The sequence below is a fragment of the Papio anubis genome, chromosome 5, assembly GCF_008728515.1.
Source record: "Papio anubis isolate 15944 chromosome 5, Panubis1.0, whole genome shotgun sequence".
Classification (NCBI taxonomy): domain Eukaryota; kingdom Metazoa; phylum Chordata; class Mammalia; order Primates; family Cercopithecidae; genus Papio; species Papio anubis.
In genome coordinates this window covers 165,678,008-165,822,186 of record NC_044980.1, presented here as the reverse complement: position 1 = coordinate 165,822,186, position 144,179 = coordinate 165,678,008, and the positions used below count along the sequence as shown (strand labels likewise).

The 144,179-nt window shown below is 43.3% G+C and overlaps 2 protein-coding genes and 1 pseudogene across 5 annotated transcripts; 1 reads left to right on the top strand and 2 right to left on the bottom strand.

Annotated features, from left to right (window-relative positions):
• Window positions 1-27,741: 27,741 nt before the first annotated feature.
• On the bottom strand, window positions 27,742-48,154 carry BNIP1 (BCL2 interacting protein 1). Its single transcript, XM_003900529.3, has 6 exons — window positions 48,030-48,154; window positions 45,674-45,766; window positions 38,243-38,334; window positions 33,842-33,943; window positions 32,628-32,746; window positions 27,742-28,403 (listed from the first exon to the last, which is right to left on the bottom strand). The coding sequence occupies exons 1-6, from the start codon at window positions 48,111-48,113 to the stop codon at window positions 28,207-28,209; spliced, it is 687 nt and encodes a 228-aa protein (XP_003900578.1). The 5' UTR covers window positions 48,114-48,154; the 3' UTR covers window positions 27,742-28,206.
• A 4,662-nt stretch (window positions 48,155-52,816) lies between these two features.
• On the bottom strand, window positions 52,817-137,952 carry CREBRF (CREB3 regulatory factor). Of its 3 annotated transcripts, none has more exons than XM_003900528.5 (9): window positions 137,825-137,952; window positions 108,407-108,616; window positions 102,583-102,708; window positions 97,533-98,619; window positions 79,259-79,453; window positions 77,378-77,567; window positions 75,652-75,725; window positions 64,944-65,066; window positions 52,817-58,462 (listed from the first exon to the last, which is right to left on the bottom strand). In XM_003900528.5, exons 2-9 carry the CDS (start codon window positions 108,413-108,415, stop codon window positions 58,347-58,349), a joined length of 1,920 nt encoding a protein of 639 aa, XP_003900577.1. In that variant the 5' UTR covers window positions 108,416-108,616; window positions 137,825-137,952; the 3' UTR covers window positions 52,817-58,346. The 3 variants fall into 3 exon arrangements, with proteins under 3 accessions (XP_003900577.1, XP_031522467.1, XP_031522468.1); XM_031666607.1 differs by lacking the exon at window positions 137,825-137,952 and having other exon boundaries at window positions 52,817-53,283; window positions 58,327-58,462; window positions 108,407-109,731; XM_031666608.1 differs by lacking the exon at window positions 137,825-137,952 and having other exon boundaries at window positions 108,393-109,731.
• LOC101000962 lies at window positions 102,928-104,737 on the top strand (annotated as a pseudogene). The gene is made up of 3 exons (XR_004183902.1): window positions 102,928-103,489; window positions 103,805-103,960; window positions 104,577-104,737. The product of XR_004183902.1 is annotated as a cell division control protein 42 homolog (transcript).
• Window positions 137,953-144,179: the final 6,227 nt, after the last annotated feature.

Here is a 144,179-nt window from a genome sequence, read left to right as displayed (position 1 = left end):
CCCTCAGTGGTGATGTCTCACATAGTCCAACATCAAAAGGAAATTGAGGCTAAGCGTGGTGGCTCACACCTGCAATCCCAACACTTTGGGAGGCTGAGGCAGGCAGATCACCTGAGGTCAGGAGTTTGAGAGCAGCCTGGCCAATATGGTGAAACCCCATCTCTACCAGAAATACAAAAAAATTAGCTGGGCGTGTTGGCACACACCCCAGCTACTCGGGAGGCTGAGGCAGGAGAACTGCTTGAACCCGGGAGGCAGAGATTTCAGTGAGCTGAGATTTCACCACTGCACTCCAGCCTGGGCAACAGAGCAAGACTCAGTCTTAAAGGAAAAAAAAAAAAGAAATTGACATGGGTTTGATAATGTGAGCTGGACCAGCCACCTGAATCTATTCCCGCCAGATTTTTTGCCTGCATTCACACATTTGAAATAGTGTGTGCGAGGGTCGTTCTATGTAATATTATTCTGTGGACTGCATTTGCATAGCCACTACCACAATTAAGATCCAGACCAGGCTGGGGATGGTGGCTCAAGCCTGTAATCTCAGCACTTTGGGAGGCCGAGGCAGGCAGATCGCCCGAGGTCAGGAGTTTGAGACCAGCCTGGCCAACATGGCGAAACCCTGTCTCTACTAAAAATACAAAAATATAGCTGGGCATGGTGGCCCATGCCTGTAATCTCAGCTACTCGGGAGGCTGAGGCAGGAGAATTGCTTGAACCCAGGAGGTGGAGGTTGTAGTGAGCTGAAGTCGTGCCACTGTACTCCAGCCTGGGTGACAGAGACTCTGTCTCAAAAAAAAAAAAAAAAATCTAGACCAGTCCCCATTTCTACACAGGAACTCTGTCAAGCCTCCTCTTTATACTCACAGCCCTCTGCACCTCTGTCCCCTGGCAGCCACTACTCTGTTTTTCATCTGGGTAGTTTTGTCATTTCAAGAGTGTTATAGATGGGTACACGTGACACAGAGATGGGAACAGTAAACACTGGGGATTCCAAAAGTGGGAGGGAAGAAGGGGGTAAGGGTTGAAAAACCACCTATTGGGTCCTATGTTCACCACTTGGGCAGCGGGATCATTAGAAGCCCAAACCTCAGCATCACACAATATCCCCATGTAACAAACCTGCACATGATGCGCCTCCTGAACTTGGAGTTTTTAAAAAATGAAATATTATTCCAAGTGAAAGAAGCCAATCACACAATATTACATACCGCATAATTCCACTTATATGAAATGTCCAGAATAAGCAAATCTACAGAGACACAAAGTAGATTATGATTGTCTAAGGACGGGGTGGTTGAGGGGGGAATTGACAGATTAAAGAGTTTCATTTGGAGGCAATGAAAATGTTCTAAAATTGATTGTGGTGATTGTTATCCAACTCTGTGAATATACCAAAAGCCACAACATTGTACATGATAAATGGGTAAATTATATGTGAGAATATACATCAATAAAGCTGTTTCTAAAACAAGAATGTTATAGAGATAGTCTCCGGTGGTATGTAACCACCTGAGATCGGTTTTTCTCACTCAGCATCATTCCCTTGCAGTCCATCTCGGCAGTTGCCCAGAGCAGCAGGTGGACCCTCCGCATTGCTCAGTGGTATTCCATTGTACGGTCATCTTGGAGTGTGTGTAACTATTCAGTTGCTGAACATTTGAGTTGTGTTCCTTTTTTTTGGCTACTAAAGCTGCTATGAACATTTGTGTACAGATGTTTGTATGGACATACGTTTTCATTTTACTGAGATGAATACCCAAGTGAATGTTTCATGTTAAGTGTCTGCTAAGAGATGACTATCTGCATCTGGGAGCAGTGGTTCATGTCTATAATCCTAGCACTTTGGGAAGCTGAGGTGGGAAGATTGCTTGAGGACAGGAGTTTGAGATCAGCCTGGGTAACATAGTTAGACCCCATCTCCACAAAAAATAAAAATAAAAAAATTAGCCAGATATGGAAGTGTGTGACTGTGGTCCCAGCTACTCAGGAGGCTGAGGTAGGAGGATCGGTCGAGCCCAGGAGGTAAAGGCTGCAGTGAGCTATAACTGCACCACTGCACTCCAGCCTGGGATGACAGAGATACCCTGTCTCTATAAAATAAAAATTAAAAAAACTACTCTCTGCAAAGGCTTTAAATTTCGTGTTTTAAGGAACCATGTAGTTAGTCACTTTTCTAAAGGAAAATCAAGCTAGGCATGGGGGTTCATGTCTGTAACGCCAGCACTTTGGGAGGCCAAGGCAGGTGGATCACCTGAGGTCAGGAGTTTGAGACCAGCCTGGCCAACATGGCAAAACCCCATCTCTACTACAAATTCAAAAATTAGCTGGACATGGTGGCACATGCCTGTAGTCCCAGTTACTCAGGAGGCCAAGGTGGGAGGATCACTTGAGCCCAGGAAAGTGAAGGCTGCAGGGACCATGATCATGCCACTGCATTCCAGAGTGAGCAACAGAGCAAGACTCTGTCTCTAAAAAAAAGAAAAGAAATGACCACATCTTTAGATTATATAATTCTGATTCAAAGGTAAAATACAAAGAGGAGAAAATATATTTAACATAAAATTTGAATAAAATATTTTCCAAAATCTTAGTGAAGACTTACTTCCATAAAAATAATTTTTATGTCAGGCTTCAGGCTCAGTGGGCACCTGTGAGTCCTGATTTAATGAGACAAGCTTCAAATTCTTGGGGTTTTTTTTATGATTCTTCATCATTTGTTTGTTTGTTTGTTTGTTTATTTATTTTTAAGAGACGGGGTCTCATCCTGTTGCCCAGGCTGGAGTGCAATGGTGCAGTCATGGCTCCCTGCAGCTTTGACCTGGCCTCAAGCAATCCTCCCGCTTCGGCCTCCCAAAGTGCTGGGATTACAGGCATGAGTCACCGTGACCAGTTTCCTCTTCTTTTTGTTAAACGACAAATCATCCCTTGAATGTAAGAGCTTCATATTATTAGTAACCATCATTGCCAAGAAATTTTGCTTTTACAAGTAAGTGACTTTTAAAAAGGTTTAAAAATTGTGTTTTTCTACCTTAAAAATTTTACAATGGTCAAAACTACACATAAAGGATCAGCCTTTCTTTCCTTGGTAATTATGATATAGGAACTTCTTGGGATTTCTAATCCAGTCCAACTTTTGTTTGTTTGTTTGTTTTTGAGACAGAGTCTCACTCTGTCACCCAGGCTGGAGTGCAGTAGTGCAGTCTCAGCTCACTGCAACCTCCGCCTCCCAGATTCAAGGGATTCTTGTGCCTCAGCCTCCCAAGTAGCTGGGGTTACAGGCATGCTCCATCACTCCCAAGTAATTTTTGAGACAGGGTTTCATCATGTTGACCAGGCTGGTCTTGAACTCCTGACCTCAAGTGATCCGCCTACCTTGGTCTCTCAAAGTGCTGGAATTATAGGCATGAGCCACTGCATCTGGCCTAGTCCAATTTTTTTGTACTGAGTATGTCACAATAATGCTGACACTCTACTTGTAGATCACACGTGAATGACTGTGATGGTTGCCTGCAGGTGGCACAGTTATCCCTGTAGGGAACATCAGCCACCCACACGGAAGCATCTGTGTGAAGACAGAGAGGCAACCCAGAGCTGGGCCTGCCCAGGCACCTGCCCTCATCCTTCCCTCCAACCCCCATGGGCCTCCCTTCAGTCTGTACCCACTACTCCTAAGTACTTGCAACGCAAGCTCCCCAGCCCCCGTGGCTCTCGCCCAAACCAGACAGCACAACTCTTGGTAGCTGGCTACTGTCCTCCACATTCAGGCAGCAAGCAGCTCTTTCTTGGCTGCACCCAGGACCCTGCCCAGATCAGGGCATGCCACCAAGGCTCACGGTGCTCCTGAGGCCGCTGGGGCACCACAGGCTGCCTCTCAGGTCCTGCCACTCAGCTGGGCTTCCCCAAAGTCGGCTCACAGCCCAGGGATCCAGTTGCCCCAGGCTCTGCTAGGCTGCCCAGAGGACTCGAGGTATGGATGTCCCAGGCACACCTGAGTGTTGAGCTCAGCACATGTGTATGCTGGGCATGGCATGAGTGCAAGGAAGCTCTGGCATAGAGAACAGCACAGGGAACCTGCAGCACAGCACCCCCTGGCTAGGAAGCAAGCTACTGCTGACTGTACTGAAACCCCTGCACGCCCCTCCCAGTACCATCTCCACTCACCCCTGCAGAGGCAGACACCATCCTGACTTTGGTGTCTATTCTTTTCATTCATTTCTTTTTATTTTACCATATGTGTATATATCCATTAAAATATATAATTGTTTTGCATGTTTAAAACTTTACGCAAGGAATATTATTCAGTGTTTAAAAGGAAGGAAATTCTGACCTATGCTATAACATGAATGAAGCTTAAGGACATCAGGCTAGATGAAATAAGCCAGTCACAAAAAGATAAATACAGTATGATTCCATTTATCAGAGCAGAGTAATCAAAATCATAGAGACAGGAAGTGAATAGTGGTTGCCAGGGCCTAGGGGAAGGGGAGAGGGGGGAGTTGTACAATGGGGACCGAGCCTCACTTTCACAAGATAAAGAGTTCTGAGGCTGGGCACGGTGGCTCACGCCTGTAATCCCAGCACTTTGGGAGGTCGAGGCAGGCAGATCACCTGAGGTCAGGAGTTTGAGACCAGCCTGGCCCACACGGCAAAACCCTGTCTCTACTAAAAATACAAAAATACAAAAAAAAAAAAAAAAAAAATTAGCCGGGCGTAGTGGTGGGCACCTGTAATCCCAGCTACTCGGGAGGCTGAGGCAGGAGAATCGCTTGAACCTGGGAGGCAGGGGTTGCAGTGAGTTGAGATCGTGCCACCGCACCACACCACACTCCAGCCTGGGGGACAAGAGCGAAACCCCATCTCAAAAAAAAAAAAAAAAAAAGAGTTCTGGAGCTGGATGGTGGTGATGGTTGCATAACATCATGATTGTATTTAATACCACTGAAATGTACACTTACAAATGGTTAAGATAGTCAATTGTATGTTATATGTATTTTACCATAATCAAAAAATGCAACTTTACTCAAATAGTAGTCAACTATGAGAATCCTTCTGCAGCTGCTTTTTTTGATTGACATCGTGAGATTGATCCATGTTGATACACATAGGCACCACACATTCCTCTTCCTACTGCATCGTAGTCCACTGAAGAAATACACTCCAATTTCTTTATCCTGTAGATGTGCATTTCAGTTGCTTCAAATATTTGCTGTTTGAAACATTAACAGACAATGAGTTAATGTTCTTCCTGTATAGACGTGCACTTACAAACCTGTTCAAGAGAGGCCCTAAGGTATTAGTCCTCAAAGTGTGGTCAGAGGAACCCTGGGGAGTCCCCGAGGCTCTTTTTTTTTTTTCTTTTCTTTTTTTTTTTATTCCTGAGATTTTGGTGTACCCATCACCCAAGCAGTGTACACTGCACCCAATTTGTAGTCTTTTATCCCTCACCCTCCTCTTATCGTTTCCCCCAAGTCCCCAAAGTCCAATGTATCATTCTTATGCCTTTGCCTCCTCACAGCTTAGCTCCCACTTATGAGTAAGAACATACGATGTTTGATTTTCCATTCCTGAGTTACTTCACTTAGACTAATAGTCTCCAATTCCATCCAGGTTACTGTGAATGCCATTATTTCATTCTTTTTAATGGCTGAGTTGTATTCCACGGTATATGTACCATTTTGTGTATCCACTTGTTGACTGATGGGCATTTGGGTTGGTTCCACATTTTTGCAATTGTGAATTGTGCTGCTATAAACATGCGTGTGCAGGTATCTTTTTTGTATAATGACTTCTTTTCCTCTGGGTAGATACCTAGTAGTGGGATTGCTGGATCAAACAGTAGATCCACTTTTAGTTCTTTAAGGAATCTCCACCGTTTTCCATAGTGGTTGTACTAGTTTATATTCCCATCAACAGTGTAAAAGTGTTCCCTTTTCACCACATCCACAACTACATCTATTATTTTTTAATTTTTTTTATTATGGCCATTCTTGCAGGAGTAAGGTGGTGTCTCATTGTGGTTTTGATTTGCATTTCCCTGATCATTAGTGATGTTGAGCATTTTTCCACAAGTTTGTTGGCCATTTGTGTATCTTCTTTTGGGAACTGTCTATTCATGTCCTTAGCCCACTCTTTGATGGGATTGTTTGTTTTTTTCTTGCTTATTTGTTTGAGAGAATCTCCCTTTCTAACTACATATCTGTGTAAATAAAGCCAGATATACTTTTGCATATTTTAACTAAAACAACTGCAGATGCATTAATGAGATTCCAGGGACTTCTACTGAATAAGATACTAAGGAGATTTTCAAAAATGCAAAACAGTGCCTTCTTCTCATTAATTTTTTCATTCTGAAAAAACATGGTTATTTTTTACTAAAAAGATGTTACGTTACATTGTGATTGATTTAGCACTGCTGTTAAATTAGTAAATAAATATTTTTAATATTTCTCAGTTTTAATTTCTAATAGGGTAAATATTAATACCCAATAAATAAAAACTCTTTTGGAGTCCTCAATAATTTTTAAGAGAATAAAGGATTACTTAGACCAAATGTTGAATATGCCTGCTCTCAAGTACCTACCTCGGTGTGGAATGACCACGGTACAGAGCAGACACAAACTCAGCCTTACTAGATATTGCCAAATTAGTCTCCCGAGTGATCATCCTGCACAAAGACAGCAGGTTTTGTGTGTTTTGGGGATTTTTTTTCTTGTTTGTTTTCTGGTGGTTTGGTTTTTTTCTTTTTTTTTCTTTTCCTTTTTTTTTTTGAGACGGAGTCTCGCTCTATTGCCCAGGTCGGAGTGTGGTGGTGTGATCTCGGCTTACTGTTACCTCTGCCTCCCAGGTTCAACCGATTCTCCTGCCTCAGCCTCCCGAGTAGCTGGGATTACAGGCACCTGCACCACACCCGGCTAATTATTTTGTATTTGTAGTAGAGAAGAGGTTTCACCATGTTGGTCAGGTTGGTCTAGAACTCCTGACCTCAGGTGATCCACCCACCTCAGCCTCCCAAAGTGCTCGGATTACAGGCATAAGCCACTGAGCCTGGGCTGTTTTCTGTTAATTAATGGCTAACACATAAAAATCAAGTGAATTACCCCCCAAAATTCAAGTATCTGGCTTTTCTAGAAAACTCTGAAAATGTGATGTCACTGGGCCCATGTCCCTGCTTGGCCTGAGGACATCTGTGCTGTGCCCCTGACTTGGGCAGGGCAGCCACTGGAGAGTTCTCAAGGAGACCATGGCATGTGCCTCTGAAAGAGAGGGGCTGACACATGAGCACCAACTTGAATGAGGAAAGTCCAGTTGCACTGGGCCTAGTCAGAAGCTTCCAGAATGACCCAAGCAAGGCACAGGGAGGCCCGAAGTAGGCAGAAGTCAAATGTACAAACGGGGGCCTTCGACATGACCAGTCAGAAGAGAGAAAGACAAAGGAGACATGAAGAGGCTGAGTTTCTTTTGAGGAGCACTAGGGGCCAGTGGCAATCACAGGAGAAGCTTCCAGGTGATCACTTGGTTGCAACCAAAATGGGGAATGGAGGTGGCAGAACTCACCTGGGGTTGGCAAGGGTTTTGACAGCCAGTTTCTTTTTTTTTTTTTGAGACGGAGTCTTGCTCTGTCACCCAGGCTGGAGTGCAGTGGCAGGATCTTGGCTCACTGCAACCTCCGCCTCCCAGGTTCAAGCAATTATCCTGCCTCAGCCTTCTGAGTAGCTCAGATTACAGGCTCCTGCAACCATGCCTGGCTAATTTTTGTAATTTTAGTAGAGACAGGGTTTCACCATATTGGTCGGGCTGGTCTCGAACTCCTGACTTCAGGTGATCCACCCGCCTCGGCCTCCCAAAGTGCTGGGATTCCAGGCCTGACCCACCACGCCCGGCTGACATCAGTTTCTTTATTCTTGGTCACTGGCCTGACTCACGTAGGCATCCTTCACTTATCTACTGTGCTCAGGGAGACCTGGTCTGGGTCAGTGCCTGCAGCGAAGCTGAGGAACAGGCTTGATGTCAAGGAGGGCCAAATCCAGCTGGACACAGTGACTCATATCTATAATCCCAACACTTTGGGAGGCCGAGGCTGGAGGATCCTTTGAGCCCAGCAGTTGGAGACCAGCCTGGGCAACATAGTGGGACTCTGTCTCTACAAAAAAAAAATTAAAAATTAGCCAGGTATGGTTGGGTGGCATGCACCTGCAGTTCCAGCTACTCAGCAGACTGAGGTGGGAAGATCCCTTGAACCTAGAAGGTTGAGGCTACAGTGAGCCATGATCGCGCCACTGCACTCCAGAGCAAGATCCTGTCTCAAAAATAAATACATAAAAATTAAAAAGAAGGGCCAAATCCCAGATTTGGGGGCAATTTTTATTCCAGCCCTGGATTTTGAGCAATATTTATACCAGTTCACAGTCAATCAAAACGATGGTGGTAAAAGTAAGCCACAAAGGCCCATGCCTGGGCCTTCTGCAGGAAGAGCTCTGGACAGACACGTTTATACTTTTGACCATACTGATGTGGAGGCCTCCTCTCTGGAAGCCTAACTAGGGGGATGGCTGGCCTGCCAGTTTCATCTCTCTTAATCTCTCCCTCTTCCAATAAGGCACACAGGGGTTATAGTACTAAGGACCCATTGGGTTGTGACAGAAACCCAAGTAAAAGAAATTAGTTTTTGGCCGGCCTAAATAGCAAGACCAGAGATATTATGGGTTTCAGGCATGGCTGGATCCAGGGGCTCAAATTATGTGAATAGGATGCTGTCTCTCTGCCTCTCAGCTCTGCTCTCCTCTTAGACAGGCTCCCCTAAAGATGGTCTCACCGTAGCTCCAGGATCCCTTCCTGGCAGCTTGGTGACCCTAGAGAAAGAGAATGCTGTTTTCCTCCAAATTCCAGGAAACATCCGAGGACTGATGCTCAGTTGTCTAGTTTGGTTATGTGAGCCAATCGCTCTGACCCTGACCATCTGGGTCACCTCCTCAACCCTGGCATCAGGGGTTGTTGGGTCAGCTTTGTCCCCACATGGACTGAGTTGGGGAGGAATGGTTTCTCAAAAGAAAACTAGATGTTGATCCCAGATGAAAGGGAATGGGTGCTGGACAGACAGATCCCCACTGCAGGGCATTTGTCCCTCAACCCCTGCCCTCTCTATCCAGTGGGGAAAAGTAAGGGTCCTTCTCCTAGGCCATCCCTATCAGAACCAAAAAATCTCATCTCTGCTTAGCTAGGCCCACTTCCCTAAAAAAAGGAGGGAAGTACTTCTGATTAGCCAGGGGGATCCACCTCAAACCCTGCCTCACACCTATTTTACCAGTTACGTCACTGCTACAAAACAGGGGAAGAAAGCAATTCCAAATGTACTAAAATATGCACAAGAAAAAACATTAACTTTGTGAGAGGCGTCTTTCAAGCCAGATGGAATTGGAAGTGTTTGTAGTTGCAGGGCTGATAAAATTGTGGATCATTAACATGATCTGCTTAAGAGTATCTCTGCTATCCCCTTTCCAGGTTTTTGGTTTAGAAAATGGTAAATAATTTGGGTTCGGTTGCTGCATTTATCTGCCACATTCCTCGTAGGCCCTGGGATCATACAACCACATTTGTTCCAGAGAGTAGCAGACGGCAGTGCCCACATTTGCTGTGTAGGAGTGTTTGAAGTCAACATGATGCTGTCTAATGTGAGCGGTGAGGCTGAAAGATGGACGTAAACTTTATCACAGAAGATTTCCTTCCTGTATAAATTCATTCTCCAGAAGGAAAATGTTTGCAATCTCTTTCCTGACCCACCGTGTCCTCTGGGGTGAATCAGCGCTCTAGGTAGGAAGAAGCTGGGAGCTCTGGAAAATGCTTCTCTGCCTGGGAAAGACTTAATGTTTGAGGTTCCAAACCTCATGGTGGGACTTGGTGGCTTGCCTGACATTAATTCACTCTATTTCCCTTCTCTCTTGCTTGACACAGTGAACTCCGGAAGTCAAGAATGGACTACTTCTTAACAATGTACGCTACTCAGGGTGAGGAGAACACTAAAAGCCCAGATTTCGCCATCACACAATATGTCCATGTAATACAACTGCCCTTGTACCCCTAAATCCATAAAAATAAAAAAATTACCTAAAAAAAAAGAATCGAACATTTTTATCATCTAATGTGGCTGCAAAAGAAAAAGGAAAGAATTTACCACTCTAAAAACCTGCAAACAACCTAAATGCCCAACTCTGGGGAGGAGGAGGGGTCAAACCAAATACCCTCCACCCATCAGGTTCCTTCACCTATTCTGTAAATATTGATCACCTATTGTGTGCCAGTGATTATTTCTGGGTATCGTGGTTTTCAGGACATTTTTTTTCCTTCTTCAGAATGTTTCCAGTTTTCCAAATTTTCTAAAATGAGCATGTATCACTTTTATTATCAGAAAAAAAAAAAAAAAACCTGATATTCAATCAATAAGGACAAAACCAACCAAAGAAACGGACTTTCTGACAGTGGTATAGCAGCATGGCCCAGTTATCTAGTGCAGCCTAACAAATCACCCCAAACTTAGTGGCATCAAGGAACAACATCCATTCATCACAATTCTCTCTCCTGCTTCTGGGGATTGGCTGGGTTCAGCAGGGCACCTCTTCCTTGAGGTCTTTCCTGCAGTTGCAGTCAGATGGTGGCTGGTGCTGGAGTCAGTGAGGAGCTTGCTCATGTGTCTGGCATTTGATGCTGGCTGCTGCCTGGGAGCGCAGCTGAGCTACAACACCAGCAAGTGGCCTCCCCATGTGGCCCAGGCTTCCTCACAGCATCGGTGGCCGGGTTCCAAGGGTGAGTGTCCCAAGAAAGAGAACCAGGGAGATGCTATATTGCCTTCTCTCCTGGTCCCAGATATCACACAGTGTCACCTTGACCACAGCCTATTATTAGAAGCAAGTGTTCCCATATTCAAGGGGAGAACACTTAGACTCCACCTTTTGAGTGGACTGTTAATCAGCTTTCAGACATCTTTTAAAAGGACTGTACAGTGCTTTCCTGAACCAAAGTTCCCAAGCACCCCAGTGGTACTCTAACACCAACCAGTCGTCCTACCCACTGGCCTCTCAGTCCCCATTTTGTGCATCTTCTCAGCACTGAACTCCACCTTAGATCCTGTGCTCTCAGCAGAAGACCTTGTCTCCTCATGAAAGGGAAGCCAAAACAGCACATCTCCCCCACAGATGCCCTTGGTGCTGAACTTGATCCTCATTTCCATGTTGAATCCTCCACTGAGTCTGGAGACACCTTGCCTCCTTCATGACCTCGCCCAATCTGTTATCCTTCCTCTTCCCTTCCCTCACATTCTTGGAATGTGCTAGGTTTCTTCCCCTTAAGTAAACCCATCCCTTAAGCCTGGGGTAGGGAGATCACTCAGAAGGAGTCTGTAATAAGCCAGCCAACGTCAGATCAGGGCAGGAGGCAAAAAGGAAGGGGAAGGCCAAAAGAAAGCTCATTTTGGAAGTAGAAGAGTCATCCTCCAGAGGTGATGATAACGGGGATAAGGAGGTTTGAACACAACTTTGAGGTTCCAGTTTCTGCATCCCATGAATCCCTTGCCTGGGATCTTTCTTACTAGGTTTAGGAGACAGCTCCCTCTGTCCCCTTAATGGCCATGTATCCTGTTGTGAAGAGGCTGAGGAGAAGCTGCTTCTAGAGTTCCACAGAGATGGGAGGAGGGCAGGAGTGGAGGCCTGAGTGGAGGCAGGGGTGAGTCTCTGAGGCAGGACCTGGTCCCAGAGCTGCCCAGGATTCCGCCACTCTCCCTTAAACCTGGAAGCCCCTCCAGGATGTCCCCAAAATGTCCCTTTTTTTTAACGTCTTAAAAAAAAAAAGACATTGCAGGCCAGGTGCAGTGGCTCATTCCTGTAATCCCAGTGCTTTGGGAGGATGAGGCAAGGAGATCACCTGAGGTCAGGAGTTTGAGACCAGCCCGGCCAACATGGTGAAAACTCGCCTCTACTAAAAATACAAAAATTAGCCAGACGTGGTGGTACATGCCTGTAATCCCAGCTACTTGGGGGACTGAGGCAGGAGGATCACTGGAAACTGGGAGGTAGAAGTTGTAGTGAGCTGAGATTGTGTCACTGCACTCCAGCCTGGGCAACAGAGTAAGACTCTGTCTCAAAACAACAACAACAACAACAACAAATGCATTGCAATAAAACATACACAACATAAAATAAAATTTACCTTTTTTTCTCAATAGAAAGAATTTAATATAGGGACTAAACAGAGGAGCAAATGGCCATGGCAAACAATCCAAAAGGCAAAACGAAAGTGAATATTGAACTTATACAAAGAGTCACTGAAGGGAGCAGCTGCCACTCCTACAGGACGATGGGCAGCGGGGAGAGGTCAGGGTCATCAGAGCCCAGAAGCCTGGATCTGGGGAGGGGCTCTGCCTGGCGGCTGCTGGTGCCTCTGATCTATTAGAGGCGGGTTCTGGGAGTGTGAGAAGTGAGAACAAATAAAATCAGAACCAACTGCAGCTGTGAAATTGACCGTGCTAGCCATCTCCAAGTGTGCAGTTTAGTGGCATTCACGTCGCTGTGCAACCGGCACCACGACCCATCCAGAGCGCTTTTGCCTTCCCGAACTGAAACTCTACCCATTTTAAACAATAACTCCCCACTCTCTTATCCCCCCACTCCCTGCTAACCTCTGTTCTACTTTCTGTTTCTATCACTTTGACTTTATCATACAGTGTTTGTCCTTTGCGTCTGGCTTATTTCACCTTGTGTAACACCTTTAAGGTTCACCCATGTTGTAGGATATATCAGAACTTCCTTCCTTTTGAAGGCTGAATGATATTCCATTGTGTGAATAGACCACACTTTGTTCATGCATTCCTTCCTCCGTTGACGGACACGTGGGTTTCTTCCAGCTTTTGGCGGCTGCGAATAATGCTGCTATGAATATGGGTGTGCAAACATGTGTTTGAGTCTCTGCTTGCAATGCTTTGGGGTACATACCCAGGAGTGGAATTGCTGGGTTGGGTGATAATTCTATATTTTTGAGGAACCCCCGTATCGTCTTCCCTAGTAAATCCCCTTTTCTCACTTTATGAAATGGGCCTCCTTTCTCAGCCTCCTCCTCACTCAGTCTCCCTTCTGCTCAACTCATGAGACTTTTTGACAGAACAGTCCACAATGACAGGCTTCACAGACACATGTCCCTTTTTGAGCTGTCCTCTGCCCTCCCCACACACTGAAACTGCTCTGGGCACCCCAGAGGGCACCCCCAGAGGTTGATAGAACAGCCTCTCCTCAGACCTCAGCCTCCTGGGCCTTCCCTCACCCCTGACACCGAGACACTCCCCTCCTCCTCTCTGCTTGCCTGTGGGGCCACCTGGTTCCCCACCCCCTCCAGGGTTCCTTGCACCTTCCAGGGCCTTTTCTGCTAGTTCCTTTCGCCCACTGCCCTTCATCATCATGTGCCCTGGAGTCAACCTCAGAGCGTTTTTCTCTTCCCACATGCACTCTGCAAGAACCCCATCCACCCCTCGGGCACTGAGCAGAGGTGGACACCCCCCAGCTCTGTCCTTCCTGACCCCTGCCCACTTGATTCTGAGCTCTGCACTCCCAGCCACCAGTGGCCTTTCCACACGGACTTGGTACAAGTGACCAGTCTGGCTGAGGGCCCTGGAGGCCGGGACACAACACCCTTCTCTCAGCCCTCATCACAGTCTGTGAGGTAAGCACTTGCCTTCCATCTGTTGTGTTTTGTTTTTGCTTTTGCTTACTTATCTTTTTTTTTTTTCTTTGAGATGGAGTATTGCTCTGCCACCCAGGCTGGAGTGCAGTGGCACTATCTCAGCTCACCGCAACCTCCACCTCTTGGGTTCAAGCCATTCTCCTGCCTTAGCCTCCTGAGTAGCTGGGATTACAGGTGCCTACCACCACATCCGGCTAATTTTTGTATTTTTAGTAGAGATGGGGGTTTCACCGTGTTGGCCAGGCTGGTCTCAAACTCCTGACCTCAAGTGATCTGCCCGACTCAGCCTCCCAAAGCGCTGGGATTACAGGCGTGAGCCACTGCACCTGGCCCGCTTACTTATTAATTGATTTACTTAAATGAAATAGCACATGAATCCATTATCATTGTCAAAAGTCATACGTTAGGCCTGTAGAGTTATAAAGAAAATCCTCCTTCTCCCACGCCCCAGCCAGCTACCGCCTCCTTAGAGACAGCACCACCAATGTTAAGTGGGTTACGTTGTCCTGTTGTCCATCTGACACATTTACACACACATACACCCATATGAAAACATATTGCTTTGTTGTAAACGTGGATGATCTTACCGGAATGGCTTCATTCTTGAAGTCGGGTTCTGGCGTCCTTTGTTCCCAGAGCAGTGTGTCCTGGAGGGCTCATCACGGCTGTGCAGACGGTCTTCTCAGGCTTCCTCACTCTGCCTTGTACCCCACAGCATGGATGTCGCAGAAAGTACAGAGTGGGCCAGGCGTGGTGGCTCACGCCTGTAATCCCAGTACTTTGGGAGGCTGAGGTGGACAGATCACTTGAGGCTAGGAGTTTGAGACCAGACTGGCCAACATGGTGAAACCCCGTCTCCACTTTTAAAAATACAAAAATTAGCTGGGCATAGTGGCACATGCCTGTAATCCCAGCTATTTGAGAGAGTGAGGTATGAGAATCGCTTGAACCCAGGAGGCAGAGGTTGCAGTGAGCTGAAATCGCACCGCTGCACTCCAGCCTGGGTGACAGAGTGAGACCCTGTCTCAAAATAAAATAAAATAAAATAAAATAAAGTATGGAAGGGCTCCCCAATGTCCCCAGTTAGCAGACATCTAGACTGTGTCCAGTGTTTTGCTAGCACACTATTGCACATGCTTCTTCTGGCACACGTGCAGATATTTCTGTGGACACATGCCTAAAAGTGGAATTCCTTGTAAAAAGAATGCACGTTGTGTATCTCAAACAGTTATTGCCAAACTGTCCTTCTTAGAAACGACAGCAGTTCATCCTCACCTAGAGGAGAAGGAAGGTGGCAAGTGGCACTCACCAGCTGAAGAATCACTGTGACAGCTTGCAAACATTGTTACACCAAATTCACCAGTTGAATGGGAAAGTCCCTGTGAGGAATTTGCACGTGGGTACCAGCAGACACTGAAGCTGTGCAGGAGCCTGGGCAGGAGGAGGCAGGGTGTGTGGCTGTGCCTCGAGTCTTCAGGGTCGCTGTTCATGCTCGCAGTGTTTAAACCTATCAGGCACTATCATATCCAACACCCCATGCAATGAAGTGAACATGTCTTCTTAAGAAGTAGAACAGGCCGGGCGCGGTGGCTCACACCTGTAATCCCAGCACTTCGGGAGGCCAAGGCAGGTGGATCATGAGGTCAGGAGTTCAAGACCAGCCTGGCAAAGATGGTGAAACCCCATCTCTACTAAAACTACAAAAAAATTAGCTGGGCATGGTGACGGGCGCCTGTAATCCCAGCTACTCGGGAGGCTGAGGTGGGAGAATCGCTTGAACCCGGGAAGCGGAGGTTGCAGTGAGCCAAGATCACACTATTACACTCCAGCCTGGGAAACAAGAGTGAAACTCCGTCTCAAAAAAAAAAAAAGAGACGTAGAACAGCTTCTGAAGACAGTGTATCTCCTCAGGAACCTAGGAGAGAAGTTGAAAGTGACAAACAATAATAAATCAATACAAAACAAATATGGAAGAAAAATGTCATTTGTACTTACGACTATATGATATTAATTTTTGTTTGTTTTCATTTTTGTAAAGATGGGGTCTTGCAATGTTTCCCAGGCTGCTGTCAAACTCCTGGGCTCAAGCAATCTTCCCATCTCAGCCTCCCAAAGTACTGAGACTATAGATAGGTGTGAGCCACCATGCCCAGGCAATATTGTATATTATTTTTACTGAACACAAACATACCACTTTATACATGAAACAGGTGTTCAAATGATTTATATTTTGTGGAAGTTTTTGATGAGTTGTGCATCTAGATGTTTAAGACTGCATAGTCATATTTGGGGGAAATGGGTTGGAATTTTTGGATGAAGAGGACACTTATTTAAAACCCATTTAAATAAAGGATGGCATAGCCTCTGGCTCTCAGAAAATTCAGTATCCTGCAAGTTTCAGGATTTGGATAAGGAGGGATGCTTGTTCCCATTTACCCACACCTTTGGCAACACCGAATAATTCTCAGTCATTTTCATCGTTGCCACTCCGGTGGGCAAGAACTGCCCTCTCATTGTTTCAGCCTCCCCTCGGGGATTTTGAGGTGCCGTAGGGCATCCTTTCATCCCTCATTGACTGTTTCTATTTCCTGACTCCCAACAGCTGGGTGCCTTTGAGGCTTCCCAGTCAACAGATCATCCTGCCTTGAACAGACTGAGACCAGCTTCTGGTCTGTGCCCCGACTCCCAGTAATCCCTGCCCACCAGGGCTTCCCAGGCCTCAACAGCCTCTCTGACAAGCACCTTGCAGAACTCGTCAAGGGCACAGAAGCCCATTAAGACAGGGGTCCCCAACCCCTGACCTCGAATCAGTACCAATTCATGGCCTGTTAGGAACTGGGTGGCCCAGCAGGAGGTGAGCCATCAGCGAGCACTACCGCCTGAGCTCTACCCCCTGTCAGATCAGCGGCGGCATTAGATTCTCATAGGAACGAGAACCCTATTGTGAACCGCACATGCAAGGGATCTAGGCTGTATGCTCTTTATGATGCCTAACGTCACATCCCAAAACCATCCCCACCCCCACCTCTGTCCACGGAAAAATTGTCTGCCAAAATGGTTGGGGACCACTGCATTAAGAGAAGCAGGCTGGTCTGAGCATCCTCTGGAAGAAGAGTCTAGCACAGAGGGTGACAGTTAAAAAGCACAGAGTCATTGAGGCGATGAAAATGTTGACTGTGGTGATGGTTGCCAACTCTGTGAATATACTAAAAACCATTGAATCAAACACCTTACATGGGTGAATTGTATGGTATGTGAATTTTATCTCCATAAAGCTGTCAATAAGAAAAAGGAAATGTGAAACCCAAGATTGCAATGCTTTTTGTTTTTTTTTTTTGGAGACAGAGTCTCGCTGTCACCCAGGCTGGAGTGCAGCGGCATGATCTTGGCTCACTACAACCGCTGCCTCCCAGATTCAAGCAATTCTCCTGCCTCAGCCTCCCAAGTAGCTGGGATTACAGACACACGTCGCCATACCCGGCTAATTTTTTTTTGTAGCTTAGTAGAGACGGGGTTTCACCATGTTGCCCAGGCTGGTCTCGAACTCCTGAGCTCAGGCAATCTGCCCACCTAGGCCTCCCAAAGTGCTAGGATTACAAGCGTGAGCCACCATGCCTGGCCGCACGCAAAATGCTTCTTTGATTACAACCCCACCTTCTCTTTCCACCACCGTGTGCAGCATCTCCAGAGTGTTTGCACAAATCATGAGATGCTGACCATGGACCACCAAGATGATTGACTGGATGTTGAATGTGCACAGTCTCCATCTTCCAACAGTTAGCAAAGAGCCTGAAATAATCTAGGCTGGGAGAAAATGTGTGTATATATAAAGATAGTAACGGAGCATTATTAAAGCAGCAGGAAAAAAGTTAACTGAAACACCCTTTGAACTACAGCATTGGTGAAATGTATCATGGAGTACGACAGAATCATTAAAAAATGATGTTGTATTAGAAAAAATCTAAGTATCTGTGTGAGTCCGTTTGCATTACTATAAAGGAACACGCGAGACTGGGTACTTTACAGAGAAAAGAGTTTTATTTGGCTCACAGTTTGACCTGCTGTACAGGAAGCATGGAGCAGGCATTGCCTCTGATGAGGCCCCAGGAAGCTTCCACTTATAACAAAAGGTGAAGGGGAAACAGGTGTATCACATGGCAAGGAGGGGGCGGGGGAGTGGGTTCCAGATACCTTTTTTTTTTTTTTTTTTTTTTTGAGGCAGAGTCTTGCTCTGTCACCCAGGCTGGAGTGCAGTGGTGTGATCTCAGCTCACTGCAACCTCCACCTCCCGGGTTCAATCGATTCTTGTGCCTCAGCCTCCCAAGTAGCTGGGATTACAGGTGCGCACCACCACACCCGGCTAATTTCTGTATTTTTAGAGACAGAGTTTCACCATGTTGGCCAGGCTGGTCTTGAACTCCTGCCCTCAGGGGATCTCCCTGCCTTGGCCTCCCAAAGTGCTGGGATTACAGGCATGAGCCACTGCACCTGGCGTCTCTTTTTAAACAGATCTCTCTTGAACTCATCACCACAGGGAAGGCACCAAGCCATTCATGAAGGAATCCGCCCCCATGACCCAAACACCTCCCACTAGGTCTCACCTCCAACACAGGAGATCACATTTCAACATGCGATTTGGAGGGGATGCACGGCCAAACCGTATCAGTGTCCATTAACAGAGAACAGAGTAAATTATTATTATTATTATTATTTTGAGATGGAGATGTGCTCTTGTTGCCCAGGCTGGAGTGCAATGGCATGATCTTGGCTCACTGCAACCTCCGCCTCCCAGGTTCAAGCGATTCTCCTGCCTCAGCCTCCCCAAGTAGCTGAGATTACAGGCGCCTGCCACCACACCCAGCTAATTTTGTATTTTTAATAGAGACGGGGTTTCACCATGTTAGTCAGGATGGTCTCAAACTCCTGACCTCAGGTGATCTACCTGCCTTGGCCTCCCAAAGTGCTGGGATTATAGGCGTGAGCCACCACGCCTGGCCTACAGAGTAAATTATTTACAATGTGTCTCAGTGGGACACCATGCAGGCATTTGAAAGAATGTGGCAGCTCTGGCCGGGCGAGGTGGCTCACACCTGTAATCCCAGCACTTTGGGAGGCGGAGGCAGGCGGATCACGAGGTCAGGAGATCAAGACCATCCTGGCTCACACGGTGAAACCCCGTCTCTACTTAAAAACAAAACAAAACAAAACAAAAAACAGCTGGGCTTGGTAGTGGGCGCCTGTAATCCCAGCTACTTGGGAGGCTGAGGCAGGAAAATGGCGTGAACCCGGGAGGCAGAGGCTGCAGTGAGTCGAGATCACACCACTGTACTCCAGCCTGGGTGACAGACCAAGATTCTGTCTCAAAAAAAGAAAAAAAGAACGTGGCAGCTCTATGGAAACTGAAACGGAGGATCACCAAGATACACTGATGACAGTGCAAGACTGCGTGCACAGCAGTCTTCCATTTGGATAATTTTATGTTCACACATGTATACACATATATACACATAAACTCACAGATACTTGAATACAGGGGCAAAGTACTTAATTGGTAGAGAAGGTGCCACCTGTCAGCAGAGAGGCTGGCAGGTGTCCTGCATCGCTGCATCCCACCCAAAGGCTAAGCCTGAGCCTGCTTTTGTGGATATAAAAGAACATGTTTGGAAGGAGATATAAGAAGCTCATGGCCGTGCTTGTGTATTAATTATAAAGCTTTTGATGGAAAAGGAGATAAGCTAACCCAACTAATACTCAACTCTTACAACTCAACAAGACGAAACCAACTAACCTAATTAAAAAATGGTCAAAATATTTGAAAAGGGCTGGGCGCATTGGCTCACGCCTGTAATCCCAGCACTTTGACAGGCCAAGGCAGGTGGATCACTTGAGACCAGGAGTTCAAGACCAACCTGGCCAACATGGCAAAACCTCTTCTCTACTGAAAATACAAAAATTAGCCCAGCATGGTGGCACACACCTGTAATACCAGCTACTCAGGAGGCTGAGGCAGGAGAGTTGCTTGAACTCGGGAGGTGGAGGTTGCAGTGAACCAAAATAGCACCACTGCACTCCAGCCTGAGCAACAAAGCAAGACTCCATTTCAAAAAAAAAAAAAAAAACAAACTTTTTTTTTGAAAAGACATATCTTAGTCCATTCAAGCTGAGATAACAAAATACCATAAACTGGGTGGCTTACAAACAACAGAAACAAATTTCTCACAGTCCTGGAGGCTGGGATGTCCAAGAGCAAGACACTGACAGATTCAGTGTCTGGCGAGGGCCAACTTCCTGGTTCCTGGATGACACCTTCTTGCTGTGTCCTTGCATGGTGGAAGGGGTTGGGGTCTCTCTAGGGCCTCTTTGGGCCTCTTTTATAAGGGCACTAATCCCATTCATGAGGGCTCCACCCTCATGGCCTAATCCCACCTCCCAAAGGCCAAACCTTCTACTACCCTCACCTTGGGGGTTAGGATCTCAACATATTAATTAGGACAGGGAGAGGAAATCACAAACATTCAGACCATAGCAAGACACTTCATCCAAGAAGATATGTGGCCAGTGAATAAGCACATAACATCATTATCCTTAGGAAATGCAAACTAAAGCCACAATAAACACAATAAAGACTCCAACACACCCACCAGAAGGGCTTTTTTTTTTTTTTTTTTTTTTTTTGAGACAGAGTCTCACTCTGTTGCCTAGGAAGGAGTGCAGTGGTGTGATCTCGGCTCACTGCAACCTCTGTTTCCTGGATTCAAGCGATTCTCCTGCCTCAGCCTCCCGAGTAGCTGGGATCACAGGCGCCCGTCACCATGTCCAGCTAATTTTTGTATCTTTAGTAGAGACAGGGCTTCACCATGTTAACTAGGCTGGTCTCGAACTCCAGGCCTCAAGTGATCCGCCCGCCTCGGCCTCCCAAAGTGCTGGGATTACAGGCGTGAGCCACCACACCCAGCCCAGAATGGCTAAAATGTAAAAGGCTGACAATACCGGTGTTGGTAAGGACATAAAGTAACTAGAACTTTCTCACACAGTGGGACTGTAAATGATGCAACTACTCTGGGAATAGTTTGGGAGTTTCTTATAAAGTTAAACACACGCTTATCATATGGCTCAACCAATAGCTCCAGGTGTTTCACTGAATACAGATGAAAGTGTAGGTCTATGCAAAGGCTTGTACATGAATGTTCATATGAGCTTTACTTGTAATAGCAAAAACCAGAAATAATCAAATGTCCATCAACAGGGGAATGAATAAACAAGCTGATACAGCCATGCAATGGAACACTACTATGCAACAAAACGGAATGAATTATCCATACATTCAACAACACACATGAACCTCAAAATAATTATGCCGAGTGAAAGAAGCCACACTCCCAAAACTAGTGCATCCTGTGTGATCCATTTATAGTAAATGATCAAATGTAAACTAGTCTAGGGTGTTAGAAAGCAGGTCAGGGAGATCTGGAGACAGTGTGGGAATGGGTGGGGGACAGTGAGGACACACAGGTTCCAAAGGGTCCCGGAACCACTCTGGGGGATATGGAATAGGCTCGTTATCTTGATTGTGGCTTACATATTCTAAAACCCATCAAATTGTACAGTTTATGTAAAGTTTATTATATAAAAATTCTAGGTGAAGTCCAGTGGATTGCTTGAGCTTTGGAGTTCAAGATCAGCCTAGGCAACATGGTGAAACTGTCTCTACAAAAAATCAGAATTAGCTGGGTATGGTGGCTCTCGTCTGTAGTCCCAGCTACTTGGCAGGCTGAGCCTGGAGCATCGCTTGAGCCCAGGAGACGGAGTTATGATCACACCAAAGGTGGAGAAGAGGGAGAAAAGAAGAAAAAGACACATAATCCACTCCCAACTGTTAACGGCAATTCTCCCTACATGGGATTATGACTTTTTTTTTCCTCTCTCTCTCTTTCTGTCGCCCAGGCTGGAGTGCAGTGGTGCAATCTTGGCTCGCTGCAACCTCTGCCTCCTGGGTTCAAGCGATTCTCCCATCTCAACCTCCTGAGTAGCTGGGATTACAGGCACACACCATCACACACAGCTAATTTTTGTATTTTTAGTAGAGACAGGGTTTCACCATGTTGGCCAGGCTGGTCTTGAACTCCTGACCTCAAGTGATCTGCCTGCCCCGGCCTCCCAAAGTGCTGGAATTATAGGCATGAGCCACCGCGCCTGGCCGCACTATGACTCCATATTATCTTTTGGGGGAGGAATTTGTTTTGGTTAGATATATTTCCTAGTTTTCCCACAATTAATATATATTGCTTTTGTAAACCAAAAGGTATCTGAAACAGGTCTCAATCAATTTAAAGGTTTATTTTGTCAAAGTTAAGGACATACCTGGAAGATAAAAACACAGGATCACAGAAACAGTCCGTGGTCTGTGCCTTTCTCCGAGGATGATTTTGAGGGCTTCAGTATTTAAAGAGGAAAAGCTGGCTGGAAGGGAAAGCGGGAGGGTGTATGGTCATCCACAGGCTACAAGGGAGAAGGAGCAGGTAGGGGGATGGTCAATTATGAATTCTCTGGTGCTCAGTAAATTAGCACTTTACATAAGGTAAGGTGAACATAGAGTAGCCACCGGTGGAGATATTTAACCTTTTATCTGTAGCTATCTGCTTAGGAACCAAAGGAAAGGCAATTTCTTGTGTGACTCAGCTTTCAGCTTAATTTTTTTTTCTTTCGGCATAGTGAATTGGAATTCACTATGGGGTCTCAATACACCCTCTTGTGTATCTGTCTGACTTCGGGTCAATCTCTGACGAGCTGTTGGCTCTGCAAGGCAGGTGGGATCTTACTCTTCTGTCCACAGGATGCAGCAGAGTGTAGCTTTAGTACACACTCAATAAGATATGGGAACGGATGGGAGGATGAGGTCCCTCAGGATGGCAGCAGGAGTTTGCAGAGTCTGACAGCTCACACCCTCTTGGTCCTCTAACCCATTGCTTCTGAAGCCTGTTCAGGTGGCAGTGGAGAATGCCACGGAAAAGCTATCTCTTGCAAACCAAGAATGACTTTCTTAAAAATTATGAAATTTCTGCCAGGAGCACTCTTGTTCTTCGTACCAGTCAGGGTATTGGACTAAAACGGATTCACCATTTGCTCCTTCTTCCATCATATTCATTTGGTATTCTATGGATTCATTTTATCTAGGGGTACTCTTTGCCAGCAAACAAGATTGCAGGGGAGGAAGGGGAAGAGCAAAAATTTAAGAATAAGAAAAAAGAGAACATTGCACATTAAGCTAATTCTGCCCATCTTTTTTTTCATGGATCGGGAAAGATGGCCAATCTGCCCGGGCCTGCTCTGCCCCTCTCAGTCCTTTGCCATTTGGGAAACTCTGCACCGTCCCTGGGTCCTGATTTCTTGCTTACCCCAGTATCCTCTTCTTCTTTGCCTAAGCGCTGTTTTCCTAAAGTCAAGCCCCAGACAGAAAGGGGTATGAGACCGCTTCGTTTGGGAGAGAATGTGGCAGCCGCCAGGGTCACTGTGTGAGGGGCACTGCGGGAGCTCCTGGCATGTGTCTTGCCCTTTGATCATCCCAGCACCACTAACAGGTCAGAACTATTGCGGAGGAGGTGATCCACTGCTGAAGGCATATGGCCAGGAAGAGTACAACCAGAATCCAGGTCTCTGCCACCAAAGGTCACACTTGACTGAGGCACTGTGGCCCATTAAAGATGCAAGTTTGACCAACACTATGAGCCCTGAGGCTTCTGGTGTGTAGCAGCCTGGGCCTGCTGTTGGGGACTGAAGGGACATTGGGGTGATAACACCCATCCCTCCCCTCACCCCCAGGCTGAGCCTTTCATTCCTGACTACAGGGCTGAGACTCCTGTCTGCTATCTCTTAGATTAGCCCACAGCTATTTTTATTCTGCTCTTGCTTAGGGAAGAAACACAGCCAGGGCAAGCCCTCCAGCAGGGCCCCAGGGAAGACCACCATTAGCCAGGAAGAACACAGAGCTCCCTCACTACCTCTTTCCAGTCACCTACACACACTAACACAATGTATTGATGCCTTCTTTTCAGAAGAAGGTTGACACGAATCTGTCCAAATAAAGCGAATGCTCATCTCCTAGTTTGGTGGGAAAGAGGTTTCAAGGAGATGAGCAGGACGAACGGAACAGGGACCCAAGAAGCGGAAACTAGGAGGCAGGCCGGGGAAGCCCGGGAAGGCTCAGGCCGTGGGGTGGGGAGCGGTGAGGAACGTGGGGCGGATGAGGAGCAGCAGCCATGGGGCAGTGGAGCTGATCAGGGTCTGGAGCTCGCCTGGGAGGGCTGCACTGCACATTCGACTTTTGAATTATGGCTGAGCATCCTGTAGATATGGTCAATGTGTAGGGACATGGATGACCTTGCCCTTGATACAAAGACAACAAGATCTGAGGCATTTAAGCTTGAATAGGAGGGCAGTTGCCAGAGAGGTAAGAGGGAAGCCAAGAGAGTGTGGCACCACATAGCTGGGGAGCTTTCTGGAGGAACCGATGCCCAACAGGGCCAACAACTGTGAGAGGTAAGAAAAGGGTGGGTAGGGGCGGGAGATGGCCTCCAGGTTGGAGGCCATCCTGAGGTCACTGAGCCCCTACACTCAGCTCTTGCCACGCGGCCTAGATTGACCTTCTCGGATGTGCCAGTGTGCCCCTGCCCAGCCTTTGCTCTAGCTGCTCCCTCTGTGAGGAACCCTCTCCTCTCAACTGTCCCCAGGACTCACCTCCCCTGCCTCAAGTCTTTGCTTAAACCCTACCCCAGTGAGACCAACCTTGACCACTCTGCTTAACACTGCAAACCTGCCCCCACCTCTCCATCCAGATCGCCATCAATCAGCTCCATTCTTCCAAACCGCTTATTTCCGGTATTGTTACCATCTGCCCACCATCCCCCACACACCAGAAGCTCCATGACGACAGACAATCTTTGTTTTGTTCACTGTGTAGCTCTAACACAAGTGTCTGGTACATAGTAGGTGCTCAGTAAATACTTTTTGAATGAAAGATCTCTTGATGGCTGCTCCATACCTTTAACTCCTTGACTGTCCACTCATCAAAACGTCACAGCTGAGCTGGGCACAGTGGCTCACGCCTGTAATCCCAGTACTTTAGGAGGCTGAGGCAGAAGGATTGCTTGAGCCCAGGAGTTTGAAACCAGCCTGGGCAACAAAGTGAGACTTCATCTCTACAAAAAATAAACAAAACTTAGCCAGCAGTGGTGGTGCACACCTGTAGTCCCAGCTACTCAGGAGGCTGAGGTGGGAGGAGCTCTTGAGCCTGGAAGACAGAGGTTGCAGTGAGCCGTTATCGCACCACTGCACTTCAGCCTGGGCAAAAGAGCGAGACCCTGACTCAAAAAAAAAAATGGAGCATCTGAGCTTGCATTACTGTTTAACAGTGAAAATTAAGGCCACTTAGGAAACATATTCCAAAAACAAAATACAGGTAAGTTTCATACATTTATGTTTTAAAAAATCTGACCAGGTGCGGTGGCTCACACCTGTAATCCCAGCACTTTGGGAGGCCAAGGCAGGCGGATCATGAGGTCAGGAGTTCAAGACCAGCCTGGCCAAAATGGTAAAACCCAGTGTCTACTAAAAATACAAAAAAAAAAAATTAGCCAGGCGTGGTGGTTGGTGCCTGTAATCCCAGCTACTCGGGAGGCTGAGGCAGAGAACTGCTTGAACCCAGGAGGCGGAGGTTGCAGTGAGCTGTGATAGTGCCACAGAACTCCAGCCTGGGTGACAGACCAAGACTCCGTCTCAAAAAAAAAAATCTGATACCTACATATATATACTGCATATACATATGCAGTACATATATACGTATGCATGCAGTGCATATATATCCATAAGAACATTCCAAATGGACCGATGAAGATTACCACACTCACTGCAAGACGGTAGAGCAAATGTGGACACTGCCCTCTCATGGTTGAGCACAGAGAGGGCCGCGCTCTGCTTTGGGGAAGGATTACCCCTGGTGGCTGATAGAGGTTGCAAGATGTTATCAATGACATTTCAAAACGGGTCACATTTGACTCTATTTTCAGAAGGAGGCAAGTAAAAGAGGAATACAGTGTCAAAGGGAGCATTTTTAGGCCATACAGAGCCCACGCAATTCCATATTGTGAGGAGGATGTTGACAATTAGTGGGAAGCAGTAAGGAAAAATGTTAAGACAAGAAAATCCTAACTTGATAACATCCATCTGCTGCACTTACAGCTGGAATCTGAGTGGGAATTTCCCATCTGTGCTTTATTCTCAGCTTTAATTTGACTATAAATAAGACACATGTGTGCACAATCTGCAGTGAATGTCTTTTGGGGCCAGGAATTGTTTAAGGATGATATACAGCCTACAAAATATCTGTGCTTGCGTGTGTGTGTGTGTGTGTGTGTGTTTGTATTTAGAATCCACTCATGAAGCTAGTCTGAGATGTGCAGCTAGGTTTTTATAACTTGGTGCCATGATGATCTGCCACTTTATAACTGAGGCCGTAACTCTTGACATCCTCTGCTCAAACACCTCTAACAGAATGCTGGTGCCTGGCCCAGCTTTTCCTGAAGCACCTCTGCTGTCAGCTGCAGGAAATCTCAGTGCCCAGGGCCCTGGGGGTGGCAGCATTTGGAAACGCCATGGCAGGCCTGGTCTGACGACAGCTAGCTACACTTGCTGCTTTATATTCTCTTTGCATTCTCAAGTTGACTCTATGAGGACCCATATGGACTATCTCCTCCATTTTACAGATGGGAAAACTGAGGTTTAGCAACATATGGTAACTTGCCAATGGTCCTGCGGTCCATTAGCAGTGGAGCCAAATCTCAAAACCAAGTGTTTGAGCCAAGGGTCAAAGTCCATGTTCTTTCCATTTTCCCTTCAGCCTCCACACTGCCCCTCCCAAGTCCTCTGGGGCTATAAATAGTGGGGGAGGCTGGGATTTCAAGCTTGAGGTCAGCCAGGCCTGTAGCACAAAAGACACAGCACCTCTAGGGCTGGCCTAGCCTGGGCCCTCTCCCTCCGGCCTGGACAGAACTCGGGCTCACAGTCTCAGCTTCTCACTAGCTTCTCCCTCCTTGGTTATACTTAGCTCTGGACATCAGAGAGAAAGGCATGTGCCAGCCCGAATCACTGCACACCCCCAGGCCTGGCCAGGCTGCTGTGGTGGAGAAAGGCATCTCTCAACCTTTTCAGATGTTGGTATGAGCCACTTCCAGCAAGGGCTGTTTTCTGTTCTGTTTCTGTTTTTTGTTGTTGTTGTTGTTGTTGTTGTTGTTTTAATACAGACAGGGTCTTGCTATGTTGCCCAGCTGGTCTTGAACTCCTAGGCTCAAGTGATCATCCTGCCTCAGCCTCCCAAAATGCTGGGATTAGAGGTATCACTCACCACACCTGGTTGAACAGGGGCTGTTGGACCCTCCTTCCTGATAGTCTGGAAGATTTTATTTCTGTGCCTCCTTCTGTTCCTCCTTGAGGGAGGAACCACGTCAGGTTTACCAATGTATTTGTAATGTTCAGCAGTGTCTGTAACACCCTGTGTGTGGCAGTTATTTAATAGTTCCTTGTTGTTGGGCGGCGACAGAAAGAAAATAATAATGATAATTCTTTGTTGAATGAATGAATAAATAATCTAAGTTCATGTCCTAGAAATCCAGACATCAAGAAAAGAGGGCCGGGCTTGGTGGCTCACACCTGTAATCCCAGCACTTTGGGAGGCCAAGACGGGTGGATCACCTGAGGTCAGGTGTTTGAGATCAGCCTGGCCAACATGGAGAAACCCTATCTCTACTATAAAAATACAAAAATTAGCAGGGTGTGGTGGTGCATGCCTGTAATCCCAGCTACTTGGGGGGCTGAGGCAAGAGAATCTCTTGAACCCAGGAGGCAGAGACTGCAGTGACCCAGGATTGCACCATTGCACTCCTGCCTGGGCAACAGAGTAAGTCTCCATCTCAAAAAAAAAAAAAAAAAAAAAGAAAGAAAAAAGAGGAACACACATTCCCAGAGGGCTATCTTACAAAATCCAATACATTTTATTCTATTAAATAAAATCAAGTTTATTCAAGGAATGACCAGGAGTTTTCATCACCTTTCTTCCTACCTCTTCTCTCTTCACTCCACCAGATCTGGCATTTAAGGGCACGGTGGGAGAGGGAGACAGGAGAGGCATTGAGTTCTGGAGGTTGGACTTTAAGTGCCCCACAGAGTGGCCGCGGCCTCCCATAGTGCACGATGAGGGAAGGAGGCAGTTCCTATGTCCCCAGGGCGGCATCCCAATGACAGGTCTGCCTCCCATGGTTCTGTTCACCCTTTACAAGCCAACCACTTGCAGAAAAGTGGGGCACTATGTTCCATCCAACCTGCAGGCAAGTGGCACAAATGGAGGGGTGTGTGGCTCAGCTTGGCAGCCTAGAGCTCAGGAACCAGGATCCTGAAACAGGAGCTGAAAGGGCCAGAACTGGCACCTTTGGGATCTCACAAAAACGGAAAGAGCCGCTTTTTCACGATATAGAGGACCGTAGCAAGAAACAGAGCCAGCGCAAGGAAGATGAGAAGCTTGTCCGTCAGCTCCCGGCGATTGTATTTTGTGATAAGCTTCCGGCCCAGCTGGATGGTCCCTGACATGGACTTAAATTCTTCATTTGCATCCAGGATCGTTCGTGAAGAAGTGACTGAAACAAGAGAGGAAGGAGGCCCAACTCAGAGAGACTGCAGCTCAAGATCCAAAGACCTCACCCTGCTGGCTGGGACGCTGACAAAAACCAGCATTCTCGAGCGAGTTCCTCTGAGCTGGAATCAAAGCATGTGGAGACTAGCCAAGGAGCGGACAAGGAAAGGCTCCTCCCCAGGTCCCATCAGCTCGAGCGAGTGAGGCGGTTTGTTTGGGAGTCCTCGAACATGAATGTCACCAGGGAGAAGGGCAGAAGAGGCTTGCTCCTCCAGCCACCTCCTCAGCTCTCTGAAGCAGATGGACGCTGTTCAGGGGAACCACGAGCCACAAAACCAACCCGAGGCTCTTGGGCGGGCACTGTGAGGTCTGTGTTGGGGCAGCAGGCGAACGCACCAGAACCTTCCACCTGTGAGGTGTGGCCTCTAGGACATCTGCTGGCCAGACTGGCTCTTTGCAGGATCTCAAAAGGGCAAAGGTGTGCCAGGCTCTGCCTTAAGCCCTCACACATACCAGTCCCTCAGTCCAGGGACACTGGCTGTAGCTTTAAGAAGGTGACACCTAAGAAGAGGCCAACATTCCTTAAGGGATCATTGTGCCCAGAGTCAGATGTATTTCTGAATATGGGTATCTGGGCATGACGCTGAGGGTAGAAGGTGTACCTGGCGAGATTCTCTCACAAAACAGAGTGAGGCATCATCAGAACAGCCACTGAATAGAATACGTTGAGTGAAAAGGGAAAGTGTAAAGGAACACTGTGAAATGTTTCCATTTAGGTAAGAAACAGGGAGATAAAATAGTATTTCATTTGCTTAAGTTACAAAAGCTTGGAGGATCACAAGATATTTTTTTAAAAAGACACTGGTAACAGTGGTTGCCTCTGGGAAGTGGACCAGAGGGCTGGCAGGTATGGGTCAGCTGGAGGTCAGAACAGAGAGTGATCTTTTCTGTGCCCCTTTTGTACTGCCCAGAGCTGTGCTGGCCAATATGGCAGCCCCTAGACATGCAAGGCTGCTGTGCATATAAAAACGTGGCTAATCCAAATGGAGATGTCAGTGAGTGTCAAATCCACAAAATGTTTTTTTGTTTGTTTGTTTTTGAGATGCAGTCTCACTCTGTCATCCAGGCTGGAGTGTAGTGGCATGATCTTGGTTCATCACAACCTCCACCTCCCGGGTTCAAATGATTCTCCTGCCTCAGCCTCCCGAGTAGCTGGGATTACAGGCATGCACCACACGCCCAGCTAATTTTCTTCCTGTATTTTTAGTAGAGACGGGGTTTCACCATGTTGGCCAGGCTGGTCTCGAACTCCTGACCTCAGGTGATCCACCCGCCTCAGCCTCCCAAAGTGCTGTGATTACAGGTGTGAGCCACTGTGCCTTGCCAAAATCCACACAATGTTTCAAAGACTTAATATGAGAAAAAGGGCCGGGTGCAGTGGCTCATGCCTGTAATCCCAGCACTTTGGGAGACTGAGGCAGGCAGATCACGAGGTCAGGAGATCAAGACCATCCTGGCTAATATGGTGAAACCCGTCTCTACTAAAAATACAAAAAATTAGCTGGGCGTGGTGGCAGGTGCCTGTAGTCCCAGCTACTCGGGAGGCTGAGGCAGGAGAATGGCGTGAACCTGGGAGGCGGAGCTTGCAGTGAGCCGAGATGGCGCCACTGCACTCCAGCCTGGGTGGCAGAGCGAGACTCTGTCTCAAAAAAAAAAAAAAAAAGAGAAAAAGGAATGTAAAATATCTCAATAATTTTTAATATTAGTTGTATGTTGAAATTACAATATTTTACATAATGGATTAAATAAACTATCCTATTAAAATTAATTTCTTATGTTTCTTTTTACTTTTTAAAATGTGCCTACTAGAAAATTTAAAGTTCCATATGTGGCTCCTGTTATGTTTCTGCTGGCAGTCCTGGGCTCGAGTTTTTATCCTTCTCTATGTTGTATGTGTTACCTTTTCACAAAATTAAAAGCTAATAAGTAAATAAAATAAATTATCAGAGGAAACACAGCAGCGTTTTGAAAATGACAGATAAAAGGAGAAAAACAAACACAGAACAGGAATCCTTCTCTGCCCACTTTCTCCACGCCTGCCTGCTGCGATTTCAAAACCCTGAGATCTCGCTAAGTAAAAACCTAATAGGCCTTTCTTTTTAAACTTTATTACGGAGAATTTCGAACCATCACAAAGCAGACAGCATGATATCATGAAATGTCATGTGTCCACCACCCATAACTAAGGACCACCAACCTCTGAAATCCTGTCCCCCTCTCCCACAACTCCCAACTCCTGCAATTGTACAGCAAATTCCAGACACCATATTCCTAATAAGCTTTTGGTTTCAAAATTATGGTCCTAGCAGGCTTTTAAATCAAGCTGAATTTGTGAGGCATAAGGAAGGGGTTAAGAACTATATTCTTCTCTTTTCTTCAATAGCTATCGCTTCTACGAAATGGGCCCCGAGAACATAGGGACCCTCTCAACACCCCAGAAGCCACCAGCATTTGTGTCTCCTTCCCACTCTTAGCAGGGGGTATCCTGTCACCACACCACAGCATAAAAGCCCTGGACTCGGCTGGGCGCAGTGACTCACGCCTGTAATCCCAGCACTTTGGGAGGCCCAGGCGGGCGGATCACGAGGTCAGGAGATAGAGACCGTCCTGGCTAACTCGGTGAAACCCCGTCTCTACTAAAAATACAAAAAATTAGCCGGGCGTGGTGGCGGCGCCTGTGGTCCCAGCTACTCGGGAGGCTGAGGCAGGAGAATGGCGTGAACCCGGGGGGCGGAGCTTGCAGTGAGCCGAGATGGCGCCACTGCACTCCAGCCTGGGCGACAGAGCGAGACTCCGTCTCAAAAAAAAAAAAAAAAGCCCTGGACTCAGAGGCCAAGTTGTCTCCCTGCTCCCTCTCTCTCCAAGCACACACTGAGAGGAAGCCCCTGGCTGGTTCCGAGCCCAAATGTTCAGGTAAGTTGCAAACCCAAGGAGTGACCTTGGGGTCACCTGCTTGCTTTCCTTTTGCTTCTGCCTATTTGGCACACTGAAAAAAAAAAGTGGTTCAAAATCATAATTTCTAGGGGTGATCATGGTATTGTAGTTACGGGGTTGTTTCTGCTTTTTCCCCCAAAGAGTCCCTTATCTTTTAGAGAGCTGTACTGAGATATTTATGGACGATGTCTGGGATTTCCTTCAAAATAATCCAGATGGGGGACGGGCTGAGGGTAGAACTGAAATGAGACTGGCTAGGGTAATGGGCTCAGGGCTCAGGGGATTCAGGATACCATGCTTTCTACTTTTGTCCATGTGTGCAATTTTCCAAAAGTGTTTCAAGGAGTAAACACCCTTTTTCTGTTGTCTTATACCGAAGGACCCTGGAGAGGGCTGATGTCCTTCTGCGTCACAGAGGAGACACTCTGGGAAAACTATTGGAGGAAACCAGATGGCCTCAAGCAGCCTCTCCTGTAGCCTGTGATTCACATCTTTTAAAAGGAACTCATAGGAAAAACAACGTTGGGGAGTATAATTGTAAACTGAGGTCCTAGCAGTCCTACCAGCAGCCGATTCACCAAACATCTCTTAAAGCAACGATTCCCACACTTGCCAGGCCATATGGGTCCCCAGAGCCCTCACTGAAAATCAGGCTCCCAGGCCCCTTACCCAGCCCTGCCAACACCCTCTCTAGGAGAGGGGCTGGGGACCTCTGCTTTTCACATGGGCCCCTGCAAATGCTCCCCCTGAGGAAACATTGATGGGGGTGTGGGGTCTTCTAGTAAATAGAAATATGGGCCGGGCGCAGTATCTCATGCCTGTAATCCCAGCACTTTGGGAGGCTGAGGCGGGCAGATTACCTGAGGTTGGGAGTTCGAGACCAGCCTGACCAACATGGAGAAACCCTGTCTCTACTAAAAATACAGAATTAGCCGGGTGTAGTGGCGCATGCCTGTAATCCTAGCTACTCGGGAGGCTGAGGCAGGAGAATCGCTTGAACTCCAGCCTGGGCAACAAGAGAGAAACTCCATCTCAAAAAAAAAAGAGAGAAATACGAGCAGCACATCCCACTCTGGATAAGACCACGGTGTCAAGTCATCTCATGAGGGAGAAGCCACCCAAGTCAGTGAACTTCGTGTGGGCTGTGGTGGAGGAGCCCAGAGTGGAGGTGCTGGGACAAGGGCCCTAGAGCAGTGTCTCTGGGAGAAGCTTCCTGCTCCAGGCCCGGCTTTACCTAGAGACTGCATGGCCTCCTCGCTCTGCTGGACCTGCTGGGCCATCATCCTACTGATCCCCATGAGGCTCTCAGTGATGGTACTGGATGTCTGGGCCAGGCTCTCTTTGGTGGTTTTCCTAAAAGTTCAGAGGAAGAGAAAGGGGAGGAATGTCAACAAAAGCCTCCCTGCAAGAAGGCCCCATATCCAAATGAGATCTCATGTTTTACCTATCCAATTAGTATATATATTTTAAATGATCACATTCAATGCTGGAAAGGGTATGCTGAGACCCACACCCCTGTGGACTGCTAGTAGGAACATAAACCAGTGCTGCCTTCTGTAAAGCAATTTGCCAATTTAGGAGCCTTGGTAATGTTCATTCCTTTGACTCAATCATCTCATCCCTGGAAATCCCTCCAAAGGAGACATCCAAAATGCAGATAAAGCCTTATGTTCTAAGACGTACCCTGGTGTATTATTTATACTCCTGAAACATTAGAAATGCAAACACACATAGGGGATTGTATTAACATACAATCTACATACTATGTACTGTCAGAATTAGGCTTAAAAAGTTTTTTTTTAAATGAGCAACTCTTGTGCTGAAATAGCAGAATATGAATTTTTTGTATGGTACAATTTTGACTTTATAAGAAATGTAGAAGAAGTAAAAATGAGGGTGGGAATATACCAAAATGTTCATGAGTAATAAGATTCGATATTTTTGGCTGGGCACGGTGGCTCACGCCTGTAATCCTAGCACTTTGGGAGGCTGAGGTGGGTGGATCACCTGAGGTCAGGAGTTCAAGACCAGCCAGGCCAACATGGTGAAACCTCGTCTCTACTAAAAATACAAAAAATTAGCTGGGTGCAGTCGCGCGCAACTGTAATCCCAGCTACTCGGGAGGCTGAGGCAGGAGAATCGCTTGAACCCGGGAGGCAGAGGTTGCAGTGAGCCAAGATGGCGCCACTGCACTCCAGCCTGGGCTGTAAGAGTGAGACATCGTCTCAGGAAAAAAAAAAAAAAAAAAATTGATATTTTAATTTTGTAATTCATACTTTACCAATTTACTACAAAAAAGTATGCATTTCTTTCAAACTTAAAAAAAATTACTTATATAATCAAATTAAACCAAGCTGAAAACAAGAGGGGGTTTCCTACAGTGGGTTGTACACCTTGCCAATTGTTATCTATTATTATCAGAGCCCAGAAAAATAAAAGAATAGGTACCTTTGCCTTAAGAGATCTCCTCCCTGAAGAAGTTCTGCTTTCTCTAGATTGTCGATTGCAATTTTGCAGGTGAGATTAGCTTTCCTCCATGAGGTCTGATTGCTGGAATTGGAAGGTTCATGTGTGAGTGTGTCCACTCCACCAGGCCATAAGTCAGTTCAATTCACAGCACTTCCCACCAACAAAGGCCACCAGGGGGAAGGCCACCATGGGGGAAGGCCACCAGGCATGGCCTTCAGAGCCCATCCCAACTCCTGCCACTTCCTCCCCCTGGTCCCCCAGCAACTGTTCTTGCTCAGGTCCTGATACCCCTTGACCAGACCCTGAAGACCATCACGGGGAGGTTCTGTAGCTGTCCCTCTACCCCTGTCAGCCCAAGGGGCTGTGAACATGGCACTCCTCTGTGCACAGCTCCACAATGGCTGGACTCAGGGAGACATCCAAACTTCCCATCTGGGCACACAGGCTCTTCTTCTGTCCTGTTGCCTCTAAGGCTGTACTGCTATGGCCTGTGCATTAGTTGGTGCCATCCCTTGAGAACCATGACTTACTCATCTCCAGTATCTTGAACAACCATTTCTGGCCCTTCAGCTGCTGAGTTAATATAGTCTGTAGGAAATGAAAAATGGTGGCCAGGCACAGTGGTTCACGCCTGTGATCACAGCACTTTGGGAGGCCAAGGTAGGTGGATTGCTTGAGCCCAGGAGTTCGAGACCAGCCTGGGCAACATGGAGAAATCCCATCTCTACCAAAAATACAAAAAATTAGCCAGGCATGGTGGTGGTGCATGCCTGTAGTCCCAGTTACCCAGGAGGCAGAGGAGGGAAGATCACCTGAGCCTGGGAAGTGGAGGTTGCAGTGAGCCATGATGGTACCACTATACTCTAGCCTGGGTGAGAGAGTAAGACCTTGTCTCAAGAAAAAAAAAAAACCAAAAACACAAGAAGCCAATCTTTCAAAATATTTCTTCAAGGTTTGTTGTTCTTTCCGTACTACAGACCAATCATACTACAAACAGAAACATGATGGATTAGCAGAGCCCTGACTGACACAGCTGATCTACATTCGTCACTTGCGCTAACTTGTGGGTGATAATGGAAAGTTGGTGAACAGCTTCCTGGAGTTAGAAATATGACGGTTGACTGGGCGCAGTGGCTGACGCCTGTAATCCCACTTTGAGAGGCCAAGGCGGGTGGCTCACTTGAGGTCAGGAGTTCAAGACCAGCCTGGCCAACATGGTAAAACCCTGTCTCTACTAAAAATACAAAAATTAGCTGGACATGACGGCAAGTGCCTATAATCCCAGTTACTTGGGAGGCTGAGGCAGGAGAACCACTTGAACCTGGGAGGCAGAGGTTGCAGTGAGCCAAGATCGTGCCACTGTACTCTAACCTGGGCAATGACAGTGAGACTCCATCTCAAAAAAAAAAAAAAAGAAATGTGACAGTTGTTGATAGACTATGAAAAAGCTAACTGAGTCTAAGAATCAAACTCATACTTCAGAACTCTTATGTAGCCAGCTCAAACCAATCGTGCTAATCTCTGGAAATACTCAAAACTCAAAACACAGAGTACATGAACTGACAGGGTGGTTTTCTAATAGCACCTCTATGCTGAAGGTCTTAATGAGCACCTCTTCCGCCATCTCACACCTGCCACTTTAAAGAATCCATTACATCTGAAACGGTTTGCAAGGGGGTTCTGCAGGGCCCTGGGATCCAGAGATGAATGAGGGGTCTGTACCTCTCCTCTACCACCGCACATTCATTTGGGAAAAAGACAAGCAAACAGATACTCACTGTATGATGTGACAAGCATGATGACCCAAGCAAGCACAACTACTGTTTCAACTGCCAAAGTTTTTTGTTTTTTTTTCTTGGTTTTTTTTTTTTTTTTTTGAGACAGGGTCAGCCGGGCACGGTGGCTCACACCTGTAATCCCAGCACTTTGGGAGGCCGAGGCGGGCTGGATCACGAGGTCAGGAGGATCAAGACCTCCATGCTGGCTATCACGAAACTCGCCTCTACTAAAAATACAAAAAAAAATAGCCGGGTGTGGTGGTGGGCCCCTGCAGTCCCAGGTACTCACGAGGCTGAGGCAGGAGAATGGTGTGAACCCGGGAGGCGGAGCTTGCAGTGAGCTGAGACTGTGCCACTGCACTCCGACCTGGGCGACAGAGCAAGACTCTGTCTCAAAAAAAAAAAGAAAAGAGACAGGGTCTCGTTCTGTCTCCTAGGGCTAGAGTGCAGCAGAATGATCACGGCTCACTGTAGCCTTGACCTCCCAAGCCCATTGCCCTCCTGCCTTGGCCTCCCAAGTAGTTGAGACTATAGGCACACATCACCATGCCCCCAGCTAATTTTTTTTTTTTAATAGATGGGGTCTTGCTTTGTTGCCCAGGATGGTCTTAAACTCATGGGCTCAAGCAGTCCTCCTGCCTCGGCCCCCAAAGTGCTGGGATTATAGGTGTGAGCTACTGCACCCAGCCCCAAAGTATAGATTGACAGCTTTCTCTGTTCTGGCCTGTAATGCCACATCGTGGATGGCCATTCCCAGCTTTAAAACCCATGCTAAGCTGAGCGTGTCTGGCATAACTTACTCTACTTAATACAAGGGCTCCTCTGTACTCAGTGTTTATAATCTGAGTAGGCTTGGTGGCTCAGGAAAGCAAAAGCCATCATAACATAAAGTAATCGCAAAACAGCCAAGCCCTGGATCACTGCCCACCACTCATACAGCCCTCCCTCTGCTTACACTGGCCTCCCCGTGCCTGTGTTTTTGCCAATCGGTGTCCTCCTGACAGCTGACTGTTACATACACAGCTGCTTTCAGGGAAGATGATGCTGGCAAATTGCTCAAATCAGACGCAAAGCCACAAATACAGATCTGGCAGAGGCAGACCAGTGAACAAGAGACAAAGAGAAAACCCATACGAATGACGACTTAGCAGGGGTTTCAAAAGAGAATGATCTAGCCAGGCACAGTGGAGTGTGCCTGTAGTCCCGACTACTTGGGAAGCTGAGGTGAGAGGATCGCTTGAGCCTAGGAGTTCGAGGCTGCAGTCAGCTACGACTGCACTCCAGACTGCGCAACAGAGAGGGACCTCATTTCTAAAATTTAATTTTTTAAAAATAAATTTTTTTTTTTTTAAGATGGTGCCTCACTCTGTCACCCAGGCTGGAGTGAAGCGATCTCAGCTCACTGCAACCTCTGCCTCCCGGGTTCAAGCGATTCTCCTGCCTCAGCCTCCTGAGTAGCTGGGATTACAGGTGCCCACCACCACGTCTAGCTAATTTTTGTATTTTTAATAGAGACAGCGTTTCACCATGTTGGTCAAGCTGGTCTTGAACTCCTGACCTCGTGATCTGCCCACCTCTGCCTCCCAAAGTGCTGGGATTCCAGGCATGAGCCACCACACCCGGCCAAAAATGAATTTTTAAAAAAGAGAGAGAATGATTTGAATACCTCAAAGATAATTGGAAAAACCCTCTTTATGATTGCTACAAAAGTCAAATGTGAAGGGAAAGATATTGTTTCACGTTGTCTGACAATTTCATCAGAAAAGTTAAACCTCTCCCAATTCAATAACAAGAAATGGCATATAGCTATAATTATATAATCAAGGATTAGCACACACCTGCAATTACAACCTCAATGTTGGTTTTATCTTTTGATCTCAATTTTGTTTAATTTACGGTTTTTGTTGCTTTTTTTTTTTTTTTTTTTAGATAGCATCCCACTCAAAACCTTCTAAATTGTGGTCCACCTTAAGCAGGTTTTCTTTCTGTAGATTTTTTTTCTGATACCAATTATCCTTAGATAAAAAAATGACCCTGTATTACAAAAGCAATCATATTTTTTGGTTAAAAATACACAATACAGTATAATGTTAAATACGCTTTTGTAAACGATGCACAGCTCCACCTGCTCAGATAGGCCCTATTTATCCCTTCCCCACTCGCCCCCACTTGAGAATTACTGATTGGGAGAGAACATTCCACCCGTGTGCAATTGACGCAATCAGCCGGGTGCGGTGGCTCACACCTGTAATCCCAGCACTTCGGGAGGCTGAGGTGGGTGAATCACATTAAGCCAGTGTTAGAGACCAGCCTGGCCAACATAGCGAAACTCTGTCTCTACTAAAAATACAAAAATTAGCCAGGGGTGATGGCGGGTGCCTGTAATCCCAGCTACTCAGGAGGCTGAGGCAGAAGACTTGCTTGAACTCGGGAGGCACAGGGCGGAGTAAGCCAAGATCGGACCACTGCACTCCAACCTGGGCCATGGAGCGCGATACTGTCCCTCAAAAAAAAACACCAGTAAGTCAGGCAAATACACGTGCAAGGCTCACAGGGAACAAGTGAGCCAGCAGAGGCCGCTGGCGGGGGAGGCCCTGCCTACCTGAGCATCTGCTTTTTGTGATTCTCCACTTCCTGGAGGAGAAGTTGTTTCTCTGACTCTTTGTCTTGCTCTTTAGCCAGCTGCTCCAGGTCCTTTGAGGAAAAATAACTCCATGTTAAAATGATTTCAAAAGTCAACATGAAAACAGAAGAACATTTCTATTTCTGCCAAGGGCGTACAATAGCACTTGAAGCACCCTTTTAAAACAGAACACCTCAGAATGCTAGGTAACATATAACACACATCCTTTTAAATCCATAGCTAAGTCTGCAAGCAAGTAAGGAAAACCCCTATGGCCCAAAAGTGAGAAGGGAACAACAGCTGGAACAGTCAGCCTGGGAGTATGCACGGCTACCCTGGCGTCAGAGCTGCTGCTCCTGTCACCAAGGGCAGGCCCGAAACGAAAAGAAAAACAATGACGAAATACAAGCACACTGATCCCACACTTAGATGTCATTAAAATATCAAACTGCTGTTCATTTCCAGATACTCGCAATTGCTGTGCCTATTTCATTAAAGACGAGTAATAGGCAGTTTGAGCACTTGAAGGTTTGAAAGCTCATGTAGGGACAGAAAAATGAAGCCTTGGGCCATCTGAGGCTGAGGTTGGGAAGATGAACCGAGATCACCACAAATCCAAAACCCATGAAAGGTTATAGACACAGGAAAATAGTCTAGAAAAATGTACATCTACCAGCACAGAGTGAAAACATGGATGCCTGCCCTTTTTTTGCTATGACTTCCAAATAGAGGGGTTAAAAAAAAATCTCCCCTGAGAATTTATAACCAACCAGGGAGCTGCTCCTCCCACTGATCTAGGGTTCAATTTATCTTCCCTGAGTGGTTCATGAAACTCCATGAAGAGAAATTAACATAAAAAGTGTTCTCGGTTGGGCATGGTGGCTCACGCCTGTAATCCCAGCAATTTGGGAGGCTAAGGTGGGCAGATCATGAGGCCAGGAGATCGAGACCATCCTGGCTAACACGGTGGAATCCCATCTCAACTAAAAAAACAAAAAACTAGCTGGGCGTGGTGGTGGACACCTGTAGTCCCAGCTACTGGGGAGGCTGAGGCAGGAGAATGGCGTGAATCCCGGAGGCGGAGCTTGCAGTGAGCCGAGACTGCGCCACTGCACTCCAGCCTGGGCAACAGATAGAGACTCAAAAAAAAAAAAAAAAAAAAAAAAAGTGTTCTCAGACTTGTGATCATCCCGGGAGACCTGGCGGGAAGCTAATGCAAAAACCTCTGTAGAGACTTGGCCTCGACCCAGCCACACAAAGTCCCTCAGATGAGGTCTGCTGAAGATGAGTGCTCACAGTCCAAAATAACCAAATGCCGAGGAAATAAACTACCATAAGTGAGGGTCAGCAGACATACCCAGAAGTATTAAACTCCAAGAACTTCAGATAAGAGAACCATCAGAGGGACTATAATTAAAGATAGCATTACACCATTCACATTTTTTGGTTTACAAATTAAAACAGGTTCTAGCTTCAATCACGCTATTGATCTGAAATACCAATGTATTTGCTCAATTATACTAATTTACTTATTTACGTATCAATTTGCACATGCTGGTTTGGAACAAGTTTGTGTATCCACCATTTCAATAGCTCATAGATGACTTTCAATTTATGCCCCCAAATATTGCTGAGGTAGAGAATAAAAGAAATAATCAACTGTGAATTGGAAAAGTTTAGCAAATGTCATCAATTATTTTCATAATTATTTGTTTAAAATCTGTATTTCCTATTAGAATGTAAATTATACAGGCCGGGTGTGGTGGCTATGCCTATAACCCCAGCACTTTGGGAGGCGGAGGCGGGTGGATCAGGAGGTCAGGAGATTGAGACCATTCTAGCTAACACAGTGAAACCCCGTCTCCACTAAAAATACAAAAAGAAATTAGCCAGGCGTGGTGGCAGGCGCCTATAGTTCCAGCTACTCGGGAGGCTAAGGCAGGAGAATGGCGTGAACCCGGGAGGCGGAGATTGCAGTGAGCCTAGATCATGCCACTGCACTCCAGCCTGGGCAACAGAACGAGACTCCATCTCAAAAAAAAAAAAAAAAAAAAAGAATGTAAATTTTATGAATAAGCAGAGCTGTATCTCGCATTATTCACTACATATATTCCTTGTGCCCAGCACATACTGGGCACTGAGTCATTGAATGGAAGAACGAATGCATGGGAAAAAGGGAGAGATTAAAAAGGGGGAGAAATGTACAATTTACTCATGAAAGATTGCCTGGAAGTTCTGTCAAAGAGAACCAGTGATAGTTCGGGAGAAAGGAATGGCGGGGTCGAGTAGTTCTCAAATTCCAGTTTGAGAGCTATATGTACAAAGACAAACACACAGATACTTACACACAGTCAATGCCCAAGATTTACCATGTGCCAAACACACGATTTTGAGGATATGAGGCCAGTTCTCTAGTATCACACAATCTTGTTTGAAACACACAAAAAAGACATTCAAATAAAAGCTAAAAATGGCAAACAAACAGGAATCTTGTATTTATTTCCAGGTATAAAAAGAGTATGTAAATACTTAAGAAATGCAGATTGAAACTGGGATGGGGTTATTCATTTACCGGCCATGTGCTTATTAGGTCCCTACTAGGTGCCATCATAAATATGTAAATGTAAACGTATTCCTGAGGTCATTTTAATTAGTGAAGGAAATAAACACTGGGTGAGCACCCAGATATTTAAAAAGAACATAAAAATACTCATACTGAAGGTAACAGGTATAGTTGGAGAGTTGAAGTCATGCCGAGTTGAAGAAAAGTCTGTCAAGGAATAAGTTAGCTTAAAAAAAAAGTGGAAGCAGTTCAAATGAATGCCCTTTGATAGAGAACTGGCTTAAAAAAAAAAAATGACAGCTATTTAGAAAAGAATGAGGGGCCAAGAACGGTGACTCACGCCTGTAATCCCAGCACTTTGGGAGGCCACGGTGGGCAATTGCTCAAGTCCAGGAGTCCAAGTCCAGCCTGAGCAACATGGCAAAACCCTATCTCTATAAAAAATACACAAATTAGCTGGCGGAGGGAGGTGGCGCGCGACTGCAGTCCCAGCTATTTGGGGGACTGAGGCAGGAAGAAAATCGCTTGAGCCTGGAAAGTCAAGGCTGTGGTGAGCTGAGATTGTACCACTGCACTCTGGACTGGGTGACAGCCCAAGACCCTGTCTCAAAAAAAAAAGAAAACGAAAAAGAAAAATGAGGACAGTCTCTAATTACTGAAATGGAAAGATTTCCAATATACGTATAATATACGTATAATAAAATTATACTTAATGGCCAGGCGCGGTGGCTCACGCCTGTAATCCCAGCACTTTGGGAGGCTGAGGCAGGCGGATCACAAGGTCAGGAGATTGAGACCAGCCTGGCTAACACAGTGAAACCCCGTCTCTACTAAAAATCTGAAAAATTAGCCAGGCGTGGTGGCATGCACCTGTAATCCCGGTTACTCAGGAGGCTGAGGCAGCAGAATGGCATGAATCCGGGAGGCGGAGCTTGCAGTGACCCGAGATCGCGCCACTGCACTCTAGCCTGGGCGACAGAGTGAGACTCCATCTCAAAAAAAAAAAAAAAAAGAAAAGAAAAGAAATTTAAAAAAAGAAATTTGTCTTTTTAAATATTTGGGTAGAGAAACTTGAGTGATATATAAGTAACAAAAGTGACTACCTGTTTGGAAGAGGGGAACAGAAAACAAAACTGGGGCATAACTGAGACTTTTCACTGAATGTTGATATATACAAATACAGACACATATATAAAACATGTAAAAGGAACATCCTTTCAAAAATAAAAAATTAAGATGATTAAATCAGTACTGAAGATGGAGGCAGGAAGAGGTCAGCTAGGTATGGTGACTTTGCTGAAATTCTATAATTAACTCCAATAGCAAACATTGCACATTTTCAAAATTGCTCTTGAAAATCTCTTAGGTAGGCAAAACACAAGACACAGACATCCTGTTTCTCAGAGGTCCAATTGGCCAGCTTTTCTACCAGCTTTAGAACAGACTGTCTACCTCTGTTAAACAAAAACAGAGTTGCTAGTGGGCTTTGGGGGCCATGTTATATGAAAAGCACAATTTTTTTTTTTTTTTTTTTTTGAGACAGGGTCTTGCTCTGTCACCGAGGCTGGAGTGCAGTGGCACAATCTCGGCTCAGTGCAGCCTCCAGCTCCCAGGTTCAAGCAATTCTCATGCCTCAGCCACCCAAACAACTGGGATTACAGGCACGGGTCACCATGCCCAGCTAATTTTTGTATTTTTAGCAGATACGGAGGTTCACCATGTTGACTAGGTTGGTCTTGAACTCCTGGCCTCAAGTGATCCACTTGCCTTGGTCTCCCAAAGTGCTGGGATTACAGGAGTGAGCCACTGTGCTGGCCAAAAAAGCACAAGTCTTTAGACCTGATATAGTCTGAATATTTGTCCCTGCCCAAATCTCATGCTGAATGGTAATCCCCAGTGTTGGAGGTAGGGCTTGGTGGGAGGTGTCTGGATCATGGGGATGGATCCCTCATGAATGGCATAAGCCATCCTCTTAATGATAAGTGAGCTCTCACTCAATCTCTCTCTCTCTTGCTCCTGCTTTTGTCATGTGACATGCCTGCTCCCTCTTTGCCTTCTGCCATGACTGGAAGCTTCTTGAAGCCTCCCCAGAAGCAGATGCTGCTATGCTTCCCATACAGCCCACAGAACCATAAGCCAGCTTAACTCATTTTTTAAAATAAATTACCAGCCTCAGGTATTTCTTTATAGCAACACAAGAAAGGCCCAATACAAAACCCCAATACCACAAGACCAGGTGCCACAAGACCTATCCAGGGATGGTGATATGGGTTGGCTGTGTCCCCACCCAAATCTCATCTTGAATTGTAACTCTCACAATTCCCACATGTCATGGGAGGAACCTGGTGCGAGGTGACTGACTTATAGACGTGGGTCTTTCCTGCACTATTCTCATGATAGTGAATGAGTCTCATGAGATCTGATGGTTTTAAAAACAGGAGTTTCCCTGCACAAGCTCTCTCTTTGCCTGCCACCATCCATGTAAGACGTGACTTGCTCCTCTTTGCCTTCTGCCATGATCGTGAGGCCTCCCGAGCCATGTCAGAAGTCCACTAAACTTCTTTTTCTTCCCAGTCTCAGGTATGTCTTTATCAGCAGCATGAAAACAGACTAATACAGATGGGCAGATCCATGATACCCACCTCACCCTCACTGAAGGCACAGCAGTGGAAACATCTCCACTATTCAAACTGCTACTTCTAAGAGACCTCCAGAAGTCTAGAGGAGCAAGCATGTTTCCACACTCAGAGTACCTCCTGACTCTCCTGGATCCCATTAGGGCAGAGTAAGTGCTAGTTCTCTGCCAACCCAACATTAGGTCCTGTGGCTGTGGTGAGAACAATCCCAGGAGAAAACTCAGGAAACTCAGGGATAAAAATGGAGAACCTAGGATATCAGACTGAAATTACTAGAAAACCCTCAGGAAATAAAGAAGGAAGAAGAAACCAAGAAACCAGAAAAACCATCAGAACAGTAATCAACCCTTGGAGTGACCAGGAGATCCAGAGTTTCTTAAAAGAATGCAATTATCTCAAATTTAAAGAACTGAGGAAGAAGAATCATGAACAATATAAAGCAACTGCCTAGTGTTTCAAGTAGAGGGGCATGAAGAGGAGCTGGCAGGAATGTCTCCAGATAATGACAAGTTTGCAGGACTTTTACTGGACTACTCATGAGGCCAACTAGAGGCCAAGGAGCCAACCCTGTTCCTGTCCTCATGGAGAGGGCCTACACAGGATTCCAGGATACAGATGGACAACATCTTTTTAGGTGTACAGACGCAGTCATCCTTCCAACTCCTGAGTTCCAGCTCTAGGCCTGTGCCATCCCTGTTTACTTTGAGGGGCTGCTGTGGGCCCCTCTACCTATGAGCTGCATGCAGGATCCTTGGATGCCCAGAGGGGAGCCTTGAAACATGAGCCCTCCATAGTCAGCTCTATACCTGTTTCCTGGCTTTTTCTCAGCATCCCCTAGACCCACAAAACAGTGGTCTTTGTCGTCTGATTCTGATCTAGATCCTGAACTTGGAAACAATTAGAACCCAAATCCCAATTCTGTCTGAAGGCAACACAATAGTCTGGGCTTATGCCTGTAATCCCAGCACTTTCAGAGGCTGAGGCAGGAGGATTGCTTGAGCCCAGGAGCTTAAGACCAGCCCAATGGCCGGGCGCGGTGGCTCAAGCCTGTAATCCCAGCACTTTGGGAGGCCGAGACGGGCGGATCACGAGGTCAGGAGATCGAGACCATCCTGGCTGACACGGTGAAACCCCGCCTCTACTAAAAATACAAAACTGGGCGAGGTGGCGGGCCTGTAGTCCTAAGCTACTGGGAGGCTGAGGTGAGAATGGCTGAACTCCGGGAGGCGAGCTTGCAGTGAGCTGAGATCCGCCACTGCACTCCAGCCTGGCGAAGGATGCAGACTCGCCCCAAAAAAAAAAAAAAAGAAGACCAGCCCAAGCAACATAGTGAGACTCTATCTCTATTTAAAAAAAAAAAAAAAAAAAATTGGTCTTTTTTTGAGACAGAGTCTTGCTCTGTCACCCAGGCTAGAGTGCAGTGGCATGATCTCAGCTCACTTCAACCTCTGCCTCCTGGGTTCAAGTGATTCTCCTGCCTCAGCCTCCCAAGTAGCTGGGATTACAGGCGTGTGCCACCATGCCCAGCTAATTTTTGCATTTTTAGTAGAGATGGGGTTTTGCCATGTTGGCCAGGCTGTTCTCAAACTACTGGCCTCATTTTCATTTTCAAAAATGAAAGCAACAGAATAACATGATCTATACAGTGGTGCACAACCCTTTGCCCAGCCCAGTGTAATAAGAATAAAACATGAAATAAATAAAACAAACAAACGAAACTGCTACTTGTCACCCTCTAGTGTTTTCTGAGACAGCACATGTACCACAGTTGAATTCAGGCATATTGAATGTGTACATGATGTGACTGGTGACTACTGAAATAAGGAAGATGCTGAGCAAAGTAACAGCATTAAAAAAAAAAAACAAAAACCCAGGAGTGTGATGGATTGAGGTAGTGAATGAATGAATAGGGTAGAAATAAGGTAGAGAAGAGAAAGTATTTGAAGTGGCCCCAGGGTTTCAAAAATTCCAAGGATAATGGTGTTCCTGCCATCCACTTGTTGACACAGCTGGCAGTGTTCTGCACGCAAAAGTTTCTCGTTTTTACCTGGACAGCAGGTTAGTACAGAGTCACCCTCACTGTCTTAAGTGTTTACTGCTCCCATCAGCTGGTGTTTGAAGAACCCAGACGGCTCTCAAGCAGAGGATACACCCAGGACTGAGCCCCCTTCATTGATAGATACTCAGCATCTCAGTTCTGAGAATACCCACCTGTATTCTGTGACGCAACTGTTGAAATTTCTCTTTTACTTTAGTATTCAGTTCAGTAAGAGCACTTAAGGGTCCTGAACAATCACGGATATCCTAGGAGACATTGAACAGATGAAAGGCCTTTCTTAAGGCAATGAAATGAAATGACACCATCCATACAGTGAGAGAGTTGGTTTAGACCAACTAATATTAATGTACTGATACTGACTATAATTCATCCTGATCTTTGCTGTTTACCTCTGCAACACAAGCAAAAACATTATCATTGGCATTTTTCTCATTCCTCTTTAGATTAATGTTGAATTAATATAAAAGCCTAGAAAGAAACACAACTGCTTTGACCTAATTTTTAGTGCCTAAATTTTAACAAAACATTACCTGGCCGTATGAAAAAGCTTAAAACAGCTTATATGCCCAACAAGAATGGACATGCGAAAGTTATACTATAACTTTAGAACCTTAGATCCTTTCAACTTGTAAGATGAGGATGTTTAAAGATCTGGCCTCATATGATGAGATTAACTTTTTCAGTGTGATTTTACAAACCGTCAGTGATAAGTTAGAGTGTTTATATAAACATGTTTAAGGGCAGATTTAGAATCTGTTGCTGGACATTCAGAATTACTGGTGCCAGTTTTCAGAGCAGGCTCTGGAGACAGACCATGTGGATTCGAATCCTGGCTGTAGCAACTTATTAGCTGTGTAAAGTTACCTGGAAAGTTATTTAAATTCTCTGTGTCTCAGTTTCCTCATCACAACCCTACTTACCTCAGAGAACATCATAGATTATGTGTGTATGTAAAGCACTTAGCAGAGCTGCTGGAACACAGTAAGGGTGCAATACATCCAGCTATAATCAATCTTTCTCATCAGCAATCACAAGAACCCAAATGTTAGAAAGAGTACAGAAGGGTGCCTAAGCAATTTAGATTATGTGAAAATGTGATTTCATTTGTATGAAACCTAAGTTTATTTTTCTATAACTGGCCCAGAAGTTTTGTAATGTATACATCAGAGAAGTGAAGTTCGAGAAGTTTTAAATATCTGCATCAAATTTCACTTTTTCTCTGGTTATTAATTTAATCACACTTCTTTGCACCGTATTTGTTTATTCTGCATCTAATTTGGCTTATTCTGCATCTGGTTTATCTGGGGAGCCCTACTTTCCTGCACTTTTTGCCACCCCTCGTTACAAACTCTGAGTCTACATCTAATGTTTAGTGACTTTGTTGAAAATGATTTGCTTTAAAAACCAAGGTTTAGGCGGGGCGCAGTGGTTCACACCTGTAATCTCAGCACTTTGGGAGGCCGAGGCGGGCAAATCACGAAGTCAGGAGATCAAGGCCATCCTGGCTAACACGGCGAAACCCTGTCTCTACTAAACAAAATACAAAAATGAGCTGGGCGTGGTGGCGGGCGCCTGTAGTCCCAGCTACTCGGGAGGCTGAGGCAGGAGAATGCCATGAAGCCGGGAGGCAGAGCTTGCAGTGAGTAGATCGCGCCACTGCGCTCCAGCCTGAGCGACAGAGCGAGACTCCGTCTCAAAAACAAACAAAAACGAAAAACAAAACAAAACAAAACAAAAAAACAAGGTTTAAAACTCTTGGTTTCTTTTTGCTAAACTCATGGAACCGTGTCTACATTCCTAATTCTTGTCTACGTCAACTCGTTTATTTTACCTCTACCCTTAAATGGCTTAAGGCGAAAACACCTCATTTCCTCTCTGTTCAAACGGGGTAACACTCTAAGGTGTTATTCCTAGGTTGACTTTCCCAGTCCAGGTCCCAGTTTTGCCATTGACCCAGGCCTGCCTTCTAACCTAGGCCTTGGCGCCGTACTCGATTTCCTCAAGCATATAAATCACAACTACGGTCCAGGTTACATTCGTTTCACCTGGTGCCTCCCGAGCCAGGTGCCCTTGGATGCCAGGGGAGCTGGCCAGCAGGGGGCGGGGCTAGCTGCCTACCGGGCGCTACCAGAGAATGGGGAAGCAGCGTCAGAGGGCGGGGCCAAACAGGGTGGCAGGTATGTTGTGAGGAGGTCAGGGGCGGGGCGACGACCAGGACTGCAAGTGGAAGTGGCAAAGCCGAGCCTCGAAGCAGTAGCTGGGTCAGGGGCGGAGAACAGTTGGGTGCTCTGGAGATGGGCGATCCGGCGGCACCCGGAAAAAGGATCAAGGCCAGCAGTCACGGGGACACAACCAAATGGGGACCAGGGCGGGTAGCCGGTCATGGGGCGGAGCCGGTGGCCTGGGAAACCAAGTGGGGAAAGTTCGGGAGTGACACTACCGAGCTCACAGACCAGCAGAGCTTGGGTTAGGGCTGCTGGAGCCTGGCAGGGGTCCCGGGATCAGTACCTGAATAAGCGCCTTCACCTCCAGGTCAAATTTAACAATCTCTTGGTTACAGATCCGGACGTGGACATCTTGGGGAGCCGCCATGTTGGGGACGCCGGTTACGGGCGGCGGCAGGGCCCAAGTTCAAACGCGTTTTCGCACCGCCTTCTCTCCCTCCCCGCCCAGTCTCGGGGCAGCGCCCCCTAGAGACCGGCGAAAATGGCAAGCTTGGGTCCCTGCCGCAGAGTTGGGACTTTCCCTGACACGTGTAGGGAAATCAGCCTCTCCTCTTGGTATGGCCTTAATACCATGGAGAGGAAGAGAAGAGGGAATATCAATAATGCTTCACAGTGGTCTCTTTCCATCTTCCTTCTGTCAGGCATTCTAATAACTATATATTTTTTGCATAGAAAAAAAAGACTGGAAGAAAAGTATCAATTGAGATGTCTCTGGAAAGTACAAGTGACAATTTTTTGTTTCTTCAAACTTTCTTATATTTTTAATATTTTCTACAGTGAGTATAAATTGTGGAGTAAAAGAGAAAATGATAAATGTTATGTATTTTTTAAAGTATGGAGTTCAGTAGAGTCAGTAGAGTACTTCCTATCACTCCAACACATGATCTGAGGGATCTTTGTAAAACACGAAATTGATCAAGTCGCCTCCCTGTATGCAGCCCTTCTATGGCTTCTGGTGGTTCCCTTTTGTATACAACTGGATTTATTAAATCTACCTTGCTGGGGTAGTTTTGATGGATTTACGTAGTTTTGATGGAAATGTCAGAGGAAACCCTCAACAAATGGTGGCTCTTTTATTTTTGTTAGTAAATAATCCAAGTTTCTTAGCTGGTCCTCAAGGTCATCAGCCACCCCACCCTGCGCCCTTCCTGGATTGCTCAAGCTCTTTCTGGATGTGTAGCCTTAGAATGTGGTGTTCCCTCTCCCTGGAAAGCTTTTCCCCCACTCGACCCCACTCCATCTGCTTTTGTTCAGGTCACTTCAGCAAGAATAGATTGTGAGGACCTAAATGCTTAGGACCTGAATGTTCATCTCTCTTAATCCTCACAACCACCCTTGAAATTGCACTACACTAGTATCACACTTCAGGAGATGAGCTGAAAGTAGATTAAAATAACCACCAATCAACCCTGTCGCAAGATTACCTATCTTGAAAGTGGCACAGCCTCTACTGAAAGCCATCTTTTCCCCAAAAAATCAATATGGCTCCCACCTGTTGTAAGCAGGGCTCTGCGCTTGTCTGTGTTCCTACAGGCCTCTACACACCCTCTCGTAAGGTATTCATCACCCCACTGCACCTAATAGAGAGGCAGTGTATCCCAGGCTTGGCATCTGCCTGGGCTCAAATCCTGTCCACAGCACTGCATGCCTGTGCTTCAGTCTCCTCAGAGGCTAACTGGTGATAATCAATAGCACCTACTTCACAGATTGGATAATTAAATGAGATAATACATGAAAAGCACCAAGCACAGTGTGCTAATGTGGCATATGGTAAGATCTCAGTGCCCGTTAGCTGCTGTTATTCTACTACTAGCCAACATTTTGGGAGCACTTCCTATGTGCCAGGAACTTTGTACTAAGTGCTTCATGTGTGTCTCGCTTAAGTCTCACAACTCTGTGAGATAAAAACGGGGCAGAGAGGAATAATGACTTGCCCACAGCAAATGGAGTTGCTAGGTCAAAGGATATATGCATTTAAAAATTCTGACGTGTTACCAAATTGCCCTTCCTAGGGATTATGTCAATCCAAACTCCCTCCAGCAACATGGCATACATGCCCGTTTCCCGTGGCCTCGTCAACATGATAGGTTAACAAACATTGGAAGTTTTGCCGATCTGATTAGGTGAGAAGGGCTTCTTTAGTTTGCACTTATCTGACCATGAAGGAGGCTGAGAAACTCTACCTATGTTTCAGAGCTATTTGTATTTATTCTGTTGTCTGCTCCTTGTTCTATTGGGTTGTTGGTTTTTTTCATATCCGTTTCCAGGAACTCTATATATTAGGAGGATTAGTCCTTAGAGATGAGTTTCAAAGCTTTTCTATTTTCATTTTTTTTAAAGACATCTACAGCCTTAAAAAGTCTATAGAATTTTGATTTGGCTTATGGTGTTTTGGTATTAAACATTTTGTTAATCTTGTTTTACACTGAATTCATCAATCTTCATTTATGATTCCTGGATTCAGGGTCCAAGTTGGAAAAGCCTTCTCCACTTACAGGGATTTAAAGGAATTGCCCACATTTCCTTGTAGTGTTTTTATGGGTGGTTTTTTGTGACTTTTTTTTTTTTACACTTAGATCATTATCTATTTTGAAATATATGTTGGCTTATGGTGTGAGATATACACCCAATTTTACTTTTTCGGGAGGTTACTCAGTTATTCCAATACTATTTAATGAAGAGTCTACCTTTTTCTCACTGGTTCTGGATGCCACATTTGCCATACTAAATTGTCGTGTATATTTGAGTCTACTTTTAGACCTTCTATTCTGCTTGACTGGCCTATTCATGCATCAAAATGAGTTTTAACTACTATGGTTTTATAATGACTTTTAATATCTGCTAGGATTAAATACCTCTTTCCCTTGTCCCCCGCATCACTGCCCCCTCACCCCCACTGCCTACCAGCATCTTCCAGCGATTTTACCCCTGTGTAAACTTTTTTTTTTTATAACCTCTTGGTATGTTTTCTTAGGATGACATTGCACTTTTTAGCAACATTTTATTTTTAATTTAACTTAGCACTGTTAGTTTTATGTCACTGCTCCTGTTTAAGAACTTGGTGTATCTTTCAATTTATTTCAGTTTCCTTCTGTGTCCTTCACAGTACTTTCAAAGTTTTCTTTATCCTAGGCCTTGTTTACATTTTCTATTATTAGTTATTAAGTTATTATTAAGTTATTCTATAAAGTTTATTCCTGGTAATATTTTAAGGTTAAAACCTTGTAAAGAAACTGAGGTTTACTTTCTTCAGGTCACTCCAGTGTTTTGGATACTCACATAGAAGCTCCCTATTTAGGACAGCAGAGAAGCCCCAAAGCCAGCAGCAGTTGGCAGACTTGCGCATATGCCCTTAGGATCCTTTCACATCATGCTTCTTGTTGGATATTCAACATACGCAATCAACAGTCCCCAGTTGCATCTCTATGCTGCAGTTAAGGAAAAAAACATAAGCTCCCTTTTTTCTCTACCCTCCAATATACTTCCTTCCAATAAGGAGACCCAATCCTAAACCTTAAGCTAGAGGCCATCTTCGAGGAACAGATATGCAGTCTGGTGATCATTACACCCAAGTACTGATTCCTCTCAACTCTGTTTTGCTTCCCCTGTCACCTTTACCCACTGATCCTGAGACTAGCTTTTGTTTATCTGCTAGGTTTTGGCTTTTTGGTTTTCAGATTCTAAGGCCTTTATCCCCCGCTACTGAGACATCCTTCCAAATACTGACTGTGACTTGGCCTAATAGATGAATAGATCCCAAATAGATGAATACGAATTATTTCTGTAGTGGAGCAAGCCAACTGAGTTTGGAGTTCTATAATCATATAAGGTAGGTCTGGGGCTAGTCTCCTCACCTGTGTCTAGTCTCTTTTGTAAAATGTACATGACCACCAGCCTCACTGGGCCCTTGAGAGTAGCAGCTGAGCTTGCTGTAACAAAAAAGCACCTAGTGGAATCCTTAAGGAATGCCACTCCCTCCCCTAGGGCTAACACCTTCTTCCTGCTCTGAACCTTTTAGCTGGGATATTATAGCATTTCCCAGCCTTTTTTTTTTTTTTTCAAATTCTCCACTGTACTGTGGCTAAACAGCTCACCAACTGAATGACCCATCTAACTGGATGCTATCCACAGGTTTAGTTTCCTAAGGACTATACTGATCTGGCTCACCCAGCCCTTTAACAGTCTCAAGACCTTGACAGAGGCTCCTGTGAGCAGTGGTCTTGAGAAGTAAGTCCTGATGCAGAACCAGTCCATGGGAGGTCATGTCCCTCCCCTTTGTTTCTTGATGGCCCCAGTGTCACTCACATGAAACAAAGAGGGTTTCCTCAAGGGTCCAGGATACTAAGAACACAAGTCTATCAATTCTCTAATATATGCCACTAGATGTGGTACCTGTGTCCTTGAAAACACCTCGGCAACGATAATGTACCTGGAGCCCTTTGCATGTCTGTAACAGCTCCTGTGTTGTTCAGCAATCCTGTTCACATGCTGGCTGTGAGTTCCTGGAGTTCTCTTTCATCTCTCTATTGCCCAGTACCTAGCACAGGTCCTGGCAGAGTAAGTGCTCAACAAATATTTGCTGGCTGACTTTCAGCCACATACTCTGATGGTAGCCTTTACTTAGGTCTCTGGACTTAAGGCTCTATGTGTATGCCCAGCTTAGCTTGGAGACTTACTTAGAATGATTAAACACACAAACACATACAAATGTTTAAATCAGGAGAGACCCAAAGTATTTTATTTCCCATGGAGAACACTTGCCCAAAGATTCAAAGAGGAGAAATAAGAATATCCTCTAAACTGTGAAGAATGCAAATGCTTGTATCAACAAATAATTCTATGTAATAGCTAAATATCAGTAAAATATTGAAAAATCAACCTATCGTGTCAAAAAAAATGTTAGCTCTTTGATTATCACCATGAGAGGAGCAGCAGACCAGCAGTTCTCCACTCTCTGTGATTTGGAATTTCTTTGGAATAGGTTATCTTGAGGAGTGGATGGTTACCTAGGTAAGCAAGATACAAGTACAGAAAGGAAGGGTGAAAATACGAGGCAAACAATTCAGAACCTTTTCTTTTCATCTTTTTTTATTTTAAATTACAAAGGATGTTGCATACACTGATGAATCTGTATCTGACTAGAAGTGCTCAGGGGCTGGAAGGTGACAGAAAACAAAGGCAAAATTTGCATTGCCTTTCCTTCTGAAATGAAAAACTGCACAACTATTAACCAACATTTAATAGAATAATTTTTAAACAGCTCATGCGTCAACAAGATAAAGTTCTTTCTAGACAAGAGACAAGACTGAATCCAATAAAAAGTGTCATAGCTCCAGTTGGGAGAGAGAAAAAAAAACAAAACTACAGAATATTTATGATAGCATTACAAACAGGATCCTACGCAACTATGCAAAAGAGGTTGCCACATTGTATGAACAAATGCTTTGAATTCTTGCCCTTCCACTCTTCTCTTGTGACTTCTGTGCTGTCAGCCCTAGTATTGTTGTCAACCACAATACTAAGCTGTAGGACAAATCCTAGGGAAAGAAGGTAAAAAAGCAGGCAGTGGAATACAGTGTCATAAAAATGTGGTGGAAAGGCAGATACAGTACACACATATACGTTTCTGTTATTTGGTTCTGAAAAAAACAGGGCGAAGAGCAAGACACAGTAATCAGTCCTGCTCCTATCCACCCAGAATTTAATTAACTACACCATTGTGTTTACATTGTTATGAAAGAGGCAAACCGAACCTAGTTCACCCAAACTTGGCACATTGAAATACCCAACTTTGATGTTCTTCACTAGTCACCAAGTCTTCAATTCCAAAATACTGTTTGGAAGCAGTTTTAAGGTTGTAACCCCTCACTACTACCTCCAAAACTCTCTTATCTAAACAAAAATGGCAATTTGACCTAGCTCAGTTCCTAGGTGTAATTTCTACAATTTCAGTCAGTTTATTAAGCATGAGGACTATGCTTCAACACATAATCCCATTTGCCTATGGAAGTGTATAACTTTCAGTAGTACATTTTCATCATCTTTCCCCAACATGCTTATTCCTTAAAACGAAACAACCATTCCTACAGTTGACATTCATTGTTACATCCCAATGTGTTTGAAGTATTAAAAAAACATGGAGTCGTCTTCTCATAATGCCCTTATTAAGATTACAAAGATTACAAAAGAATCCACAAGTATTACGGCACTGTGTGAGACTTATTTGTCATGATCCAAGGGAAGAACAAGACTGCAAGTTCTGTGCAAAGTTGTGGAAATGGCCTCAGTTCCATGGGAAATGGTATTCCACAACAGACTTCACTAGAAGGATAATTGAAACCTTTTACTTTAACACTGAAAGCATAATTCAATGCATTCTCAAAATTCAAGTTTCAAGGTATGGAGAGATGCTAACATTCTGTTACATAATTAACTAGAAAATACTTGAACAGAATTTTAGGAAACTATATAAAGGGAACGTAAGTTTTTGTTAATTCTTGCTGAAGGCAACTTGAATTCATTTATTAGAACATTAACTAAATCTTAGCAGCTAAATTTTTTAAACGTATGCAATAAAGAAAAGCACATCCATTCTTGACATTTTGGTGAATAAACTAACAGCTTTATTAATGAAGGCAAACATCAGATCATTGTATGAATATTATATATATATATATAAAAAGAAATCCAAACTAACAGCATTGTATTTCAAAAGTACTGTACTTCTGTTTCTTTTAAAGAGACTTGTCATCTGTTTTTATAAAACAAAATGGGTACTCTTCTCCTAAAAAATCCTGGAAAAATGAAATAGTCAATTTCAAGCTGATGAATTGAACACACCTTTCTTTAAATGCAGACTATTGCTAGGAAGCAAATAAAGTCAAGCATCAGAAAGAAGATGTATGAGAAATGCATGAAAGTCAGAGAAAAGGGATGTAGTGAAATTACTGCTCATCTTTCCCCCTCATATTCAAAGACCATCCAAAACTGGTCTTTCATACAAATATAAAATAACTATAAAGAGAGGGAATTTGAAACCATACCCATCTGAAATCCTTCATGATGCTTTTGTAATAGTTCTGATTCTCTTACCAAAAAGGTCAAAGTTAAAGATGTAGGAAGTGGAAGGGAATGAAGACGTTTAGTTTTAAATGTACAAGTAAGGCACAATATAAAGCCACATCATAATCTGTCATGAAGGATATAGGAAAGGACAAGAATCATACATGGTACAGTAGAACAAGCAATTATATTGACTGGAAAAGTGTGGCACCCAATTCAAAACTCAGACAAGATCTTAACAAGAGCGACTGGACAGCATGCTTTCATATGGAGACAAACTCTATAAAGAATCCAGTGTATCTGAAACTAGGAAAAAAGGTTTTTGTTGGGTTTTTTTTTTTTAAATCATAGTAGTACTAGAGTCAAAGTTTATAATTGCTTTGGAACAATGGGTTTACTTGAGGTGAATTCACAATGCCTTCACTTAAAGTAAGATTCTGGACTTCATTATGAGCTATCTGTATACCATGTATGAACACAGAAAACCTTTAGAGAACTCTTCTCTAATGATCTTCACCCAAAAATACATGCCACAATTTTCAAAAACAGAACATGTACAATTGTTGGGGTTTTTACATTACCCTTATAAGATTGGTTTGTGTGATACACTAAACGTATATATTTTAATGACAATAGAGGAAGCAGATTATTACTGGCATTAAAGTACAACCATTTCTAGACGGTTTTAAATGCCACAGAGTCCCCTGGTTAAAATGTAAAGCTGCACAGCTTGCCTATGTCATCTTTATGATAAAGTTAAAACAGCAAGAGGATTTAACTTTCACTCTACATTTTACTGCCAGGTTTTTATATAGATCAAGTATCGCTGCAGCATTCTGACCAGCCCAGATTTAGCAGCAAATGGCAGGAATCATATAAAATGCAATTTTTTAACAAAGTGCTTTTCTAAGATATACATACATATATAAATAGGTACAAAATAAAGTGTCAACATTAAAAAGCTCAACTATTTAAAAGCTTTTAACTATTTAACTTAAGTAGTACATATAAAACACTGAAACTCAAGGATATGGAATCTACTAAACAGATTCAAAGTCTTTTTTTTTGAAATGCAAGACCAAAAAATCAAATTCTGGTTTGCAGACCGGAAAAAAGTATCAAAAACCAGAATTCTAACAGAGCAGCTAGAAAGGGGCAATTCTATAAACCTTATCGGCTGAATATCATGAGGTGATTTTCACCTGATTGCAAAACTGCCATAGTTTGAAACACTTTTCAATTTACCAGACACATTCTGTCAAGACTTCATATACTTCCAACTTGCAAGCCTGTGCTTTGCTTCTCTCACCTAAAAAGGAAAAGCTTTAAACAATGAACTTACATTCTATTAAACCATTAGACTTGAGCTTATCATCTGTTTAGCGTGAATGTCCTAACCAGGTACATTTCCACCAAACACACAGAAAAATCTTCTGCATCACAGTTCAGCTAAGGTGGTAAGACAATCCTTACAATTCTTCTTGGGTTTCTTTTTTAAGATGTCAAAGATGCAGGTAAGCAACATTGTTCATTTGTTACTGGGTGTTCTAGATCAAACCTTCACAAGCTATAGCTTCATATGCTATAGCTTACAAATAGGGTATAAGAAGTAAAAGAAAAGAACAAATTATACTTTGACACTTTATAGTCAAAGTATAATTTAAAAAGAAATCCTACAGTGGGTAATGGAGAAATAGATAATTTTACCAGCAGCTGTGCCTGAAATTTTTGGTATTTTTTTCCTTGCTAAATATGCTTTTTTTCTTTTTTTAGTTTTTAAGCCACCAGTTTTCAGAGTTCAAAACACAAGATTTGAGAATAAAACAGTTAAGAGAGACAGGATGGAAAAATCTGTGGGGGAAGGTTTATAATGCTGCCTTGACATAAGAAATTTCTCATCAAGAGGTAAAGCTTGAACACAGTTAAAACACTGACTAATGAAGCTGTTTTATATGAGCAAAAAAGAGCACCTAAAAACTAAATGTGTTAATGTTTCTCAATTCTAGAAACTATAGAAGAATAAGTCACATGTTAAGTTTGAAGAAGCTAGTTTGAAAATACCTGTACAAAAATATAAAAATCTATAAATTGTTTTTGTTTTAAGCCTGTGTTGATCTTTGAAAATATTACATGCACAATAATACATCAATTGGAAAAGTGGCAACTAAAGAATCAGATATTTTTAGCTTTTTTCTTTCTTTACATATATATATATACATAATACAATAAAAATAATCTATTTTGTTGTCTGGTGGAAGTATACTACAATAAGCTAAATAAACATTTTAATTTTCAAAGTCAAAAACTATTTTACCAATAGCTTACTAAAATGAAATATATTAAAATTTCCTACAGTAAGTGCAGAAATAAAAGACATCTAAATGGCCACCAACTTATCTACTATGGAAGCGAACTAGAGGAACAGCAAAATAATATTTGTATGTATGGATGCTCCTTCTGTAGATAATTGGACCCAAACAGAAATAAAATTCACAGTTCAGTAAGATCCCTAACCCTGACCTTTTTTTTTCTTTTTTTTTCTCCTTTTTTTCATACATTCATACAGTATCATGTAAGCTGTGCAAAACTTTACTTAGACTGGCAGTTTGCCATATCAGTTGCATTTGTCTTTGGTACAAAAAATAAAACAATCGCAATAATGTGCAAGTATTTGTCTTCTTCCGGTCAAGTACCGAAATATGAGTTTTCTAGAGCCATCTTTTTTTTGTTGTTTTTTTGTTTTGTTTTTTATACAATACACAGACTCTGTGGCATATATCTACATTTCAACATAGTCCTATATACATTCAAAAAATCTGAAAAAGAGTTGGAACAAAAAAACATTTAAACCCCATAATTTTTCCATCTATATATCTTGTTTTTTTCTCATTAGGGTTTTCATCATACAAAATATTACCAGTTTTATAGTTTCCCCAAAATACAAGGCACAAAGAATATGCTTTTTTTTTTCTTACTTGCACAGACATTTGTGTGTGTATATATATATATATATATTTATATATATCATCTTGAGCTCTGACAATGAACATCTAATATGGCCCACAGGCACAAGTGCTGGGTGTGCCATATACAAGTGAGATTAATGGTTGTGGAAAATTAGAACAAAAAGCAATAATTCTAAAAACAATTTAAACCGACCGTTTAAAAAAATGCTTCCTCAATTTTTTTTGTGTGTGGTTCAGAGCATAAATCTGCCACAATACTTGGCATTTTACTATTTCACTCCTCCAAAATGTTTTGATTTAACAGATTTTTGTAATCTGTACCTAAACATTTACTTAAACTATGATTTTCAATTCTGATGCCAGTAGCAGTTTTAATCATGGTTTATGCTCTGAAAATGCAATAATCAAGTATTTTGGATCATGCTTCACTTATGCTACTTAGTTCTTAAAACAATGTAACCTAATTGTAAATGTTTACATAATGCTAACTGACATGCAAAACAGAATGAAAATTTACAATGGATAACGTGACAAAACGCAGACATTTCTGACCAGTGGTCCAATGAGGCTGATTAAACCTTTGATGTTGGTATCCTTAACCCTACAAGGCCTCCAGTGGGATTCCCTTCTGCAGTCTTCTCTAACACTTGGTTAACAAATTCTGAGGTTTGCCCAGCAACTGGTAGACCTGAAAAAAAGAATAAAAGGCACATGTAGACACAGAAATGGAAGGCCATGAAGGGAAGGGAAGGAGCTGGTAACATCTGAGGATCAGGTGTGGCCCTCAGCTTGATACTGGTCCCAGATGAATTCCCTGGCACTTGTTATTGCAGCTCAGAAAACAATGCTACCCTTCATATTACTGTCAAACCAGGAATAGCCATGAAAAATCGTAAACCGGCCGGGCGCGGTGGCGCAAGTCTGTAATCCCAGCACTTTGGGAGGCCGAGGCGGGCGGATCATGAGGTCAGGAGATCGAGACCATCCTGGCTAACCCGGTGAAACCCCGTCTCTACTAAAAAATACAAAAAACTAGCCGGGCGAGGTGGCAGGCACCTGTAGTCCCAGCTGCTCGGGAGGCTGAGGTAGGAGAATGGCATAAACCCAGGAGACGGAGCTTGCAGTGAGCTGAGATCCGGCCACTGCACTCCAGTCTAGGTGACAGAGCGAGACTCTGTCTCCAAAAAAAAAAAAAAAAAAAAAAAGAAAAATCGTAAACCAACATTTAAAGTGAGGTAGATGACAAGTGTAACAGTCCAAATAACAGTCCAAACCCAAACCCAAAGCCTGCCAACAGGCACTGCTTCCCATGTCCTGGTTTTCCCTGTTCTCTCAGCCAGTCTCTTCCAATTACTCTAAACTCACCAAGTTCCATGGGTGGGCTTCACCCATGAAACTGAAAATATAGACCTGAAAGATGTTTTGGGTCATTTTTATAATTACTGGATACAGTTTAAGTTTCCTTTACTTCATTTTAAAAAAGTGAATGAATGAATAAGAAATGTTGGAAGAGAAGAGGGAGAAAGGTGGGAGCAGCATAAGTATGTAGATTTTCTCATCTTCCTCATCTTCCATAGTAAGACCAAAAGGTAAAATCAGTAAATCAAATAACAGAGGTTTAAGTACATTTTTTAAAGTATTAAGAAAAATAAAAAGGATGGAAACAGAAATATATTTGTCAGCCAGGCACGGTGGCTCATGCCTGTAATCCCAGCACTTTGAAAGGTTGAGGCAGGCGGATCACCTGAGGTCAGGAGTTCGAGACCAGCCTGACCAACATGGAGAAACCCCGTCTCTACTGAAAACACAAAATTAGCCAGGCATGGTGGCACATGCCTATAATCCCAGCTACTCGGGAGGCTGAGGCAGGAGAACCGCTTGAACCCGGGGGGTGGAGGTTGTGGTGAGCCAAGATCGTGCCACTGCACTCTAGCCTGGGCAACAAGAGTGAAACTCTGTCTCAAAAAAAAAAAAAAAAAAGAAAGAAAAGAAATGTATTTGTCGGCCGGGCGCGGTGGCTCACACCTGTAATACCAGCACTTTGGGAGGCCGAGGCAGGCAGATCACCTGAGATCAGGAGTTTGAGACCAGCCTGGCCAACATGGTGAAACCCCGTCTCCATTAAAAATACAAAAATTAGGCCAGGCACGGAGGCTCATGCCTGTAATCCCAGCACTTTGGGAGGCCGAGGCAGGTGGATCACGAGGTCAGGAGATCGAGACCATCCTGGCTAACATGGTGAAACCCCATCTCTACTAAAAATACAAAAAAAAAAAAAATTAGCTGGGCATGGTGGCGGGCACCTGTAGTCCCACCTACTTGGAAGGCTGAGGCAGAAGAATGGCATGAACCTAGGAGGCAGAGCTTGCAGCGAACTGAGATCGCGCCACTCCACTCCAGCCTGGGCAACTAAGCAAGACTCCATCTCAGAAAAAAAAAAAAAAAATTTGCCGCACGTGGTAGCACATGCTACTCGGAAGGCTGAGGCGTAAGAATCACTTGAACCCAGGAGGCAGAGGTTGCAGTAAGTCAAGATAGTGCCACTGTACTCCAGCCTGGGTGACAGAAAGAGACTGTCTCAAAAAGAAAAGAAAAAAAACTCCAACCCATTTAAACTGGTCTAGAGGCAAATTCTGGGAATAGAGCTGTATAGCTGTTGTTATTGTTGTTTTTGAGAAAGGGTCTCACTCTGTTGCCCAGGCTGGAGTGCAGTGGTGCAATCACTGCTCACTGAAGCCTCAACCTTCCAGGTTCAGACTGGTCTTGAACTCCTGGCCTCAATCGATCCTCCCACCTCAGCCTCCCAAAGTGTTGGGATTACAGGCATGAGCCACTGCATTCAGCCACCACATAGATTTTTAATCTTCATTTCCCCATATAAAAACAGAGCACTAAATGGCAAAACCATAAACCCATGGAAAATATTTACAAGTGATAAGGTATCCCTAGGAACCCCAACATTCAAGAAGGTGGGAACAAACTACCAAAATCTTTAAGACATGTACGGCAACAGCATTATCAATATTTATGTGGATGGGCCAAAAGGAAGTAATGCAAATGAAAACAAAAAAAAAATGTCTAAATAGCCAATAGGTTACCCACTGGCAAGTACAGCACGGTCAACTTGAGAACTGCAGCTAAAGCTGTGAGGGATTTTCTCCAACCCAATATTGAATACAAGGTGAGTACAAGGAGCCCACAGTTGGAAGTGAAGGAGCCCACAGTTGGAGGTGAAGGGGCGCACAGTTGAGCCTCTGTGAACTCTGAAAATGGACCAGCCAGGACTCTTGCAGGACAAGAGCAAGCCATGATAAAAACAAAAAAAACTGGCCAGGCACAGTGGCTCAGGCCTGTAATCCTAACACTTTGGGAGGCCAAGGCAGGCAGATCACTCGATGTCAGGAGTTTGATACTAGCCTGGCCAACATGGTAAAACCCCATCTCCAGTAAAAACACAAAAATTAGCCGGGCATGGTCGTGTGTGCCTGTAATCCAAGCTACTGGGGAGGCTGAGGCAGGAAAATCACTTGAACCTGGGAGGCAGAGGCTGCAGTGAGCCAAGATCACGCCACTGCACTGTAGCCTGGGCGACAGAGTGAGACTTTGTCTCAAAACAAAACAAAAAACCCTGGGGTTGAAATTAAAATCGAGCAAGAAAGGAACTAAAGACATGAAACAGAGATGGTCCATATAAAATGAGAGAGGGGAGCAGAAAAAGAAATCTCAGGGCCGGGCGCAGTGGCTCACGCCTGTAATCCCAGCACTTTGGGAGGCCGAGGCGGGAAGATCACGAGGTCAGGAGATCCAGACCATCGTGGCTAACATGGTGAGACCCCATCTCTACTAAAAATACAAAAAAAATTAGCCAGGCATGGTGGTGGGCGCCTGTAGTCCTAGCTACTCAGGAGGCTGAGGCAGGAGAATGGCGTGAACCTGGGAGGCGGAGCTTGCAGTGAGCCGAGATTGTGCCAATGCACTCCAGCCTGGGTGATAGAGCAAGACTCCGTCTCAAAAAAAAAAAAGAAATCTCAGAAAGCCAGGTGCCATTTTTTTGTTTTTGTTTCAGAGATATGTTGCCCAGGCTGGTCTAGAATCTTGACCTCACATGATCCTCCTGCCTCAGTCTCCCAAGTGACTAGGATTACAGGAAAAAGCCACCAAAGCTGGCGTGCCATGTTTTTTTGTTTTGTTTTGTTTTTTTGAGACAGAGTCTCGCTCTGTCACCCAGGTGGGAGTGCAGTGGCACAATCTTGGCTCACTGTCAACCTCTGCCTCCTGAGATCAAGCAATTCTCCTGCCTCAGCCTCCCGAGTAGCTGGGACTACAGGCATGTGCCACCATGCCCAGCTAATTTTTTGTATTTTTAGTAGAGACAGGGTTTCACCACGTTAGCCAGGATGGTCTTGATCTCCTGACCTCATGATCCGCCTGCCTCAGCCTCCCAAAGTGCTGGGATTACAGGTGTGAGCCACTGCGCCCGGCTGCCATGTTTTTAAATGTTAACTGAAAAGCGGAGACTCTGTGAAAAAAGAAAAGCTATTCTGAACCAAACCTCCTTTTAGAAGTTCAGAGGAACTAATTTCATATATATATATGAACAACAGAGAAGTATCAAGGTCAGAATCCCACAACTTTTTCTAAGAAAAAAGAGAATAAAAGACATTAAAGAAAATGGCACAATACATGAAAGAACATAAATCAGAAATAGAATAACTAAGAAATAAGGTGACAGAATTCAGAAAAGAATTAGAAATACAGGGGAAAATTCCTGAAATTAAAAGGAACCTAAGATCAGCAACTAATGACAGCAAATAATGCTTTAAGAGAAACAGAAGGCAAAAAGGAGAAATAATGTTAAAAAAGAAATGAAGAGATAAAAATGATTCAAGAAAAAGTGACACAAGGCAGGAAGACCATTTAAAGTTGGGAGTTCGAGACCAGCCTGGCCAACATGGTAAAACTTCATCTCTACTAAAAAATACAAAAATTAGCCAGGTGTGGTGGCAGATGCCTGCCTGTAAGCTACTCAGGAGGCTGAGGCAGGATAATCGCTTGAACCTGGGAGGTGGAGGCTGCAGTGAGCTAAGACTGTGCCACTGCACTACTGCCTGGGTGACAGAAAAACACTGTTGAAAGAAAGAAAGGAAAGAGAGGAGAGAGAGGAAGGAGAGAAAGGAGAGAGAGAGAGAGAGACAGAGAGAGAGAGAGAGAGAAAAGAAAGACAAACAAATACTAAAGATGGGCGAAGAGCCAACCTATAGATGTGAGTCCCCACAGAAGAAAAGCAAACCAAGGGAACAGATCAAACACTAAAAACATTTGAAAGTACATATTGAAAGAGCACACTATAAACATAAAAATGTCAACTAAAAATTACCAACTCTAAGATATAACCTAGTAAAATCACTGGTATTTAAAGGAAAAATCCTTTTGACACCTAGGCAAAAACAGCAAAGTACTTATAAGGAAAAAATAATTAGGCAATATTAGCTTTTCTTTTTTTTTTTGAGACAAAGTCTCACTTTGTCGCCCAGGCTGGAGTGCAGTGGCGTGATCTCAGTTCACTGCAAGCTCCACCTCCCGGGTTTACACCATCCTCCTGCCTCAGCCTCCTGAGTAGCTGGGACTACAGGCGCCCGCCACCTCACCCGGCTAGTTTTTTTTGTATTTTTTAGTAGAGACAGGGTTTCATCGTGTTAGCCAGGATGGTCTCGATCTCCTGACCTCGTGATCCGCCCGTCTCAGCCTCCCAAAGTGCTGGGATTACAGGCTTGAGCCACCGTGCCTGGCTTCTTTCTCTTTTTTTTTTGAGACAGAGTTTCGCTATGTCTGTCACCCAGGCTAGAGTGCAGTGGCGTGATCTCAGCTCACTGCAACCTCCACCCCTCCTGCATTCAAGCGATTCTCCTGCCTCAGCCTCCCAAGTACCTGGGATTACAGGCGCCCGCCACCACGCCCAGCTAATTTTTGTAGTTTTAGTAGACGAGGTTTTACCATGTTGGCCAGGCTGGTCTCGAACTCCTGACCTCAAGTGATCCGCCTGCCTTGGCCTCCCAAAGTGTTGGGATTACAGGCATGAGCCACCACGCCCAGCCAGTATTAGCTTTTCAATAGCAACACTTACGCCAAAAGAAAATGGAGAATCATATTCAAGATACTCCAGGAAAGAAAATATGAGTTGAGGATTTTATAACTGGTAAAACAAACCTTCAAGTGTAAAGGAGTACATAAGCTTACCAAACATATAAAATGTTTACATTAAAAAATAAAAAGGTAAAAATAACTTTTTCTTGTAATGTTAAATTTCCCCCTGTAGCTAACAAAGGAAGAATAACAATGCTTTTAAAAATAAAAGGAAAGAAAAGAAAGAAATGCTATGAAAGAATACATAAAAAATTAAAATAGCATCAACCCATTTGAAGAAAAGGTCAAGCACACAGTTAATCCATATGGAAGCAGGAAGTGAGTGATTGCTGAGGAAAATACTGATGTTTAGGGTCTACTTTCCACCTGATTGTTTTCAATATAAATATAGTTTTGTTCAAGAAAAACATTTGACCTTTTATTGTGTAAATTAAATTTTGGGGGTTTTCGTGAGTTGTATAATGCTGGATGCCTTGGATGCTACTGTTTGTCAGTGACTTTCTCCTATAGCAGCTGAGCTGAGTTCTCATGTCTACGTCTATACTAGCTAGCTCTCTCTTCCCTGTTGGCTCTCAGTTGGCCTGACGTCTAGATCCCTGCCTCTCTGATCCTCCCGACATTGTGCAATCTTTTCTGGGATGGGAAACCAGAGAGCCAAGTTTGTTAGAATCCTGTGAAATGCATTACTGAGTAAAACAAGTAAGAATCTCTACACTAAAGTACAAACTGCAGGCTTGACAGCTCTGGGACCTTTTGTCCTCCATGAAAGGTTAAAGTTGCTAGAAGTTTGTTTCTCTTAAATGTTAAAATAGTTTCATGATTAAGTCTAAATTACAAACTGTGGTCACCTGCAACACATGCTTATGAAACACTAAATCTCAGAAGATAAAATTACTCATAAAGGAGAGTGATTACAATGAGAGCACTTGAGTTTTTCCTTCAACTAAAAACTTTTAATATCCCCTTAAATCATACATCTTATACATGTTATTAATCGTTATGAATTTATCTAATATTCTTCTTACCGAGAGTATCTTTAATGAGGATTTCAAGCTTCTGCCCCATGTTGGGTCCTCTCTCATCTCTTGGATTCTGTACCCGGTTTACAATCTCTTGCTTGATGGAGTTGATTACAAACAATAAATTATCTGTAAGACAGAACAAAACACTTATGTCACTACCATGAAAGACTTTCCTTTTAATTATGTAATAACAGATAATTAAGAAATTGAGTAAGAAAGTATTAAGCAGTGATGATTACAAGTGGCTCCTACCCAAAGGGATTAATTTCAAATGATGTGGCACTTGGTTTTTAAAAAGATCTCAAGATTGGCCAGCTGTGGTGGCTCACGCCTATAATCCCAACACTTTGGGAGGCCAAGGCAGGTGGATTGCTTGAGGTCAGGTGTTACAGACCAGCCTGGCCAAATGGTGAAACCCTGTGTCTAATAAAAAACACAAAAATTAGCCAGGTGTGGTGGCATGTGCCTGTAGTTACAGCTATTCCAGAGGCTGAGGCAGGAGAATTACTTGAACCCAGGAGGTGGAGGTTGCAGTGAGCCAAGATCATGCCACTGCACTCCCACCTGGATGACAGAGCAAGACTCTGTCTCAAAAAACAACAACAACAACAAACAACACTAACAACAACAACAAAACCCTCAAGATTATTGGGTATGCACTTTTGATAACACACTGCACTATAGCCAGGTGTGGTGGTGTGCACCTGCAGTCCCAGACACTTGGGAGGCTGAGGCAGGCGAATCGCTTTAGCCCAGGAGTTGCAGGCAGTTGCACTAGGATAGTAACTGTGAATAACCACTGTGATCCAGCCTAGGTACCACAGTGAGACCCCATCTCCAACTAAAAAAAAGGCAATGAAAAAAGACAACACACTGTAGACATGCATCAATGTCCACCATCCTGTAAGCAACTTGCCCTACTTGTCTTCATTGGTTAAGACCTGATAGAGCCGGGCGCTGTGGCTCACGCCTGTAATCCCAGCACTTGGGAGGCCGAGACGGCGGATCACGCAGGGTCAGGAGGATCGAGACCATCCTGGCTAACAGCTAAAACCCCCTGCCTCTACTAAAAAAATACAAAAAAACTAGCCGGGCGAGGTATGGGCTTCTGTAGTCCCAGCTACTCGGGAGGGGCTGAGGTGCAGGAGAATGGCATAAATCCTCGGGAGGGCGGAGCTTGCAGTGAGCTGAGATCCAGCCACTCCCTCACTCCAGCCTGGGCGACAGGAGTTTGTGACCTCGGCCTCCCAAAAAAAAAAAGACCTTGATATTCCTGATAGTGCCCGCTACATCGCATCATAGGACCTTAGTAAATGCTTATTAAATAAATCAAACCAAGTCCCTCAAAAACAAAAGCTTTAAAAACAGATTTCCCCACCTTTGAAAAGCCAAACAAACAGAACAAAAAGAAAAGTTGCTTGTAAAAAGCGTGGCTCACACCTGTAATCCTAGCACTTTGGGGAGGCTGAGGCGGGTGGATCACGCAGGTCAGGAGATAGAGACCATCCTGAGCACACGTGAAACCCCGCGGTTCGGCCGGGCGCGTGGCCTGCCTGTAATCCCAGCACTTTGGGGAGGCCGCAGGACGGGCGGATTACGAGAGGCCAGAGATCGAGACTATCCTGGCTAATTACTCGTGAAAACCCCGCCTCTACTAAAATAAGCAAAAAACTAGCCGGCTTAGGTATGGGGCTGCCTGTAGTCCCAGCCACTCGGGAGGCTGAGGCAGGAGAATGGTGGGGGAGCCTGGGAGGCAGAGCTTCAGTGAGCTGAGATCCCGCCACTGCGACCCAGCCTGGCTGGTGAGCCAGATCTTCCCTCAAAAAAAAAAAAAAAAAAAAAAAAAAAAAAAAAAAAAAAAAGAAAACCCCTGCGGTCTACTAAAAATACAAAAAATTAGCCATGCAGGATTTGGCACCTGAAGTCCCAGCTACTCCAGGAGGCTGAGGCAGGTGAGAATGATGTTGAACCCAGGGAGGCTAAGGTTGCAGGAGCCAAGATCATGCCGCACTGCACTCCAGCCTAGCTTACAGATGAGACTCAATCTCAAAAAAAGGGCAGGTTAACTCCAAAGTAAAGGAGGGAATAATAAAGAGCAGAAATGTATGTAACAGAAAACAAATACACAATAAGGAAAATTAATGAAGCCAAAAACTGGTTATTTGAAATGATCAACAACACTGACACCCCCCACCCAGGTAGATCCATCATGAAAAATACAAGATGACGCCAATCACTCATATCTGTAACGAAAAAAGTGTTATCACTTTAGAATCTACAGATATTAAAAGGATAACAAGAAAATATGGTGCTAACAAATATAACAACTTGGATGAAATGAACAAATTTCTTGAAAGCACGATTTAAAATCCATATAAGAGGCCAGGAAGGCCGGGTGCACTGGCTCACGCCTGTAATCCCAGCACTTTGGGAGGCCGAGGTGGGTGGATCACCTGAGGTTAGGAGTTCGAGACCAGCCTAGCCAATATGATGAAACCCCATCTCTAATAAACTATAAAAATCAGCTGGGCATGGTAGCAGGTGCCTGTAATCCCAGCTACTCGGGAGGCTGAGGCAGGAAAATTGCTTGAACCTGGGAGGTGGAGGTTACAGTAAGCTGAGATTGTGCTACTGCACTCCAGCCTGGGCAACAGAGCAAGACTCCGTCTAATAAAAAGAAGCCTGGCACGGTGGCTCACATCTGTAATCCCAGCACTCTGGGAGGCCAAGATGGGTAGATCACTTGAGGCCAGGAGTTCCAGACTAGCCTGGCCAATACAGTGAAACCCCAGCTGTACTAAAAATAAAAATAATTAGCCAGGCACAGTGGCATATGTCTGTAATCCCAGCTACTCAGGAGATAGAAGCATGAGAACTGCTTGAACCCGGGAGGCAGAGGCTGCAGTGAGCTGAGACCGTGACACACTGCACTCCAGCCTGGGCAACACAGTAAGACACTGTCCCAAAGAAAAAAAAAAAGAAAATCCATACAAGAAGAAATAAAGCATCTGAATAGCTTTTCCTAGTAAAAGAATTGAAATTACCAAATATCTTCCCAAAAAAAAAAGAACCCAGAAGGTTTTAATAGCAAATTCTATCATAGATACAATGAAGAAATAAAATTGATCTTATAAAACTTTGTCAAACAAAAAAGGAAGAGAGATCATGGTCCAATTAATTATATGAGGCCAGTATAGCCCTAGTACTAAAACCTTATAAAAAAAGAAAATAAAAATCATAGAACAATATCCCTCTTGAGTGTAGACACAAAATCCTTAACAAAGCATTAACAATGGAATCCAACATATTAGAATAGAATAATATGAAATATTAGCAATATATTCCAATATAAAAAGGAAGATATATCATAACCAAGTAGAGTTTATTCCAAGAATGCAAGGTTGGCTTAACATCCAAATATTAACAAATGTAATTCACCACTTTAACAAGTGAATATGTGATGTATTAACAGAATAAAAGAGAACAATACATGATTGCTCCAATAGATGCAAAAAAATCATCAACACCCATTCATAATAAACAAAACTAGAAATAGAAGGAAATTTTCTCAAAATGATAAAGGACATCTCATCCACAAAAAAGCACAACACAAACATCATACCTAAAGATAGAAGGTTTCCCCTGAGATTGTAAACAAGGCAATCACCACTCTATTTAATATTGTGGCTGTTCTAGACATTTTGATAAGGCAGAAAAACAAAAGCCATAAAGATCAGAAAGGAAGAAATAAAACCATTCCTATTTGCAGATGATGACTGTGTCAGCAGAAAATCCCAGGGAATCTACACACCTACTACTGGAACTAAGAGTAATACACAAAAATATGTTTTATACATTAATACCAAAGAACTCAAAATTTCAAAAGCAATTCCAGTTACAGAAGCACTAAAAAACATAAAATACTCAGGATTACATCTAATAAAAGATGTTCAAGCACTGTACACTTAACACTGTAAAAGATGGCAGAGAGAAACTAACGAAGACTTAGCTAGGTGGAGAGAGATACCAGGTCCATGGATCGGAAAACTCCATTTTAAGATAGCAGTTCTCTCCAAATAGATCTAAAGAGTCAAAGCAATCCCAATCAAAATTCCAGTAAGCTTTTCTGTAAAAGGTGATAAAATAATTTGAAAATGTATATAGACATGCAAAAGACCTGTAATAGCCGAAACAGATTTAAACAACAAGAGCAAAATTGGAGGTCTAACAAGAACTAGCCCTACCTGACTTAAAGATTTACAGTAATTAAGACAGTTCTGTACAGTGATCAAGACAATTTTGTATCCACATGACTGGGTGCAATGGCTCCTGCCTGTAATCCCAGCTCTTTGGGAGGCCAAGATGGGATGATCGCTCGAGCCCAGGAGTTTGACACCAACCTAGGCAAGACAGGGAGACCCCATCTATATATATATTTTTTATCTTTTTTTCTTTTTAAAAATAATTTAAATAGAGACAGGGGTCTCAATATGTTGGCCAGGTTGGTCTTGAATTCTTGACCTCAAGCAATCCTCCCAATTGACCTCCCAAAGTGCTAGGATTACAGGCACAAACCACCATGCCCAGCCCCGTCTCTATTTAAAAAAAAAAAAAAAATTTATCCACATAAAGGAAGATAAATGTATCAATAAAACAGAATACAGTATCTAGAAGTAAACCCATAAATATATGGATAGACCAAACAAAGGTGCAAAAACAATTCAATAGGGAAAGGAAAGTCTTTTCAATGTATGGTGCTTGATCAACCAGATATTTACATGGAAAAAAATGAACATCATCTTTTACCTTATACCATATGCAAAAATTGACCTAAAATAGATCATAAGCCTAAATGCAAAACCTAAAACTACGTAAATTCTAAGAAAAAAAAAAATACAAGAAAAGATTTGTAAATGTTGGGGTCGGCAAAGGTTTCTTACAACACAAAAAATCATGAAATATAAAAAAATTGACAAATTGATTCATCGAAATTAAAAATGTTTGATCTTTGAAAGATGCCAATGAGAGCCAGGCATGGTGGCTCATGCCTGTAATCCCATCCAGCACTTTGGGAGGCCAAGGCAGGTGGATCACTTGAGGCCAGGAGTTTGAAACCAGCCTGCCCGACATGGCATAACCCTGTCTCTACTAAAAATACAAAAATCAGCCGGGTGTGGTGGTGCACGCCTGTAATCCCAGCTACTTGGGAGGCTGAGGCATGAGAATCGCTTGAACCCGGAAGGCAGAGGTTGCAGTGAGTTGAGATCGCACCACTGGACTCTGGCCTGGACAACAGAGCAAGGAAAGATAAGAAAGATAGAAAGATGGAAGAAGAGGGGAGGGGAGGAGAGGGAGAGAAAGAGAGAAAGAAGAGAGAGAGAAAGAGAGAGAAGGAGAGAGGGAGACAGGGAGAGAGGGAGGGAGGGAAGGAGGGAAGGAAGGAAGGGAGGAAGGGAGGAAGGGAGGAATGGAGGGAGGGAGGGAGGGAAAGAAAGGAAAGAGAGAGACAGAGGAAGAGAAAGAAAGAGAAAGAGAAAGATATAACAAGAAAGAAAGACAGAAAGAGAAAGAAAGAGGAAAAGAAAGGAAAGGAAAAGATGCCAATGAGGAAAACAAAAAGTCAAGCCAAAGAACTTATATCCAGAATAAAGAACATTTACTTATTTACTTACTTTTTTTTTTTTTTTTTTTTTTTTTTTTGAGACAGAGTTTCACTCTTGTTGCCCAGGCTGAAGTGCAATGGCACAATCTCAGCTCACTGCAACCCCACCTCCCGGGTTCAAGTGATTCCTTACCTCAGCCTCCCGAGTAGCTACGATTACAGGTGTCCACCACCAAGCCTGGCTAATTTTTTTGTATTTTTAGTAGACATGGGATTTCACCATGTTGGCCAGGTTGGTCTTGAACTCCTGACCTCAGGTGATCGGCCCATCTCAGCTTCCCAAAGTGCTGAGATTACAGGTATGAGCCACTGCACCTGGCCCAGAATAAAGAACCTTTAGAAGAGAAACCAATTTTTTAAAATGGCAAAATATTTGAACAGATACTTCACAACAGAAAACATATGAACAGCCAATAAGCACAAGAAAGAGGCTCAATGTTATTAATCAGAGAAATGAAAAGTTAAGACCACAATGAGATACCATCACACACCCATTAGATTTGTAAAAGTAAGAAGATCGGCCCTGCCATGTGTTGGCAAGGCTGTGGACCAACTAGAACCCTCCTACGCTGTTTTTAACAATGTAAAACGGTACAGCCAGTTTGGAAAACAGTTTAGCAGTTTCTTATACAATTAAATATACACTTATCTTATGAATCAATCATTCTACATCTAGGTATTTAACCACATATGTCACCCAAATACCTGTACACAAATACTCATAGCCCCTTGGTTATAGGCAAAAACTTGAAACAACATAACTACCCATCAACAGGTGATGAGATAAACAAATAGTAGTACATCCATACAATGGAATACTAGTTAGCAATAAAAAGGATCTAACTATTGATACAGGTAACAACATGGAGGAATTTTTAAGTAATTATGCTGAGTGAAAGTAGCCAGGCAAAAATGTAAACATATTGTGATTCCATTAATGTAAGATCTTAGAAAATGTAAATTACTCTATAGTGACAGAAAGCAGACTGTGGCTACCCAGGGATAGGAGTGGAGAGCAGAATAACTTACAAAGTGGTACTAGGAATCTTTTGGAGGTAATGGAAATATTCATTATCTTGATTGTTTCACACATGTATGCGTATATGTAAACTAATCGAATTATACTCTTTCAATGTGTAGAGGTACTGTACTTCAATTATACCTCGGTAAAGCTGTGAGGAAAACACATTTTTTATTTCAGCACACAGGATTCCTACGGTCTGAACTTAATCTCTACCTCTTCACAGACTGCCTTGGTGATTTGAGGTTTTTGTTCTGTTTTTAAAGAGACAGGGTATTTCTCTATCATCCAGGCTGGTCTCAAACAATCCTCCCACCTCAGCCTCCTAAGTAACTGGGATTACAGAAGCATGCCACAATGCCTAGTGTAAAAACCAGTAATTTGTTATTCTTCATCTAGCAATACTGAGAAGGGGCCAATCTAAACCGCAGCTGAAGAGGAAAGTGAGAGGGACAATTTAAAACTACTTTCAGAGGCCGGGTATAGTGGCTCACACCTGTAATACCAGCACTTTCGGAGACCAAGGCAGGTGGATCACGATGTCACGAGATCGACACCATCCTGACAAACACGGTGAAACCCTATCTCTACTAAAAATACAAAAAAATAAAATTAGCCGGGCGTAGTGACAGGCGCCTATAGTCCCAGGTACTCGGGAGGCTGAGGCAGGAGAATGGCGTGAACCCAGGAGGCAGAGCTTGCAGTGAGCCGAGATTGCACCACTGCACTCCAGCCTGGGCGACAGAGCAAGGTTCCATCTCAAAAATAAATAAATAAAATAATAAAAATAAAAATAAAAAAACTACATTCAGGGCCAGTATATGTAAAACGTGTCACTGAACAAGTAAAGTACAGCTAACCTCCTAAATCACTTGAAACAAAAAATCTGTGTTTTCTCCTCCATGAATAATTGAAAGAGAATACTACTTACTCAAGGATATTTGCATACAGGCTAGATTTAGGGAAAACAATGGGGTTCTCCCATACTCAATACATTAAAAGTAAATAAAGTTACTTTTAAAAGAGAAAACACGGTCGGGCACGTTCGCTCATGCCTGTAATCCCAGCACTTTGGGAGGCCGAGGCAGGCAGATTACCTGAGGTCGGGAGTTGGACACCAGCCTGACCAACATGGAGAAACCCTGTCTCTACTAAAAATACAAAATTAGCCAGGTGTAGTGGTGCATGCCTGTAATCCCAGCTACTCAGGAGGCTGAGGCAGGAGAATCGCTTGAACCCAGGAGGCAGAGGTTGTGGTGAGCCAAGATAGCGCCATTGCACTCCAGCCTGGGCAACAAGAGTCAAACTCTGTCTCAAAAAAAAAAAAAAAAAACAGAAAAGAAAAAGAAAAAACACTATAAAATCTAAAGTAAAACTGAGCAGAATAGTTCTTCTCAAGCCTTGACAGTGTCCAAGCACATTACGGGGCAGGGAGAAAAAAGGGAAAGCGCTCTCATGCTACCACAAACCTCTGGTTTAGGAAATAGAAGCACCTGGCTCTCAGAAATTGAGTCCAAACATTCAACTCATAAACAGATCCTCCTCCTCTGATGCCATATTCATCAAGGGATTTTCTGTTTTAATTTTTCCATATAGCTTTCTTAGGGACAAAATACGTCAGTCAGGGTGAAGGGCTAACAGTTCTATTTCTCATTCGGAGTCAACCAGTTTCCACAGGATTCACAGAGCAGTCTCCAGTAAGCTTTGGCAGGAGGAATCAACAGAAGGAAGTTTGGTGGGATAGGATGAGATGAGTAGTATAGTAGGCCCCTGAAGCTAGTCCCTGGAACAATGCCAGTTCATGACATATTAAAAATGATCAAGACAACAGAGTATATTTTTCATAAAGCTAAATGTATTTTCTATTATGAGATTATGCCCTTCTCAAATTTTTAATACTAAAATATCCTTCCTTATATGAAATTACAGCAATAGTAGATGATGTTCTTTTTAATGTTCTCACTTGGCAAAATATAAAGTTGGCAAGCCTATGTTCTCAAGTCTCAAAATCTTTTTCAAATTGTAAATCACAAATTCTAGAAACTACTGGGCTGATAGGTAATGGATAATAAGCGTTCCACAAAGAAGTAACAGTGACTTCCAGATATCTAGGAGGAGGCCAGGGCACCACTAGCAGAGTTCAAGGCCAAAATGTTTCAATAGTAAGAAAGAACAATAGGAAAATGGATAGCTTTGCATTACAACACACCAACAATTATTTTATTTCATTCATTTACTGAGTGGCTGTTAAATAAAACACAAGTTCATTTCATAAGTAGAAAACTTTACAGTTGAAAATTCTTTTTCTGCCCTCACCAAAGGAAAACAATCAAGATAAAGGATTAAGAAAAACTGCACAGTTTATTGAACACCTATGTGCCAGACATGCTAAACTTAAGAAAACCTCCAGAAACAAATAATTGATCATTTTTCACACTGTTTCACTTTCAGATTCAACTTGCCCAAAAGAACCACACATTGAAGAGGACAATTTTTGAGGCAAAGGAATATACTAACTCTTATAACACCAGGCTTAAACAAAATTAGAGAAAAGGGAGGTGTTCCTATCACAGAAGATCAAAACCAGAGCTTCCCATACCCCTGAAGTGCTGTAAAAGGGTTCTAATGTGTAAAATAATTATCCCCTCAGCTCCTGGGGACCTCCTCCCACGAGCAGCCTACTCTTCTTATATTCCATGATGCCTAAGAGATAATTTTCTACATGTGCTACGATGTGAAACGCCGAGAAGCACTTTGGTTTAGATCAAAACCAGTAGTTCCTGAATAAGTGCTAGAATGGCTGCATTAAGAATAATCTTGGGCCCAGGTGCAGTGGCTCATGCCTGTAATCCCAGCACTCTGGGAGACCAAGGCAGGTGGATCACCTGAAGTCAGGAGTTCCAAACCAGCCTTGCAAACATAGTGTAACCCCATCTCTACTAAAAATACAAAAATTAGCCAGGTGTGGTGCGCAGGCCTGTAGTCCCAGCTATTCGGGAGGCTGAGGCAGGAGAATTGCTTGAACCTGGGAAGCAGAGGTTGCAGTGAGCTGAGATCGAGCCACTGTACTCCAGCATGGGCAACAGGGCGTCTCAAAAAAAAAGAATAATCTTAACTGGGTGCAGCGGCTCATGCCTGTAATCCCAGCACTTTGCGAGGGTGAGGTGGGCGGATTGCTTGAGCCCACAAATTTGAGACCAGCCTGAGCAACACAGTAGAAACTCCACCTCTATAAAAAATGCAAAAAATTAGCCAGGCGTAGTAGCGCACTCCTGTATTCCCAGACACCCAGGAGGCTGCGGTGGGAGGATAACCTGAGCCCGGTAGGTAGAGGCTGCAGCAAGCTGTGACTGCACTACTGCACTCTAGCCTGGGCAACAGAGTAAGACCCTGTCTTACACACACAAAAAGAGAATGATCTGAGAAGTGTTAAAAATATGGATTCTTGAGTTCTACTTGTACACAAAATCTAATTCAGAAGATCTGCAGAGAAGCCTAGAAATGTGTATTTTAACCAAGTACACAGACAATTCCAATGAGCAATCAAATCTGAAAAACACAGGTCTAAATTATTCATATGAAGCCTAAAATATCATTATTCGATTTAGGGAAAATATTAAAATCAGTCAACAAAAGAGGCTAACCCAGTAATACAATTATAAAACAGAAGAAATTACTGTGATCTTTCAAGAAATGCAGGTGGCTTTTGCTGCCTATTCTTAATAGTAAAATTTTCCACATCTTTTACAGAAAAAATAAAATAAATACATTATCATGGTCACAAGTGGATCAGCTTGTTAGTATACAGATGAGATGTAGATTGGGAAGTCACCAGTACAGAAACTTATACTAAAAGGAGGACAAGAATGAAGGAAAATGAGTATGTGACTTCCTGAACAGATAAACAAATAGGAGGCTAGCCAAAAACTAGGCAGAATACAGGGAAAGCAAATCACAAACCAAAGAAAACAGAGAGTGCTCAGCAAATCAATAGGTGGTTAATCAGCTTCTTAAAACTTTAGGTTTACCATATTCTGTGTTGAGGCCCCATAATTTCACTTTATTAGCTTCATACTGGGCTTTCTTCTTTAACCGACAAGCTCTGTGAAAGGAAGGAGCAGTTAGTTCACTTTCTTTTTCTTTTTTTAATTTTAATTTTATTATTTTTAATTATGGAGAAGGGGTCTTGCTATGTTGCCCAGGCTACTCTCCAACTCCTGGCTGCAAGTGACCCTCTCTTTTTGGCCTCCTAAAGTGCTGGGATTACAGGCATGAGGCACCATGCCCAGCCTGCTTTCTTTTTTAAGTGAATATTCATCTTTCATTTTCTAACAGCAATCCAAAACCGCTGCCTACTGATGTTTATCAAATGACTGAGTTACCAGAAAACACAACATAATCATTTATGCAAATTGATTTTTAAAAATTTAACACATTTAGAAATAAAGCTATGATCAGTAAACACCTATTAAAGTGACTATAAAACAAAAATAAAAACAAACAAAAACTGATAATACCAAAAGTTGTAGAGGATGTGATGCCAGTGGAACCCTCATGTGTTGCTAGTAGGAATGTAAAACAGTACATATAGCTACTTTGGAGAATAGTTTGGCAGTTTCTTATAAACATATATGCTTGGATATTTATCTAAGACAAATGCAAATATATTCACACAAACATCTGTAAGTGAATGTTGATGGTTTTATTCATAATTGCCAAAAACTGAAGGCAACCCAAATGCCCTTCAACTGGTGAATGGATGAACTGTAGTATATCTCCACCCGAAGGAATACAACTCAGCAACAAAAAGGAACAAATTATTACTCCAGGCAACAATATGGATGAATCTTAAATGCATCATGTTGAATGAAAGAATACAGATTCAGCTGGGCGTGGTGGTTCACGCCTGTAATCCCAGCACTTTGGGAGGCCAAGCCAGGCAAATCGCTTGAGCTCAGGAGTTTGAGACCAGCCTGGGCAACATGGTGAAACCCCATCTCTACAAAAAATACAAAAATTAGCTGGGCATGATGGGTCACATCTATAATCCCAGCTACTTAAGGGGCTGAGGTGGGAGGATCCCTTGAGTACTGGAGGCAGAGGTTGCAGTGAGCGGAGATCAGGCCACTGCCTAGGTGACAGAGTGAGACCCTGTCTCAAAAAAAAAGGAAGACAGGTTCAATCAAAGGCTACGTACATACAGTATATTCCATGTACATGACATTATGCAGAAAGCAAAACTATGGAGACAGAAAACAGATTAGTGGTTTTGAAGGGCTACGGGTGCAGGAAGGGGTTTGCCTTTACAAAGAGACATAAGGCAACTTTTTAAGATGATAAAAATGTTCAATATCTTGATTGTGGTGGTGGTTATAGGATTGGATATGTTTGTCAAAACTCATAAAAGTATACATTAAAAGGTATACATTTTACTGTAAGTTATAGCTCAATAACTCTGCCTTACTAAAAAAGCAAACACAAAATAAAGCTATGAAAAATTTTTTATTGTTATGCTATAACATAATGCACCAGAGTCCATTCATCTGTCCCCTCTTAAAAACTTTTTCCATAAAACAAAAATACCATCTCCTACTTTCAAAAGAAAAATTATAATATTCTCATTGTAGTATTTATAAAAGAAAAATACAATTTCTGAATAATGGCTGAAGTGGTTGTCCTTCTATAAAAACTCACTTAGGGCCTAATCTCACCTCATAAACTTTCTTCACATGAGTGAACATTATTAGCATTTACCTGGAAGCCAGCTTATTTTTTTCCTTCCTTGACCTTGGCCGGGCTGTTAAAGGAAGCTCACTGACTGGAGTCAGGTCACTAATCACCTTATTCAGTTTCCGAAGTTCATTGCCTATCTGGAGGAGTTTTTTAGGATTTGGAGTCAGGTCTTCTACATCAGTTCTCCGTGACTTCTTTACTGCATATTTTCCTATAAACAGTTTAAAAGAAGTTTAAGTTATATCACTTTAATTAACAAGAGACACATTTTTCACAGCCACATTTTAAACCACTTCCCACCACTACCCTTTCTTTTCAGAAGTCTTGGCATGTAGCATGTTTAACAATCTATCCTAGAAGGGCTGGCCTCCTCTCCTTCCCATCTTGTGGCTGCGGGAAATGGGGGGTGATATGGCAGAGTTCTAACTTTTTCCAAGTTCTTCCCCACCCTAGGCTTATAGTCTCAGCATGACAGATTCTTGATTATTCGCATGGCATACTAAGCATCTCAAATCTCAGGATGAGTACGAGTTCAACTAAACACCAAAATCAGGACTAGGGTATAATACACAGTCAGAAGAGAGTTTGGAGATTTTACTCAAACCAAGATGTTTCTGATGCTATGTCTGAAAACTGTCAGACATACACATTTTTGTACTGAACTCGAAAATCCAACAAGTAAGCATAACCTTGTTTAAAAGCTCTTCTTTGGTTGCTTTGATAAATAACATTATAGAAGACTCAAGGAGTCTTGGTCTATCACTCCAGGCAAAAGGGATGCCTCTGTCCTCCGAACTCCTTCAACTTTCCTAGTACTCATCATATGCTACTTGGGATACTGACTGGACTTAATGTTTCATTTCTGGTAGAAAACTTATCTGAAGGCAAATACTTGGTAATTATTTACTGAGCGACAATATAGTACACGTGGTTGCGAGTGGAAAGGAAAAATGAGGCACAAACATACATCAGATGGAATTCTTGTCCTCAAAAATCCTTAGCAACTCACATCTGCACGATGAGTGAACAACCTGTTTACTAACCATCACGCTTACTAGTAGTTCCCCTCCCCACTTTTTCCAGTAAAGAGTTGGTATTAATTTTTTTTTAAATTCAGAGCAGAAGAACTAGAAACTTTGGATTAATTTAAAAATAAAATTTGTACGGAATCACAATAAAAAATCTGACCTACCTAAGACTGTCATTTTTTAAATTTTTTTAGAAATAGGATCTCCCGCTATCGCCCAGGATGGAGCGCAGTGGCACAATCACAATTCATCGCAGACTCTAACTCCTGGACTCAAGTGATCTCCCGTCTCAGCCTCCCAAAGTGCTGGGATTACAGGCATGAGTCGCAGCATATGACCTGACCTACCTAAGCTTATAAACTTCTTTTGATTCCTACTACAGGTATTCAACTCTTCTCTACTACTCCTTTTCTCCATAACCATCCTCCCTTTCTTTTCTTTCCTTGTCCTTTTATCCCCACTACGATTTGAATTCCAGTCCCCCCATTTACATTTAGGTCTGGGGATTAGACAAGAATGTAAGAGAGCCCGTTCACTTTCTCCTCAACCCTTTCTGGTTATAGCAACTGACAGGTCAGAAATCAGCAGCCTCCTGGTCATTTCCTGGATGGGTAAGTAGATTAAGAAGGGACTAGAAATGAAATCATGTTTACATAGTCCTTCCTCCCTGCTTAGGTGAGAACTCTTAACACTGGTAAAAGCTATTTGTGAGTGATGAAAAGTAGTCATGCAAACGTAGCAGCTCTATAGTCCCCATCTCCAGTTTGCTAGGAAGGGTTGAATGTCTAGGTACACGGAGTAAGCAAAGCATTATCGATTAGTATCTCAACTTAATTAAAGTGACACTAAATATCTGACTGCAATCCCCTCTTACCATGATGTAAGCCATTTTTCTGATACATATTACTTGGTAAAGTATCTCGGTTCCACTCAGATGGTCTCAGCATCCTCTCTTGCTGTGATGGTGTAAGTTGTTCACTATACTCCCAGAAGTATCTTCTTTTACCTCTCTTCCGTGAAGATATTGAAGTCATCTCCTTCAGGTCTTCTACAGAATCATTTTCATAGCCTTAAAAAAAAAGGTCCCGCAATTTTTAAGCTCCATAAATTTCAATAAATCAATCAGAACAAACGAAAAGATCCCTTCTATTTGTAACTTGATACATTTCCTTGCATCTGAAAACATCACTGGCACGTCAAAGACAATAAAAACCAGGTCTATAAGAGAACTTTTATTACGTAAATCTCTAACTCATAAAACATTCAGAGATTAATAAACATGGATAACTACACTGTTCATCTTCCTTGGGTTTCTCTTTAGTTTTTATAAGTTAGTATGCAATACTGTTTTTATTATCTTCACACAGGATTAAGAGAACAATTACAGGATAGCCACAGGAATATCAAAAGTACTATCAGATAATGGTACTTAGATACATACACTATGATTTTTAAATATCTTCCTTCTAATATTTATGTATCTGAAACATCTCAGACAGAAAGCTATGTACATTTTTTAAATTATTTTTCCTTATTTTTTTCTTTTTCTAATTTAAAAAAAAATTTTTTGTAGGCTGGGGGTGGTGGCTCACACCTGTAATCCCAGTACTTTGGGAGGCTGAGATAGGTAGATCACTTGAGGTCAGGAGTTTGAGACCAACCTGGCCAACATGGCAAAGCCCTGTCTCTACTAAAAATATAAAAATTAGCCAGGACATGGTGGGTGCACGCCTGCGATCCCAGCTACTCAGGACGCAGAGGCACAAGAATCACTCGAACCCAGGGGGCAGAGGATGTAACAAGCCGAGACTGTGCCACAGCACGCCAGTCTGGGCAACAGAATGAGACTCTGACTCTGTCTCCAAAAAAATATATATTTTTTTTGCAGAGACAGAGGTCTCACTATGTTGCCCAGGCTGGTCTTAAACTCCTGGGTTCACAAGCGGTCCTCTGGCCTCAGTCTCTGAAAGTGCTGGGATTACAAGCATGAGCCACCAAGCCTAGCCCAGCTATATACATTTCTATGATAGTATTCTACTGGGCAGAATTTTATGAGGCAGCATTAGTTTTCTTCCTATCTCTCATCCTACTTCTTTTGGAAAGGTATAAAAGATGACAGTTCTCATACTGGCTATCAGATAAAAAACTTACATGCCTATTCCAGTTAATCTTTTACTGAAAGCTATTTGTATTAACTTCACTGTTTAAGAAGGGGGGATTTTCCTAAAAGGAAGTTTCAGAAAATACTTAAATTCTGAGTTGCTAGAACTGTTGGTCAGACCCAATATTGAATGACCTATAAATTTAAAATACCCTCAGAGAATGGCCACCTCTGATGTACTCTGGATCCTTAATGTTAGGTACATGAAGAAGAGGGATGAGCTATGCAAAGAATGTACACAATCCAAACCTAAAGTAACCAGGAAAACTTGGGCAGCACTGGCCATAAGTAAAATGGTCATTTTTCCTTCCTGAAAACATAAGAAGGTGATGACATGTTTGCTTGGAGGAACTAGGTTTTCTCCAGACAAAGAATGAATCAGAAGTATGCTTCCATTTATATAGTACTCTGGAAAAGGCAAAATTATACGGACACAGTGGTTGGCAGGGATTGGCAGTGGAAGAAAGGGATGACAATAAAAGAATATAAAGTGCAGGGTGTGGTGGCTCACGCCTGTAGTCCCAGGACTTTGGGAGGCTGAGGTGGGCGGATCACCTGAGATCAGGAGTTCGAGACCAGCCTGGCCCACATGGCGAAACCTCGTCTCTAGTAAAAATACAAAAATTAGCCGGGCATGGTGGTGGGTGCCTGTAATCCCAGATACTCAGGAGGCTGAGGCAGGAGAATCACTTGAACCCAGGAGGTGGAGGTTGCAGTGAGCCAAGACTGTGCCATTGCACTACAGCCTGGACAACAAGAGCAAGACTCCATCAAAATAAAATAAAATAAAATAAAATAAAATAAAATAGGGAATTTTGGGGGGTGATCAAACTATTCTGTATCTTGATTGTGGTGGTGGTTATATGATTACACGATTTGTCAAAACTCATATAAGTGTACACTGTAAGGGGGTGAATTTTACTGTGTGAAAATTATGCCACAATAAACATGACTTTAAAAAAAAGAATCAATTTGGAAAGCAGAATGATTTCTGAGCAACAGTTAAGACAAGCTTTTGTAGCACTGCTGGTATTAACAGCATTTTATTAGTGCACATGTGGTAGTTTAAAACAAAACAGCAAGCAGTGTGATGGTGACCCTTAGGCTCTTCTTAAAAAATGACGCACAAGTTGAGTGACACAATCATTTCTAGAAGTCTAATTTTTTAAAACTGTGTTAGAATAAAGCAATGGCTTTGGCCTATTTATTTGTGCTTATGTTTCTTTTCAAATTATAGGATTTATTTTGTTCTAATTATCAACCCAATTTTGGAAAAGATGCAAGGGCCATTTTGTGTCAACAGAAATGGCCTTGAAAAAGGCCGCTGTGGCCCGGCGCAGTGGATCACGCCTGTAATCCCAGCACTTTGGGAGGCCGAGGCGGGCGGATCATGAGTTCAGGATATCGAGACCATCCTGGCTCACACAATGAAACTCCATCTCTACTAAAAATACAAAAAATAAAAAATAAATAAAAAGGCCCTTGTGGCCAGGCACGGTGGCTCACGCCTGTAATCCCAGCACTTTGGGAGGCCGAGGTGGGTGGATCATCTGAGGTCAGAAATTCAAGACCAGCCTGGCCAACATGGCGAAACCATCTCTACTAAAAATACAAAAATTAGCTGGATGTGGTGGTGCACACCTGTAATCCCAGCTACTCAGGAGGCTGAGGCAGGAGATGACTTGAACCCAGGAGGCGGAGTACAGTGAGATGAGATCACACCACTGTACTCCAACCTGGGCAACAAGAGCAAGATTCTATCTCAATAAATAAATAAATAAATAAATAGACCCTTGTTACACTAGGTAAGCAAAAATTACTGGCTCACATAGATTACCCTAGTTTGACTGCGAACACCTCAACACAGGCATATGCACCAACCAAAACACTCCCACCTTCCTATCAATGTCAGTAATTGGGTGCTCCACACTTAAGCCTATATACACACATATATATACATGCACACCATCCTCCTGGATACTTTACTTGATATACTCCCTTAGACAGTAACTACCTTTGCCTCTCTGCAGGCGCCTGCATCTCTGGCAAAAAACCGTCCCTGGTTAGGAAGAAGGTTATCAGCTCCATTTATATGAACTAAAATGCTCATGGAGGCTTGACATGATTTGGCACAGCTGGGACTAAGTCAGGCCACAACTCAAGGTGTCTTGCTCCAAGTGGGCTTCCCACTTTTCTTGTGCCTAATTAAATGATCTGAATAGATTTTTTCCTGCATATATTTCATGTTAAGTTTAAATAATCATGAAGTGGTTTTATTTCTTCTGTCCCATCCAAATTAGTTACCAGTTTTATTACCTATAGGTGTTCAGCCTTTTTCCCAGAAGTATTTAAAAGCCATCAGTTTTCTTTGACTTAATATAGTAACGTTTTCTAATAGCATACACCATAAATTCACCATCACAAACACATACACACACACACACACACACACACACACACACTCCCTCTCTCTCTCTCTCTCTCTCTCTCTCTGTCTCTCTCTCTCTCTCTGAATTTGTTGCCTAAAGCCATCCACCTTTCTTGGGATGGTGTTGCTGTCATCCAGGCTGGAATGCAGCAGCGTGATCACAACTCACTGCAGCTTTGACCTCCTGGGCTCAAGCAATCCTCCCACCTCAACCTCCAGAGTAGCTAGGGCTACAGGCACACACTACTACATTGGGCTAATTTTTGTATTTTTTGTAGAGACAGGAGTCTCCCTATGTTACCCAAGGTGGTCTCGAAGTCGAGCTCAAGAAATCTTCCCACTTCGGCCTCCCAAAGTGCTGAGATTACAGGCATGAATTACCATGCCCAGTCACCATCCACCTTTCAATACAGAGACTACCAATGATCAAATAGAATGAAAACAATTATACCCCAAGATCACTGGTCTTGAATTTAGGGTCATTAAATATTTCTCAAACTAGGTTCCAAAGAACACTATTACCATAAGATATGGTTTTATCCAAAGTGAATTATGTAGTCAGATAAGTTTAAAAATCTCTCATCCTGCATATCTCTCTTGCCAAATCAAAGTACACATAGACATGTTAAAAGACTCTAAGAAATCATAACAGTAAATAAACCCATTTAACACTAAGTTCCATGAAGATAAAGATGTCTACTTTTTTCATCTCTGTATAGCCAATACCTAATATACACAGTGCCCACCACAGAAGTAGGCACTCAAAAACTTTTAAAACAAATCAATGATTTTGTTTAATGCAATATTTCCCATTAGGGCCTTTCCCTTCTCTTTTCATGTGACAGATCATCATACTGACCTAACTCATTCCTATCTGACATGATTACCAAAAAAAGTAAAAGTAACAAATACCATATTTACTGCCTAAAATTTCAATCACACATCTCTGGTTAGTACAGACTGTCAATAAGCTGGTAAAGTCAACTGTGAAAATGTTTAGTGAAAATTACAAAATAAATTATCATTCTAGGAGCCCAATTCTTAGCCTTACAACCATGTAATTTCATGACCCCAAACAGTTGTAGCCTGTCCACAGAAAAGGCTCTATTAAAATTTGGGAGCCAATCCAGGAAAGAGACTAAAACTCCATTTTGCACCTTTCCTGAAACTTTGTAGGCTCATGAACTGTTGTAGCCAAGTGCCAAGAAACAGCATCAAGGGAGCTAGTCCTCACAAAAGGACCTTTGTAAACTGTCAGCTATAAATTAAACCAATCAATCCACCCTAAACTAGGACTGAAGAAACTATAGCTATCCTTACTCTTTTGCTACGAAGAATTTCTTCCTGTTCCTCACCGGTACCTCACTTTTGCATCTTTAAAGTCAGCTGCTTAGCTCTTCTAGGAAAAGGAGAAAATTTTACTAGCAAATGTGAATAAAGTCCAAATAGTACCACAAAATTAACACAATTTTGTGGTGAAAGCCTGCTGCTCATTAACATTTGTGAGAACTGTCCAAATAATACTAATCAAAAGGGTTTTACTTCAAGTCAACTGAAAGTGAATGAATTAAATGCCATCCACAAATTTGGAATAATTGTCAAATAGGTCCAAGAAGAGAACTTGACCCTTTAATGTATAAAGCCACTGTCTTGTTATGTAAGAGCAACACGCTAATATATAAGGCTTCTCCTACTAGGGTCAAGGGAATAGAATGTGATATGACAGGACAACAACAACTACAACACTAGTTCTGCCTCCCTGTGAGAGTCAAAGGGATGAGAAAATAAAAATGGCGATCAATTAACCATGTGATCTCCCTTCACAGACCTCCTTATCTCTCATCACATCCAGAGGGAATGAAGTCAAGGGATCAAGGATGAAATTAGATTGGAGTTAAAGATCAAAGAAAAGTATGGCCCCAAGCTCCAAAATGGTTCCCATGGACCCAAGCTAGCCCCAACAGAACCTGGTTACAGGCCTACCCCAGCACCAAGCCAGCAGTCGCAGACTTAGGCTCAGGGCCCACCCATCCCTGGAGACCTGGACTCCAGGCTCATACCCACAGTCCTAGTTGACAGGCCTGCCCCAATAGAACCCCATGCCACGCGGGTGCCTGTGGATTCAGGACCAAGTCCACTCCCACAGATACATGTGCCAGGTAAGTTCTCGTAGATTCAGACTCAAAGCCCACCCCACTGCCGCGTCAGCTCCTATGGACCCAGGTTTCAGACTGACCCCAAATGACCCAGGCTCCAGGCCTGCTTCCACAGTTCCAGGCACCAGGATGACCTCTACAGACCCAAGCCTCAGGTCCACCTGCCCGCTGACTCCAGCAATAGGCCAGCCTATCCAAGGACTCCAGGAGCAAACTTGCCTGCAGAGCCCTTCAGCAAGTCCACCCAGAACCTCTAGATGAGCTGACAAGTGAAGGGCTTTCCTTGACAAAGCCAGTCTATAAAGACTAGAAGAGGTGCCCACATGTTTAAATGTATAGACACCAATTCAAGGCTACAAGGATCACAAATGATCAGGGACAAATGACACTAGCAAAGGAAGAAAATTAAGCACCAGCAACTGATCCAAAATAATGCAGATCTATGAACTTCGTAACAAAGAATTCAAAATAATTGTATTAAAGAAGCTCAGTGAGCAACAAGAGAACATAGACAACTATATGCAATCCAGAGCTAAAGAACACAAGGACTAAAATGAAAAATTCCACAGGGCAATTCAACAGAAGACTTGATCAAACAGAAGAAAGAAGCAATGAGCTCAAAGACAGGTCATTTGAAATTATCCAGTTAGAGGAACAAAAAGAAAAAGGAATGAAAAAGAATAAAGTTAGCCTACAGGATTTATGGGACACCATCAAGCAAAATGAAATGCACATTATAGGAATAGTGAAAAGAGTAAAGAAAGAGAAAGGGGCAGAAAGCTTATTTAAAGTAATAATGACAGGCCAGGCGCAGTGACTCACACCTTTAATCCCAGCATTTTGGGAGGCTGATGGGGGCAGATTACCTGAGGTCAGGAGTTCAAGACCAGCCTGACCAACATGGTGAAACCCCGTCTCTACTAAAAATACAAAAATTAGCTAGGTATGGTGGTGGGCGCCTGTAATCCTAGCTACTCAGGAGGCTGAGGCAGGAGAATCACTTGAACCCAGGAGGCAGAGGTTGCAGTGGGTCATGACGGTACCACTGCACTCCAGCCTGGGTGACAGAGTGGCAAGACTTCATCTTAAAAAAAAAACTTCGGCCAGGTGCGATGGCTCATGCCTGTAATCTTAGCACTTCGGGAGGCCGAGGCAGGTGGATCACGAGGTCAGATCATCGAGACCATCCTGGCCAACACAGTGAAAACCTGTCCCTACTAAAAATACAAAAAATTAGCTGGGCGTGGTGGTGGGCGCCTGTAGTCCCAGCTACTTGGGAGCCTGAGGCAGGAGAATGGCGCGAACCCGGGAGACAAAGCTTGCAGTGAGCCGAGATCATGCCACTGAACTCTAGCCTGGGCAACAGAGCGAGACTCCGTCTCAAAAAAGAAAGAAAGAAAAAAACAAACTTCGCCAAGATACATTATGATCAAATTCTGGAAAGTCAAAGACAAAAAGAGATTTTTGAAAGCAGCAAGAGAAAAGCAACTTGTCATATACAATGAAACTCTCACAAGACTGTCAGTGGTTTTCTCAGCAGAAACCTTGAAGGCTAGAAGAGAATGAGATAACATATTCAAAGTGCTGAAAGAAAAAAAACCACTGGGCTGGGCACGGTGGCTCACGCAAGTAATCCCAGCACTTTGGGAGGCCGAGGTGGGTAAAATGCTTCAGCCTAGGAGTATAAGACCAGCCTGGGTAACATGGTAAAACCCCATCTCTGCAAAAAAATACAAAAATTAGCTGGCTGTGGTGGCATACACCTCAGCTACTTGGAAGGCTGAGGTGGAAGGATTGCTTGAGGCCAGAGGATTGAGAGTGCAGTGAGCTGGGATCACGCCATTGCACTCTAGCCTGGGCAACAGAGTAAGACCCTGTCTCAAGGAAAAAAAAAAAAAAATCTACACAGAATACCATATCCAGCAAGCAAGCTGTCCTTCACAAATGAAAAAAACAAATAAAAGCTTTCCTGAGTTGGGAATGATGATGCACATCAGTAGTTCTAGCTACTCAAGAGACTGAACTGGGGCCAGGCGCGGTGGCTCATGCCTGTAATCCCAGCACTTTGGGAGGCCGAGATGGGTGGATCACGAGATCAGGAGATCGAGACCATCCTGGCTAACACAATGGAACCCCATTTCTATTAAAAATACAAAAAATTAGCTGGGCGCGGTGGCGGGCACCTGTAGTACCAGCTACTCGGGAGGCTGAGGCAGAAGAATGGCATGAACCTGGGAGGCAGAGCTAGCAGTGAGCCGAGATCACGCCACTGCACTCCAGCCTGGGCAACAGAGCGAGACTTCATCTCCAAAAAAAGAGAGAGACTGAACTGGGAGGATTGCTTAAGCTCAGGAGTTGAAGACCAACCTGAGTAACATAGTGAGACCCTATCTCTCAAGGGAAAAAAAAAAAAAAAACTTTCCCAGAAAACAAAAGCTGAGGGAGTTCATCAGCAGCAGGACTGCTTTACAAGAAATGTTAATGGGAGTTCTTCAAGTTGATATGAAAGGATGCTAACCAACAACATGAAAACACATGGGTCGGGGGCAGTGGCTCACACCTGCAAGCCTAGCACTTTGAGAGGCCAAGGTGGGTGCATCACCTGAGGTCAGGAGTTTGAGACTAGCCAGGCCAACATGGTGAAACCCTGTCTTTACTAAAAATACAAAAATTAGCCAGGCGTGGTGGTGGTCGCCTGTAATCCCAGCTACTCAGGAGGCTGAGGCAGGAGAATCACTTGAACCCGGGAGGCGGAGCTGCAGTTAGCTGAGATCACACCACTGCACTCCAGCCTGGGCGACAGAGTGAGACTCTATCTCAACAAAAAAAAGAAAAGAAAACATGAAAGTATAAAATTCACTGTGTAAAAGTAAGAATACAGTCATATTCAGAATGCTCTAATACTATAACACTGGTATGCAAAACACTTTTAATGCTAGTATAAAAGTTAAAAGTAAAAGGCATTAAAAATAACTATATACAAAATAATTTTGGCTATGCATGGGATTACACTAGTAATCCCAGCACTTTGGGAGGCCAAGGTGGGCAAATCACTCGAGGTCAAGAGTTCAAGACCAGCCTGACCAACATGATGAAACCCCGTCTCTACTAAAAAAAAAAAAAAAAAAAAAAAAAAATACAGAAAATTAGCCAGGTGTGGTGGCAGGTGCCTGTAATCCCAGCTACTTGGGAGGCTGAGGCAGGAGAATCATTTGAACCTGGGAGGAGGAGGTTGCAGTGAGCCAAGATTGTGCCACTGCACTCCAGCCTGGGTGACAGAGCAAGACTCTGTCTCAAAAAAAAAAAGCTATATATGAAATAATTTCTTAAGGGATATACATACACAGTATGAAAAGATGTTAACAGTGGTATCAATAAAAAGTGTAAAGTGTAGATATTTTATGTATATCAGAAGTTAAACTATTACCAGCTTAAAAAAGATGTTTCATGTAAGTCCCATGGTAATCACAAAGAAAAATCTGTAGTATAAATAACACAAAAGATAAAGAAAAAGGAATCAAAGCATACCACTACAAAAAACCCAACAAATCACAAAGGAAGAGAGCGAAAGAGGAAGTAACAAAAGGACTATAAAACAGTCAGAAAACATTTAAAAAAAGGTAATAGTAAATCCTTACCTATCAATACCCAATAAAAAGATACAGAGTGGCTGAATGAATAGAAAACCAAGAACCAACTCTATGTTGCCCGCATGTAGCCAGGCACAGTGGCTCACACCTGTAATCCCAGCAGTTTGAGAGGCCAAGGCAGGTAGATCACTTGAGTCCAGGAGTTCGAGACCAGCCTAGGCAACATAGGGAGACCTCATCTCTACAAACAATACAAAAATTAGCTTGGTACGGGGGTGCATGCCTGTAGTCCTAACTACTCAGGAGGCTGAGGTGGGAAGATTGCTTGAGTCTGGCAGGTCAAGGCTGTAGTGAGCAGTGACTGTACCACTGCACTCCAGCCTGGGCAACAGAGCAAGACCCTGTCTCAAAAAAATAAAAAGGATGCATGTAAGCTATAAGTGAAGAAATGAAAAGAGATATTCCATGGAAATGGCAACCAAAAAGGGCAGAGTTGGCTATACTTATATCAGACAAAACAGATGTTAAATCAAAAACTGTCACAAGAGGTGGCACACCTATAGTCCCAACTATTTAGGAGGCTGAAGCCCAAGTAGTTGAGGCTGCAGTGAGCTGTGACAGTACTGGTACTGTCATACCAGCAGCCTGGGTAACAGGGTAAGATTGTCTCAAAAGAAAAAAAAAAACCCCCAGTAAAAAAAAAAACAACAACTGTCACAAGACAAAGAAGGTCTTTATATAATAATAAAGGGTTTGTTGATTCATCTAGAGGTTTTATATATATCGTAAATATATGTATTCCCATATCAAAGCACCTAAGTAAATGAAGCAAATATTAATAGAATTAAAGGAAAAAACAGACAGTAATACAGGGGACTTCAACACTCCATTTTCAACAATGGATAGATCATCAGAGTATCAATTAAGAAAACAATGGATCTGAATAACACTTCAGACCAAATGGAGCTAACAGACCTATATAGAACATTTCACCTGACAGCAGCAGAATATATACTCTTTTCAAGCACAAACACAACATTCTCCAGTTTAGATCATATGTGAGGCCACAAAACAAGTCTTAACAAATTTAAGAAGACTGAAATAATACCAAGTATGATATTTTGGCAATTGTATAACTAGAAATCAGAAGGAAAACTGGGGCCGGGCATGGTGGCTCAAGCCTGTAATCCCAGCGCTTTGGGAGGCCGAGGCAGGTGGATCACAAGGTCAGGAGATTGAAACCATCCTGGCTAACATGGTGAAACCCCATCTCTATTAAAAATGCAAAAAAATTAGCCGGGCATGGTGATGGGCGCCTGTAGTCCCAGCTACTTGGGAGGCTGAGGCAGGAGAATGGCGTGAACCCGGGAGGCAGAGCTTGTAGTGAGTCAAGATCGTGCCACTGCACTCCAGCCTGGGCGACAGAGCGAGACTCCGTCTCAAAAAAAAAAGAAGGAAAATTGGAAAATTCACAAATATGTAGACATTAAACAACATACTCCTGAACAACCAATGGGTCAAAGAAGAAATCAAAAGAGGAACACAAAAATATGTTGAGACAAGCAAAAATGGAAACACAACATATCAAAATTTACAGGATGCAGCAAAAGTAAATCCAAGAGGGAACCTTACGGTAATAAATACCTACATCAAGAAAAAAAAAAAGATCTCAAATAAACAACCAAACTTTACACCTCAAGGAAGTAAAAAAAGAAGAACAAACTAACCCAAAGTTAGCAGAAGGAAGAAAATAACAAAGATCAGAGCAGACATAAATGAACTGGACACTAAAAAGATCAATGAACAGTTTTTTGTTGAAACGAAAACAAAATTTAAAAACTTTTAGCTAGACTAAGAAAAAAGATCTTAGTAAAATGAAAGAGGAGAAATCAGATTTAATACCACAGAAATGTAAAGAATCATTAAGGACTACTATAAACAATTATACACCAACAAATTGAATAACCTAGAAGAAACGGATAACTTCCTAGAAACATACCAAGACTGAATCATGAGAAAAAATAGAAAAGCTGAACAAACCAATAACAAGAAAGAACACTGAATCAGTAATTAAAAACTGTCAGCCGGGCACGGGGGCTCACATCTGTAATCCCAGCATTTCGGGAGGCCAAGGCGGGCAGATCACCTGAGGTCTGGTGTTCCAGACTAGCCTGGCCAACATGGCAAAACCTCATCTCTACTAAAAATACAAAAATTAGCCAGGCATGGTGGTGAGTGCCTGTAGTGCCAACTGCTTGGGAGGCTGAGGCACGAGAATCACTTAACCCAGGAGGTGAAGATTGCAGTGAGCCGAGATCGTGCCACTGCACTCCAACCTGGGTGACAGAGTAAGACTCCGTCTCAAACAAACAAACAAAAAACTCTCAATGAGTTACAAAAAACTTACAAAAACTTACAAAAAAACTCAAGTATTGAAGGAAGAATTAATATCAATCCTTCCAAAGGAAATGTAGAGGATAGAACATTTCCAAACCCATTTTATGAGGCCAGTATCACCATGATACCAAAACTCAACAAGAACACATGAGGTAAGAAAACCACGGGCCAGGCCGGGTGCGGTGGCTCAAGCCTGTAATTCCAGCACTTTGGGAGGCCGAGGCGGGCGGATCACGAGGTCAGGAGATCGAGACCATCCTGGCTAACATGGTGAAACCCCGTCTCTACTAAAAATACAAAAAAATTAGCCGGGTGTGGTGGCAGGCGCCTGTAGTCCCAGCTACTTGGGAGGCTGAGGCAGGAGAATGGCGTGAACCTAGGAGGCAGGGCTGGCAGTGAGCCGAGACCACGCCACTGCACTCCAGCCTGGGGGACAGAGCAAGACTCCGTCTCGGGGAAAAAAAAAAAACCCACAGGCCAGTATCCCTGATGGACATGGATGCAAAAATCCTCAACAAAATACGAGCAAGCCATATTCAACAGCACATTAAAAGGATCATACATCATGATTAAGTGGGATTTATCTTTGAGATGCAAGGATGATTCAATATATGCATATCAACCAATGATATACCACATTAACAGACTGAAGGATAAAAATAATATGATCATCTCAATAGATATGGAAAGAACATGTGACAAAATTCAACATGCTTCAAGATCTGAAAGAATTTGCTTAAAAAAATTCAACATGCTTTCATGACAAAAAACACTTAACAAATTACATATAAAAGGAACGTACCTCAACATAATAAAGGCCGTATATGACAAACCCATAGCTAACATTGTACTCAGTGATGAAAACCTGAAAGCTTTTTCTCTAAGACCAGGAACATGACAAGGATGCCCATTCTCTCAACTACTATTCAATATATTGATAATAATATAAGTCCTACCTAGAGAAATTATGTAAAAGAAAGGGAAGGGGAGGGAAGGGAAGAGAAGGGGAGGGAAGGGAAGAAAAGGGGAGAAGAAAGGAGGGGAGAGGAGGGAAAAGGGAGGGGAGGGGGGAGGAGATGGGAAAGGGGAGGGGGAAGGGGGAAGGGGGAAGGGGAGAGGGAGGGGGAAGGGAAAGGGGGAGGGGAAAGGGGGAGGGGAAAGGGGGAGGGACGGGGGAAGGGAGAGGAGTAGTACGGGAGGGGAGGGGGGAGGGGAAGGGGGAGGGAAGGAGAGGGGAAGGAAGGGGAGGGGAGGGGGAAGGGAGGGGAAGGGGGAAGCGAAGGGAGGGGAGGGGGAAGGAAAGACAAAAGGAAGGGAGGGAGGGAGGGAAGACAGGAAGGGAGGGAAGGGAGGCAGGGAAAGAAACAAAACAAAGAAAGAAAGGTATCCAAATAGGAAAAGAAATTGTCTCTGTTAGTGGATGCCATGATCTTGTATATAGAAAACCCTAAGGACGAGGGCCGGGTGCAGTGGCTCACGCCTGTAATCCCAGCACTTTGGGAGGCCAAGGCGGGTGGATCATGAGGTAAGGGAAATCAAGACCATCCTGGCTCACATAGTGAAACCCCGTCTCTACTTAAAAAAATACAAAAAATTAGCTGGGCATGGTGGCGGGCTCCTGTAGTCCCAGCTACTTGGGAGGTTGAGGCAGGAGAATGGCGTGAACCCAGGAGGCAGAGCTTGCAGTGAGTCAAGATCGCGCCACTGCACTCCAGCCTGGGCAACAGAGCAAGACTCCGCCTCAAAAAAAAAAAAAAAAAGAAAGAAAAAGAAAAAGAAAGAAAAAGGACTTCATAATTGTTAGATAAAATTGTTAGAACGAATAAACTAATTCAGTAAAGCTGCAGGATAAAAATCATTATTCAAAAATCAGTTGTGTTTCTATATGCTAACTATCCAAAAAAGAAATAAGAAAAACAATCCCATTTACAATAGTATCACACCAAAAAAAAACTTAGAAAAAAATTTAACCAAGAAGGTGAAAAATCTATACACTGAAAACTATACAACACTGGTGAAAGAAACTGAAGACACAAATAAATAGAAGGATATCCTGTGTTTATGGATTGGAAGAATTAATATGGCCAAAATATCCATATTACCCAAAGTGAACCACAGATTCAATGCAATCCTTAAATAAAGGGAAAAAGACCCTAAAAGCCATATGAAATCACAAAAGATTCTGAATAGCCAAAGCTATCTGGGGCAAGAAAAACAAAGCTGGAGGCATCATATTATCTGATTTCAAAATATATTACAAAGCTATAGTAATTATAACAATATGGTACTGGCATAAAAACAGACATATATACCAATGAAACAGCCCAGAAATAAATTCCCACATTATGTCCCATTAATTAATCCTTGGCAAAGGTGCCAGAAACAACAGGATAGTCTCTTCAATAAATGGTTATGAGAAAACTGGATATTCAAAGACAGAATAATGAAATTGGAGACTCTTATCTCATACCATATTAAAAAATCAACTCAAAATGGATTAAAGACTTAAACATAAAAACTAACAATAAAAATACCAGGAGAAAACACGAAAAAGGATTCTTGACATTGGTATGGGCAATGATCTTTTAAATATATAACTCCAAAAGCACTGGCAACAAAAGCAAAAATAAACAAATGAGATTGCATCAAACCAAAAAGCTCCCCACACAGCAAAATAAACAATTAACAGCGTGAAGAGACTACCTATGAAATGAAAGAAAAATACCTGCAAACCATACGTCTGATAAGGAGTTAATATCCAAAATATACAAGGAACCCAAACAATGTAATAGCAAGAAAACAATCCAATTAAAAAATGGGCAAAGGACCTGAATAAACATTTTTTAAAAGACATCCAAATGGCCAAGAAGTATATGAAAACATGCTCAATACCACTAATCATCAGAGAAATATAAACGAAAGCCACAATGAGATATCACCTCATACCTGTCACCATGGCTATTATCAAAAAGATAAATGAGAGCAAGTGTTGTTGAGGATGTGGAAAAAAAGAGAACTCTTGTAAACTATTGGTGGGAATGTAAATTGGTACAGTCTTTATGGAAAACAGCCTGGAAGTTCCTCAAAAAATTAAAAATAGAAAGATCATATGATCCAGCAATCCCACTTCTGGGGATACAGCCAAAATAAATAGTCAGTATCTTGAAGAGATATCTGCATTCCTATGTTCACTGCAACAGTATTCACATAATCCAAGATAAGGAATCAACAAAGGGGCCAACAATGAACACACACATAAAGAAAATGTAAGAGTTATACACACATGCCCACACACACAGGAATATTATTCAGCCTTAAAAAGAAAGGACATCCTGTCTTTGTGATAACGTGGATGAACCTGGAAGATATCATGCTAAGTGAAATAAGCCAGGCACAGAAAGACAAATACAGCATGATCTCACTTATATGCGAAATCTTAGAAAAAAAGTCAAACTCAGGATCAGAGAGTAGAAAGTAGAATGGAGGCTGCCAGGGGCTGGGGGTTGGGGGAAATGGGAAGAATGTTGGTCAAAAGGTACGAAGTTTCAGTTATGCAGCATGAATAAGCTCTGGAGATCTAACATACAGCATTGTGACTACATATAACAATACTGGGCTGGGAGTGGTGGCTCACGCCTGTAATCCCAGCACTTTGGGAGGCGAGGCGGGCAGGTGGCTTAGCTCACAAGTTCAAGACTTGCCTGGGCAACATGGCAAAACCCCATCTCAACAAAAGATACAAAAATTAGTTGGGCATGATGGTGCACACCTGTGGTCCTAGCTACTTGGAAGGCTGTGGTGGGAGGGTAGCTTGAGCCAGGGAAGCAGAGGTTGCAGTGAGCCAAGACTGTGCCACTGCACTGCAGGGTAGGCAACTGAGCCATATCTTGTCTCAAAAAACAAAACAAAACAAAACTGTATTGTGTAGGCAAAATTTGTTAAGAGAGTAGATGTTAAATGTTCTTACCACTCTACAATGTGAAGTGATGGGTATGTTAACTAGCCTGATTTTGGTAATCATTTCACAACGTGTACATGTATCAAAACATGTTGTACACTTTAAATATATACAATTTCTATTTGCAAACACACCCTGATAAAGTTGTGGGGGAAAAGTCAAAGAAAAGCAAAACTACAATCAAAAGTAAGGTAGATAATGTAGTCCTTGCTGCCTTGATGATGGTAGGGTTTACTGTAGGATTTACTGACTCCTTCTGATCTATATATTCCTTTAAGCACCAGCTGCTAAAGGCATTTCCTTCCCTACATTTGCCATTTCCCTTAATTACCCATCCTCTCTTTGTCTCACCCTTCCCCTACTCCTACATACGAGACTCAAAGCAACAGGACTGATCTGTCAAGACTTTAAGGACCACTCATGAACAGCACTATGATCTTCCAAGTGCAGGGAGTTATATAAATTACCCCTACCTATAGTCAAAGTCTCCTTGAAACATCTCAAAGCAGATTTTATTCACTTGCCAAGAGAAAAATTTTCCTGTATTATAAAAAGACCATTATTCTACCTAGACTACATAGAGTTGTACAGTAAACCAACGAAGAAGGCACAAACCCTTTTCTTCCATATTCAAGTATCTTTTACTTACCTGAAACTCCACCCAAATCAAAAAATTTGTTTGTGTCAAATGCATAAATCTAAACATTTGTGTAACAGAAAGATTTCACCAAAGGAAAAGTTCTTAGTAATAATAACGTTTCACTAGTTACAATACAGGTATTATACTTTAAACACCTTTCAGAAAATTAAATATCTATGTTTATACTGCCTGAAATTCCAGCAATCATCATTATAACAAAAGGGTTCTCTTTGATATTTCGGTTTCTTTTTTTATAATAATAACTTAGTTTTCATGCAGAGTTAGTATCAACACTATTTTTGAAGAAAATAACTTTAGTTTAAATTTGAAGATCTTTACTTCTTTGTGCATTTTCAACCATGTGCCACTTGGCAATACCATTTTTATAAATAAACTGCACAAGCCAACAGTGCCAAAAGCCCAAGCATGTAAATGCTAAAGTGAACCAGTTCCCCCACAGATTTCATTTTCTTTGTCCCTTTTATTTATATGCACTGTATATAAATAAAGCAGAGTCTCCTTCATGCTCACCAAATTACAGCATGTATTTTTCTTAAATAGGAAAAGACGATGTAAATTAAAATGTTAGCAGACACAAAGAAAATGCTCTTTTATATTATTCATAAATAGACTTTGTTGGGTATTGGCATGAGTAATATAAACCATCATCACTTGGTTCAACATTCTGTATACTCCTAACTTATCTCAACTATAATAGAGAGACACATGCATAAACAGGAATATTTTTATTTATTATTTTTTGTTGTTGTTGAGACAGACTTTCACTCCTATTGCCCAGGTTGGAGTGCAATGGCGCAATCTCAGCTCACCACAACTTCAGCCTCCTGGGTTCAAGTGATTCTCCTGCCTCAACCTCCGGAGTAGCTGGGATTACAGGTGCGTGCCACAACACCTAATTTTTGTATTTTTGGTAGAGACAGGGTTTTGCTGTGTTGGTCAGGCTGGTCTTTAACTCCTGACCTCAGGTGATCCACCCACCTCGGCCTCCCAAAGTGCTGGGATTACAGGCGTGAGCCACTGTGCCTGGCCCTAAACAGGAATATTTTTACAACAATAAATTCTTGGTGTCTTAGCATAAATGCTCAAGTGAATGACAAAACAGGTCACTTAACATAAGATACATTAAGAGTAAGTCCTAGGCCGGGCGCGGTGGCTCAAGCCTGTAATCCCAGCACTTTGGGAGGCCGAGACGGGCGGATCATGAGGTCAGGAGATCGAGACCATCCTGGCTAACACAGTGAAACCCTGTCTCTACTAAAAATACAAAAAATTAGCCAGGCGAGGTGGCGGGTGCCTGTAATCCCGGCTACTCGGCAGCCTGAGGCAGGAGAATGGCATGAACCCGGGAGGCGGAGCTTGCAGTGAGCTGAGATCTGGCCACTGCACTCCAGCCTGGGCGACAGAGCGAGACTCCGTCTCAAAAAAAAAAAAAGAAAAAAAAAAAAGAGTAAGCCCTCAGCTGGGCACAGTGGCTCACGCCTGTAATCCCAACACTTTAGGAGGCCAAGGTGGGAGGATAGCCTGAGCCCAGGAGTTTGAGACCAGCCTGGGCAACAACAACAAGCTCCCATGTCTATTTTAATTTTGAAAATAAATAAAATAATAAAAAATAAGCCCTCAAGGAATTAGCTTATGAATCCCTATGTGAGCAAAAGTGATCATTCAAGCCAAGGTTTAAGTCATTTAATTCCCAAACTAAAATAAAGAAATTATCCAAACAAAATAGAAACCAAAACCTTTCTATTTCAAAATAGTAATACAAAGGTCAGTCTGGTAAGCTTGCAAGCATGATAATACCTGGTTCAGAGAAAGTATCACTAATATCATCATCCTTATCATCTTCATAATCCTCTTCCTCTTCTTCCTCCTCCTCATTTTCAGACAGTTCATGCTCGCTGCCGAATCCTTCATCATGGTCCTCATCATCAACATCCTCCTCGTCCTCCTCATCTTCTTCAGGACTGCATTTGGTTGGCTGTTCACCCAAGTTGTCGGAGACAAAAAGAGAATAATTGTGCTCTTCTTTTTTCTGGGATGAATCTGAGACTGATGTACTGGCAGAAAGACTGCTGCTCTCTCCTGCTGCAAGTGACCCAGGACCTTCCTGGGGTAAGGGACTTAGTAATAGTTCCTGGGTTTCTTTAAAAGGCAAAGCGGGAGTGGCATGACCTTGAAGAGGCTCCATCCCTTTTTTCTCTTGTCTCTTTGCCACTGCACCACAGTAGCAGGTGTTCTCCTTTGCTGCATCTGTGTGAATCTGGCTCAACAAGGGCCGGCTCTGTTGCACTGGGTTGATCTTTACCTTTGCCTTTTTTACATAGTCTTTACATTCAACATGAAAGTTCACCTTTTCATTATGATACATGTTGGTCTTCACCATGATTTGTGTGCTTGAAGTGGGTTTACTTGCTTTTTGGACACAGTCTGACAAAGGGACCTCAGCCTGCAGAGTCTTAGAAGAACACACAGGAGCAGCTGCTCTGCTTGTGATCTTTTTACCAGGGAATGAAGTGGGTAAGGGATTTTGTTTGACACTGAAAAGTGAATCGGGGTAATAAAGGGAATCAGAAACAGACTGTGAGTCCTCACTATTAAGTTGAGCTAAAGTTGGAGTTTTACTTATAACCTCTTCATCTTGGTAAGGACTAGAAAAGTCATCAAGACCCAAGTAATCCACTTCTTTTGTTCCCCAGATGTCACAGCTGGTAAGTTTGGTATATTTTGTTAGGTCTTCACAGTATGTATCCCACTGTTCCCAGTTTGAGGTTAAAGCACCCTCATTATCCAGGACATCTGTGAAAGACTCCAGATTTTCAATGTCTTTGCAGTCCTCCAAAGAAAGAAAGTTGTCTCTAGGATTCTGTTGGTAGTTCATCTCTCTATCCTGAGAAAGGTTTTAAAAAAGAAATTGCACATCATATTTTAGGAAGGAAATATTCACCTCCATATGTCAAACTGATAAATCAGTACTTGACTTTTGGTCTGTTTTAACATAAAGGCTACTGACGTGATGCTTTATTATTCCATATAATGCCATCATTTCCCTAGGCAAGAAAAAGTAGAGTGAAAATAAAACAAACAACAAACAATTAAAAATTAAATTTAAAAAAGAGGGAAAGTGTGTGCCTTGAGAGGCTCAGGTATGATCCAAATATCAAGGGCTCTTGAGTTTTACCATAAACATTCTTCCTGAAAATAGTTTACATTTCCTTATCTTAGAAGGATTTTGGGATCTCCTTAGCAGTGGTGGGGGGGTGGGCACACTTCAATTAAAAAGCAAATAATGTGATATGTGAGAGAGGAAAATTTTAAGTATTAGTAACAATGAAAATAATAAAGACACCCTCATTACAGAAGAAGATATCTTTTCAGTGGGAACTTAAATATAGAGGCAAAGAACAATCCAAAGAGAGCTGGAATTCAGCCACAGAATGGTAAGATCTTTTGCAAGATCTTATAACAACACTTGGGCAGGCAGAGTAAAATACTCCTCATGAATTTTAGAGGTTTTTTTTTTTGTATTTTTAGTAGAGACGGGGTTTCACCATGTTGGCCAGGCTGGTCTCAAACTCCTGACCTCAAGTGATCCGCCCACCTTGCCCTCCCAAATTGCTGGGATTACAGGCTTGTGCCACTGGAGATGTCAATTTCAAATACCAGTTAAGACTCTGCAGTCATTGAAATGAATGCAGCTTAGCTCTAATGTACAAACATGAAAGACTGCCCACCATACATTTTTATTTTTAAGAGAGCAAGTTACAGAAAACTGTTATCTATATTATCCAATTAAAAAGTATATATATACAAAAAAAGATATACATATGTTTACATATGCATAGAAAAAAAAACCTATTAGTTATGTTTTGGTAAAAGGTTTGGAAGGTGGAGGCACAGGAAGAAAATGAAGTTTTCAGTCTTCCAGAGTTTTGTTTTGTTTTGTTTTTTTAATTTTTTTGGGGGGGTGTGTGTGTGTTGTCTGCGTTTTGTTTTTGTTTGTTTGTTTGTTTTTGCGACAGAATCTCACTCTGTCACCCAGACTGGAGTGCAGTGGCGTGATCTTGGCTCACTGCAACCTCTGCCTCCGGGTTTAAGGAATTCTCTGCCTCAGCCTCCTGAGTAGCTGGGATTACAGGCACGTGCCACCACACCCAGCTAATTTTTTGTGTGTTTTTAGTAGATACACCATCTTGGCCAGGCTGGTCTTGAACTCCTAACCTCGTGATCTACCTGCCTCAGCCTCCCAAAGTGCTGGGATTACAGGCGTGACCACTGCACCTGGCCTGTCTATGTTTTTACAGTTTTACTGAAGTATAATTTCACATACCATAAAACCAACCTATATTAAGTATACAATTCACTAATTTTTAGTAGATTTATGCATTTGAGTACTCAGTTTTCCAGTTTTTATATATTTTTGTGTTTTTTCAATTTGATGTAATTAAAACTGTTTTTAAAATGTTTTTCTTTTTTTCTTTTGAGATGGAGTCTTGCTCTATCGCCCAGGCTGGAGTACAACGGCTTGATCTCGGCTTACTGCAACCTCCGCCTCCTGGGTTCACGCTATTCTCCTACCTCAGCCTCCCAAGTAGCTGGGACTACAGGTGCCAGCCACCACGCCCGGCTAATTTTTTTGTATTTTTTAGTAGAGATGGGGTTTCACCATGTTAGCCAGGATGGTCTCAATCTCCCAATCTCGTGATCCTCCTGCCTGGGGCTCCCAAAGTGCTGGGATTACAGGCGTGAGCCACCGCGCCCGGCCTAAAATGTTTTTCTTATGAATTTTAAGTGTCTATTTACCTCAAGAATAAATGATAAGTATAGGCAGATCCTGTTTGGAACTGCTATTTTTGTGTCACATTCTTTATGTCATTCATATGGCTTGCTCAACGTTTTCCCACTGAAAAGTCCACTATCTTTATCAAAAACTAGATTTGAAGATATTTACATAATCTTTTACTATTTTTGATGGGTTAATTTGTTTCTTTTTTTTTTTTTTGAGACGGAGTCTTGCTCTTGTTGCTCAGGCTGGAGTGCAGTGGCGCAGTCTCGGCTCACTGCAACCTCTGTCTCCCGGGTTGAAGCGATTCTCCTGCCTCAGCCTCCTGAGTAGCTGGGATTACAAGCACCTACCACCAAACCCAGCTAATTTTAGATCACGCCACTGCACTCCAGCCTGGGCAACAAGAGTGAAACTCCATCTCAAAAAAAAAAAAAAAAAAAGAATGTATTTGATGAAGCAATATTGGCTGCCCAGGAGCCTCCAGAATCGAAGAACAGCCGCAGGTGTGTGTGGCTATGAACATCTCTCCAGAGCCCTTTCTGCACAGCTGGTGTCGGCATCATACTAAAAGCAATGTTTAAGGCCAGGCGCAGTGGCTCACACCTATAATACCAGCACTTTGGGAGGCCGAGGTGGGCGGATCACAAGGTCAGGAGTTCGTGACCAGCCTGACCAATATGGTGAAACCCCATCTCTACTAAAAATACAAAAAATTAGCCGGGCATGGTGGCCTGTAATCACAGCTACTCGGGAGGCTGAGGCAGGAGAATCATTTGAACCCAGGAGGCGGAGGTTGCAGTCAGCCAAGATTGTGCCGCTGCACTCCAGCCTGGGCTACACAGAGAGACTCCGTCTCAAACAAACAAACAAATAAATAAATGCATGTTTAAATCAAACTAAAGATTAAAAATTAAAATTCAGGCAGGTGATCCACCCGCCTTGGCCTCTCAAAGTGCTGAGATTACAGGCGTGAGCTACCATGCCCGGCAGTGTGCTTTTTTCTCTTTTTGAGATTCCAGTCTGTGGCCAGACTGGAGTGCTATGGGGCGATCTCAGCTCACCGCAACTTCTGACTCCTTGGTTCAAGCGATTTTTCTGCCTCAGCCTCCTGAGTAGCTAGGACTACAGGTGCGCACCACCATGCCCAGCTAATTTTTGTATTTTTAGTAGAGACAGAGTTTCACCATGTTGGCCAGGATGGTCTCAATCTCCTGACCTCATGGTCCACCTGCCTTGGCCTTCCAAAGTGCTGGGATTACAGGCGTGAGCCACCGCACCCAGCCAACAGCTGCATACTTTTAAAATTACTAGGTGTAGGCCAGGTGCGATGGCTCATGCCTGCAATCCCAGCGTTTTGGGAGGCCAAGGCGGGCAGATCACCTGAGGTCAGGAGCTCAAGACCTGTCTAGCTGACATGGTGAAATGCTGTCTGCACTAAAAATACAAAAAGTAGGCCAGGCGCGGTGACTCATGCCTGTAATCCCAGGACTTTGGGAGGCCGAAGCAGGTGGATAGCCTGAGGTCAGGAGTTCAAGACTAGCCTGGCCAATGTGGTGAAACCCCATCCCTACTAAAAATGCAAAAATTAGCTGGGCATGGTGCCAGGTGGCTGTAATCCCAGCTACTTGGGTGGCTGAGGTAGAAGAATTGCTTGAATCCAGGAGACGGAGGTTGCAGTGAACCGTGATTGCACCACTGCACTCCAGCCTGGGCGACAGAGTGAGACTCTGTCACCAAAAAAAAAAAAAAAAAAAAAAATCAGTTGGATGTGGTGACACATGCCTGTAATCCCAGCTACTTGGGAGGCTGAGGCAGAAGAATCATTTGAACCTGGGAGGTGGAGACTGCAGTGAGCCAAGATTGCACCACTGCACTACAGCCTGAGAAACAGAATAAGACTCCGTCTCAAAAAAATAAAAACAAACAAAATTACTAGAGGTATAATCATAAGAATTAAACTTGGCCCAAGCACATCTTTTTTTTTTTTTCCCAGGCATTTATAAATAACTCTCCCACAAACTTTTACCCCAAATCAATCAAGACCAAAACCAAGAAAATGTTGCTTACCAGTTCATACATGAAATCTGGATCCGAACTGTTTGCTAAGAGATCTGTGCTCATCAGAGTTTGTTCCGAAAAGGTGTGGCTTCGAAAGGCATCCCCGAAAGGCGGATCCATTCCGCTTACACTAGGCTACAACAGAGTGATTTTTATTTTAGAAAGTTAAAGACTATTCTGAAACCAATTTATCACATATGAGTCCCAACTCCACACCCACTAAGTAACTTATTCTTTTCAGAAAACATTTCTATACTTTCTTCTACTGTATAGTATATTTAAGAGCTTTGGCTAACACTGAACTGTAGACTTAAATTAGGAAAATGCCTAAAAATAGAAAAAATAGAGTGCTGCCAACGCCCTGGTGGAGAAGCTGAGGTCAACATCAGATTTGAAATATTTAAAGTGGATACAAAACTATTTCAGCAATGCAGACAATTAAGTGTGTTGTGGGTGATGTTGCTGTTGGTAAAACATGTCTCCTGATATCCTACACAACAAACAAATTTCCATCAGAATAATGTACTGTTTTTGACAACTATGCAGTCACCATTATGACTGGTAGAGAACCATACACTCTTGGACTTTTTGATATTGTAGGGCAAAGGATTATAACAGATTACAACCGCTGAGTTATCCACAAACAGATATATTTCTACTGTGTTTTTCAGTGGTCTCTCCATCTTCATTTGAAAATGTGAAAAAAGTAGGTGCCTGAGATAACCATCCCAAAGACTCCTTTCTTGCTTGTTGGGACCCAAACTGATATCAGAGATATCTACTATTGAGAAACTTTCCAAGAACAAACAGAAGCCTATCACTCTGGAGACTGCTAAAAAGCTGGCCCGTGACCTGAAGGCTGTCAGGTATCATGGAGAGTTCTACACTCACACAAAAAGGCCTAAAGAATTTATTTGACAGCTGGGCGCGATGGCTCACGCCTGTAATCCCAGCACTTTTGGAGGCTGAGGCAGGTGTTCCACCTGAGGTCAGCAGTTCGAGACCAGCCTGGACATGGTGAAACCCTGTCTCTACTAAAAACGCAAAAATTAGCTGGGCGTGGTGGCAGGTGCCTGTAATCCCAGCTACTCGGGAGGCTGAGGCAGGAGAATCGCTTGAACCTGGGAGGCAAAGGTTGCAGTGAGCAGAGATTGCACCATTGCACTCCAGCCTGGGCAACAAGAGCGAAAGTACATCTCCAGAAAAAAAAAAAAAAAAAAGGAACATATTGGACGATGCAATATTGGCTGCCCTGGAGCCTCCAGAATCGAAGAAGAGCTGCCGGTGTGTGCTGCTATGAACATCTCTCCAGAGCCCTTTCTGCACAGCTGGTGTCGGCATCATACTAAAAGCAATGTTTAAATCAAACTAAAGATTAAAAGTTAAAATTCAGGCTGGGTGCGGTGGCTCAAGCCTGTAATCCAGCACTTTGGGAAGCCAAGGCAGGCGGATCATCTGAGGTCAGGAGTTCGAGACCAGGCTGGCCAATGTAGCAAAACTCTGTCTCTACTGAAAATACAAAAATTAGCCAGGTGTGGTGGTATCTGTAATCCCAGCTATTCAGGAGGCTGAGGCAGGAGAATCGCTTGAATCCAGTAGGTGGAGGTTGCAGTGAGCCGAGATCGTCCCATTGCACTCCAGCCTGGACAACGAAAGTGAAACTCCCATCTCAAAAAATAAAAAATAGGCCGGGCGCAATGGCTCACGCCTGTAACCCCAGCACTTTGGGAGGCCGAGGTGGGTGGATCACGAGGTCAGGAGATAGAGACCATCCTGGCTAACACGGTGAAACCCCGTGTCTACTAAAAATACAAAAACAAAATTAGTCAGGTGTGGTGGTAGGCATCTGTAGTCCCAGCTACTGTGGAGGCTGAGGCAAGAGAATTGTGTGAACCCGGGAGGCAGAGCTTGCAGTGAGCAGAGATCGTGCCACTGCACTCCAGTCTGGGTGACAGAGCGAGACTCCGTCTCAAAAATAAATAACTAAATAAAAATAAAAGTAAATTCGTTTTTGCAATAATGACAAATGCCGTGTACCTACCCACATGCACTTGTGTAGGACAAGGCCCATAGGTATGGGTCCCCCTTTCCCCCTCCCAGTACTAGTTAATTTTGATTAATTGTGTACTGTCAGAAAAGTGATTAGTACTAGGTTTTGTTGTTTTAAAACTTATTATTTGTTTAAAAGCAAGGCATGCTTATGGATGACTCTGTAATAAACTAATTGGAATTGTTGAAGCTGTTCCCCAGTTCCACTCTGGAGAGTAATCTGGGACATCTTGGTATGTTGTTGGTTTTTTCCTCCTATTTTTTTGAGGGGAGTGTGTGTGCGATTTTTCAGTCTTTTTTTTTTTTTTTTTTTATTAATTAACCAGTGGATAGCCCTTAAGGGGAGGAGGATGGATCCACTTCCTAGATCTAGTTTAGAAAACATGTTCCCCATCTGGTGCTTTCAAGAAGGTGTATAGTAAACGCCTCATTTAATAACATACTCCTTTTTGAAAGTTGCCTTTTCTTTCCACCCTTGAGTAGATCCAGTATTTGATGAAACTCATGAAAGTGGCTGGAGCCTGTCTTGCCCCTCTGTTTTCTAGGCCACACTATATGTGACTGTGACTTTCACGGACATTGGTTTGCCATTTGCTTATTTTTTGGGGGAGTTAATTTCTAACTTCCTTCACTGATACATGAAGAAAAGTATTGCACCTTTGAAATACACCAAATGAATTGAGTTTGTAATTTAAAGAAGTGTTTCCCCTGTCAAAAAAAATTGAAAAAATATACAGCAGCAATTAATATCTTCTAGAAACTAAAGCTTATTTAGCCACCAGTCACCATACAGCACCTATCAAGTACTTTCACTTAGCTATATAACATTTCTTCACATCCTTGTCTAACAACACTATTTTAACTATCATCAGTAGAGAATTCCCTGTCTTTTCCTGGGGTCTGCAGATACAGCAAATCACTCTCACTCTGTGCTGCTAAGTGAGTCCCATGTCTTATTTTCCAAAGCAAGCTGGAAGACAGTTTGGGATTCACTATCTAGTATAACCAATGCCTGCAGGAAGGTAACGGAAACAGAATCAACTAAATACCCAAAGATCTCCTTGGTAAGACCAGTAACTTGAGCATGAACGCTGTAGCCTTAATCCTGATTCCCGAAAAGGGCACAGTCCATTCCATAATAAATAAAGGGGAAAAAAAAAGACTTGAGACCCAGCATTAATTCTCCTTCTTGTTTTTTTCTCTATCTTCTGTTTACATTTTAACATCTATACAAATCCCTCAGAGTCAAGTCTGGGCTCACCCTTCTAAAGTGGGTCAAATAATAGAAAGGCTTCACTTTAAAATCTAACTGAGCTGAAGAAAGAGAATGAGAAAGAATAAAAAATTTCTTTTTTTTGGAGAGACATAGTCTTGCTCTGTTACCCAGGCGGAGTGCAGTGGCAAGATCTCAGCTCACTGCAGCCTCCACCTCCCAGGTTCAAGCGATTCTCCTGCCTCAGCTTCCCAAGCAGCTGGGACTATAGGCACACGCCACCAAGTCCAGCTACTTTTTATATCTTTTAGTAGAGATGGGGGTTTCACTATATGTTAGCCAGGCTGATCTAACTCCTGACCTCAAGTGATCAGTCTGCCTCGGCCTCCCAAAGTGCTGGAATTACAGGTGCAAGCCACCGCACCCAGCTTTTTTTTTTTTTTTTTATTTGAGACAGAGTCTCGCTCTGTCGCACAGGCTGGAGTGCAGTGGCGTGATCTCAGCTCACTGCAACCTCCACCTCCCGGGTTCACACAATTCTCCTGACTCAGTCTTCCAAGTAGCTGGGGCTACAGGTGCGCACCACCACACCTGGTCTAATTTTTGTATTTTTAGTAGATATGGGGTTTCACCATGTTGGCCAGGTTGGTTTCAAACTCCTGACCTCAAGTGATCCGCCCACCTTGGCCTCCCAAAGTGCTGGGATTACAGACATGAACCACTGACACCAGGCCAAAAATCTCTTTTTTTTTTTTGAGACGGAGTCTCGCTGTGTCTCCCAGGCTGGAGTGCAGTGGCGTGATCTCGGCTCACTGCAAGCTCCGCCTCCCGGGTTCACGCCATTCTCCCGCCTCAGCCTCCCAAGTAGCTGAGACTACAGGCGCCCGCCACCACGCCCGGCTAGTTTTTTGTATTTTTTAGTAGAGACGGGGTTTCACCATGTTAGCCAGGATAGTCTCGATCTCCTGACCTCGTGATCCACCCGCCTCGGCCTCCCAAAGTGCTGGGATTACAGGCTTGAGCCACCGCGCCGGCCTCAAAAATCTCTTAAGTTTTTTTTTTTTTTTTTTTTTTTTACAAGTTTCTGCAGAAATGTTTTTAAATGGTATTAATCTATTTGCTTATTCTTTTCATATACTTTCTATCTTTTGCAAACTGGACCTTTCATAGACCTTCTCATCGTATTTTTCTTCAATGGTACGTCCCATCTTATTGTTTTTCTTTTTCTCTTTCTCTTACCTTCCCCCCAACATTTCCAGGCCTGCAGAACCTTTCTTCCTAGAAAAAGTTAGCTTGAGAAAATAAGTTTAAAATTTAAGCCCCAAATTCAAGTACTCAGTAAATATAAAACTAAACCTCGAATGGGCAATCACTCTAAAAGGGTATGTGCAGTCCATCTGTCACAGAGGTTGGGGTGGCAGTAGGCCGCTGGTCTTTTCTTTTCTTGTTTTGAGACGGAGTTCCCTCTTTCCCCAGGCTAGAGTCCAGTGGCGTGATCTTGGCTCACTACAACCTCTGCCTCCCAGGTTCAAGCAATTCTGTCTCAGACTCCCGAGTGGCTGGGATTACAGGCACGCACCACCACACCCAGCTAATTTTTGTATTTTTAGTAAAGAGGGTTTCACGATGTTGGCCAGACTGGTCTTGATCTCCTGACCTTGTGATCCACCTGTCTTGGCCTCCCAAAGTGCTGGGATTACAGGCGTGAGCCACTGGGCCTGGCCGGCCACTGTCTTTTCAATATCCATTAACCAAGTCCCCTTTCTTTGCCTCTTCTGCCTGTCTCGAGTCACCAGACAATCCCAGCAAATTGTTGATTCCCTATGCTCAAAGGATAGCTCAGACACAAAAAGTCACCCAAGAGTCCCTGCCCACTCATTACTTCTAGGTTTCTCCCCAGCACTGAAACAAACAGGGGAGGGGCAAGAGCTAAACACTGGAGAAGAAAAGGAGTTTAGATAAGCAGAATAGGGACTAACAGGGCTTCACTGATTGTCTCAGTGATTGCCTCAAACCAAAACCGATCAATTCAGAGTTGCTGCCATAATATAAACAGATACAATCATTCTTAGATATGTTTTGTAAGGAGATATTTATATGTGCACACATATGTATGTGTGTGTGTGTCTATGAGAAAGAGAGAGATGAGAGGGGTTGGGGGAGGGAGCCTGAAGTCTCTCACTATTTCCTCTTAATTACTTCTAAATTCAGCTGGCATAAATGAAAGGTAAGAACTGGGAAACAGGAAGAGTGAGGAGACAGAAATAGGATTGCTGTGGCAGATTAATTTTCAGGGGAGTTGGTTTTGCCCCATAAAGCCAGCAGATCTGTCTACCTTCTACCTATTCACCATACTACCTATGTAGAACTCATTAAACTTCAAGTGATAGCAAAGAAAGAAATAGAAGCCAATGGAAGGAAGAACATGTACTCAAAACTAGCTGAGATCAGAAATAAGATACCATAAAAAGGTAGTATGCAAAGTTGTGTTAAGATTCATTTAAGAGTCAATGGTATTGACTTTCTGTAGTGGGAAAATATAAAACTTTGCACCTACTCTGTATGATTTACCTGAGGCATTTCCAAGCCCAGATCCTGTGAATCCGATTCCAAACTTCTTTTTTTTCTCGTTTGTAAATTCCTTTCCAGCTTTACTTTTAATTCCGAGATCGAAGATGATTTTCACAATAAACAGCAGGTTTCCCCAGAGTGCTTCCAATTCAACTGCTTGGATCACTGCTTTTTTTTTTTTTTTTTTTAAATAATTCTGTATGATGCTGTCTGTCAAACAACACAAAGTAACTTCACTGAGTTCCAGGAAAAACAAGTTGACGTTTCAAAAAAAAGTTGACTTTTCAAAAACAATATTAGCAGAAAATACTGTGCTTTAAATAAGTCTTATCATTGAGTTATCAAGGATTTGGTCATACCTTAATACTTACTATTCTGAAATTTACCATTCCTCCTCCTGTATTTTTCTAAAGTACAGCTGGTCAATAACCAATTGGCAACATTAAAAAAAAACACACATAAAATTAACATAGGCTCATTTTTTCTGTGATCTGAAAGATGTAATATATTGATTTTTAAAGTCAAGCTCTCATTCACTTTATGTTCTTTATGAGAAACTATATCTCAAAATTTAATTCCATTTATTGTATAATCATTACTGCTAAATTAATCTACATTTTATCTCTCTCGTAAGTCAACAAGAAGAGTAATGAATATATAATAGTCAGCAATGGAACTTAACATATCCTCTACATTAAATAAAATCCCATTTGTACGGGTATATGTCAATATTATTCTTTCAGTTAAAAGGTATAAGCTGCCAGTGAAGAAAGAATTACTCCAGCAAGTTTTTAACAGGTGTATGTTTGAGGGAAAATGGGCCTGGGGACTGCTTTGCAGAGTGGTTTCAAGGGTTAAGTTAAACAACGACTACAAATCACGTGGCACAGGATTTTGACAGGGTACAGACTTAAATGTTAGTGTTTTTTCCCTTCTCCGTGAAGACCTTAATCAGGAGGAACTGAACAGTTATACTCGCTTCATTTTCCTGTCCAAGATCAGTGGGTCTCAAAGTGTGATCCAAAGATCAGCAGTACTAACATCAGCATCAACCTAAAAATTTGTTTAAAATGCAAACTCAAAACAGAACCTCTAGGAGTGGGTACCAGCAATGTTTTTTAATACACCCTCCAGGTGATTGTGGTCCTCTCTAAAGTTTGAGAAACACTGCCCTATCCTTGATCTAATTTGGTCTAGATGTAGTGTCACTTCTTATATTGGTAAACAATCAATTTACAACGAATTTGCCTTCTGAAATCAGCACATTGTCTGGGGCTAGAGTAATACATTATATTAATTTCCTTTTTTTTTTTTTTTTTTTTGGACAAGAGTCTCACTCTGTCACCCAGGCTGGAATGCAGTGGCCCAATCTTGGCTCACTGCAACCTCAACCTCCTGGGTTCAAGTGATTCTCCTGCCTCAGCCTCCCAAGTAGCTGAGATTACAGGCACACAACACCATGCCCAGGGACTCAATCATTGTTCTACTTAATTAGATTAATAAACTGACTACAATTTGTGTTTCCTGCATCTTTGCTGCACTCTCCCCTCCAGTGGGCTGTCATTCCCAACTCACTGGTCTAACCTAGGAAACAATGTCAAGTGCCCACCTAGAAACAGAGTTAACTGTGCTTTTCAATTCAGTGCTACAGTATAACTAGATTGCTCCCTGTTCCTGCCAAAGGCCTGTTCTTGCACAGTTTCTCCTTATGTGACCTCATGCCGTTGTCCTACAACTGGTATGTAGTCATAGTCATTGCCCTAATTCTCTCTCCTGACTCCTATAAGGTCAGTCACTTTTTCTAGACCTATGATTTAGGCCTCCCAAAAGGCATCTAATTCAAGTCATGTGTTCAATAAAGTGGACTAGTATAATCTTGGTGTAAAACCTGGATCTGGGAGAAAAGTTTGATATCCTTTAAAATCTGAAAAATTGACCTTACTAGCAATAGGGTCAGCTGGGCGCAGTGGCTCATGCCTGTAACCCCAGCACTTTGGGAGGCTAAGGCAGGTAGATCACTTGAGGTCAGGAGTTCAAGACCAGCCTGGCCAACATGGCAAAACTCCATCTCTACTAAAAATACAATAATTAGCCAGGTGTGGTGGCATGTGCCTGTAATCCCAGCTATTTGGGAGGTTGAGGCACAAGAATCGCTTGAATCTGGGAGGCACAGGTTGCAGTAAGCTGAGATAGTGCCACTGCACTCCAGCCTGTGTGACAGAGTGAGACTCTGTCTCAAAAAAATTTAAAAATTGTTAAAAATTAAAAAAAAATAGGAAGAGATTGAGTTCTATTCAATACACACTTATTGGCATCCAGTAAAGACACTATCTACCGACATCTTGGTTTATCAACAGTGGACCAAAAAAGGGCTAAATTCTAGTCACAGCTCTCACCTCCAAACTATACAACACTAGGTAAGGCCATCTTTCTAAGCCTCACTTTTCTGATCTTTAAGGGAAAAAAACAATACTCTTTCCTGGTTATTTAACTGTCTAAGCCATAAAACTTCAATACAAATACATGTATTTATTTAAAAATGTATTTAAACACATCAAAACAAACTTGAGTAAATGCAGTTAGCAAAAAGGGCAATTGTTTAGGAGATCTGGATTCCAAGTTTGATCCCATAATTGAAACAGCCATACAAACTGGAGTAAATTTGTTAAGTTTATGCCTTAGCTCCTAGATCAGAGAAATAACACTTACTCTCTCTTAACCATGTAATAGAAATGTTATGGGAATGAATGACATATTACACTATGATGTAGTAATAAAATTAATTTGGAAAGGTGATTATCATCAATAGGTATATTGTGCCAATGCTTTCTGGTTTTGTTTTTTTGTTGTTGTTGTTCGTTTTTTTTGAGACGGAGTCTCGCTCTGTCGCCCAGACTGGAGTGCAGTTACCAGATCTCAGCTCACTGCAAGCTCCGCCTCCCGGGTTTATGCCATTCTCCTGCCTCAGCCTCCTGAATGGCTGGGACTACAGGCGCCCGCCACCTCACACGGCTAGTTTTTTGTATTTTTAGTAGAGACGGGGTTTCACCGTGTTAGCCAGGATGGTCTCGATCTTCTGACCTCGTGATCCGCCTGTCTCGGCCTCCCAAAGTGCTGGGATTACAGGCTTGAGCCACCGCGTCTGGCCTGTTGTTCGTTTTTGTTTTTTAGTTTTTCATTATTTGTCCTACAGCGAGTCTAGCTCAAAAGCTCAATACCTGTGATAACTTAGCAGCACGGCTAAATGTTTTCAAGGCACTGATTCCCAGAGAGGGTCTCTACCAAGTAATGGGTTGAGTTCGTTCACCTAGTTGTTTCTCCTAGTCTCACAAGTGGCAGCAAATAGGACAGGGAAAGGACCAATTCTACTCTATGCTGTGGAACTCCTTTTCAGTGATAAACGGCTCCCAGTCTCTAAAACTAATGATACAACTTCACAACAAACTATCTTCATCCCCAACATTTCATACCCATTTTCCAGAAATGCTTAGTACTCTTCCAAAACATTTATCACAACACAACCACAAAGAATGAAAGTGCCCACCCAAAAGTGAAGGAAGAAAAAAGTTTTCTACAGAATTTACCATTACATAGCATTTTCCATAATGATACACTACTCAAAAACTGTATCCTGTACCAGCAAACCATATACAACAGGTACATTAATATTTACAAAGCAGAATAATAAGGCCAGGTACAGTGGCTCACACCTGTAATCCCAGCACTTTGGGAGGCCGAGGCAGGTGGATCACAAGGTCAAGAGATCACGACCATCCTGGCTAACATGGTGAAACCCCGTCTCTACTAAAAATACAAAAATTGGCTGGGCATGGTGGCACACACCTGTAGTCCCAGCTACTCAGGAAGCTGAGGCAGGAGAATCGCTTAAACCCAGGAGGCAGAGGTTGCAGTGAGCTGGGACTGTGCCACTGCACTCCAGCCTGGTGACAGCCTGGAGCCTGGAGACTCCGTCTCAAAAAAAAAAAAAGGCAAGAATAACAACAGTGAGAAGGAAGGTGTAACAACTTGCTTTTCAGGATGGCTTTACACGTCTTTAGACTCAAGAATATCCGTATCTTACTTGAAGCTTTGATATTAAAATACATCAAAAGCAACGGTCTAGTAGCCCGGCACCATGGTGTGTATGCCTGCAGGCCCAGCTACTTAGGAGGCTGAGGCAGGAGAACTGCATGAGCCCAGGAGTTCGGGTCGAGCCTGGGCCAAACAGCAAGACCTTGTCTGTATTTTTAAAAATAAAAATAAACACAAAATTCAATTTACAAAGCAGTTGTCAATTTCCCAAAGTGTGAACCAAGGAATATTTGTTACAAAGAATGTTCAATGGTTACTCAACAAAAGGGTTGTGAGGTTTGAAAAACACATTAAATGAAGTTGTATACTGCCTTTGATATAGGACTTCATGGAAACTTTGTGTTAATGTGTTTTATAAATCACCAAAAGGTGAGTATATCCAGGTACCATTTCCTAAATGTATTTGATCATCAAATCTTCCATCCTGCCCTCATGCCTACCTCAAGATTTGTATTTCTTCCAGGGAAGTTGGGGGAAAAAGGGAAAGGCCAAATTCCTCTAGTCGTTATTTTCTTTTATTCATAGCACTGTTCCACCAGTTCCCAATACAGTTTTTGTTTTCTCTTTTGAGATGGAGTTTTACTCATCACCCAGGCTAGAATGGCAATGGCGCAGTCTCAGCTCACTGCAACCTCTGCCTCCTGGGTTCAAGTGATTCTTCTGCCTCAGCCTCCCGAGTAACTGGGATTACAGGCAAGTACCACCACACTAATTTTTGTATTTTTAGTAGAGACGGGGTTTCACCATGTTGGCCAGGCTGGTCTCGAACGGCTGACCTTAGGATATCCACCCACCTCAGCCTCCCGAAGTGTTGGGATTACAGGCGTTAGCCACCACGCCCGGCCCCCAATACAGTTTTATGGATTTTTCAAGAGAGGACTGTGGTACATTAGAAATATTATTTACCAACAGATTTCCTATACCTGAGGCTCATTCAAAAATAACAAAAGCTGTTAGGCAGACAAAGATATTCCTGTAACAGAGAACTAGATCCTAGACAGCTGAAGCATGAGGAGGAACACATGATTTTTTTAGGTTCAATGGTATCACTTGAAAATAGCCACAGCTTCAAATTCTTACACAGCCCCTTTCTGCTACGTCTTATCCTGGGCTTTTTTTGTTTTTGTTTCTCTGAACATATATTGAGGCTTACGATGTATGATAGGCAAGACAAAAGGTAAAGTAATAGGTATAATCTTCTTACAAAAAGCTCATCCCTAGAACTGCCGAAATAAGTAATCGTAACTTTAAAAGCCAAGCCCAAGACTTGACTGGTGTGTCCTGGCAGCTTACATATTTTCAAGAGCTCCTCAATTGTGCTCTTTCTAAATCTGAGAGTTTCAGCTAATCCTTAGAGTCCACATATAAAGAAAAAGTTCACATCAAGAAATATATAAACCTCATTGTAAATGAGAGTATTTTACAAACAATATATATTTATTATGTATTGATAATAATATATATTATATATTAATAATAAACATACCTTTTTGTAAATAAACATGCCTTTTTGTAAATGAGAGTATTTTATGAATAAGGAGATGCTGTATATGATGGCCAGAATCCCTGCAGCTCCCCTTTTATATGGAACTGACTTAGGCCATTGCCCCCTTTTAGTAACTTAAGGAAACTGGTTCCTCACAACAGTAAGTAGCTCTTCTGAGTCATCTAACATTCATCAGAGTAAATGCTAAAACATTTTTGACACACCATTTAGGATGAGTATTATCCAAAAAGTGGAAAATAACAAATATTGGCAAGGATATAGAGAAATCAGAGCCCTCGTGCATTTGCTGGTAGGACTGTAGCTGGTGTGGGAAACGGTTTGGTATTTCTTCAAAAAGCGAAATCCAATTACCATATAATCTAGCAATTCCACTCCTAGGTATATACCTAAAAGAGTTAAAAGCAGAGCCTGAAACAGATATGTGTACACCCATGTTCATGGCAGCATTATGCACAAAAGCCAAAAGGTAAACACAACTCAAGTGTCCACAAACAGATGAATGGATCAATAAAATATGACAAATACAACAATATTATTCAGCCATAAAAATGAATGAAATTCTGATACACACTACAACAAGAATGAACCTTAAAAATATTATGGTAAGTAAAATAAACTAGACACAAAAGGACAAATATTGTATGATTAGGCTTATATGAGGTGCTTAGAATAGAGAAAGAGAGTAGAACAGCGGTTACTAAGGGCTGCAACAGTTATTATTTAATAAGTGTACACAGTTTCTGTTTGGGAAGATAAAAGTGTTCTGGGGGCTGGGGGTGGTGGCTCATGCCTGTAATCCCAGCACTTTGGGAGGCTGAGGCAGGTGGGTCACTTGAGGTCAGGAATTTGAGACCAGCCTGTCCAAAACATGATGAAATCCTGTCTCTACAAAAAATACAAAAATTAGCCAGGCGTGGTGGCTTACGCCTGTAGTCCCAGATACTTGGGAAACTGAGGCAGGAGAATCGCTTGAACCGGGAAGGCAGAGGTTGCAGTAAGCCCAGATCGTGCCACTGCACTCCAGCCTGGGCAACAGAGTGAGACTTGGTCTCAAAAAAAAAGTGTTCTGGAATAGACAGTGGTGATGGTTACACAACGCTGTTAATGTACGTAATGCCACAAAATTGTACAGCTAAAGATGGTCAAAATAGTAAATTTTTATATATTTTACCACAACAATTTTTTTTTAAGTTTTTTAGATAAGAAGTGCCTGAATACAGGCCGGGCGCAGTGGCTCATCCTGTAATTCTAGCACTGTGGGAGGCCGAGACAGGAGGCTTAGTTGAGTTCAGGAGTTCGAGACTAGCCTGGCCAATATGGTGAAACCCCGTTTGTACTAAAAATACAAAAAATCAGCTGGACATGGTGGCGGGTGCCTGTAATCCCAGCTACTTAGGAAGCTGAGGCAGGAGAATAGCTTGAACCTGAGAGGCAGAGGTTGCAGTGAGCTGAGATCAGGCCACTGCACTCCAGCCTGGGTTACAGAGTGTGAGACACTGTCTCAAAAAAGAAACACAAAAAAGGAATGCCAATAAATTTATACTGCTATGTAGTTAATGTACTATGGTCTACTTTGATCTTTCCTAATCTTTGCTGGTTCATGCTCATTTCTTTCATGTGACCAGGGGTCTTGTTCCTCTCTCTGTTGTCTTTAAACTGTTCCAGATCCACAATTCTAAGAGGCAGAAACTGTTCTAAACACTAATTTTTTTTTTTTTTTTTTTTTTGAGACAGAGTCTCACTCTGTGCCCCAGGCTGGAGTGCAGTGGTGCAATCTCAGCTCACTGCAACCTCCACCTCAGCTCACTGCAACCTCCACCACACCTCAACTTCACTGTGCCTGGCCATAACCCCTAATTTAAATAAATCATTTCTCCTAAGGCTTAATCCTCATTAAAGTTGAAAGAGGAAGAAAGGAAAGACAAGACAGGCAAGGAAGATGCTATGGTTTGAATGTCCCCTCCAAAACATGTTTGAAATTTTTTTTTTTTTTTGAGACGGAGTCTCGCTCTGTCGCCCAGGCTGGAGTGCAGTGGCCGGATCTCAGCTCACTGCAAGCTCCGCCTCCCGGGTTTACACCATTCTCCTGCCTCAGCCTCCCGAGTAGCTGGGACTACAGGCGCCCACCACCACGCCCGGCTAGTTTTTTGTATTTTTTTAGTAGAGACAGGGTTTCACCGTGTTAGCCAGGATGGTCTCAATCTCCTGACTTTTTGATCCACCCGTCTCGGCCTCCCAAAGTGCTGGGATTACAGGTTTGAGCCGCCGCGCCCGGCCATGTTTGAAATTTAATTGCCATCCTACCAGTACTGGAATGTTGACCCTTTAAGAGGTAGGTATCAATGACATTATCACTGGACACAGGAGTGGGTTCTTGATAGAAAAAAATGAATTCAGATCAACTTCCTCTGTCTCATGTGCTCTCACCCTCTCGCCTTTTACTATGGGATGACCCTGAACAGATGCCAGTGTCATGTTCTTGGACTTTGCAGTCTTCAGAATCATGAGCCAAATAAATCTCTTTTCTTTTACTTTTTACTTAATTACTTTTTTTCTTTTTTGTAGAGACGGGGTCTTATTATGTTGCCCATATTGGTCTCAAATTCGTGGGCTCAAGCGATCCTTCTGCCTCAGCCTTCCAAAATGCTGGGATTTGAAGCATAAGCCACCATGCCCAGCGATAAATCTCTTTTCTTTAAAATTATCCATTATCAGGCCGGGCGCGGTGGCTCACGCCTGTAATCCCAGCACTTTGGGAGGCCAAGACGGGTGGATCACAAGGTCAGGAGATCGAGACCACGGTGAAACCCTGTCTCTACTAAAAATACAAAAAAATTAGCCGGGCGCGGTTGTGGGCGCCTGTAGTCCCAGCTACTCGGGAGGCTGAGGCAGGAGAATGGCGTGAACCCGGGAGGCGGAGCTTGCAGTGAGCCGAGATCGCGCCACTGCACTCCAGCCTGGGCGACAGAGTGAGACTCTGTCTCAAAAAAAAAAAAAAAAAAAATTATCCATTATCTAATCTGTGGTTATAGCAACAGAAAACAGACTAAGACAGGAGGTAAAGGAAAGTAGGCAGGAGGGCAGGAAAGAATGAAAGAAAGGGAAAGGAAGAGAGGCAGGGGAAGGGAGGGGTATGGACAGGGAGGTGGGGAAGGAAGGGAAGTGAAGAAGGGAGGCAAGGAGGCAAGGAAACAGGGAGGCAGGAAGAACAGGCAACCTTGGTGATTGAAAAGGTTATACAATGTGTATACCCCACGTGACCCCCTTGTTTGGCAAGAAAGACAACTTATCAGACTACCCAAGCTCTTTAGCAAACTAGGACCCATCTGCCTTATATTCTATCCATTCTGTTATACTTCATAGGTCCCGCTCAACAATTCCTTTCCTTTCCTTTTGAAAACTACCCTACTCTACAAGAGTAGAACAAAACAGTCCTTCAGATGCTTACTAAGTTAAGCTACTACCTGTTTCATGGTACAGTTGAAATCAGATATCCCAAAGTCTCCAAAACATTTAAGCAGCAGAGGTTGCCTATGCAAGGAATATACTGGGGGAAAGGTGGGGCTCAAGTTCTCCCTTTATTATGTAATATGAATCCTGTAACCAAAACTACAGGTGAATCACAATATTTTACCCTTTGAGAGCAGTTCTCTAGACTCCAAAATTTAGAAATAGGCAAGTAAAATTCAAAATACATTATTATAGTTTACGTCACAATTATTAGTAAAACATGCCCATTATTTATTTTCCAAATTCTGCTGCTGCTAGTCTTTAAGGAAGGACAATGGGAAAAGAAGAAAGTAAGGAGGAAGAAGGTGTATCTTTTCCCTCAGATTAGATGAAAAAAGATCATCTTCCTAGCCAAAGCAGTACTTATAATGACCTTGTAAGAATTTGTGATCCTTTTGCCATACCACCTTGCACACTCTATACCTGATCAATGCAATAGTCTTTTATCCTCACACTCAAGAGTTTTTAAAATATGGGAGGTAGCCAGGCACGGTCACTCATGCCTGTAATCCCAACACTTTGGGAGGACAAGGCAGGCAGATCACGTGAGGTCAGGAGTTCGAGACCAGCCTGGCCAACATGGCAAAACCCCCTCTCTACTAAAAATACAAAAATTAGCCAGGTGCGTTGGTGGGCACTTGTAATCCCAGCTACTTGGGCAGCTGAGGCAGGAGAATCACTTGAACCCCAGAGGTGGAGACTGCAGTGAGCTGAGATCACGCCACTGCATTCCAGCCCGGGTGACAGAGTAAGACTCTGTCTCAGAAAATAAAAAAATAAATAAAGAACAAAAATTTTAAAAATAAAATAAAATATGGGAGGTGAATTAGGTCTGCCACGAAAAATGTAATTAAACAAAATAACGAAAACCACCTTTTACTGAAAATCTTAAAAAGCAAACAGAATATACTAAATCTCAAAAGCGATCTCTCTCCTTAGAATGCCATGTTAGAGGAAGACAGAACTCTCAGTTACAATTTTGCTCAATTCCTTTCCAAAGGCTTCTATCCAACTTTAATCTTTGGGTTACAGGGGCAACATATGGGAGCTTAGTCAAAGCTCTTTGGGAACCAATAAGGAAGAAGTTTTGTTTGTTTTTTTTTTTTTTTTGAGACAGAGTTTCGCTCTTCTTGCCTAGGCTGGAGTGCAGTGGTGTGATCTCTGCTCACTGCAACCTCCACCTCCAGAGTTGAAGCCATTCTCCTGTCTCAGCCTCCAAAGTAGCTGGGATTACCACAGCTACTTTTACGCAGCTACTTTTACCACAGCTACTTTTACCATAGCTACTTTTACAAAGCATGCACCACAAAACCCAGCTAATTGTGTATTTTTAGTAGAGACAGTTTTTCACCATGTTGGTCACATTGGTCTCGAACTCCTGATCTCAGGTGATCTACCCACCTCAGACTCCCAAAGGGATGGGATTGCAGGCATGAGCCACCAAGCCCTGCCAAAAAGAAAACTATTATTTATTTATTTATTTAGACAGAGTCTCGCTCTGTCATCAGGCTGGAGTGCAGAGGCGTAATCTCGGCTCACTGCAACCTCCGCCTCCTGGGTTCAAGCGATTCTCCTGCCTCAGCCTCCTGAGTAGCTGGGACTACACGCACCCGCCACCACGCCCACCTAATTTTTTGTATCTTTAGTAGAGACAGGGTTTCACCATATGAGCCAGGATGGTCTCAATCTCCTGACCTCATGATCTGCCCGCCTCGGCCTCCCAAAGTGCTGGGATTACAGGCGTGAGCCACCCAGCGCCCGGCCCTAAAAAGAAGACTATTAAAGCAAGTGTCTAGATTAATCTGAGTTGAATGGGAAGGACTGCTTTTTTTTTCTGAAAACTATCAATTGCAAGGTATTGGAGGTTTTCTGCAGCCTTGATATCTGTCAATTAAGTTGTTCAGAGCACAAGAATAAGAGCATGGACCAATTTTAGACAGAACCAGAGGATGCATTTCTAATCCCAGCCAACTCTGATTACCTCTGGGGACAAAATATTCACAGTTTGTATCTGTGTAGCTGTTTACAGATTAAAGTACATTTCTATACCCTGTCATTTGATAAAACAACTTGGTGAAGTAACAAGAACCAGTATTTTGATAAAACATCTAGTTAATATAGTCTTGGTATCAGGATAACCACTATCCCCCAGTCCCTGTCCAACCCTTTTACATTAATAAATTAAAAGTACAGCAAGGATAAGAGGTTTGTCCAAGGTCATTCAGTAAATGGATGCCTCCAAGCAAACCCATCGTCACAAGACTATCTCTACTCTTAGGGCCTCAAAGATCATTTCTAAAGAACTCCCAAATCTACATTTTGAACCTAAACATGTGTATGCATGAGCTCTATCATCTGAGATGTGGATATCTCCATGTTCATATTCCAATACCTCAGATACAATATGCCATCTCCCCATCCAAACATTCCTATTCTGTCAATAATACTATCACTCTCTGACATTCAGGAATAGACGGCTGATTTCAGCCTTCATTCTTTAACTTCTTCTCCCCTACTCGCTTTGTTAAATCATACCAATTCTTTTTAACAAAGATATACAGATCACTTACCTTGTACCGCACACAAATGCATCTGTTTGACTGTGCCCTTCCCTCTTTTTCAACCCTTACTTGGCCCTCATCATCTTATATTTACCATTCCAGTATCTGCCCTACAGTCTTCCTGTCTCTATCCTCCTCTTCCTCTCGAGTTCTTATGCCCCATTTTAAAATTATTCTCATGCCAATAATCCTAGCACTTTGGGAAGCCAAGGCAGGAGGACTAATTGAGGCCAGTAGTTCGAGACCGGTCTTGGAAACATCGTGAGACCCTGTCTCTACAGGAAAAAAAAAAACGTAAAAATTAGTCAGGCAGCCGGGCGCAGTGACTCACGCCTGAAATCCCAGCACTTTGGGAGGCCGAGGCGGGCAGATCACGAGGTCAGGAGATGGAGACCATCCTGGCTAACATGGTGAAACCTTGTCGCTACTAAAAATACAAAAAATTAGCCGGGTATGGTGGCAGGCACCTGTAGTCCCAGCTACTCCGGAGGCTGAGGCAGGAGAATGGCGTGAACCTGGGAGGCGGAGCTTGCAGTGAGCTGCGATTGCGCCACTGCACTCCAGTCTGGGCAACAAGCCTCCCGGGTGCTGTGGCTCACGCCTGTCATCCCAGCACTTTGGGAGGCCGAGAAGGGCGGATAACGAGGTCAGGAGTTCGAGACCATCCAGGCTAAGATGGTGAAACCTCGTCTCTACTAAAAATACAAAAACAAAATTAGCTGGGCATGGTGGCGGGCGCCTGTAGTCCCAGCTACTTGGGAGGCTGAGGTGGGAGAATGGCGTGAACCCGGTAGGCGGAGCTTGCAGTGAGCCCAGATTGCGCCACTGCACTCCGACCTGAGCTGAGCGACAGAGTGAGACTCCATCTTTAAAAAAAAAAAAAAAATAGATAAAACAATTAGCCAGGCATGGTGGCACATGCTTATAGTCCCAGCTACTCAGCTGAGGCAGGAGGACGGCTTGAGCTCAGGAGTTCAAGACTGTAGTGAGCTATGATTGTGCCACTGCACTTCAGCCCCAGCAACAGTGTAAGACTCTGTCTCTTACAAAAAAAAAGAAAAGAAAAGAAAAATTTTTAAATAATTATTAAAAATTAATGAAAATTATTAAAATAAGTTTTTGAGACAGGGTCTTGCTCTGTCACCTACACTGGAGTGATGTGGCGTGATCTCAGCTCACTGCAACTTCCACCTTTCAGGCTCAAGCAGCCCTCCCACTTCTGCCTCCTGAGTAGCTGGGAATATAGGCACATGCCACCACGCCTGGCTAATTATTGCATTTTTTTGTAGAGAGGGTTTCACCATGTTGCCCAGGCTGGTCTCGAACTCCTGGGCTCAAGCAATCACCTGCCTTGGTCTCCCAAAGTGCTGGGATTACAGGCATGACCCACTACGCTTAGCCTAAAATAATTATTAATATAAGATAAAATTATTCTTTCTAACCTACCACACGTCATATTAACATTGTGCTCCAAAGTCATCAGCAACTCCCATACATTTCTTGGATAATGCCCAAACTACTCAGACCTTAGGCCAGACACAAGTGGTTCACACCTATAATCCCAGCACTTTGGGAGGCTAAGGCAGGAGGATCACTTGAGCCCCGCTGGGCCATATAGCAAGACCTAGTCTCTTAAAAAAAACAAAAACAAGGCTGGGCACGGTGGCTCACACTGTAATCCCTGCACTTTGGGAGGCTGAGGTGGGTGGATCACCTGAGGTCAGGAGTTTGAGACCAGCCTGGCCAACATGATGAAACCCTGTCTCTACTAAAAAAAAAAAAAATTCGCTGGGCATGGTGGTGCATGCCTGTAATCCCAGCTACTCAGAAGGCTGAGGCAGGAGAATCGTTTGAACTCGGGAGGCAGAGGTTGCAGTGATGTGAGATCGTGCCACTGCACTCCAGCCTGGGCAACAACAGCGAAACTCCATCTCAAAAAAATATATATATATACACACACACATATATACACATATACATATATACACACACACACACACTCATACACAATGACACTATCTTTCCAACCCTGTCCTCCACTACTCTTCTTTAAAGTCTAATATTAGATTGATTTTACCATTTCCCCTAATCCTCAAGACAGTTACAATCCTACTTCACTCCACTAAAAATTTCCAGTAGTGAGACTCTGACCTTCATACCTTAGCTCATATTTTTCCTCTTCTCTCCTATTCCCTTGCTTCCACTACCAGATTGTGACATCTCTGAGAATGACCATCACATCTCACATCTATTTCACTACAGTGCCAAAAGCAATGCCTTTACAAGCAGTCATCCACACAAGAGTTGGCTGAAAATGAATGGGAAATCCCCTAAGACCACATGTCCTTCTGGATAAGGAGTCAAAAGTGCGGTGCTCTTCACAATGAGGACATTACAAAAAAGTCAGTCATTCAATATATATTTATTGAGCATCTTTTATGTGCTCCAGAGATCTTAGTTTGTTAAATTGAGTCTTGAACCACTGTAATATCATATAGTAAAAATATGAAAAATTGTACTACTGAATTTTTTTTAATTTCCAAGAAGAGTGATATTTAAATTTTAGTCCATTTTAAAGACCTGATAGAATTATTGTCTAGGGAAAAGAGGATAGAGGAAGAAGTAGAATTAAATTTAATTTAAATCAACTGAATTCAGGCACTGGACTGATACATGTTACGCTGTTCTCTCCCTCATCATTATTGTATTTTAATGTTTTAAACTACACAGCAGGAAGATAAACTCACCATATTAAAACAAAATATTTTATGCAGGATATTAAATATTTAAGTTCTAAAGAATCACTTTGTGGCCAGGCGCGGTGGCTCACACCTGTAATCCCAGAACTTTGGGAGGCCTAGGCGGGCAGATCACAAGGTCAGGAGATCGAGACCATCATGGCTAACACGGCGAAACCTCATCTCTACTAAAAATACAAAAATTAGCCAGGCGTGGTGGCAGGCGCCTGTAGTCCCAGCTACTTGGGAGGCTGAGGCAGGAGAATGGCGTGAACCTGGGAGGCGGAGCTTGCAGTGAACCAAGATCACGCCACTGCACTCCAGCCTGGGCGACAAAGCGAGACTGTCTCAAAAAAAAAAAGAATCACTTCGTTTTTCAAGCTGTTCTGCAGAAATCTACAAAATGTTAAGAAGAGAATAGTACAATTAATGGCAGCAGCATAAAAACAGGCAGTGATGCAAGCGAGAATACACTGGAGCACACAGCAGGATTCCAGTGACACCAGACATTCTTCACACACTCTAACAACTTTGATGCTGTTGTTAGCAAGAATTTGAGCTCTTCTTCAAAATTCATTGTAGGGGCAAGGCATGGTGGCTCACTGCCTATAATCCCAGCACTTTGGGAGGCCAAGGCAGACAGACCACTTGAGGTCAGGAGTTCAAGACCAGGCTGGCCAACATGGCGAAACCCTGTCTCTACTGAAAAGAAAAATTAGCTAGGCGTGGTGGCGCACACCTGTAGTCCCAGCTGCTCAGGAGGCTGAGGCATGAAAATCACTTGAACTCAGGAGGCGCAGGTTGCAGTAAGACGAGATCACGCCACTGCATTCCAGCCTAGACTACAGGATAGATTCTGTCTCAAAAAAAAAAAAAAATTGTTTCCTTCCTCTTTTCTCAGATTTGGCACCGTTTCAAAAGCAGCATGAAATGTACTAGAGATAATTTTCAAATTCTCTTCAAATTCCTTCCTACTGTGAAATAGGTTTTACTACCAGCATCAACTATGTAAGAGCCAGTACAGAGGTTATATGAACATGGTTTTGCAGTTATCTCTTTTAACACTGAGAAAAGCTTGGTACCTCTTTGGCTCTAACATTCCTAAAAAGCTTACTTTATGAGGAACAAACTCTAGGTAAAAGGTTATGCATTGGGAATGAATATTTCGAATTTCATGGCCAGGCATGGTGGCTCACGCCTGTAATCCCTGCACTTTGGGAGGCCAAGGTGGGTGAATCACCTGAGGTCAGGAGTTCGAGACTAGCCTGGCCAACACAGTGAAACCCCATCTCTACTAACAATACAAAAATTAGCCAGATGTGGTGGCGCACACTTGTAATCCCAACTATTCAGGAGGCTGAGATGGGGGAATTGTTTGAACCTGGGAGGTGGAGATTAAGGCACTGCACTCCAGCCTGGGTGACAGAGTGAGACTCCGTCTCAAAAAAATAAATAAATAAAAAATAAAAAATAAAAAATAAATGAATTTCATACCAGACTCTCATCTCCCTTACTTTACGTATAAATGCAAGAATTCCCCTTTACTTTGTGGGGATACTGTGATTAACAATAAAACAACATATAAAGTATCTAGCCCTAGCACAAAACAGACACTCAATAAATGGTGGCTATTTTTATTCTCAGATCTATTCCTTGGTATGTGATACTCCTGGGATGTTGCTATTAAGGTATAAAACCAAAGTTAACTGAGAATCCTTTTTTTTTTTTTTTTTTTGAGATGGAGTCTCCCTTTGTCGCCCAGGCTGCAGTGCAGTGGCACGATCTCAGCTCAGTGCAACCTCCGCCTCCCAGGTTCAAGCAATTCTCCTGCCTCAGCCTCCCGAGTAGCTGGGACTACAGATACATGCTGCCACACCCAGCTAATTTTTTTTTTTTTTTTTTAGTACTGATGGAGTTTCACTATGTTGCCCAGGCTGGTCTCGAACTCCTGAGCTCAGGCAATTTGCCTGCCCCGGCCTCCCAAAGTGCTGGGATTACAGGTGTGAGCCACCGTGCCCAGCCCTCTCAGAATCCTAAATTGTCTAAATTCCACATTCCACCAAGCTAGAACCAGGGTGAATATGGGATACTCAGGCAACACAGGACACTTAACACCCCCCAGCCTTATGAGGGTGTATGTCAATTATGCAGGTTTAATCAGCAAAAGAATCTCTAGACTTACAAAGTAACTCATAAAGCTCCAAACTAGTCATCTCTATACACAATAAAGAAATGGCAGATAAAGAGGAAAAGGCCTCTTTAGAGAGATTATTGCTCTTTATTGTTCAAACAAATACATATAATTTATTACCTTTTCATAGTTCATTATACTGGCTTCACTAAATGGTTCTAGACAATTTGAGGAAATAGAGCGACATATAATTTATGTGTATATCTGTAATACCTTGCATAGTTTCTAATAAAGAGACACGCAGAGTTTAATCTATACCATATTTGTCTCAAAAGTGTTGAGATAAATCAAACAAGTGAGGCAGATTATTCCAACTGCTGAGAAAACATAGCACTGAATAGAATCAGCAGCCCTTAGAGAAGTACATAGAGTAATCAGAACCTAGTTCCACTCCTCCATCAGGCAGTCAGTATTCTTAATATCCTTCCAATTAGAGGAAAGAATAAAATTTACAGTAACACGTTAGTTTTTAACTTGGGAATTTTGACAACCAGCAAGTTATTATGCTGAGCTATAAAACTAAGGTAAAAAGGATCTAACAAGTGCACTCTACTGGGAGGATACACATTTTAAAAGAGAAGACAAAATCAACTGAAGATTTACAGCTGAGGTCTCAAACTGGACTGCAGCGAGAAAACAATGCCCACAAAATTGTGTTCAGTTGCAAATCAGTTGCATTAGTGTTTTTTAAATTGTAACTGCCAGTATTTAAATTTCACATGAAATTTCATATAAAATATGATGTCTGATCTCAAATACTACTCTTTTGGGGGAAAAAATTAGACGTTGGGTACATATTCCCAGAAAGATGATCACTTGAAGTAAAGAAAGAGATCTCCTTAAATTGGCCTGTGCTCTTTAGCTTGCTTGGATCTCCAGCCTGTCCCATTTTACAGATGATAAATCTAAGCTGAAAGATGCTCAAAACCACAGAACTAGCAAAATGCCTATTTGTGAACGCTGGGGGTTCACTCTTGACAGCTCTGCAACTCAACTTCCAAATAAAATGTAATTAATGTTAAAAGAGAGGTATCTAAAAGACTTGTACATGAATACTTAAAGCCATTTTAGTTATAATAGCCTAAAATCTGGAAGCAATGCAGATGTCTATCAACTGGTAAACAGATAAATTGTGGTATGTCCATACAATAACAAAGGCTCAGGCCCAGCACGGTGGCTCAGGGTAAGAAAGGTTGCTCACACCTGTAATCCCAGCACTTTGGGAGGCTGAGGCAGGAGGACTGCTTGCAACCAAAAGTTCCAGACCAGTCTGGGAAACATGACAAAACCCCATCTCCACAAAAAATCAAAAATTAGTCGGGCATCATGATGACACCTGTAGTCCCAGACACTCATGAGGCTGGAGGATCACTCTAGCCCAGGAGGTCAAGGATACAATGAGCCATTATCATGCCACTGCACTCAGCCTGGGCAACAGAATGAGACCCTGTCTCAAAAAGAAGAAAACAAACAAACAAAAAGACTCAACGAATACACAACACAATATGAATATCTCAAAATCACTGTTAACTAAAAGAAGTCAGACTCAAAAGACAACACATTATACCAAAAGATTTATATGAAATTCCAGAGAAGACAAAACAATACTGATACAAAGCAAATCAGTGACTGGAGCCAAGGGTGAGGGCAGGAGAACTGAATGAAAGGGGCATGAGGAACTTTCTATGGTGATAAAAATGATGGAGATATAACAGTGGTTATATGACACCATGTAACAGTGGTTAGATGACACCATGTATTTGTCAAAACTCAAAATTGGTTGAATTTTCTCTTACATAAATTATAACTCAATAAAGCTGAATTTTAAAAGAGGTGTTTAGAAAATAATAGAAAACTACCGAGAAGACTACTACCTGGGAAAGTTTGGGAAAGCTTTAGGGAAAAGGTGAATTGGACTTTGTTATAGAACAATTTGTAGGTGCATAACAAATAGAAAACAGGGCACACGGGCAGTCACATTCTACACTCTGGCCTTTGAAGAAGTAGCATCTTTGAATACAAGGGAAAATGTTTCATAAAAAGAAATTCATAAAAATGGATAATTAAGTCCTTGGACAGGTATCAAAAGGAGTTGATGTTACAAGATTTCCCAAGAGGGAGTCAATTTATATGCTATTTACATGCAAAATAAGCAGATAGTGTGGAAGAATTTATTTTGCTTTGCTTTTTTTTTTTTTTTTTTTTGAGACAGAGTCTCGCTCTGTTGCCCAGGCTGGAGTGCAGTGGCCGGATCTCAGCTCACTGCAAGCTCTGCCTTCCGGGTTTAAGCCATTCTCCTGCCTCAGCCTCCCGAGTAGCTGGGACTACAGGCGCCCGCCACCTCACCCGGCTAGGTTTTTTTTGTATTTTTTAGTAGAGACGGGGTTTCACTGTGTTAGCCAGGATGGTCTCGATCTCCTGACCTCGTGATCCGCCCGTCTCGGCCTCCCAAAGTGCTGGGATTACAGGCTTGAGCCACCGCGCCCGGCCTTGCTTTGCTTTTAAATAAAACATAATGAGAGGTGGCACACACCTGCAGCCTGAGCTACTCAGAAGGCTGAGATGTGATTGTTTGACACCAGGAGTTTCAGGCCAGCTTGGGCAACACAGCAAAACCCCACCTCAAAAAAATAAAAAATAAAGCAAATAAAACGTAAAGGTAGGAGCAAAGAGAAACCCAAAGGGGTCAGGTGCGGTTGCTCACGCCTCTCAGCGCACATTTTGGGAGGCCAAGGGATGGCTTGAGCCCTGGAGTTTAAGACCAGCCTGGGCAATGTGGGGAGACCCTGTCTCTACAAAAAAAATTAGCTGGGCATGGTGGCACACACATATAGTCTCAGCTACTCCTGAGGCTGAGGTGGGAGGATCACTTGAACCCAAGGTCAAGGGTGCAGTGAGCCATGACTATGCCACTGCACAATCCTGTCTTTAAAAAAAAAAAGAAGAAGAAGAAGAAAGAAGGAAAGAAGGAAGGAAGGAAGGAGGAAAGAAAGAAAGAAAAGAAATATAACCCAAAGAGATTGGGTTATAAAGAGAGAGAGGGAGGGAGGGTGGGAGGTGAAATAAAGGCAAGAGACAAATAGAGTCAGAACGAAAGGTACCTTAGTACCAACACATTAGAAAAGGTGGGACTAAAAGAAAAATGAAACACTACGGGAAAAGACGAATCAACCAAAGTCAGAGGTACAGAGAGCTACAGAGAAAAGAGACTGGAGACCTGACAGCATAGAACAGACTGAAGAGAATTAGAGGACAAAGTGAAAGCAAAAACAGCTATTTCCTCCTAAATCTTACAAATCAGTTTCCTCCTCTTCCATTCTCCCTCCCACCTCTGCCTTAGCTCAAACCATCTCATACCCAACCCCACACTACACATCTTTTATATTTCAACTGTACTAGAATGCTTCCTTCACTAATCTTCAAAACTAAGTTCAAACACCACTTTTTCTATGAATATTCAACTTTCCCCAGGCAGAGTCAGCAGTCCTTCTTCCATAGCTCAGAACATTTTGTTCTGAAAAACCATCGTAACATTGGGTTGCAATGTGTATCTCCTCTCCTAGTCTATGGGCAACTCTAGTAGAGGATTCAAAGGTAAAGATGAAAACCTTACTAAAAAGCAGTTCAAAAACTGTACAGCTGGGTACAGTGGCTCACACCTGTAACCCCAACACTTTGGGAGGCTGATGTAGGAGGGTCACTTGAGTTCAGGAGTTCAAGACCAGCCTGGGCAACACAGTAAAATTCTCTCTCTACAAAGAATTTTTTAAATTAGCCAGGTGGGCCAGACGCGGTGGCTCACACCTGTAATCCCAGCACTTTGGGAGGCCAAGGCGGGTGGATCACCTTGCGTGGAAAGTTCATGACCAGCCTGACCAACATGGAGAAACCTCAACTCTACTAAAAATACAAAATTAGTTGGGCATGGTGATGCATCCCAGCAATCCCAGCTACTCGGAAGGCTGAGGCAGGAGACTCGCTTGAATCTGGGAGGTGGAGGTTGCAGTGAACCAAAAGTGTGCCATTGCACTCCAGCCTGGGTGACAAAGCAAGACTCTGTCTCAAAAAAAAAAAAAAAAAAAAAAAAAATTAGCCAGGTGTGGTGATGCGCACCTGTAGTCCCAGATACTCAGGAGGCTCAGGAGACTGAGGCAGGATGATTGCTTGAGCCTGGAAAGTCAACGCTGCAGTGAGCCATGATCGTGCCCCTGCACTTCAGCCTGGGTGACAGAGCAAGAACCTGTCTCAAAAAACAACAACAACAAAAACTGTACGAGTCCACCTCATTTATACCACACCACTAGGATGTTAGAAGCCTTGCTGTTTTAAGGAATTCTACAGTGAATATTTTCAAAAGTACATCTACCCTACCCCTAATTCCTCCCCCCCATATCATCAAAGACCTTTTTAAATGTTTTATTTTTGTAATGCTTTAAATTTCTCAGTAAATGACTAACCTATAATAAAAAAGGCAGCAATTCCATCAGCAGCCAAAAAAGAAACTGCTTGTATAAAAGGAGCACCTCAAACCCTCAGGACAAAACATTACACTGAAGAAAACAAATGCACAAGAATCTAAAAAAAAAAATGGAAGGTAAAAAAAAAAAAAAAAAAAAAAAAAAAAAACCAGCAAGCTTTACTATCACACTAGTCTTTAAGAAGAAAAATTTTAGGCCAATGCATTGGCTCACGCCTGTAATCCCAGTACTTTGGGAGGCCAAGGTGGGCAGATGGCTTGAGGTCAGGAGTTCGAGACCAGCCCGGCCAACATGGTGAAACCCTGACTCTACTAAAAATATAAAAATTAGCTGGGCATGGTGGCAGATGCCTGTAGTCCCAGTTACTTGGGAGGCTGAGGCAGGGGAATTGCTTGAACCCAGGATGCGAAGGTTGCAGTGAGCAGAGATCGCGCCACTGCACTCCAGCCTGGTTGACAGAGTGAGACTCTAGTCTCAAAAAAAAAAATTAAAAAAAACAAGAAAAAAATATTTTTTAATTAAGAAATTAAAAAATAGGCCGGGCGCGGTGGCTCAAGCCTGTAATCCCAGCACTTTGGGAGGCCGAGACGGGCGGATCACGAGGTCAGGAGATCGAGACCATCCTGGCTGACACGGTGAAACCCCGTCTCTACTAAAAAATACAAAAAAAAAACTAGCCGGGCGAGGTGGCGGGCGCCTGTAGTCCCAGCTACTCGGGAGGCTGAGGCAGGAGAATGGCATGAACCCGGGAGGCGGAGCTTGCAGTGAGCCAAGATCATGCCACTGCACTCCAGCCTGGGCGGCAGAGCAAGACTCTGTCTCAAAAAAAAAAAAAAAAAAAAAGAAATTAAAAAATAAGAAAAAGAAATCAGCAGGCCAGGCACAGTGGCTCACGCCTGTAATCTCAGCACTTTGAGAGGTGAAGGCGGGTGGATCACCTGAGGTCAGGAGTTCAAGACCAGCCTGGCCAACATGGCGAAACCCCATTTCTACTAAAAATACAAAAAAATTAGCTGAGTGTGGTGACGTGCTCCTGTAATACCAGCTACTCAGGAGGCTGAGACAAGAAAATTGCTTGAACCCAGGGAAGAGGAGGTAGCAGTGAGCTGAGATCGCGCCACTGCACTCCAGCCTGGGCAACAGAGTGAGACTCTGTCTCAAAAAAAAAAAAGAGAGAAAAAGAAAAAAAAGAGAGAAAAAGAAAACAGCAAATTTGTGAGGCTTTCATAGGAAATTCTCAAAATCAATAATACCCAAAAGATATAAAAGTGGTTTTGGTGTTGAAAGGACAGAGTGGAGGATGATTTAAGTTGCCAAGAGTAAGTAGGGAAAGCAGTAGTTTAGAAAGCTGTTTAGGAAGGAGAGTTACAACATAGACTTTGGAGGAAAGGTCATAAATTGGTAAAAATGCATATAAGGCTTGGCTAGTGATACCATTGCCACACCCTGCATCAAACTCGCTCCAAATCCTAGCCTACCCCACAAAGGTGAGTCAGCCTTATTAGCAAGAATGATTTTACAGTGCCCCCCTAAAAAAAAAAAAAAAGATCCTACTATGCAGATGAAAAATTATCCCAAACCTACATGAAATAAGAGATTCCATCCATATTTGCCAAATAGGACAAATCCAAAGAACAAAGCACAACTTTTTTTTTTTTAATACCTGCAAGGAATATTCAATAAGTCTAACTAATGGAGTTCATCTGAAAACAAATTAACAAAGAAATTAAAGAGATTTTTAAACATCATCAAAATAGCTTCTCTAAAAACTTTCTTAAAAGAACGGATCAATTTTAGAATGAAGGCTTTTTGTTTGAACAGATGGTGATTAATTCCTCCCTTCTAACTAAGAAAAGCCCAACATCTCTAATAGTAGACTTTATTACTTACCAGATAAGCGGTTCTTAGCAATGCATGCATTCATTTAAACAGTTCAAGAGCACTAAAAGGTATCAGGCACAGTGTGAGGCAGTGAATATATAGAAATAAAACACAGACTCCGACCTCAAGGAGCTCACAGTTTAATAAGAAGACAAATAAGCCAAGAGAAAATCGAATCCAGATTTCAGAAGTGGTTTCAAGCAGCCCAAAATATTAGCATATTCAAACTACAAGAGTTTAAGAATATAGTAACTAAAAATTTCCCAGTATCCCCTTGTGAGATGGAAAACATCATTAATCCCTACCACTACAAATTAATAAACTGAGATTATCTGTAGTCATCCAGCCAGAACCTAGGCTAGCTAGAACCAGAAACAAGATTGCGGGCCACATGTTTTTCAGTTCATAAAGGTCAATTTATTCTCTTTTCTAAACTTTTATGCTTCCACTTGAAATCCAGTTCAAGTCAACAAAAATGGTGAAATATTACATTAAAAACAAAGCAAAAGCTATCAAAAAAATTAAGTATTTGCCAGTTATATTTTTAGATTATGGCACCTCTGCTTCACTAGGCACTTAGCACGACTTGACATTTTCCCCGAAAAAAGAGAGGAGGTAACCTGTACCTTTTGGGCCTGGAAAAATCATCCTTCTCTCTTTAATTCTTCAAGCATCTCAGGCAATAAGCACTCAATGTCTTCATAGCTTCTAAGTTAACTGTATATTTGAATATAAGAACTACATGTGTTGACTATTTACGTGACTATCATCTCTTGAAACAGCCAGTTTTGTTAAGGATTATATGCTAAATGTGCTTGGAAACCTCAAGACAACCATATCCTGAATATATCTTAAGGCCAAAGTTTTTTCAATCAGAATGCGTCTCTAAAATCAACAAGATTTGTACCAATATTTGCTTTAAACAGCTTTTCAAGAAAACATTTATATGTAAATGAAGTAAAAATACAAAATACAATGTTGCCATATGCTCTTGTACTAAAAATTCTTCAAGGCAGGAGATGTGTACAATCTACAAATGCTCAAATTTACCTAAAGTGTCTATTTGTATATTCTGAAATACCTTAACATCTAAGTACTTAAAGCTCAATGACTGGGCCGGGGGTGGTGGCTCACCCCTGTAATCCCAGCACTGTGGGAGGCCGAGGCAGGCAGATTACGAAGTCAGGAGATTGAGACCAGCCGGACCAACACAGTGAAACTCCATCTCTACTAAAAATACGAAAATTAGCTGGGCGCTATGGCAGGCGCCTGTAATCCCAGCTACTTGGAAGGCTGAGGCAGGAGAATCACTTGAATCTGGGAGGCGGAGGTTGCAGTGAGCCGAGATCGTGCGACTGCACTCCAGCCTGGGGGACGGAACTAGACTCCGTCTCAAAAAACAAACAAACAAACAAACAAAAAAAACCTCAGTGACTGATGTCTTACAACAGGGGTTGACAAAACTATAGCCGTGGAAGCACAAATAGAGGCACAGCCTGATCTTGTAAATAAAGTTTTATTGGAATACAGCCCAAAAATATGCAGAACATATTTTCTACAGCTGTTTTCATGCTACAGATTGCAAAGTTGAGTAGTTGTGGAAGAGACTATAAGGCTGAAAAAGCCTAAATATTAACTATTTGATCCTGTACAAAAAAAAAGTCTGTCAACTCTTGTCTTAAAATAATCAGAACCAATTATCTCACAAATTTATGTCTAGTCTAAGAGTTTATCTATCCCCAAATGAGCTACTGAATATGCTGAAAGTATCAGTGAATTGTTTCTTAAAAAAATCCAAGTTCAACCCTGCAAGGATTTATTTCAAAATCACAAAACTGAGGCCGGGGTGGGGGGGCCACAGTGGCTCATACCTGTAATCCCAGCACTTTGGGAGGCCACTGCGGGCGGATCATTTAAGATCAGGAGTTCAAGACCAGCCTGGCCAACTTGGTGAAACTCTGTCTCCACTGAAAATACAAAAATCAGCTGGGCATAGCGGGGTACGCCTGTAATCCTAGCTATTCAGGAGGCTGAGGCAGAATAATCGCTTGAACCCAGGAAACGGAGGTTGCAGTGCGCCAGGATCATGCCACCACACTCCAGCCTGGGCGACGGAGTTAGACTCCGTCTCAAAAAAATATATATATGTATTTTTTAAATAAATATATAAATGCCGATCTTGACCGAAAATTAAGCTTTAAAAGCAAACAGTAATTTTAGCTCTTTATCTTTTAAAAACTGAGTTACATTAATAGAATCAATACACAAACTTACTGTACTCGTCACTTGTATTTAGTTAACCACCACCAGGAACCATGCTAGTTATTCCTTTACTTCTCACACTAGTATCCTAGAACCCACACACATCCACCCTGTAAACTAAGTAGAACATTGTCTATATAAAAGTTTGCTTTCACCTGCCATGACAGACAGAGAATGATGGTAAATCGAGCATCCAGACTCTCTTCTGGAAGTATTTAACCTCTTCTATGTTTATGAACATAAAAATCCCAAAGCTGATATACCAGTCATATGAAAGAATTATACTCAAATAAGTTCTATTGCATCTATTTGCCATTCTCAGAATAAGAGAGCATTATATAAGCAATGCTAATTGATTGACTTTATCGACCAATGCAACAATGAAAACTGCCTGGAATATTCTAGGTATCAATGAAAATTCTAGGTATCAATAAAATTTTTATTTTAATTTTCACTATACTTCTCTGTTAAACTAGGGCATTGTAAGGGCTAAGGTTTCAAAAGCAACACAATGCCACCTGATAAAATAAGAACTGACATGCCAGGCGTGGTGGCTCACGCCTGTAATCTTTGCGAGGCCAAGGCGGGCAGATCACCTGAGGTCAGGAGTTCAAGACCAGCCTGGCCAACATGGTGAAACCCCGTCTCTACTAAAAATACAAAATTAGTCGGGTGTGGTGGCGGGCACCTGTAATCCCAGCTATTCAGGAGGCTAGGCAGAATTGCTTGAACCGGGGAGGCAGAGATTGCAGTGAGCCGAGATCTTCCCACTGCACTCCGGCCTGGGTGACAAGAGCAAAACTCGGAAAAAAAAAAAAAGAAAAGAAAAATAAGAACTGGTAAATAAGCTAATACCCTTATTGACCCCAAAAGTTATACTTAACAACTCAAGTTTATCAAATAATCAGGGATGTTTTCATGTATCATTAGTAACAGAACTGAGTCAGTCATGCCAAAGAACTACAAAAATTGATGAATCAGGCCAGGCGCAGTAGCTCACGCCTGTAATCCCAGCACTTTGGAAGCCGAGGTGGGTGGATCACCTGAGGCCAGAAGTTCAAGACCAGCCTGACCAGCATGGTGAAACCCCGTCTCTATTAAAAATACAAAAAATTAGCTGGGCATGGTGGCACGCACCTGTAGTCCCAGCTACTGGGGAGGGTGAGGCAGGAGAATCGCTTGAACCCGGGAGGCGGAGATTGCAGTGAGCCGAGATCTTCCCGCTGCACTCCAGCCTGGGCGACAAGAGGGAAACTCCGTCTCCAAAAAAAAAAAAAAAAAAAGAAAGAAAAAAATAAGAACTGATAAATAAGCTAATACCCTTATTGACCCCAAAAGTTATACTTAAGAATTCAAGTTTATCAAATAATCAGGGATGTTTTCATGTATCATTATTAACAGAACCGAGTCAGTCATGCCAAAGAACTACAAAAACTGATGAATCAGGCCAGGCGCAGTAGCTCACACCTCTAATCCCAGCACTTTGGAAGCCGAGATGGGTGGATCACCTGAGGCCAGAAGTTCGACACTAGCCTGACCAGCATGGTGAAACCCCGTCTCTATTAAAAATACAGGCCGGGCGCGGTGGCTCACGCCTGTAATCCCAGTACTTTGGGAGGCCGAGGCGGGCGGATCACAAGGTCAGGAGATGGAGACCATCCTGGCTAACACGGTGAAACCCCGTCTCTACTAAAAAATACAAAAAAAAATTAGCTGGGCGTGGCAGCGGGCGCCTGTAATTCTAGCTACTCAGGAGGCTGAGGCAGGAGAATGGCGTGAACCTGGAAGGCGGAGCTTGCAGTGAGCCGACATCGCGCCACTACACTCCAGCCTGGGCGACAGAGCGAGACTCTGTCACAAAAAAAAAAAAAAAAAAGCCTGGGCGCGGTGGCTCACGCCTGTAATCCCAGCACTTTGGGAGGCCGAAGCAGCTGGATCACGAGATTCGGAGATCAAGACCATCCTGGCTACCACCGTGAAACCGCGTCTCTACTAAAAATACAAAAAAATTAGCCGGGCGTGATGGCGGGCGCCTGTAGTCCCAGTTACTCCAGAGGCTGAGGCAGGAGAATGGTGTGAACCCGGGAGGCGGAGCTTGCAGTGAGCCAAGATGGCGCCACTGCACTCCAGCCTGGGCGAGAGCGAGACTCCGTCTCAAAAAAAAAAAAAAAAAATTGATGAATCATTTACCAATTATTCTTTTTCTCCAGCTAATAAAATAGAAGATAAAGCAAATTCTTAATACAGCTAACTCTTGATTAGCCCCTGCACGATCTATCCAAGGCATGTTCCTACGCCTAAGTACTTAACCAAAGATGCATCAATAGTTTGGTACCATTGACAATACCAATGTAGCCACAGGTTGTAATCCGACGTAAACACAAGCCTAAATTAAGCATTTAACAAGGCCAAAAGGATGCCAAAATAATCATAATACAATTAGATTAAAATAAGTTATTTTCAAATTATTCATACCATTTTCCCCTGCCTCTGGTGTATATCCTAGCTATTTTGGATTAAAAGATTAAAGATATTTAAAAGTACAATCAAGTGACAACTAGTTTACGACAGATCACAAGATTTACACAGAAGTCTTGTTTTCTGCTTTTTAAAAAAAAAGAAAAGAAATTCCAGGCCTTGATCCTATTTTTCACCTGCAGGGTATTCGCAAGAGAAAGTCCTAAAGAACCTTCGAAACTAAATAACTTTCTCTGGGCTCAGTTTTCTCAAGAAGCTGATTAATGTGGGCTACCAACTTATGTTAGCAAGAGGGGCAAATTACTACTAAGACTAGGACGAGCACGGGGCCTAATCTTTAAAAGGCATCCTGATGGGGGGGGGGCGGGAAGAGAAACCCCGCCCAGCCCTCAACTTTCTCAGCTTTTCTAGTCCCGTTTTCTTTTATAAAATTGAGAAAAGCAAAACTTCCCCCTCACTCTCTGTCTCTTATCTGAGGCCTGGTACAGAAATTCAGACCGCTATTTATCCAAGTACCTCCTTAAGGTAGTCTTAAGGCTCAAGCCAGCTCAGAAACGGCAGAAAGATTTGCTTTCTTGGGTTAACAGGAGGGCGATTACAGGGTTTGGCGGCCAGGTCTGTCAGGAAGCATAGGGCCAAGAAAGAGGGAGAATCCAGAGACTGAGCTCCATCTAGTCCCAGGAACCACCCCCAGGGGAGGCTTGACTGCCCTCGGTACTTCCCTGCCTCCTCAGCTCGTGTGAGGAGAAAGGCGGGTCGGGGTCAGGCTCCCCTGAGCTACTTCCTGGTCCGATCGGACTCGCCTTCGGACACCCGAAACACCCCCGGCCCGGCTCCCTCGCCCTTTGCCCTGTCTCCTCCCCTCTCAGTGACCCACCACCACTGGTCCCCTCCCATCTAACATGGCCGCCCCGCCCGGCCCACCTCCGGCACAGCCTAACAAGGTGGTGGCCCCCGCGGCACCGCCTCCCCCACGCCCATTGGTGCAGAAGTCTCCATCAGCCCGGTCCATTGGACGCCAGAGCCTGCCACTCAGCTCCGAGGGCTCCGCCCCTGAGCCGCTTCAAGCTGCTTTGAGAAGACATATAAACAAATCCCGGGAGGGAGGCCCCTCTCGCCCGTCGCCTCCGAGGCGGGGACAGAAGGGGGAGCGGCTACCCCCGAGACGCCCTGCTTGGACCCCCCTACCCCCAGCCCGCGCCTCCTCATCTCCTGCCAGCCTGGCTCCAACCTCCGCGGCCCCGGCCCTTCCTCACACGCCCCTCTCTCCCCTCCTCCCCCGCCAGTCTCGCCTCCCCTCCCCTCTCGGGCCCCTCCCACCCGCTCTCTTCTCTGACAGGCCGACGCCGGCAGCAGCGGCCCCGGGCTCGGAGGCAGCGGGGAAGGGCCGGGCGGCCCGGCAGGACGGACGCCCGGCGCTGCCCACCCCCGGCCTAACCTACTGCCCGCCCGCGTGTCCCATCTACCGCCGCCCCGCGCTTTTATGTAACCGTCCCGGGCCGGGGGTGGGGGAGGGGAGCGGAGCCCCCGTGACCCGCAGGCGGTGGCCTAAGGCCCGCGCGCCCTCGCACTCGGCCGTGGTCCCGGCCCCCGCCCCGCGCCGGCCCGGCCCAGAGCCCCAGCGCTGCTGCCGCCTAGGCAAGCGGCCCTCTGCCCCCCGCTCCGCTCGTCCCCCAGCCCAGGCCCCTGGGGGCTCCGGGCAGCGGGTGGCGGCGCTCACCTGTGGGTGTAGGGGCGGCTCAGGGACTGGGTCCGGTTCCGCTGCAGGGGCCACGGCCCCTCTCCATGCTGCCTCGGGTTTGTTTTGTTTATGTCCTTCCTGACGGGTTCCCGGAAATCGCGTGACTCGCCCCCCTCACGTGGGCCGCGGCGAGGAGGAGGAGGGAGGCGGGGGCCCGCCGGCCTCGGGCCAATCGCGAGGCGTTCCACAGCCCGGCCAATCAGGGGCTGGGTCCGGCCGGGCACCCCTGTCACGTGTCGCCAGAGGGGCGGGTTGCCGGGAAAAACCAGGAAGAGAGGGCGGAGCGGGGGCTCGGCGCCGGCCTCTGCAGTGTGGGCGGGGACGTCTCCGATACCCGGCAGCACGCCCAGGTTGGGAGAGGATGTTCCTTTTACAAAGGCTTGAAATCCAGCGTTTTATCAGATCTCAGTACTGCGCTGTGAGATCTGAGGTGTCCGTTTGCCCATTTTGTAGTTTAAGTTCACTGAAACTTGAAGTAACTAACTTCATTAGTAGGGGGATTGTATCGATGACCTGGGTGATGGACCGTCTCCCCATCTGAACGTCTTAATTGAGAGACAAACCTTACCTTTTGTCGTTCGTTCATTCATTCACCGACTCAATATTTAGCACGGATTCCGAGACACAGGGATCAATCAGACTGCGTGCACCTTTGAAGAGAGAGACCCGTATACGACTGCACGAACAGAATGCCACTATTACAGAAGCGCCTAGACAAGCCTCCGTGACACATGGTCCTGAGGTTTTCTTGCACTTCCTGATCCTCTTAATAACAACAGCGTCCCTTTATTGAACGAGTACTATGTGGTGGGCTTGTCGTCTCAATGAGTTTTCCCTGCAAGCACGTGCAGTAGTAATATATCCATTTTTCAGACAGGAAAATTAAGGCTGAGAGGAGTTAAGTCGCTTGCGGGAGGTCAGGCGGCTAGTAAGTGAACTAGCTAGGGCTGGAGCCCTTGTCTTTTATCACAGCCTATTCTTCCAGATGCTTTTTATACATCTTAAAGGCACGGAATTGATACGAACACACAACAGAAATTTGATTTTAGTAAGCACAGGGAAAGGAGGATTGGGGAATAAAGACGCCTGCCCAGGTTTCTATCGGGAGGAATCGCCTTTGAAAATGTGACTCCCTTTTGCACAGATTTTGAGAAGTAGTATAGTGTCGTTGTCAGAACCATGGACTTTGGAATGAAAAAGACGCACAGATCATAATCATCAGGAGAGCAGGGACTGGGCAGTGTTTATCCTGTACCTTCCATGCCTGGCACATAGGCAGTCATTGCACACTGGTTGAATGAATAGTCTGGATTTGAATGCTTGTTTCACCACGTGTAAAGCAACACAAATTAACCTCTGTGAAGCTCAATTTCCTCCTCCGTTAGTACTTTCTGGGGTTGATATGAGAACTAAGTGAAATAATTCATATAAAGCACTTATCAGAGTGCCTGGCATATAGTAAGCACTTAATGAATAGTTGAATTATTAAATTGTTTAAGGGCATCATTTGGAAGATGTACTGTAGACTAAATAGCAAGTACAGATAACTTTAGACTTTAGCAGGTTAACAGCCACTAAAATAATACTTCTGTACACAAAATTAATAGATAGCTATATGTAGGTACCTAACAGGAAAGTAAAAGCATAAATCTCTGTAGCCCCCACAATACCAACCACATAGTAGGGCCTGCATGCCCAATGAAGGAATGAGGATTTCCCCTACTGCCCAGTGAGTACCTGGATTATAATTTTTTTAAGTCTAACACACACCACATTCTAATTTTCCACATCAACTGGAATTTAAAATTGAAAAAGAGAAAAACTAGCTTGGGACGTTTGAGCCAAGTTCCCTTGACTCATTCACGTGAGATTCACGCATTAAATCTCCCCGGCGTACGTGACAGACCATCCTCTTTTGTGATACTATATTTGAAAAGGCTCCAGGAGATTATTAGACCTTCCATTGATACACTGCCGTCTGGACACAGGCATGTTCATCTCCTCTACCGGGCAGTTCCTTGGAGTCAGTGGGCAGCCAGGTTTATCTCCTAGTGTGAGACTCGGCCCACTGAAGGTGTTTACTAGTGAATCACATTGGATTCCCACCTTTCCCTCTTCCGTTGTCTTGGAAAGGATGAGGTTTTGGCTAAAGGAGACCTTTCCATCAAGGTTTGTTAATTACTATATCCTGCTCCGAAATGAATGAAATCACTGGCTCTGAATTGATTTGTGTTTCTCTGGGTTTTATCCTGCCAGATTCTGTCACAGTCAAAGTTGGCAGGAAGTTGGAACTCTCTAATATCATTGGCTTCTTGTTCTAGCCACAAAGTAGTAACCAACTGGCATCACCACTTTCAAAGTGTTTAACCTGGCTCCTGCGGAATAATTTACATACCGGAATAGCATGAGTCAGAAAAAACACGCTTTACACAAATATGATACAACGGGGGGAAACAAAGCAATAGATACTTAACTCCTTTTCATTCTTAAAGTAATTTTTTTATTTTCGATTAGCTAACATATATACGCGGTACAAAATTCAAAAGGCACAAAAAAGTATTCAGTGAATATTAAGTCTCTGTCCTGTTCCTGTTTCTTGGCTACTCATTTTCCCTTCTCAGAGGGAACCACAGTTACCCACATTCTGTGTCTTCTTCCAGAGGTATCCTTTGTATGTGCAGGCATTTTACCTGGTTTAAACCTTCATGTGTTTGGAACACTGTTCTTGGAGCCAAGACTCCAATTTGAGCTGTACCACTAACTATAAGATCCAAGGTGACCTCTCTGAGTTCCAATTTCTTCACCACAAGGGATCAGGACTAAAACTGGGTATTCTCTATGATCTTTTTAACTTCAACACTGAGCCCACATCCTGAAAGAATTAAAATGGTTGGCACGGGTCCTAATTTTCCATATGACCTGTAGGTCATAAATTTGCACTGTGTGTAAATCTTCATTACAGTAGATTGAGCTCTGCCTGCTGCTCAGATAGACATCTTTTAAGAGAGTGTTATTTCAAGTCTAAATGTTTTCTTTCCCGACCCCTCTAGGCCTGTGTGATTTGTTAAATAAGACTTCACAGCTTTAGAAGTGAGATTAATTAACTCAAAGCTGGAAGATCTCCAGGAAAAGCTGTGTCCTTCTGACACTAAAAACTTGATTTTCTTTCTGAGAAGACTGGAGTGAATTGAAAAGAGATACTGATTGATGGTTGGCAGTTGGCCTCCATCCTTCGTTCATCTTACCAAAAATATTATCTGGGGCTGGGCATGGTGGCTCATGCCTGTAATTCCAGCACTTTGGGAGGCCGAGGCGGGTGGCTCACTTGAAGTCAAGAGTTCAAGACCAGCCTGACCAACATAGTGAAACCCCGTCTCTACTAAAAATGCAAAAAAAAATAGCCGGGCGTGGTGGTGGGCATGTGTAGTCCCAGCTACTAGGGAGGCTGAGGCAGGAGAATGGCATGAACCCAGGAGGCAGAGCTTGCAGTGAGGTGAGATCGCACCATTGCACTCCAGCCTGGGCTACAGAACGAGACTCTGTCTCAAAAAAATAAATAAATAAAATAAATAAAAATACAAAAATTAGCCTGGCGTGATGGCAGGTGTCTGTAATTCCAGCTACTCGGGAGGCTGAGGCAGGAGAATCGCTTGAACCTGGGAGTCAGAGGTTGCAGTGAGCTGAGAACATGTCATTGTACTCCAGCCTGGGCAACAAGAGCAAAACTCCGTCTCAAAAAAAAAAAAAAAAAATTATTTGGGCTGGTCCAAAGGTAGTGAATTATCTCTATTGTTCATAGTTAGTTACAGATGGAACTCCTTGTTCTGCTCTTTTCCCTGACTACAGCACTTGACTAATCTTTTAAAAATGAAATAAAAGAAAATAATTATTTGGGGGAAGAAGAAGGGTCAGTTCTTCCCACTGCCTGATCTCTCAAGAGGACACAGTGTTCTTCATGTGACAGCTCTGAGCCTCGGTTTCTTACTTCCACAGAAAGCACTACCATTGGTCCCAAATATCCTTCTCTAGTCTCCCATTTATTTACCCTGATTCCTCACCCCATCCCATTTCACTTACCTAGCACCAGTCCTACTACAGAATAGGAGCCTGCTTGTGGTCTGAATGGACAGATTAATATCTAAATTCTGCTCAACCTCCATGGCTCAAGATCTCACCTCTTTCATGGAATCTGTTTCTACCATGTCTGTTTCTGCCCTCATTAATCTCCTTTCCTCTACCGCCGAACTAAGCACTTAATGTACTTACTGCTTTGTATTATTCATATCATGTGTGTTGATACTATTTCTTCAATAAAATCAAGTGGGCATAAACACAAATCCTCGAGTTATGAAGAAAGAATGCAAAGCACTTCATTAGATAACCATCTTCCAGCCTGTGTTTAGTGATGGGCGGGGGTTAGGAATAGGAACGGGAGAGAAATAAACTGACGTCTGTGGAGTGCCTCATGTGTGCACTGAAGATACAATCCTTGCCCTGGAGGAGCTCAGAACCTGGTGGAGGAGACTGACCCCAAAATCCAACACAGAGCTCATCAGAAGGGAGCCCTTAGAGGGTTGTTAAGAGCAGGACGCATATGCATTTCAGTACCACCTTTTTGCTAGAAAAACTTACTTGAATAAGTAACTAACCTGTCTGTTCCTTAATTTCTGTAATAACTTGCCTCACAGGTTGATTCTGAGGATTAAATGCAGGGCCTGATGCATAATAGATACCCCCAGCTGGGCATGGTGGCTCACGCCTGTAATCACAGCATTTTGGGAGGCTGAGGCAGGAGGATTACTTGACCCAGGCATTTAAGACCAGCCTGAACAACATGGTGAAACCCTATCTGTATTTAAAATAAAATTTAGGCCGGGCACGGTGGCTCACGCCTGTAATCCCAGCGATTTGGGAGGCTGAGGCAGGCAGATCACAAGTTCAGGAGTTTGAGACCAGCCTGGCCAACATGGTGAAGCCCCCGTCTCTATTAAAAATAGAAAAATTTAGCCGGGCGTGGTGGAAGGCGCCTGCAATCCCAGCTGCTTGGGAGGCTGAGGCAGGAGAATTGCTGGAACCCGGGAGGCGGAGGTCAGTGAGCCGAGACTACGCCACTGCACTGCAGCCTGGGCAACAGAGCAAGACTCAGAATAAATTGTAAATAAAATTTAAAAATAGATGCCCCCCTTCTCCACTTTACAGGGAGGGACGTGCCTGGAAGCTTCTTAGCAGAGAAGCAGCAGAGAAGGGAAAGTAGCCTGGCAAAGAGAAGGCAGCCAGCGACTCAGAGGGCTTTGGGATTCTGTTATCTTCCAAGGCAGCATTCCTCTCAACATTGTTTTGACTGTTTCACTAAGACTGGAAACTCCTAGGACAACTAATAGCTGCTATGGCTTTTTTGTTTTGTTTCATCTTGTCAGTGCTGAGCTGAACATACACTGGTAGTATCAGCAACTCTAACTGATAGCAAACCAGGAAGCTAAGGAGTGAAAACAATTTAGCATTTGTTATAGAAAATACTCCCAAATGACAGGTACAGTAAGACATTTTGTTGATGAGGTCAGAAGTAGGATGATAAAAACAAAGTGGAGAAACAGATCGATAAGAAGATCAAGACCTGTAGCCTTGAGAATAGTTTGTTGAAGTGCAAATGAAGGCGTGGACCAAATAACCCAATCCGATTAACCCAGTGACGTTAGATTCCCAAGTGAAGGAAGTCAATTGTTCAGAGAGGCTGCCGAAGTTCGGAAAATTGATGATGAAGTTAGGGCATCCTATTATCCAAAGTATTTTTTTTAACCCACAAATCCACAAAGTCATAGATTGCCCTCATGTGACAGCAAAACTTGGGACTATGGCCAACAGTTTTTTTTTAACTTTGAGTTTTCATCTTGTTTTCACAAGGTCCAGACTCCAAGATGAAAAGTGTAATGTAAATGGGTACAACATTCTGAAACCACAATAGTGGGACGTAAAGCACATCAACAGACCTGAATGCCAGCTGTAGCTGGCATCTAGAAGAGAGAACCACTCTCTTCTACCCAGTATTTCCTGCCTCCTGTCCTATGTTAAGAGAGGCAGTACCAGGAGGAAGGACCAAGTTTCCTTCTCATTACTCAGTTCCCATGTCTCAGGATCTACCTACAGATAAAACCAGAGGGATTCTGGCCACAGGCCACAGGTGAGCTGGCTACAGGTGAGCTAGCTACAGCACTTTCCTGTTGCCATGACAACCCATCAGCATGACAGCCAGTCTTAGGCCGGGTGTGGTGGCTCACACCTGTAATCCCAACACTTTGGAAGGCTGAGGCGGGAGGATTCCTTGAGGCCAGAAGTT

Coding starts and splice junctions, on each gene's coding strand:
- BNIP1 (XM_003900529.3), bottom strand. CDS start 48,113: ATGGCGGCTCCCCAAGATGTCCACGTCCGGATCTGTAACCAAGAGATT. Junction 32,747..33,841: donor GGAGATCTCTTAAGGCAAAG/GTACCTATTCTT, acceptor CTGAACTTTTAG/GAAAACCACCAAAGAGAGCC. Junction 28,404..32,627: donor GGAGGCCATGCAGTCTCTAG/GTAAAGCCGGGC, acceptor CTCTTGTTTCAG/TCACTTCTTCACGAACGATC.
- CREBRF (XM_003900528.5), bottom strand. Junction 65,067..75,651: donor GGGCCTCAACACAGAATATG/GTAAACCTAAAG, acceptor TCTGTCTTACAG/ATAATTTATTGTTTGTAATC. Junction 58,463..64,943: donor CCTCATTAAAGATACTCTCG/GTAAGAAGAATA, acceptor TCTTTTTTTCAG/GTCTACCAGTTGCTGGGCAA.